The sequence below is a fragment of the Felis catus genome, chromosome B3 (genome assembly GCF_018350175.1).
Source record: "Felis catus isolate Fca126 chromosome B3, F.catus_Fca126_mat1.0, whole genome shotgun sequence".
Lineage (NCBI taxonomy): Eukaryota > Metazoa > Chordata > Mammalia > Carnivora > Felidae > Felis > Felis catus.
Genome location: NC_058373.1, coordinates 115,868,593 through 115,981,259, shown reverse-complemented (window position 1 = coordinate 115,981,259; position 112,667 = coordinate 115,868,593). Strand labels below are relative to the sequence as shown.

Genomic DNA, 112,667 nt, shown 5'->3' with positions numbered 1-112,667 from the left:
CATTGTTTTCTGATAAGTGAAATACCATATTATTGTAGTGGTTGAGAGGCTTTGGACTTCAGGTGCATGCTGGGTTTCTGTCTTTGCTGCTTCTGGGTAAGTTATTTGTCATTTGAAAGCGTCAAATTCCCTCACTTGTTAAATAGGAATGAATACTACTTCCTTCACAGAATTGTTGTGAAGTACATTGTAAGTGTGCATTTAATCATGCGTCATTAAATCCTGTCATTATTGGATCCCCTGATAATTTTTAAAAATTTTTTAATCTTTATTTATTTTTGAGAGAGAGAGAGACAGAGTGTGAGAGACAGAGACAGAGTGTGAGCAGGGGAGGAACAGAAAGAGAGGGAGACACAGAATCTGAAGCAGGCTCCAGGCTCTGAGCTGTCAGCACAGAGCCCCATGAGGGTAGGGGAGCGTGGGGCGGGGCTCAAACTCACGTGAGATCATGACCTGAGTGGAAGTCAGACGCTTAACCAATTGAGCCACCCAGGCGCCCCGGATCCCCTAATAATTATGGTAGACTCTTGTTAATCCATACATATTTGCCAGCCCCTGGCCCTTTTTACTATGAGGTATTCTATCAGGTACAGCGAAGAGAAGAAATTGGGGGTGGGGTGCTCTGAGTTTTTGTCATTAACTTCCTACTCAGGCAAGTGGAGATCCAGGCCCGGGTCCGAAATAAGATATGAATTGGGTCGTAACAGTCACAACTATGTAAAGGTGAGAAACACTGATGTGCCGATTTGCTTTTTGTCATCCTCCCATGTCCTGGCTTAGTGGTGCAGCATATCGTTCTCAGATTTTGAGCTTGAAGACAGGGCTGCAAGAGACATGTAATCCACGTGGTACTATCCTGTGTCTGAAACAGAGCTGACGCAAGAGCTTAATAGTAGCTTGGGTGAAGGAGAGCATGAGTGAGGGAGAGAATATTATGGGTGGGGGGATGGAGCGAGAGATTTACTATGCCCATCTGTCCTGCTCGGCAGAGCCGTGTGTGTATGTCTAGAACTGTTCTGTTTGCTTGTTTTCAGTGTGCTTCTGTCTCCCAGCCACTCATTGGTAAATGTGTGCTGGCTTCTCAGAAGTGATCTCCTTCCTTCACATGGAGTTAAATAGATGCCAAAGAGAATTTCTCAAACACCCTTTCATTAACGATTGACCATATGCAGAGCACTATTTTGGGAAGCAAGCAGAGATTGAAATGACAGTTTGGGCATGAATTTAGGATTCAGAAACTCAGTACTTCTCAAACTTTAATGTGCATGTCAATCCGTTGGAGATCTTGTTAAAACGCAGTTCCCTCATTCTGTTCATCTAGGGTAGGGCCCAAGATTGTGCATTTCTAACAAGCTGCTAGGTGATGTCGATACCGCTGGTCGAGGGCCCACATTTCGGGGAGCAAGTATTTAGAGAAAAGGGAAGGCTCATCTCTCCCCTTCTCTCCTGGCCTTTGCCTTCTCCCAGAGAGGACCTGTTCATCGGATCGTTCAGATTCCAGGAAATTAATTGGGCCACACTTAACAAGGGCAGGGTTAGGAACCTCCATCAGCCTTTCCTTCTAGCTCATGCAGCAGGAGTAGGCATGCTGAGCCAAGGCCTCCTCTTGGGATCTGGCCATCTTGTTTTCTCTTCCTCAGATGCATAGCCAAACATACTTTTTATTGCTGCGGTTTCTGGTCCCGTGTGGCAGGGCAGAGGGTGGGAAGAGGTCGGTGTGTAGTGGGGAAGGAGAGGCTCAGGTGGGCCCTCCCCGTCAGCTGCTTGCTCCAGCCTTGTCTTCACAAGAGAGCTCTGCACTAAGAGACTGAGCATTTATTCAAGTGAACATAAAGTCGTATTTTGGTTTCTCATCCGTTGATGGCTCTTGAATGTATTGCTTGTTCATGAGCCTCACAGGGGAGAGAGATGATTGAGCCACCGTAGGTCCTTTGACTCAAACCAAAACCTCTCCTTTTATTCCTAATAGGCGAGTGCTGGGCACGGGCAATCCTACGGATGACCTCACCACTAATGGAATAACTCATTACTGCTGAGATAACATGGGGAGGTTTCTCAGAGAAGGTGTACGTGGAACTATTTTGATGGAAAGGACTTGGTGTGGTACACAGCAGAAGGCACCGTGCTCCTGCTGGCTTTATGGGTCTCAGACGCTCTGTCTGCCCTGCCTTCTGACCTTGTTTCTGGTTCCCTGAGCCTGTGCCCTTCTCCCTGCCTACTGGTCTTAAAAGACGAAAGCCCCCTTTCTTTCCAAGCTCACTCTGGAGCCTGCACACCTCCTAAACAGATGGCGTGTGCTGTTTTCCCCTTCCTTCAGCTCGGTTTCTTAAGCATGTGCGAAAGACATGCATTTGAATCTCTTTTATACTAATCTCAGCTGTTCAGGGTTTGGTCACATGCCAACCAAACCAAAGCTATTTGGGGGATGTTTTTCTAATCGCGTTCAACTTCACAATTTACCTGAGAAAATTACAGCATTTCCAGTACAAGTTTTTATCCACATTCAACCTTCAATCCTCCCTCCGTGGAAAAGTGGGAGGTTTTTTAACCATTTCCTGCGCAGAGGTAGCATTAGCTGTATGAGGGCTAACGTAGGCTTCCTATTTTCACTCATCTCGCATCTGTCCACTCACCTCCAACCCAACAACAAACTTCTGTATAATTCCAGGGTCCAGTTCAGTCTAGCCTTATTTAGAAAAATAAGGCCTCTCTGCCTATCCTTACCCTCGGCTACTACTCAATCCGCTTTGCACCCCCCAACCTTCTCATCTCCAGTATCAGTTATGGCCCTCAGTGGGAGCCATGATACCAGCTATTTGGATCTGCTAGCATCCCTTCCTTAGGGGATTCTTCCTTCCCCTAGTCCATGTGATCCTGGCGAGCTGTCAATCATGGCTGAGGTTTCCCCCTCCCTCACTTGCTATAGCACCTATTCCGGGCTTGGCCAATCACATTACTCCATCACCCTATCCAGCAGTGATTGGTTGGGGGGGGGGGGCACATGACCCAAATAGAGCCAATCAGAAATTTCCATGAGATTTATAAACGAGCATTGGGAGAGAAAAGTTCTTTAAGCTGGGAGGATTTGAGGTGGAGGCTATCAATGGCCATCTTGCTCACCCCCTAGAGGAGTACCTCAACAATGAAACTGAACAGAGGCCAAAAGGATATGAGGAGAGACAGAGCTCCCGTGGTATCAATTAAATTCTTGGATCCCGTAGGTTTATTTTAAGTTTACTTATTTATTTTGAGAGACAGAGGGAGTGAGCAGGGGAGGGGCAGAGGGGAGAGGGAGAGACAGAGAATCCTAAGCAGGCTCCACAGTATCAGCGCTGGGCCACATACGGGTCTTCATCCTACAAACTGTGAGATCATGACCTGAGCTGAAACCAAGAGTCAGTCACTTAACTGACTGAGCCACCCAGCTGCCCCAGATCTGGTAGTTTTTAATGCCAGAGACAGTCTGTAGTCCCCAGTGAACCAATGAATTCCCTTTTATACTTGAGCTATTTTTGAGTTGTCATTTACAATTAAAAAACGATGCATTTATATATTCCTTGCCAGGTATTTACCTCTTCACCCACCACTATTGCCATCCCAGCTGGGCTGCTGTTACATGTGGCTGGTAACTATAACCGTGCCCCCCTGCCTAGAACACATTCATTTTTAAAATTCTTTTATACTTATTAAAAATAGTTTATCCATGTACCCTGAAGTTTGTCTTATGGGAAATTTTAAACCTAGAGAAAGAACGGTATAACAAGTCTTCAAGAACCCACCACCCAGCCAGCACAAACAATTACCAGCACCCAATATTTATTGCCATATGTTCAGTTCTCCATATGTTCCATTCTCTTACATCTCTCTCTATGCCTTTGGACTCAAGTTTCTTGTGTGTTTCCTTTTTCCGTATTTCTCATTTGCTTGTTCTTAACAACATTAGGTCTTTTAGCCGAAGCCACCTGATTTGCTTCAAGTTTAAGCACGAGGTGTCACCCCTCCTGTAGAGCCTTACTGACCTCCATATACAAGTTCGATGTTCCTTTTACGCTTTGTTCTGGTAGCTCCCTTGTCAGGCTTTTCTATTACATAGCAATTATTCATCCAGCAAACATCCACTGAAAAATGTCACCATTTCCGGCATTGGAGATCTATCAATGAACAGAGTAGGCAAAAATCCTCATCCTTATGGAGTGGAGGGAGTCTGACAATAAACATCATAAATAAATAAGTTATATAGGATGTTAGAATGCGGTAAGTGCAACAAGAAAAGGGTGTGTGTGTGTGTGTGTGTGTCTTCAAATTTTAAATAACAAAAAGCAGATAGGCCACACTTAACTACACTGCATAATGCCTCTCTGCTTGCTTTTTGTCTCTGCAACTAGACTGGCTACTCGAAAGCAGGGATGGTATCTTAATTTCTTTGTAGCCCCAATACCTATTATAGTAGTAAACACTTTATAATAGTTGTGGAATGGATGGGATAAGCAGCAGAATACAAGACACTGACTGGAAAGACTGTTGGTGTCAAGGGAGTTTTTTTGGTTTTCTTTTATTTTTTTTAAAAAATTTTTTTAACATTTATTTATTTTTGAGACAGAGAGAGACAGAACATGAACGGGGGAGGGTCAGAGAGAGGGAGACATAGAGTCTGAAACAGGCTCCAGGCTCTGAGCTGTCAGCACAGAGCCCGATGCGGGGCTTGAACTCACGACCGCGAGATCATGACCTGAGCCGAAGTCGGCCGCTCAACTGACTGAGCCACCCAGGCGCCCCTGGTTTTCTTTTAAAGATCGTACCTATAAGTGGAAAAAATCCCAACAGTACTCTCTATAAAAGAGCATATAATAGGGGTGACTGGCTGGTTAAGAATCTGACATTTGATTTTGGCTCAGGTCATGATCTCACAATTTGTGGGTTTGAGCCCTGTGTGGGGTTTTGTGCTGACAGCATGGAGCCTGCTTGGGATTTTCTGTCTCCCCCTCTCTCTCTGCCCCTCCCCTGCTCACATGTGTGTGTGCATGTGCTTACTCTCTAAACAAACAAACAAACAAACAAACTTTTAAAAAAAGAAAAAAAAAGACCAGATAATAAAAAGAAAAGTTCTCTTCTACCCTGGACTCATTCCTTCAAAATTCTTCCCAATGGGCATTCACTGTGACTTGTTTCTCGTGCATCACTCCGGTTTGTTTATCTATCTATCTACCTACCTATCTATATTAAATTCTAAGTATTATAAGTCTCCTCATCTCTGCACTTAATATTTAATTTCACCATAACCCTATTAGGTTATTATGGCACTCACTTTACAAAACAGAAACCTGCGATTTGGGGGAGGTTAGGTAATTTGCCCAAGGTCACACAGCTCAGAAGCAGGGAGAGGGCCTGCTTGACTCCAAAAGCTATGCTTTTTGCCACCTTTGGAGTTTTAGGATGTCTGCTAGGGGTGAGATAAAGAGGATTTACACAGACTGGTGGACTGTCTTAGATAATCTTTAAGAGTCTTTAGGAATCTGGAAATGTGGGGTGCCTGGGTGGCTCAGTCAGTTAAGCATCCGACTTTGGCTCAGGTCATGATACCACGGTTTGTGGGTTCAAGCCCTGTGTCAGGCTCTGTGCTGACAGCTCGGAGCCTGGAGCCTGCTTCGGATTCGGTGTCTCCCCCCTCTCTCCCTCTGCCCCTCCTCCACTTGTGCTCTCTCTCTCTCTCTTTCTCATTCTCAAAAATAAATAAACATTTAAAAAATAACACTATAAAGAAAAAGAATCTGAAAATGCTCTAATGCTGTGCCACCCCACCATCCATCCTCTGCCCTTTTCTGTCTAGCTTTGTACCCTGGGAAACTGACCTGTGCATCACCTGGGCTCTTTTGCCCTCTTGCTGCTGGTCAGCTTTGCCCAAAGGAAAGCACCACCATGATGGGACTGGAGGATGGGAGTGGAGAAAGATTAATACATTTCTTTCCCACTCGCTCCCAGCTTTGGCACCATGGTTTTGGGGTGGCTGTGTCCCGTCATTACAATAGGTATGATTGGGTGCCCCCTACTCCTTGGGCTCACCCGTCAGTGGATTCTGGTAACACAATTTCTGCCTTTTGCCCAAATATCTTTCCTAGCTCACTAGTCTCTGGAAGCTTCAACATTCTTCTTGGTTCCTATAACCATTCCCACACTTCTGTAAAGAGTCTCCATGTGAAAAGTCTCCTTAGATGAATCATTAGAGTTAGATTTTGTTTCTTGTCATGACCTTATCATAAATGCTATTTTCAGACGTTGTGCCTTCTGGGAGATTCTCAAAGACCTGATACTACAAGACCCAATGACATTTATCTCTCCTGGTAAAACTTCAGGTTAGTAGGGTTAGCTATTTGGAGCTAATCTGGCAGCAGTCTATTGGCCAAGGACTGAGACCTGTTCTGCTGTTGGTATGTGAGATTATGAGTATGTGCATTTTGGGGTCATTGTTCCGTTTCTCATAATTGTGTGTGTGTGTCACCAGGTGTTCAACATTTTAACACACACACACGTCCACACACACACAGAATGGCTGGAGAGATGTACTGGTTATATACAGCTACCTAACAAATTATCTCCAAATTCAACAGCTTAAAATATCATTTATTATTTTTAAATGTTTCTGTGGGAGCATCTTAGTTGGGTGTTCCTGACTCAAGGTGTTTTAGGAAGTTGCAGTCAAGCTATTGGCTGGCACCGAAGTTATTGTCTGAAGGCTATATTGGACATGCTTCCAGTTCCAAGCTTACCCACATCCTTGTCGGAAGACTTCCATTGTCTGCTGGCTGCTGGTTGGACACCTTAGTTCCTTATCAGGTAGGTCTCTCTATAGGATTCCGGAGTATCCCCATGACACGGTACCTAGCTTCCCCCAGAGCAAGAGATCTCAGAGATCCATAGCCTTTTGAAATCTAATCTTGAAGGTGCTATATCATCACTTGCTGCCATATTCTATTGGTCACACAGGCTAACCTTGGTACCAAGTGGCAGGGACTACACAGGATGTGAATGTTAGGGGAACATTTTGGAAACTGGCTGTCTCAAGAGAATAGGTATTATTATTTTTTTATTGTACCTAGCTACAACTTACAGGGTACCTGCTAGAACTTAAGAGGGTCTTTGTATGATGTTTTAAAAAAAAATGAGGTAGGCTGACTATGGATCACAATATGTATAAAAGCATGCGTTTTTATTATAAAAGCCAGATGGAATTCAAGGCATTGAAAGGAATTTAAAACTACAAGCCCTTTAGATTTTTTGTGGGTTTTTTTCTGTAAATTTAACTTCCTGATTGAAACATATTATCTATGCATCTTTAAGGTGTTACAATATCATTGGTTTCTGGAACATTGCTTTGGAGCTACTCGGCTAATAGGAAGTTTCCATAAAATGATCCTGTCAGTTGCTACCTTATGGTTCACTGGGTGTTGGTCTCCCAGGGGAAGAAGCTGTGGACTGCTTTCACAAGTGTTGCCAGTGACAGAGTCCAGCGGTAGTGGAGCAGGTGGCACGTCCAATGCCTCGTGCTGGTAGCATGCTGCCCACGTTGTAGATTGGGGGGCACCGTTCTTGCCTGTGGAGCAGGTTTAATGGCAGCATTTTTGCTTATTTCTTTCCTTTTTTTAAAAATTTTTTTAACGTTTATTTATTTTTTTTAATTTTTTTTTTACATTTATTTATTTTTGAGACAGAGAGAGACAGAGCATGAACAGGGGAGGGGCAGAGAGGTGGGGGGGGGGACACAGAATGGGAAGCAGGCTCCAGGCCCTGAGCCATCAGCCCAGATCCTGACGCGGGGCTCGAACTCACGGACCGTGAGATCGTGACCTGAGCTGAAGTCGGACACTTAACCGACTGAGCCACCCAGGCACCCCTAAAGTTTATTTATTTTTAAGAGACAGAGAAAGCACAAGCAGGGGAGGGGCAGAGAGAGAGGGAGACACAGAATCCAAAGCAGGCTCCAGGCTCTGAGCTGTCAGCACAGAGCCTGATGCAGGGCTCAAACCAACGAACAGCGAGATCATGACTTGAGCCAAAGTCGGAGGCTGACCCGACTGAGCCACCCAGGCCCCCCCAACATTTTGCTTATTTCTATTGGCAAATCTTCGGGAATATTATGTCATGGATTCTGAATGTGCTATGCCAGGGAAAGTGGAACACAATTTAGATTGAAGTGAATTCATTGATATTTATTGGTTACTTTGGATTTAGTGGGGTTTTTTTTAATTCTGGGAAAATACATGAAACATAATATTTACCGTCTTAACTATTTTTATGTATACATTTCAGTGGCGTTAAATACATGCACATTGTTATGCAACCATCACCACTATACATCTTCAGAAGTCTTTTCATCTTGCAAAACTGAAACAGCACCCATTAAACACTAACTCTCCCATTTTTTTCCCGTTGTGGTAAAAAATATAAAATGTACCCTCTTAATCATTTTAAAGTCTATTTTCAGTTGTGTTAAGTATATTCACATTGCTTTGAGGCAGATCTCCAGAACTTGCTCATCTTGCAAATCTAAAAGTCTATACTCATTAAAAACCTCACCTCCCTCCCTTCCCAGTCCTTGGTAACCACCTTTCCACTTTCACTTTTTATGAATTTGACTAGATATCTCACATAATGTTTTCTCTGTGGCCATTAAAATTACATAAGACATCTTAAAGTTACAGCAGTCTATTTTAAACTGATAACAACTTTGGATGTATATAAAAACTCCACTCCTTTACAGCATTACCCCTCCACTTTGTTAATATGTCACAACATGTATATGTATGTGCATATATATATATGTGTGTATATATATATATATATATATTTTTTTTTTTAAGTAAGTTTCATGCCAAGGGTGGAGCCCAACACAGGGCTTGAACTCATGCCCCTGAGATCAAGACCTGAGCTGATATCAAGAGTTGGATGTTTAACTAACTGAGCTACTTAGGCACCCCCACAACTTATATTTTTATATATTGTATATCTGTTAACATAAATTTATAGTTATTTTAAATGTTTTTGTTATATATAGTCTATGTACAAAATTACAATAGTACAAGTTACTGTATTTGTCTACATATTTACTTTACTAGAGAGTCTTATATTTCCATAAATCTTTGTGTTGCAGTCTACTCTACTTTGGTTTCAACTCAAAGACTCTTTCTAAAAAAAAAAAAAAGTTCATTTATTTTGAGAGAGAGAGAGAGAGAGAGAGAGCAGGGGAGGGACAGAGAGAGAAGGAGAGAGAGAATCCCAAGCAGGCTCCACAGAGCACATTACAGAGCTCAAACCCACAAATTGTGAGATCATGACCTGAGCCGAAACCAAGAGTCTGATGCTTAACCAAGTGAGGCACCCAGGTGCTCCTCTAAGACTCTTTACTTTTTAAATTTTTTTAAATGTTTATTTAATTTTGAGAGATACAGAGACAGAGCATGAGCAGGGGAGGGGCAAAGAGACAGGGAGACACAGGCTCCAGGCTCCAGCTGTCAGCACAGAGCCTGACATGGGGCTCAAACTCACGAACCACGAGATCATGACCTGGGCTGAAGTCAGACGCTTAACTGACTAAGCCACCCAGGTGCCCAAAAGACTCTCTCTCTCTCTTTTTTTTTAATGTTTATTTATTTTTGAGATAGACAGAGACAGAATGCGAGTGGGTTAGGGGCAGAGAGAGAGGGAGACACAGAATCTGAAGCAGGCTCCAGTCTCTGAGCTGTCAGCACAGGGACCGACGCGGGGCTCAAACCCACGAGCTGCGAGATCATGACCTGAGCAGAAGTCGGATGCTCAACTGATTGAGCCACCCAGGTGCCCCAAGACTCTTTTTTTAAAGTTTTTATTTATTTAAGTAATTTCTACACCCCACATGGGTGATCTCACGACCCTGCGGTCAAGAGTTGCACACTCTTCCAACTGAGCCAGCCAGGTGCCCTAACTCAAAGACTCTTTTTAATAATTCTTGTAGAGCAGGTGTATTAGTGATAAATTCCCTCAGCTTTTGTTTATCTGAGAAAGTTTTAATTTCTCCTTCAGTTTTGAAGGACAGTTTTGCTGAATACAGTATTCTTGGTTGACAGTTGTTTTTTTTTAGTTTCAGCACTTTGGGTATATCAGGTCACTCTATTCTGGCCTGCAAAGTGTCAGCAGAGAAATCCACTGAAAATCTTACTGAAACTCCCTTCTTCATTACAAATTATTTTTCTGTTGCTGCTTTTAAAATGATGTATTTATCTTTGACTTTAAACAGTTTGATTGTAATGTGTCTCAGAGTGGTTCTCTTTGGATTTATCATAGTTGGATTCTCTAAGTTTCTTGAATCTGTATGTCTATTTCTTTCCTCAGATTGGGAGAGTTTGGGCCATTATTTCTTCAAGTAAGCTCTCAACCCCTTTTTCTCTCTCTTCTTCTGGATTTCCTAATATGTATATTATTTCTCTTGATAGAGTCCCATGCGTACCTTATGTTCTCTTTGCTTTTCTTTATTCTTTTTTTCTTTTTACTTCTCTGACTCAATGATGAGTCAGAGGAGTAAGTCATGTCCAAATGACTTATCTTCAAGTTCACAGATACTTTCTTTGCCTTACAAAGTCTGTTGTTGAACTCCCTCAATGAATTTTTCAGTACTGTTATTGTATTTTTAAGCTCCATCTCTTCTGTTTGGTTATTTTTTATAGTTTATATCTCTTTGTTGATATTCTTATTTTGTTCATTTTCCTGCATCATCTTATTGATTTCATTTAGTTGTCTGTGTTCTCTTATAGCTCATTGACCATCTTCATGACAGTTATTTTAAATTCTTTGTCAGACAGCTCAGAGATCTGTGATTTTTAAAACTTTATTTATTTTGAGAGAGAGAGAGAGAGAGAGGAAGAGAAAAAATCCCAAGCAGGCTCCAACCTGTCAGGGCAGAGTCCCATGGGGCAGGGGGAACTTGAACTCACGAACTGTGACATCATGACCTGAGCTGAGCTCAAGAGTCAGACGCTTAACTGACTGAGCCACCCAGGCACTCCAGATCTGTGGTTTTTTAGGGTCAGTTTCTGGGGTTTTATTTTTGTTCCTTAATTGGCCCGTGTTTCTTGTTTGCCTTGTAATCTTTTACTGGATTTGAGCATCTGAAGAAACAACCACCTTTCCCAGCAGTATTGGTCTTTGTGTGCTAGCTTTGCGCAGGGGAAGACCTTCACCAATCAATTCAGCTGCAGGTTCTAGGACATCTCAAACCTCTTCTGATCTGTTGCTCCCCCTGGTGTCTACCTGGGGTTCTGCAGCTCTGACTTGCTCACCTCTGTTTTCAAAGGCTTCCAAACTCTGGTACCAGTTTCTTAGATGGTCCAAGTCAGGCAGGATAGAAACCAGTCATTCAGGCAACCCCAGACAAAATAGAATGTTGGGCACATGGCCCATTCTTTTGCTAACATCCTGATGGAGAGCCCCTGGTCTGAGGGATCACCTCCCAGTTGCTCCATACTATTCTGCATGAGAAAATACTGAACATTTCCTACCCTTTTTGTTGGAATCCTTTCTTGGTTTTACAATGCCTTGAGTGCTGTAGCTTCTTGACTGGTCTCTAAGGTTCTCACAGGGGTATTCTCATCAGTATATTGTTAACATGGCATCTCTGGAGAAGGAAGGCCTATAGCTTCTTAGTCCATCATCTTGCTGTTGTCTTTCTCTCCCCTCAAAACCTTTAACAAATCTTTCCTCTACTCAAATCAGTTGAATTTGAGTACCTGTCTTATACAATATTGTTCCCCTGGTGCCATAATATTAGAACTAGAGAACTATTAATTTTTGATGAATAAATGGGACATTTCAGGCTGAGGGAGTGTAAGAGAGAGCTTTTTTTGAGCAGGTAGCTGTTTTCATGCACCTTTCGGTGGATTGGATTACACTTTTGACGACCACAAATGTTTGGACGTGTGGGCCCACTCTGGTTGCCTTATGATAACTGTGAAGTGTGGGCTCATAATTATAGAGCTGCTGAAGGCAGCCAGCGTTTCTTTGCTTTCTCTTGTACTGAAGATCTCTTAAAATCTGCAGAACTGCATCTAAACTCCTGCAGATTCTGCTGCTGTTGTAACAATATGTAACAGCCAAACTTATCATCCATTATTTATTTCCTTTCCTTACATTCTGCCCCAACCCTCCCGCTCACAGGCTGCAGAGGCTTTGTTAGTAAATTCTGGGCTGCAGTAAGAGCCTGGGAGGGAGGTATTTGAACATACGGTGGGTAGGGTGGAGAAAAAGAATGAGGATGATCATACAGCTTCAACTACACTTGCTTCCAAGATAATCATATGCTGGGAGTGTAGAATATCTGGCCTATCAAAGAGATTCAGGGCTCTCTGAGCTTTCTCAGTAAATCAAAGTTCAGGCTCACTGGTGGGGATTAAGGAAGCTTCCTAAGACTAATATTAAGAGAGAAACATGTGAAAACACATGTTCTATCACATAGAGGAGTTTATTAACAGGTTTTTTTCTTCACCTCTTTCCTTTTTCTTTTCTTCCAATCCTCGTTTACATCTATTTTCTAACAACTAAGTTGCATTATAATTGATACATTTGGTCTATAATCATCAAGTACCTTTCTGTGCTGAGAAGGTAAGGCACTACATCCTTTCAAGTTGGCTATTATTGGCAAAGTACTAGCTTTAACAGGGCCACCTTAGCAGGACTGAGAAGAGGGGGAAGGTGTGGAGAAGAGTTCAGAATCAAAACAGACAGACCTGAATGGAAGGGCAGGACAGGAGTATCATGGGAATGGAGGACGATCAGACAGCTAGGGTACAAGTTCAAAAAAGCATGACAAATGTACATTTCCAAGTCTAGTGCATTAGCTTAGAGACTTTGGGGGCGACCATGCTCAGGATTTATTTTTTAAAGTTTTTGTTATGTTTTAGTTGCCTGTTACCAATCCTCTTTCAGTTAAAAAAATAAAGCCAGAAAAAGGTAAAATGTTGTTTTATATATATATATATATATTTCCCCCCCCCCCCCCCCCCCCCCCCCCCCCCCCCCCGGTAAATCTGGGCTCTAGAGTTCCTCCTGAGCACTGAGAACAAAATCCAGCCAGCCTCATGTTTCTGGATCCAAAAGAAGAGCCAATAGGATATTGTTTTGTGAAGCAGAGACCCCTACTGGCAAGGATGGCTTCCACTGTATGGGGAGGCACTAGGCTCTCCCAAGTTGTGAAGTGGAAGACCAATTCAGTCCTTTCTCTGCACCTTCAAGGTTGAAAAATAAATCTCTCTACCTCAACTTGGCCCTGGGCCAATCTGTGATTGGCTCTACCTACTTCTTCCTGACCTACTTCCAATGCTTAAGCTAGACAAAAAAATTTGTTAAACCAGATAAGCTCAACACAACCAGTCAAAACCATACTTTTCATGATATAACTTATGTGAAGGCTCCAGAGTACAGAAATAAATCACCGAATCTTTGAACAGGTGGCACCAGGGGGTTGGGTGGTGGGAGAAGGTCCTCAGAGGTCACCCTAACCAAAGTGTATTTGATTACAATGAGGTCAGTCTTTTGTGTTCAAATCCTGGTTCTGCCACCGGTCACCTGCATGCATTTAGCAGGTGATAACTTCTCTAGGCTTCAGAATCCGCATCTTAGAAGTGGAAACGATAGTACCTCGTAAAACTGTTGTGGAGATTAAATGCCAAAAATCTATGTCAAGTGTTTTCATTGAGTTTAGGGGGCATAATAAATGCTCAATACATGTTCATCATTTTTGTGGAAATTATTCTTACCATCAAGATTAAGATAACGGATAGCAAATGGGAGCCAACATAGCACTGTTGCTAACGAATGTGGGCTCTCTGACCTTGGGAAAATGATTTAACCTTTCTCAGCCCCAGTGCCCTCTCAAGGATTGTGGTGAGGTAAGGAAAAATGTTGTCTCTCCTTAGCTCATTATCTGAACAACTGAGATATAAACTAAGATATAGAAAGGTTTGTTGGCAAACTAGAAAAACACTTCAATAATCCTTAAAAGGGAGGGGTGTAGCAGAGGTTGGGGTTTTAAAAAGCTCACTGAAGTTTGAATTCAAAGGTCTAATATGTTTCTTAAGCTATACAAGTCAACCTAACTTATGTTTCAGCAAGAACTACCCTCATTCTAGTCTAGGCTGGACCCTACCTGGGAGAACACCTAAGTCTTTGCAGCAATGAGTTAGAGTTCGTTTGAGGAGGCAGTTGGTGGAGCTGTTTGTGTGTCTGTAGGCAGCTGTAAAGGTGTTAGGCATCACTCTGTTCCAAACACTTAAAAAGTTAGTTGTCATTGTGTTGATTCCAATAAGCAATGTGAACTCCATTGCTACCCTCTTCGAGTCCCTTCTTTGAAATGTAGCCCAGGTAGCTGCCTGGAAAGAAAGGATCTGGATTTTAGCTGTTGGAATCTGCTTTATAACAAACACCAGGTTTTGAGGTCCTTATTCAACAAATACGGCCAGGAAGCAAGAACAGAAAATTAAACCAATGTAAGCCTATGATGGAGGAATAAAAAACATCCACCAAACCAGTTAGCTTCCTTTAATATGTTTGCCACAGCCCCAATATTCTACCATTTACTCAGTGGCTGCTGGACCTCCTAAGTTTACATAGAAGACTCAGAGATTTTCCTGAGTTTTATCTGCCCAGTACACATCTTCACCGTATAATTCACCAGCACTTCAAACACACACAACTAAAATAAAACCCACTATTCTACCCCCTTCCCCAAATTGCTCTTCCGTGTGTATCCTATCTCAGTAAATCATTCACCCAACTGCCACGCTAAGTTTCTTGAATTCTCCCTGTCCTCACCCTGGGCTCGTCACCAATCCTTATCAATTGCACCTCCTAAATATAGTTCATTTCTTACTGTCATTAGCTTAGTATAGGTCATCATCTTTTCAGGCTCAGATTATGATAACACACTTCTAAATCCAAATCTGACTTTGTCACTTTCTTCCTTAAAATTCTTCCTTTAGGGGCACCTGGGTGGCTCAGTCAGTTAAGCGTCTGACTCTTGGTTTCAGCTGAGGTCATGATCCCATGGTTCACGAGTTCGTGCCCTGCATCAGGCTCCACACTGACAGTGCAGAGCTGCTTGGGAATCTCTCTTTCCTTCTCTCTCTCTCTCTCTCTCTCTCTCAAAATAAATAAATAAACTTAAAAAAATTGTTTCAATGTTCTTTTAGTATCCCACTGCTCTGAACTCCTTGATGTGGTTTTTAATAATCTTGCCACTGAATTCTGCTATAACCTTATCTCTCCCAATCTTTCATATATTCTGTGCTCTAGTCATTCTGAACATTTTTCACTTTCTTGTTCTCTCTTGCCTCTTGGTTTTGGTTCATGCTCTACCTTCTGCCTTGCGTTTTCTTACCTCTCTTGTTCAGTTGGCGAACGCCTACTCCTCTTTCTTGTCTCTGTTTAGATATCCTTTCCTCCAGGAAGCCTTCCTCCACCTCCCTCACGCGTTTTATACCCTCTTTTCATGCTCTCAGACTCCTTTGTTTCCTCCATCATAGTTCCAATTACAATGAAGTTTAATTGTCAGGGCTTTACTTGGTCCACATCCCTCACTAGACTAAAATGTTGAAACTATCTCTATCTTATTCACTGTTATTTCTCTGTCACCTAGTACAGTGGTTGGCACAGGAGGTTACATTTTAAATATATTTTCAAATAAATTACGAATAATAACACAAAAAATATCCTTTTGTCATGTGGCAGCCCTCTTAAGGTAAAATCAGCTATATTTGGTGATATCCACATGTAATTGGAACTTGAAAGATCCTGAAGTTCTCTCTTGATCTGAGTCTTCAGCAAGTTCATCACTGGCACTTTTCATCCCATCACATGCTCAGTCCAGTGCGTGTAGCCTAGAGGGAAGAGGGAGGGAGAAAAGTGCTTAATTCAGGAGTGGTGAAATGCTGACTATAGTAACAGCTTGGGCTGTCAAAAGTTTCCATCTCTTACAGATTCAAGAACCCATAAAGTCACTGGGCTTCTCCCTGAAATATTTAGAAATGATGTTTGAGGGGCACCTGGGTGGCTCCATCTGTTGAGTGTCCAACTTCAGCTCAGGTCATGATCTCATGGTTCATGGGTTCGAGCCCCACATCGGGCTCTGTGCTGACGGCTCAGAGCCTGGAGCCTGCTTCATTCTGTATCTCCCTCTCTCTCTCTCTCTGCCCCTCTCCCACTTTTGCTCTCTCTCTCTCCCTCTCAAAAATAAATACATAAACATTAAAAAAAATAGAAATGACGTTTGACACACTCAGCTCACATTAAACAACCAACAAATATTCATTGACCACCTACTATGTGCTGGACTCTGTTCTGAACATCAGACAAAAATCCTTTCCAGAGCTTTCTTTCTCCAGTCTGACTCAATCCTCTGACAAACTAAACCTGCCACCCCCTCATTACTAATCGTAGTGCAGCATCTACAGGAAACACTTGGTTAAACCTGTGTGTTTGGTCAGCATGTGGGCTGTATGTGTTATAACCTGAAAAATGGAAAATCATTCCTATGTCTGGGACATTTGTGTAGCGTAGCTACACAGAGAATATCTTCATAGGGAATTTCCATTATCGGTCTTTTTTTCCTGTTCCTTTCTGTGAGCTCTGCTGAATTCATTTCTGATAATAATTCAGAGGTGTTTTCCAAAAGACAGGATATAAGTGGAAAAAGGAAATGTGGCTGGAAAATGGAAATTCACTAACCAAAGCAGCCCTGGTGTACCTGTGGGAGATAGAGTGGCAGTGTTTAGACTTGAGATTCTTCCCCATAAAAGGCAAGGAACAAAGCTGTAGCCTATCTTTTAAACACACGTTATCATGAAGCAATGGGAAATCTCATACACTGCAGTTGGGAGCATGGAGTAAGTCACTTTGATAATAATTTGGTATTTTCTTCTAAAGTTGAATACATGTATAGCTCATGACTCAGAAATCCCACGTTGAGGTTTATAGCCTAGAAGAATGTGTACACATGCACACCAGGACACAGGTTCAAGAGTGCTTATAGCAGCATTATTCCAAATAGCCTCAAAATGAAAACAATCCAAATGTTTACCAGCAGCAGAAAGAATAAATTGTGACACATGAACACAACTGAACACTATTCAGCAACAAAAACGAACAAGCTACAGCCATAAGCATTTAGGTCATTCTAAAACATAAAGTTGAGCAAATGGAAAACTCAAGATAGCAAAAGAGAAATTGTATGATCTCATTTATACACCACCCTCCCCCCCCCAAAAAGAGGGCAGACCTAATCAATTGTGTTTAGGAATGCATTGTTAGTTGGTAAAAATATTTTAAAAAGCAAGGAAGCCATTATCATAAAAGTCAATATTGTGATTACCTTCAGCGAGAAGGGAGGAAGTTGAGATAAGAAGAGACACAGGGCAGCCATGTTCTATATCTTGACCCAGGTGGTGGTTAAATGGCATTCATTTTGTAATCATTAATTAAGCCTTGTAACTTTTTTTATAGTACACACACACACACACACACACACGTATACATATATATACACGTATATATATATTCCTCCCCTCCAATAAAAAAGTTAAAAAGCCAGCCTTGCATGGTTCTGGGGTAGTCAAGGTTAGTGGTGAAGAGTGTGAGCCCTGGAGTTAATCAACTTGGGAGTCAACTGTGGCTCTACTACTCATTATCTGTGTGACTTGGAGCACTCTACCCTTGACAAGCGTCAGTCTCCTCCTCTGTAAAATGAGAATTACAGTAACATCCACCTTATAGACTTGTTATGAGACTTAAGTGAGATTATTTATATAGCACTTAGCCCAGTGCTTGATAGTTAAGTGCTAATAAGTGGTAGCTAAAAGACAAACATTCAATGGCAATTTTTTTTTTCTTTTTTCTTTGCTTGTATGATTTAACAGGCTCAGTGGCTTTCTCTTCAGACCAAGACAAAGGAGTATATGTGGAAATAGAGGCAAGGAAAGGAACTCCCTGAACATGCTCTCATCTTGGGCAGCCATGTGAACCACTGTAGGGAGCTTCTTGGATATATTAGAACTGAAACTACTTGGACTATATCCACTATCAGGGGGTGAATATTAATGTATGTATGTCATCAGTTAAGAGGTATCTGTTCAAAAAAGACACATAAGAAGTTGGAGATTTTTTTTTAAGGAGGAACCCCAGAGTGTGTTAAAAGAGGAACCTGAGTGGAAGCACTGAAGAAATGTGGGAATTCATCTTTTTCATAACACCCGATGGAATATAAAAATACACAGTGAATGTAAGAAAACAGTAAAAAGAGCATCACTGAAGATGAAATGATTAATAAACCCAAAGGAATGGACCCCTTTGGGAATTTTATGAGAGTTATACACCCCTGTCCTAGAAAAATGTACATAGACAATGATGCACACACTTCTCATTCAATTCTAGGGAATTCACAGTCTCTCCAAAGCCCTTCTGTGAACAGTCTGGGTTCTTCATGCCTTCTAAATATAGGGTTCTTTAGAAGAGCAATAGCAGCCAGAAAGATGTAGTAGGAACACAGCATGGAAGGCTTAGGGATGGGAGTAGCTTTGATAAGAGCAGGGTTTCTGAGGCACCTGGGTGGCTCAGCCGGTTAAGTGTCTGACTTCAGCTCAGGTCATGATCCCACAGTTCGTGAGTTTTAAGCCCCTCATCAGGCTCTGTGCTGACAGCTCAAAGCCTGCAGCCTGCTTAGGATTCTGTGTCTCCCTCTCTCTCTGCCCCCCGGCCCCCACCCACCCACACATCCTTGTGCTCTGTCTCTCTCTCTCAAAAATAAATAAACATTAAAAATTAAAAAAAAAAAAGCAGGGTTTCCCAAAACTATATCTGACAGAACATGTGAAATCTTGACGAGTACATTCTTCAATATGTGTGAAAAAACTAAACATATTTATATAGTGTTTTATATTATGTGGCAATCTGCCTTAAGGAAATAGTGTAACATACCTGATACCACATGTCAGATAAAACAACACGTTGATGCATGGTACTGACATGCACATTATTGACAGCATTTACTAAATATCCTTACATTGACAGATGAAGCTTCTTTGGTGACTGTTGGTTCATCTATGTCATCATAATATCAACAGAAGTTTGTGATATTAGCTAGTGTTAACTGCATACTCATTATAATACTATACGAAGTCATTCTCTATGATTCTGTGACCAAAAGAATGCATTCATCTGGGAGGTCATTTTCTGTAGTCTGCTTTAGTCACAGCGACCAGGTTACCTCATGAGCTTTCTACAGGCATTCTTCTGACCCTTATGAAATGTTGAGGGGGGGAGGGGGTGAATGCTGTGATGTGCCACCCAGATATCCCTTCAGGAATAAAGGGCTCATGCTCAGCTATTGGGACAACTCTGAAGGGCTAACTCAACTTCAGAGCTGTTGAAGGCTGAGCCCATTGCCAGAGCTGTGTCATAGCTCAACTTTTCCCTCAGTTGACTCCTGCTTCCTTCCCCTCTTTTCCACAAGAGTTGATTCTGAGAGTACCCCTTAACAAAAACCATGTTTTCTAACCACCCCAGAGTTGGTATCCCAGAGGACTGAACCTGAGTTCAACATCTAAGTGCTCAGGGAGCCTCTCGTGGTCTTAAGCTACCCAGGTCTTAGGAGACAGTTCCTAATATGATTCCTGTAAGGCAGCCATGATTCCTGATTCCCCTAAGACATACCTCCCCCAATGCCTTTTCTCAGCCCAACTAGTAGTAGAGACTCTGGGCTCTGAGCAGCAGAGTTAATTCCAGACTCCACCCATTGGTAGAGGTGTGGGATACTACCTGGCTTGTGTAGGATCCAGGAGGCAAGGCACTGCTCAGCTAAGTGGGGACTATCTGTCAGGGCAGATGTTTAGGCTAGGAATGCAGAGACTGAAAATGAAATTCCTTGGTGTTTTGGTCCAAGGCAATTTCTCTCTCTCTCTCTCTCTCTCTCTCTCTCTCTCTCTCTCTCTTTTCATTATTGCCCCCTTAAGGAGCATTTTTTGAACATTTTTTCCTAGTCACCCCCACCCCCAATGATTTATTTTAAAGGAGGGAAGTGGTTTTTTTTTAACAACCTCATTGAGATATGATTCACATACCATACAATTTACCCACTCAGAGTACACAAATCAATGGCTTTTAGTATATTCAGAGTTGTGCAACCATCACCTCAGTCAATTTTAGAACCTTTCATCAACCCCAAAATAAACCCTGTTCCTATTAGTTATCACCTTCAGCGCCTCATCCTCATTTCCCCCAGTCCTATACAATCACTAATCCACTTTCTAATTCTACAGATCTACCTTTCTGGACACTTCATATAAAAGGAATCCTGTATGGGTGCCTGGGTGGCTCAGTTGGTTGAGGGTCCAACTCTTGATTTTGGCTGAGGTCATGATCCCAGGGCTCTGGGATTGAGCCCCGTGTCGGGCTCCACACTGAGTGTGAAGCCTGCTTATGATTCTCTCTCTCTCTCTCTCTCTCTCTCTCTCTCTCCCTCTGCCCCTCCCCTGCTCATGCACACATGTGTGCTGTCTCTCAAAAATAAAAAGAATAATAAATGAAAGGAATCATATAATCTGTGGTCCCTATGAAATTTTAATAAGGCTGATATACGATATACTTGTTTATGGGCTGCATGTATATCTGTGCTTTATACATAAAGCAGTTAAGATTTTTTTTTTTTTTACACCCCTGCTAAGAACCAGTTTCCATTGCCCACACTGAGAAGGAGTGAGCCAAGGTGACAGTGTCTCCACAGAATTTTCCTAACCAGCTGCAGATACCAAAACTGTGAGTCATTTGTTGACAATAAACGATTATCAAAACGAGGTCTTTGTGTAATTGGCTTAATTACTACCACCACCTCCAGAAACTGGCTACAAGTGAACTCTTCACAAGCATAATAGAAGTGAATGCAGTTTTCCTGACTAAGACCAAATACTACTTTGTAAATGGAAAAATCTGATCCTAAAAAGTAGCAATCCGGGCTCGTCTTTTACCTGCATCTGCCTTTGAATGGACCTACCGAATAGCTTCAGGGGTCCTGCCTGCTTTCACAGCGGGGCACCAGAGATGTCACCAGAGTGATCAGATCTAGCAGTCAAAACTCCCAGATCCTGGAAACAGTTTGGGATAACATTATGAATCACTTCTCGGCCTTTTGGCTAAGATCAAGTGGGATAACATAATGAATTTCCATGAAAAAGGTGGTAGTCTATTAAGTGTTTTAAATTCCTTTGAAATAAATGTAATCTGAGGTTTTAAAACTATTCCTATCCCTTATATGAATAAGTGTTAAAATACCAGTGGGTCTCCCTTTTATAAGATGATATTTTACTTAGCAGCTATTTGCTTCCTATAAGTTTATATGTTTTGTTCCTTTTAACCATTGGAGGTTCCTTCCGGGCAGAGACTATCATGAAGAAATCAACCCTGCCTCCTGTCTACCTTGGATTATTGTAAACTTGACTATGAAAATCATCTCAAAAGTCCCTATTTACAAGATTAATTGATCCAGACATTCCAGGACAGTTGGCTCTATTCTGACAAGTTGGCGACGGCTCTTTACGAAAGTCTTTTCCAGGGATTGATAATTAGGGAAGAAAATCTGGTTAAAGAATTAGACTGATGTTAGCCAGGGGTCCTGAGTTCCATTCTCAAATGAATCAACGTAAGTCCATTTCTTTCTTCTTCTTAAAGTGTACTTCTCAAGCCTGGCTGTATGTTGGAATCATCTGGGGAGCTTTAAAAATGGTGACGCCTAGGGCTCCATCCCCAGAGATTCTGATTTAATTGATTGGGGTTGTAGACTGGGCATCAGAATCTTTAACCTAATTACACGAGAATCTCTGGGGTTGGGTCTCAGCCATCAGTACTTTTTAAAGCTCTCCAGGTGATTGCAGTTTGCAACCAGCGCTAAGAACCAGCGCATAAAGCCTAGCTTCTCTTTGAGCACATAAGTCAAAGTACACAGGGTAGGGGCTTAAATTTTTCCCCGCTGATGGATGAATCATGCAGAGTTAGAAATCCTGGGTTTTATTTCCAGTTCTGCTCCTAACTAGGTGTACAATCCTTCCCTTTCCTGTGCCCTAATTTACTTATCTGCAGAGCAAGGAAAATGGCCCTCATGACATCTTAGGCTTTTTCCTATCCTGACTTTCTATAGTTGATACTAATGGTTTCTTTCTTTCTTACAGCTACAAAGGGCCCTTGAAACTTTTATATGTCAGATAAATAAAATGGAATAATAGTGTCATCATTCTTCTTTGGCCAGTTAATTTTCACTGAACAACTCTAGAGAGAAAATATTTATCAACTAAGTACTAGGTGCCAGACACTGAACAAAATTAGTATCACTTCTTCCCTCGGAACTTAGAGTCTGTTGGAGATAACACGGGGGGGAAGAAAAAAGTGATCGAACAAATGAAAATATTTTTAACCAGTGACAGATACCATAAAAACAAACAAGCAAACACATCCAGCGGGGAGATCATCTAGAATTAAAGGGGGAGGGATGCTGCCCTTAGATGGGGGTCACAGTTACGCAGTGACCTGATAGGAAGTGTTAATTCATTCAGCATTCAACGCATATCTATTGAGCTGTTCCTGTGGGCCAGACACAACTCTTGGTGGAAAAAACAAAAACAAAAACAAAAAACCAAGTCCAGGCCTCAAGGAGCTTGCATTCTGGAAATGAAAAGAAGGCAGAGATGGTCTGGAGTCCATACGTGCGTGGGAGTAGTCGGCGGGGTGGGTGTGCATCTCAGGCCAAGGAGCCAGCTGCTATGAAGATCCCGCAGAGGGCAGCTGGGTATCTCAGGAACTAAAAGCAGGCTAGTGGAGCACATTGAGGGCAGTGAGACTTGGTTGGAGAGGCCAACTGGAGGTAGATTGTAAGAGGTCTTGCAGGCCAGAAAGTGAGTTAAGAAGGTTAATTGAATTATGCAAAGCACCTAGCATGAATTTGAATGGAGTCTGCTGAATCTAGATTTAAAATCACTGTTCTGGGTTAGTAGCTTAGCTGATGATTGAGCCCCACATCAGCCATATTCTTGAATCTGAAAATGCAAGAATTAATTACTGTCATGTCTGTGTATTACACACAGGGCTATTATGTTACCAGTTACTTGGTGGGGTAATGGCAGTGGTGAGTATGTGTGTATCCCTGGGAGGGGGTGTGGGGCTGTAACCTGTCTGGATTCTTAAAGGTCAAAGATCTGTGACTCATAAAAGAAGAGGTCTCATAAAAGGATTTGGGCCAATAGAGATCTACAATAGCACCAAGAATATATTTGATCATTTGTTGAAAGCTTACGACCATAGGAGTTTCCCCAAAGAAGAAGACAATTTGACTATTATAATATGATGTGGTAAGTGTTGTGGCAGAGATGGGCTCTGAACGCTATGGGGACAAGTAAGAAAGCTACCTAACTCACTGTGGTAATGGGAAGGGTCCGGGAAGAATTCCAACTCAACTAACTTGAGTTGCTTCAACTAAATTTTGAAGGGCTTTTAGGAGTTGTCTGGGTAAAGAAAGGGAAGGGTATTCTAGGCAAAGAGAACTCCAAGGGCAGAGAGATCAAGATGAGAAAGGTTAAAATGCATTGCTAGAGACAAAAGGTAGAGAGATGAATTTAGAGAAGAAAATAGGGGCCAGGTCACGAAAGGGCATTGTAATTCATGTCAGGGAGTCTGGAATTCATCCTGAGGTCACTGAAAGACCATTTCATAATTTCAGGGAACCATTCCATAATTTTAGTTATTCCTTTATGACTTCAGAAATGAATAATAATAATTAACATTGATTGATTTCTTATTGTGTGCCACATACTCTTTTGAGGCCTGTCATATACAGTGATTCACTTAATCTTTTCTAAACTCCTTTGAGTTAAGGACTATTATTAGCATTGTTTTGTAAATGAGGAAGCCAAGGCACACTTAATGCAGGAACTACCCTCGGGGTGGCTCAACTAGCAAGTGACTGAACTAGAATCCAAAACCAGACTGTTAGCTCCAAAGAAAAGCACTTAAATATCATGCCACCTACCTAATTCCTTGTCACCAAAGTGACAAGCTGGTTCCTGGTCCAGCAGTGTTAGCATTACCTGAGAACAAATCTTGGGCCTCACCCCAGAACTACCAAATCAATATCTGAATTTTAACATTTCCCAGGTGATTTGCATGCATATTAATGATGGAGAAGCATTTGGCCCAACCCATATCAGGGAACTGGGCCAGAGGGGATGAATTGGAAGCCAACTACCCCATCTAAAGAGGAATACTGTTCTAGCTCCAGCTGACTGGTGAACGCCAAAACGTACAGGGCATCCCCACTGCAAATTGATTTTTCACATTTTGATGGCAGGGAAGGAATACAGATTTTATTTGTTTTAAACCATTTTGCAGGGTGTTACTGTTCTGGCCAGCAAAAGATGTTTATAAGTGGAATTTGGCCTAGCAGCTGCCAGTGTAAAGTCTCTAGCTCATATTTTAGCAATTTAGGGGCAGGGAGAGGCTTCTGTTCCCTTGAGTCACCTTTAGTTGTTTTTTGTCTCTGAGATGACAAATATTTGAGAGTAATGATTAGAGAATAGGTCTAGGAGTAAGAAGCCAAGGAAGCCCCTTCATCTGTGTTTCATTTAGATTTTTGAGAGCTGCCTAATATAGGTGGTGTTCATGTGATCCATTCAAGTTCTCCAGGATCATACATTGGGGTTTGGGGCCAAATCTATAGTTGGTAATAAAAAGCAATTTTTTTTTTTGGTGTGTTTGAGACTTTATGACAGTAGAAGACAACTTGTCAAGAATATGGGGGCTCAGGATTTTAGCCATCTGTCATAGTCTTCCAGAGAGTAATCAAAATACATATGGGTTTGGGAACCGCTTTCCAAGGTATCCTTGGAATCACTGTAAAGTGTTATGTCCTTATAACGTATGATATAAAAAACAGGTGTTTTTAGTGAGGCTGTTCTGTTCTCTAACTGCCAAGAAACCCAAAGTAAGTCGCACAGATTTTCTTTTGCAGACTCGTAGGTAGCGACTAGAAAATTTAAGTGATAGGATATATATATAATTGTATTTTAGAAATATCACTCTGATGGGAATGTGAAGAATAAAGTGGAAAGAGTAAAGACTGAAGATCAATATGGAGGTTATTTTAATGACCCAAAGGAGAAAGGAATGATATTCACCCATTCACCCAAGTCAAATAACTGTTAGTCACCTTGGAGTTCCCACTCACACAGCCATCCAGTCACTAAGTCCTTTAAATTATACTTTTTTGATGCCCATCACACCCATTCCTTCCTCTCAATTCCATTGCTATTTTCCCTATTCAGGGCCATATTCTTTCACTTAGACTATAGGCAGAAATGTCTCCAGTCACTATATCCTTCACCCTATTTTTCATATAATTGCCAGACTGGGCTTTCTAAAACAAAATCTGACCTTTTTATTACTCTAAATAAAAAATTCTCCAGTGGTTCCCCCATTGCTTACAGAATGAAGCCCAAATTACTTATGGAATATAAGCCCACCAGTTATCGGGGTAAAATTTGCCTCTTGCTGTATCTTACATTTATTCATCTCACTCATTATCCACCTAACTCCCAATATTCAGACATAGGGAAATGTTTGCAAAACTTTGAAAAGGCGAGGATGCTTCATGTCCACATTTTTCTGTTTCTCCTAACTTCTCCCCTCTTTCCTCCTCTTCCCACCCCATTTCTTTTTTCTTTTTTCTTTTCTTTTTTTTTTTTTTTTTTTTTTTGAGAAAGAGAGAGAGCTAGTGCTAGTAGGGGAGGGGCAGAGGGAAAGGGAGAGAGAGAACTCCAAGCAAGCTCCACACCCAGCACAGAGCCCTAGGCGGGGCTTGATCTCACAACCTGATCTCCTGGCCTGAGCTGAAATCAAGAGTCAGACACGTAACCAACTAAACCGCCCCCTATTTCATCTTTCATGTCAACTCAAACATTATCTCCTATATGAAGCCTTTGCTGAAAACTCCACCCTATTGCCTTTCAATTATTTTCTTAATCCCTAGAGTATAGAAAGAGCATAATACTAAAAATTATTAATAATTATTTATTGAATAAGTGAAAAAAAATGGGTGTGTGCTCTTTCCCGAATTCATTAGTGGAAGAGATTTGTGGTTGTTTTTTAATCCTTCATCACTGTCCAGGAGAGTTTCTTCATTCCCATGGGTTTCAATTACCAACTCTACAGAAATAACTTCCAAAGAGGCTTCAGTTCTGTGTCCCTTATTGCTTACTAGATATTCCAGTGGGAAAAAATAAACCAAAAGCAGGGACAGTAGTCAGAAGTCTATTACGATAAACAATAAACTAAAATAAAGTGAAAGGCAGTGAGAATGGAAATTAGGGAACAAATTTAAGAGACATCTGAGATATAAGTTGCATCCAGGCCACATAGGGAGACTCTTGCCAATGCTCTGAAATTACACAATATGTGCTCACGTGTACTTTCTCTGTGATGAAGACTGACACAGTGAGTGCCCACAGGACTGAGGAAGGTCAATTTTTTTCAGAGCACCACTCCTTTCCCTTCCCCTCCTCTTCTCAAAGCTGGATTTTACAGATAAACGGGAAACCAGTGAAGTTGGGACAAGAAGAAAAATTCCAGAGTCTTCTTTCTCTAAGCCCTAGGTCTAATCTTTGGTTTTGGGATTCTCAGTTATGTAAAATCAAGACTGCCAACTTTTAGGAATTGAATGACATTACCAAAAAATTTCCTTTATGCCCTCTATTCACAGTTTATGGCTTTGTCAGATTGGCATGCTGGACAGTTAAATCCACCTCAATTGACTACCAGATCTGGAGTCTCCTGGATTCACCTTGGGGAGTGTGGCTCCAGGACAATAATCCTGTGTGTAATCTGTCAGTTTTGGGCACAGGCAATTACAAGGCTTTGCCTGGCAGGCCTCATGGTGGAAGCTGCCCTCCTCACACCAGAGTTGGTACATAGCCAGTGCATCTGGAGGGAGTGGCAGTCAAGGACTCAGGCCCCTTTTGAGCCGGCCATGCTGATACGCATATCTGCATTCCCAGCCTAGGAACCTCTTTATGGAGGTCTCTTTATGGGGGACTTTTGCTGAGACACTGTTCAAGCACTGCCATCAAGACCTTGACCAAGGCAGTTTTCTCCACTTTGACTCAGTATCTTTTCACGTTAAGCCCTTTCGCCCTTCTTACTTCCTGTGGCCCCACAAGTCCATAAAAAAGCAGGAGCTTTTTGTTCAGGATTCCAGTTAGATGATATCCCCCATCTGTGCTTCTGTTTGATCCTTGCCTGGTGTCATTCCCTGGGGGAAAAATGGAACACTAGTGAGCCAGTGCCTTTCTCTTTTCTCTCTTGCCTGCACCATTGCGGTAAGTAAATAAAGAAGTTTGCTTGTTATTCTCATTTTAGTTTGTTATCCCAGTTGACCACCTCAACACCTGGCAGCTTGGCCCACATCTGTTTGGCTTCCCTGTCTTTTAAATAGGTATAAGAATATTCCATCCCAAACCCCTTCTATTAAGGGCTCTGGGCTTTTGAAACAAGAGCTTTTTATTATACATGCTATAGATTCTATTTTTTTTTCTTTTCACTCTAGCAAGATTCAGATTTATTGAGAGAAGGAGAATGGATCATCCAGATACACATTAGACTACATTAGATAGAATATTGAAATCTCTAAAACAAAACTAGTATTTTTGTTTGGCTTACAGAATAATGTGACTAATTTTGGCCAGATGGAGCATGATTATGAATGAGCTATATGTAGACTAGATTTGAGACACTAAACAATGACCCACTACATGGCTTTAAATTACACAGATGAGGCTTTTTGCCCATGGTAGTTTAATTATTTTCTTGGAAGACATTACACTTCTTTATTTGGGAAGCCTAATGAATTTTATAATTACCTTTTCCTCTGAAGTCCACAAATGATGATTCCCCATCTGGATTGGTAAAGAAGATCCCACAGCAGGAAACATTACTGATGTGTGAAAAACTCAGGACAGTATTCCTTCGCTGACCATTCCCATTTTTGCACATACCAAATTATCTGTTGAAGTGCTTGCACCTCTGGGCCTCGGAGAGGAGAGCAAATTTCTTTCACCCCTTGAAGGCCCATATCTTTATTACTTTCATAGCTCCTGCCTTAGTTCAGTCTGGCATCACCTCTTGTCTGGATTGTTAGAAACTGTTGCTTAGTATGCATTCAATTCACCCTCCACATTGACATCTGAGTTCCCATTATCAAATGCAAGTCTCCGTTGACTAGCCAATGCCTTTAGGATCTAATCAAAACTCCTAAGCAAATAAGATCTGGAACAAAGGGGGCTCAAGTATCTCTTGCAGTCTCATTTTGCAGCATCATCACATTATATGCTCAAGGCATAATATCCCTGCTCTCCTTTGAACAAAATCCCTTCCACTACAGCTATTCCCCTACTTAGAGCAAAGTGCCCATTCTCTTTCCTCTTCTTGGAACCATCATACTCATCTTTTGATACTAGTTCAAAGTTCAGTTGTTGTGCTCAATACATTAAAGGCAGAAGAACAAAATGGGAGAGTGTAAGGGTACTGGAAGCTTGGGCTCCACTACTCATCACTGTGAACTTGAGCGACTTGTTTACCTTCCCTAAGCTGCTGTTCTCTCACATGCAAGTTGGCAGCCTTTCCCTCCCAGCCTTATTGAGGCATGATCAACAAATAGAAACTACATATATCTGTGTTGTACAATGTGATGATTTAACATATATATACATTGTGAAGTGATTACACAATCAAGTTAGCACATCCATCACCTCACAGTTACCTTTGTTTAAATTTTTTTTTTAATTTTTAGAGAGAGAGAGAGAGAGAGCTGGGGAGAGGGCCAGTGGGAGAGAGCGAAAGAATCTTAAGCAGGCTCTTTGCTCGGCATGGAGCCTGACGTGGGGCTCAATCCCATGACCCTGGGATCGTGACCTGAGCTGAAATCAAGAGTTGGACACTTAACCAACTGAGCCACCTAGGTGCCCCCTCACAGTTACCTTTGTGTGCGTGTGTGTGTGTGTGTGTGTGTGTGTGTAGTGAAAACATTTAAGAGCTACTCTCTTAGCAAATTCCAAGTATATAATATAGTATTATTAACTATAACCGTCATGCTGAAAGTTTATATACTTTGACCAATATCTCCCCATTTCCCTCAGTTCCTGGGGACCACCATTCTACCCTTCGGTTCTTGAGTTGGAGATTTAATAGTAACTATGCATGAGGTTGTTGGGAGTCCCAATCACATCAATCTTTAAGCGCTCAGCACTCTGCCTGATATACAGTAAGTAATTCATACATAAATGTTAACTATTATTTCTACTTTTGTCAACATTTCCTCCAATTCAGTTGCATTTTAACTTTGTTATGTTTTAGCTTAACTAGCAATTCTAGTTTATTCATTCCTTGATATTTACCAGAGCCATATTTTATGGAGTATGGTTGAACAAATTATATTGAGCTGTCATGTGATATTGATATTGTAAGTTTAATTCTAGCAAGAACTATTAAGCCAGGATCAAGCTTTTGTAATTTGGGGATTCTTAGAATCCAGCCAGGTATTTTTAGTGCTTTGCATTAATAATAAGCAACATTGACATAATCAAGTAATTTAAAGACTCAACCTTTGTAAATTCTTTCTACCTATGTTCGCTGTGTCTGTATAAACACAAGTATTTTTACGGATTTTTACACACAAGTGTGATGTTAATACCATTTTTGACTTATCCATTCTAATTTTAAATTTGACTTATTTCAATTTTAACTACACATCAAAGTCAAATTTATTTCCATTTTATATCAAAACACCACATATCTTATTGTGATTTCTAATCTAGATCTGATCAACTCTTGTATGTAAATACAGTTTTCTGTCAAGAGGGGTAATAGAATTTGCAGCAAAAATTAATTGTGAATTTCTTGTTTCATCTTTGAGTGTATAGATGTGTACAACTATGTCTTATTCATCTAAAAATACAATTTTAAACATGTTAAGAACAGAATAGAAACCTTCCCCCATTATTCTACAGCTCAGCAGGAACTTTACAGTTGAGTTGTCTTCTACAAACCTATAATAACATCTATTACATCACTCTTCTCTGTGTATTACAATATTGGTTCACAAGGTCATTCCATGCCACCCACTACTGACAAGTGAATGGATAAATAAAAATGAATAGATGAATGAATACTAGGAAGACCAATTGTTTCTTTGAGTGATCTGTCCGTGAAACCGAGAGATATTCTCAGGTTAGTGTATGGCATACTAAAATACAAAGTCCCAACAAACCGTTATGCCTGGCCATGCACCTGATATCCTCGACCTAGCTGAATATGACGTATCTTGGGAAATCATGGAAGCCACAAGGCCGTGGTTGGCTTAAGATCCTGACTTAAACAGGAATACCTGTTCTGGTACAACCCCAGCTACCAAGGGCTCATCAAAGATCCTGCTTTAATTCATCAGACCCGCACAAGATCAGCAAATGTCTATTCCATTTCAGATCCACTCCCAAGACCTCATTCTTAGGAGTTCAGTTTGGAATTTGGCCCCTTTGCTTCTGGTATTATGTTTTCAAAACTGACAGAGGAAAGAAAAACTTATTCAGGAAAGAAAATTGGATCAAATATTTAACACCTCATAGTAAGCCTGGCCATGATGACTATATGTATTATTGTGAAGATAAATCCTCTATTAATCATTAAAAAATAGCAAACTAAAATAAGATACAAAGCCCTGGAGGTTAGCACACATATGCAATATGTTTTACATTTTACATGGGTATACTGTATATCCAAATCGTATATGCATTGCTACTCTTCTTTGTGTGTATAATTTGGGAATAACTCATGGCATGGACTGGTGACACACAAAAAAGTTGCCGTATTACAAACTCTGTTATTTGAAACATTTTTTTCTGTTTTTAAGTCAAGTTTTTATCTTCTTTTAATCTGGATCTTTGAAAGGACACTGAATCTTATACTTGAGCACTCACACGAAAGTAAAGAATTAGCTCACATTACATGTCAGGTCCACATAAATCCATACTCACAAGGACAAAGATCTGTGAAGGAAAGGGTCACTTTCTCTGGTAGGAAATGGAAAATGATCCCAGAAACTTTCTTCCTACCAATGAGGATTTGGTAAGTCTTATCACATAAATATACACTGTACATGGCCCTGAGAAAATATAATTATTTTTTATGTCCACACATTTTAGATTTAGAAACAAATAAAATGTAAACCATGGAAAAACTCAGCAGGAGATAAATTTTGGAGAATATGAAGAGCATAATTACTAGGAAGGCAAACCTGGTGTCAGAGTTACCAGGCAACCGATCCCAAGAGAAAGTAACATGAAAGTGGATTGGGAGACAGGGTCATCCAATCATCTAAAAGGCTAGGCAATTAGGTGTCTGAGGAGAAGTGGAAATGAACGTGTTATCATTTCATGGGGAGTTAAGAAAATTTCCTAACAAGTCAGCAGAGAGAAAATGAAGAGAAGGGGACTATTTGCCAATATAGGTATTATTAACCATTCCCTGCCTTCTCCCTACTCACCTACTCTCCTCTAACTAAAATCACATTAGTCCCTAATTGTCAACATCTGCAGAGTAAGAAACTTAAAAAAAACTTTCTTCTTCATTCTAATCTTGCTTACACATGAGGAGGTTTTTCCAGGTGTGTGTGTGTATGTGTGTGTGTGTGCGCTCATGCATGTATGTGCATACACATTTGCCCTCCTGTATATTGGGCTTAGGGTGTGAGTGAGGGAAGGGAGAAAATAGCATTCAAAGTTTCCAGGTCGGGGAGGGGGGGCAGCTGGCTGTCTCAGTTGGTAGACCACATGACTCTTTTTTTTTTTTAAGTTTATTTATTTTGAGAGAGCAAGAGAGATAGTGAGGAGGGGAGGAGTGGAGAGAGAGGGAGAGAGAGAGAATCCCAAGCAGGCCCTGCACTGTCAGCACAGAGCTTGAGATGGGGCTCGAACTCATGAAATGTGAGATCAAGACCTGAACCAAAATTGGCCACTTAACCTAGTGAGTCACCCAGGTGCCCCTCATGACTCTTAATCTTAGGGTTGTGAGTTCTAGCCCCGTTGGGTGTGGAGCCTACCTAAAACAAGACCAAACCAACCAAACAAACAAACAAAGTAAAAAACCCACAAAGTTTCCAGATGGAACCATTTCCAAGGGGTCAAAGACATAAACATCCTGTGCAGTTCCAGAATCCACGAGAAGCTCAGTGTTGTAGGGGTTCAGTGTGTAGAGTGGTGGTTTGGGGTTGAGAGCTAAAGCTGTAAAGCAAACTGGGGCCCACTTGTGTCCTTTGGGCAGAAAATAGGGAGTCAGAGATTTTAGAACAAGAAAGCTCTTTTAAGGGTAAAATTCCCCTAGCAACAATGTTCAGGCAAGACAGATGGGGTGTTGAAATTAGAAGAGCAGCAGTGGTGATGCCAAGGAGAAGCCTCATACAGGACAGGAGCCTGTGGAGAATGGACAGGATTTGGTGGTACACTGGATACAGGTGGCAAGGAAGAGGGGAGGCAAGACTTCTTGGCCAGGAGCAAGAATACAGGCAAGGGTGAAAATCTTGCCACCTGGGACACAGAACAGCAAGTTGGCGCTGTCCAGGTGGAGATTGCAAATACGTTTCTGGAACTCAGAAGAGAGGTCTGGATTAGGCTACTTTGTAAACCCTGATAACACACAGAAGCTGAAGCCACAGTATGAATTAGATCTTCTAGAGAGGAGAGTAAAAAACAAGAAGATAGAAGAGATAAGGCATGGAACTAAGGATTCGAGAATTTTGTGGGTAAAACAAAGGAAGAGAACCCAATGTAAGAGATAGAAAAGAAATGGTCTAGGGTGCCTGGGTGACTCAATCGGTTGAGTGTCCGACTTCGGCTCAGGTCATGATCTCACGGTTCGTGGGTTTGAGCCCCTCATCTGGCTCTGTGCTGACAGTTCAGAGCCTGGAGCCTCCTTCAGATTCTGTGTCTCCCTCTCTCTCTGCCCCTCCCCCACTCCCAGTCTCTGTCTCTCTCTCTCTCTCAAAAACAAATAAAACATTTAAAAAATTTTAAAAGAAAAAGAAAAGAAATGGTCTGAGAAGCAGCAGAATACTAGAAGCAGGTAGTGCCATGGAGACCAGGAAAGACAATTTTGAGAAGCTGGGGTATCTCATGCTTCCAGATTCTGTGTCCAACACTTAAAGGGTACATTTCCTCTTAAGCACTCATGATCATATGAGGCATAAAGCAAATCTAAACAAATATTAAAGAATAGGCATTATGTAGAACATGTTCTCTGAGAATAATGCAATTAAGTTAGAAGTTAAAACAAAAAGATAGGTTAAAAATTCTATATATATGGAAGTTAAAAACACACTTATAAGTAGCTCATATGTCAAAGAAGAAATTGAATTAGAACTTAATGAACACTTAGAGCAAATGATAATGAAAACACTATACATCACATCTTGAGGTATACAATGAAAATGTTTCCCCAAGGAAAATTTATAGCCTTTCATGCTTATTTAAGAAATGAATAGAAGCTGAAAATTAATGAGCTAAATGTTTATCTCAGTAAATTAGGAAAAGATCAACAGAGTAAAGCCAAAGAAAATAGAAGGAAGGAAAGAATAAAAACACAAGCAAAAATAAGAGAAATACAAAAAGATACAATAGAGCAAGTTCATAAAACTAAAAGTTTTTCTTTAAAATATATACAAATTAGATAAACCTTTGGTGACATGAATCATGAAAAAAGAGAAGAAAAAAGTAATTGGCTAGAAATGGGGACATACGTGCAGAAATAGCCTAGATCAAAAAGACAAGATGAGAATACTGTGAAGAATTCTATTACTAATAAAGTCTAGGAATTGCTATTTTCTTCTCCCTTGTCATCCTGTTTGGGAAACCACCTAATCCTCTATTTGCAGGACCCTAAGAATAAGCAAGATCTACCAGCCGATTTCCAAGCTATTGCCACAGCCACCCCCTTCCCAAAATTTGCTGGGATAGTCACTTAAGATATAGCAATTTGACTTTCAGTATCACTGTTGGGGCCCTACCTGCCATATCAGTAATCCGTAATCAGTGTTCAGTAATCAAGGATCTTCCTTGGAATACGTCCTTTGCTTTGCACCAGAATTAGCCAAGCATTTCAGGGGCATACTCGACCCAATTGGTGTGAGGATTGTTAGCAGTCTTTGAATGCCATATTGGAGTCTGATCAATTTAGTCCACCTTTGCTATTGCTTTTTGATGCTCCGTGAGTCTTATGAGGTTTAGTGCTATACAACCTCATGGAGACATGGCTGTTGTCCTGCAACGGGAATAAAAATCCAAGGAGAGGTTCTTGGAAGGATTCTATTTCTTCTGTGCTAAGCTTATCTGTGCTCTCTATCTGGGATTCTAGTATTGAACTCTTAGTAATCAGATTTTTTTGAGCTGCTGCCCACGTCAGGTTTTGGTATTTTCCATGAAGGGTGGTGTAGATGTTCTCACAACCCTTAAACTACAAAATATTTGGTACCATATCTCTCCCTGGACCATCAGGACCATTCTCAGAGGTTCTAGGGTAACTTTTCAAAGATATCTCCTAAGTAATTCTGAGGTAATTTCCTGTCTTGGTCTATGTTATGAAGTAGCTGACTTTTTCCTCACTAAATAAGAGAGAGAGAGAGAAAAAAAAAACCCACACATTTAATACTTGCTAGAACACTTTTCTGGTAGGATACCACACAAAACATAACCATGTGTGTATCTTTTTATTCCGTGCATTTCCAGAACAATAGCATAAAGGAAGTTGTTCTACATTGTTCTAAGGTCAAGAGAGATTTTAAGGAGTTTTCTTGTCACTTTTCATAAATCCATTTCCATTGAGCAATCATGCCCAGGAACTTGTGGGGCACAATGTCAGGGATAAGGCAGCCCTCACGCCGAGTCCCAAGAAATGAACCAGATCACGTCACCCCACCCCCCTCTCTGCCCAAAGGCCATCCCTTGGCCTGGATGGAAGAGCTCCAGTCTTGTTGTAGACTGTAGGTCTGAGGGCTCAAAGCCCAGAGCTTCCTCCAACTGCTTCATTTTTTTTTTTAAGTTTTACTAATTTATTTTGAGAGAGACAGAGACAGCACGAGTAAGGGAGGAACAGAGAGAAGGGGAGAGAGAGAGAATCCCAAACAGGCTCCACACTGTCAGCATGGAGCCTGATACAGGGCTCGAACTTGAAATTATGAGATGGTGACCTGAGCTGAAACCAAGTCAGATGCTTAACCGACTGAACCACCCAGGCACCTCTAACCCCTTCATTTTAAAGCTTCTAAGAGATGCCTGAGAAGCTGGGAAAAACTAGAAGACAGCGATACTGCTAAGCATCCTTTAAGGCACGGGACAGCTCTCTGTATCTCCAGCAAAGAATTTTCTGGCCCAAAATGTCAACCGTGCGAGGGCTGAGAAACCGTAGAGTACAGAGAGTCCTGCAGAGACTTCATGCACATGGATATAGACATGTTCAAAAATAAATCATTACCGCTTTTTTCACCTACTCACTTGTTGCTTGTCATTCCTAATCCAATTAATGGCATCTAGTCTTATAAATCAGTATCTTGGGAATCATTTTTATTTTCTCTCTCTCCCTCATCACGCTCATCTGTTAGTCATTGATTCCCTGCCCATTCTATCTCCTGAATATCTGTAATCCTTCATTCTCCCTCAGCTACTGTTGCCTTTGTATGAGTGTAGACATGATTTAGTTTGCAACCTTCTTCTAAATGGACTCCCTGCTTTGAGTCTTTATTTTTTTATTTTTTTTCAACGTTTTTTATTTATTTTTGGGACAGAGAGAGACAGAGCATGAATGGGGGAGGGGCAGAGAGAGAGGGAGACACAGAATCGGAAACAGGCTCCAGGCTCCGAGCCATCAGCCCAGAGCCCGATGCGGGGCTCGAACTCGCGGACCGCGAGATCGTGACCTGGCTGAAGTCGGACGCTTAACCGACTGCGCCACCCAGGCGCCCCTCCCTGCTTTGAGTCTTATAAATGCTTCCAACTCATCCTCCTTGAATAATCTTTCTAAAATAGAGCCCAATCACATTTCTCCCACCAGCTACAAGATAAAGGCTGAGCTCCTAGGTCTGACTTACCATGATTACCATGTGTTTTATTATCTGCACACCCATGTTCTGGTGCTCTTTTTCCTAATCTCCTTTTCTCCTAATAAAAACCCCAGAAAACAAAACCAGCAAAACCAAAAGCTTGATGTTTCACACTTCTGTTTATTGGACACGATGTTCCCCCTTTTTGGAAGGCCCTCTCCACCAGGACCCCCACCAGTCTCTCCTGAAAATTTCCTCCTGGAAAAATCCATTTTTTAAAAAACTCTGTTCTGTGCAAGTGCATACTTCTGTTGGGACACTTATATACATACCACCTCTGGTATAAAAGCCCAGTTCAAAAATTGAACTGTAAGAGAGCAATGCAGTATTTTTTTATTCTACTTAGATTTAAAAATTTTGAATTCCCAGCAGATGAGGTGAAAAATCCCTGTAAATTCATGATCCTCCCCCTTTGCTCCTGGATTGTAAATTCTGGGGGAGCTCTCATAGTATCTAAGTTTTGGAGAAGATATATACACCCACACTTCATCTCTGTATATAGGGCTCCGTTAGATTTGGGGGTTCTCTTCTCCACATCAGTGTCTTACTTGTAGATACCCTCATCATCTTGCTTTTTAAGGGGCCACACTGGAGCTTGAGAATCTTTCTGAGGCTTTCTATGGCTTCCCCTATCACAGAATGATTCCCTCTCTATGGGCTTACTTCCTACCCCAGATTACCTGGAATGCAGACACTAAACCCTTAGTCAGGGACCAAGAGGTATTCCCTTTCTTTTAATGTTGTTAATATCTCACTCCAGAAACATTTCCAGTCTTGTGAAATTTTTGTCTGAGGCACCTAAGAATTTATTTAATGGGTTTAGACTTTTAATGAGGTTAGTCACTTAAAAGTTAATGAGTCTCAAATTGTTTCCGCTTAGTTCTGTAGCATCCCACACTTGCAGGATTAAAAACAACGGCGTACTCGCTCCTAAATCTAACAGCCCCTGGATACACCCCAGGGACCTTTTAAAATTGAAGATGCACCACCCCCCCAACCTCTGGGTCAGAATTTTTTTTTTTTTTTTTTTTTTAACGATCACAAAAGATCAAGGTCCAGTTTTCGAATCTCTCAGTGGTTGGCGAGAGGCAGGACTCGGCTCAGTCTCGTTTTCCTCAAAGCCTCCCCACTTTTTTCCGCCGGTAGTGCTTTCTCCCCGCCTCTTCTGCTCCTTGTCTCTCCTCCTTCTCGCCCCGCCCCGCTCCACTTCCCGGCCCCGCCCCTCACCTCTTTCCCGCTCCTTCACCTGCCAGCCCGGCCCCTCCCCTCTCTTCCCCAGCCCCGCCCCCTCCTCCCTGCCCCTCCCCTCCCCAGGCCGCTCTCCTGGCCGCGCAGTCTCCGCCTGGCGTTCCTCGCTGTCCCTGCAGTCAGCCTCGCGCCGCTTCCGTCGTCGGAGCTGTTACGTTTCTACTGCACGCCGGAAAGAGAACCCGCGAGCGCTTTTGGGATTATGGCGGCCGTGGATATCCGAGGTAACCGGCGCTGTTACCCTTTGTTTCCTGATTGGCTGGGAGCTGGTTTGGGGGTTTGTAGCTCGCGGGGGCAAGGTTCAGGTTCGTTTGTGGTAACTCCCAAGGCTCTGATCTGGCGAAATTCGTTCTCCCCAGCTTCTCAGCGGTCTCTTAGAAGCTTCAAAACGAAGGGGTTGGAAGCTCTGGGCTTTGCCCTCAGACCTGCAGTGTTGTTGCAGACACGCTCTCCAACAAGACTGGGGCTGTTTTGTCCAGGTGAAGGGGTGGCCTTTGGGCCGAGAGGTGGGATGACGTGAGTTGGTTCATCTCTTGGGACTGGGCGTGGGAGCTGCCTTATTCCTGACACTGCGCCCCACGTGTCCCTGGGCGTGAATCCCGAAGGTTTTCTTTTTGAGTCTCTAATACCTGCCGTAGAACACACCACAATTACTGACCGCAAGGATCGGTCCTTTTTCACAACTGAACTGTAAAGGTGCTTAGGTATTTGTTGAATCAGTGAATATAGACAGGGAGGCAACATCCCTTAATTGCTATTTGATTTCCGTGTAAATTAGGCTATACATTCTCCCCAGCACACGTACACACATCTTTTTCATTGAATTTGTAAAAAAAAAAAAAAAAAAAGAAAAAAGAAAGAAAGAAAAGAAAAGAAAAAGAAAGAAGTCTAGGAATTGTGCTCTGGAATTTCAAAGAGTGAAAATATAGCTTGAAGCGTGAGAATTTCGTTCCAAACAGACCAGCTTCCCCCTTGGGAGGAGGTATCATGGAAGTTAATCTTCATGAGAACGAGAAAAATTTGAGAGTGAGAGAGTGTCCGTGAATATCTTTATTTTTTACTGTTGTGGTGGTGGCTTCCACAAAACTTCTTACACCTGTAAGAAACTCTCAATCTATATTTACTTCCGTTTGAAACTTTGTGTACTTTTCCTTTAAGGAAGTGGATTTTTGTACCTAGATGCAAGCCTTCTTACCCCTAGCCAATTAAAGCAAAAGGGCTTTCCTCAAAAGATGTCTAACCGTAGGGGCGCCTGGGTGGCTCAGTCGGTTAAGCATCTGACTTCGGCTCAGGTCATGATCTCACGGTCCATGAGTTCGAGCCCCGAGTCAGGCTCTGTGCTGACAGCTCAGAGCCTGGAGCCTATTTCCGATTCTGTGTCTCCCTCTCTCTCTGACCCTCCCCTGTTCAAGCTCTGTCTCTCTCTGTCTCAAAAATAAATAAACGTTAAAAAAAAAAAAAAAGAATAAAAAAAAAAGATGTCTAACTGTAATATGTTCCTAATCGTTTTCACCTAGGGTTATTTTTGTTTGCATATACCTGATTTTTAAAGGGAAGTGTTTTGAGATTCCTTTTTCTATATTAACCAAATGGGGGTCTAGCACACTTAATAGAAATGTATTCTCATTTATAGTTACTCAGAATGTCCAGTGATCTTCAGCATTTCTGTACCTTGTTTTTATGTGTTTTTTTTTCATTGTGAGAGTTTCAAGTGCCTAATTTTATCACTTGCTAATAGAGAGCTGTAGTTAGGCTATGTCAACATGTTCTCTTGCTGTTGAATAAAAAAGAGAAACATTTAGTCCCTCAGAGTTTTCAAATACTTACCTTTCACAATGTTTTACTTTTACTTAGATTTGTTAAGGTCATTACAAAGGCTTTAAGGTGGGAGAATGTCTGGTGTGTTAGAGGAACAGTAAGGTCAGTATGCCTGAAGCAGAGAGAGCGGAGGTGAGAAGGAGATGAGGTCAGAAAGGTAATTGATGGCTTGATCATATAGGTAGGGATCGTAGGCCATAGTCAAGTCTTTGGCTTTTCCAGTGAGTAAAACAGACCGCCACTGGGAGGTTTTCACCAAAGGGGATGATCATAATCTGACTTTCTTTTTTTAAAGGATCACTTTGACTGTTGAGAACAGTGTAGAAAGGCGAGGGTGGAATTAGGAAGACCAGTTGGGAATTCACTCCTGTAATACAAGGAAATGTCGAGGTAGCTGGGACTAGGGTGGTAACAGTGGAGGTGGTAGGAAGTGGTTGGAGTTTGTTTGACTTAGTAGTGTATTCTCCTAATGGCGGTGTGATCACAGGTAGTCCTCAAGTGGCACAGGTAATATTTTCTCAGCCACATATCACCCTCTTAATCTCAGTTAACCATTTTGTAAGTGAACGTCCTTGGATTCTGGAGTGTATATGAACCTGTGTTGAGTAGAGTCACTTGTCCTTGGCCCGCAATCATAAATTAATTAACATTTGCTGACTATCTTAAATCTGGCCCTATGCAAGTTCTTGATGAGCAAGACATGGCCTCAGTCGTCTAAAAAGTCAAATATAATGGGAACGCGTTTGTATTTCTGGGTTATGAGTATTAATAAAAGTGTAAAAATTTCTGTGAGAACATAGAGAAAGAAGCCATTATTTTTGTCTTGCTAAGTAGACAAAGGCTTTGGAGAGATACTGACATTTGAAATGAGTTCAACCTAGCGTGACTGTTTAAATGATATACTAACCTCACACATTTTTGAAAATAAAAGGAGTCTCTATTTTTCAAAAAGGCATAAACTGGGGGGAGGGGAGGAAAGGTACAAACTAGACCAGCCTTGATTAAGCCAGAGATAAATTTGCTCATGATAATTTTAAAATAAACTGTTGGTACTGCCACCAACATCACCCTAATTAACATTTATTGGGTTATTACAATGTGCTAAGTATTTTATGTACACAATCTAGCATATGGATACTATGTAGTATCTATATAGTACCAACCTCTTTGAGTTCTGTGTGGTAAAGTGGTTAAAATAGTGCCCGGCACAAAGTCAGTGTTCAGAAGCGGTAAACAATATTCTCTGCATTTGTATTGGTCTCCTAAGCCATACTTGCCTGGTTTTTAGCTTTGATTAGTTTACCAAATGAGGAAAATATGACATAGGACTGCTGATCAGGATACATCTTAGTGAAGAAAATTATAGGGAAAATATACTGAACAGTCACTTGGAGCAGATGGCATTTATGATTCCTTCTGAATTCTGATTCCTTATTTAAACTTAATATATCCAAGCCAAATTCATTATCATTATTTTCCTAAATGAGTATTGGTTCCTAAGTTCTCTGACTTTATAATTGATGATTCAGGAAATTGTCTGTTTTCTCCCCTAGGAATGTCTATTTGTCCTTATTTTCCCATGCATCGCCATTGCCTTTCACCAGTCTTCATTAACTCATGCCCATATTTATTGACTCTCCATAATCGTTGATAGGTGGAATCTCTAATTACACATTTGTTTCTGCAAATTACTCTTCTACCTATGCTGAAATGATCTGTAACAATTTAACAGTTTATTGTCAGTAACCTATTATGACATCATACAGACATAGTTCCATTATGTGAGAAACCTATAATTGTCCGTCTACAAATGCTTTTGTTAATAATCATTCCTAAAGAAATAAGAAAGAAATGTGTAAGAAAGTTGCTTTAAAGAAAACTACTTTAATAACTGGACTGTAGTGTTTAAAGCTGAGAATAATGATTATCCTTAGTTGCTTTTCATTAAAAAAAATCTTTTGCTGAAAAAGTTATTTCCTGGCCTGATATTTGGTTATGGCATGATGTAGTTATGATGAACCATCTTAACGGTGAGTACTGATTATTTGGTCATTGATGTACTTCATCTGTTTGCTTTTTCCTTGGTTTTGCAACACACACAGCACATTTTACCTTTATGTAATTACTTTTTCTCATTTTACTCATTTCCTTCAGAACCGCTTATTGCCTTGGATTAGGTCTTTTTTTTTCAGAGGTGCCAGAAGCAGTTACCATTTATAGAGGTTGAAGTTTTCAGTTCTTCCCTTTTTTAACCAGTATTAAATAGGCATTTTGATGTTCAGACTTACTCTTAATGGGATTTAGTATGATCAATGATATGGAACATTATTGCAATCAATAGCCAATAAAAGCTCAGTAGTTAAAGCTATCTAGTTCTGTTTACCATGTCTTGTTTTTCTTTTTGCATTTTGAAAAATTAAAGAGTTAATTCTAATCCAAAATATGAAATTGTATGTAATTAAGGGCATTCTACTTCTCATTAGCTTCATAACTTTTACATTCATTATCTCCTCTGTAATAATAGCTTCCTAACTTATTTCTCTGTCCCTAATTGGTGAGATCTCAAACTGGTGGCTGTGGGTGTGTTTTCTTTGGGATGCATGTTGTCTGACAATTTTTGAACAAAACTCAGGATTTCCAATTTTTTGAGACTTTTCTACATTTTATATCCTATCATTTCACATAATCAAATTATTCTCTAACCACTTACCTCTATATTGGTCTATCTTTGTATGTGCATTCTCTCTGCTTGAAATTACTTTGCCCCCCCCCCCCCGCCTGCCTTTTTTTGTCCTAGATGAACCTCTGTTTATTCTCTAACATGTAGTGCTAAAACCCACCTCCTCCTCACCCAGTGAAAAATCATTACTGTTCCCTCAGACAAAGTATTCTCCCTCCACCGTGCTCTGATAACACATTTATTCATATCTTTATTTTAGCACTTATCATGTCACCTTGTTATTGCTTTCTTGCACACTTACGTCTTCTGTGAAAGTGTATAGGTTAGGATCCTTGTCATCCTTATATTCATAATGCTTCCTGCATTAGATGCATAATAAATGTTGGATTGGCTTTTTTACTTTTTTCTCATCCTTTATCATTTTGTTTCCTATAGATAATCTACTGGGAATCTCTTGGGTTGACAGTTCCTGGATCCCCATTTTGAACAGTGGAAGTGTCCTGGATTACTTTTCAGAAAGAAGTAATCCTTTCTACGACAGGACATGTAATAATGAAGTGGTCAAAATGCAGAGGCTTACATTAGAACACTTAAAGTAAGTTACTGTAAGAAGATAGCATTGTTGCCAGTTAGAGATTTTGAAATGAATGGTTCTTTCAAGCTATGGATAGTGAGTACAGAGTAGAAGTTTGGGAAGAACTGGAGTTTTGTTTGGGTTTGTACAAATTTGACATGCAAAAGAATCATCAGTAATCACTTGTAACCTAGGAAGTCTTTTCTGTATAATTTCATATATTACTGTCTAGTAAAATACAGCTATTAGGTTTAGATGCAGATCTAATTAGTGATTTTAGCAATGCAACTGTTAGCCTCAACCAGGTGACCCTACTTACTGTCTCTCTTTTTTTTTTTTAAATGTATATTTTTGAAAGAGAGAGAGACAGAGGGAGGGGCAGAGCGAGAGAGGGAGATACAATCTAAAGCAGACTGCAAGCCCTGAGCTGTCAGCACAGAGCCCGACGCAGGGCTCGAGCCCATGAACCGCGAAATCATGACCTGAGCTGAAGTCGGACGCTTAACCGACTAAGCCACCCAGGGGCCCCTTACCGTCTCTTTTACATCGAATGTAATGTCTTAAACTATAGTCCGGTTTATAGTAGATTTTTCTTTGTATGACAAATAAAATTTTTGCCTGACAATTGCAAAGTATTTCTTCAGAGTTAGTATGCTAAATAATTAAGAATTATTACAAAAGTTTCTGAAACAGCTGTGTATATAGTTTTTATCATTAAACATCAGAGAGGGTTCATGAAATTAAATTTCTGTGGTATTTTAAATGACTTTTGTTATGAGGCAAATATTTACAACTATTAGAACAACTTGTTGCTTTTAAGCAATCTGGCAGGTTAAAAAAATGTGTTGGAAGGATAAGGTTTTTGATGTTTTCTAGTTGAGTAGAATATAGAGTTGAAATATATAGTCAAGACATGTATAGTCTTCATGTACTATATATTTTTAGATTTTACATATATTTATCTCAGGAAGCATCATGCTATTTTAGTTGCAGCTTTTTGAAATGTACACTCTTCAGTGTACTTTTATGACTGAATATGCTCAGATTTAAGTTTATTATGAATTTTTATAGAGAAACTTTGTTGTTTAAAAATCAAATCTTACTTTATATCCCACCTATCTGGGAAAATAGCCAGTTTTATTGGACAGCCAGTTTTTAATATCAAACATAGGCAGTTTTAATCCAATTTATAATGTTGCTGTATTTTTATATAATAATCTGAACGTTCTACACAGTTGTTTGTTGGGCATTCATAGATCTCTGGGTGTCTGTGTTCTGTTTTCAGTCAAATGGTTGGAGTGGAATACATCCTTCTACACGCTCAAGAGCCCATTCTTTTTATCATTCGGAAGCAACAGCGGCAGTCCCCTACCCAAGGTAAAAATGTGTAGACTTCAGGCATAATTGTCTTCTTAAAATGTCATGGCTTACTTAACTTTCTGAGCCACATGTTCTTATCTTTTTGGATTGGGGTCTGTTTGGGGGATCCCCAAGACCATTTGCATGTTCAGTGCCTTGCTAAGAGGAGTCAGCAGACTCAGCATCTAGATATGTTAGTTGTAATCGAGATTTGTTATGGCAGTGCAGTAAGGATCCACAGACAGATGAATAAGGGAAAAAGCCATATCAAGTGGGATCTGTGGGAATCCACGTGTAAGCTTCCGTTGCTTTCCCTCCTGCGAGGGGCCTCACCAAGTGCATCCTCCCTCCAGCAGCCCCCACGCACATGTGTAATATGTCTGCTCAGGGAAGGCCTTTTGATACTCAATTTCTTTTGAAGGCTAATCATGTGGACATCCTCTGCCAGCCAAAATTCCAGCTTCTCAGAAGGAAATGAGGTTTCCATTGTAACCATGTTGTTACAGACAAATTGTCTAGGCACTGTAGTATAGCAGGCATAAATTTACCACTTAGGAAATATTTCAAAAGCCAAGTTCCACTAGTCATATGCTTGGATATCAGGAGTCTTCTAGCGTGCCCAAGGACAACTCTGTAAGCACTAACAAAGCAACTTGCTATGTTGCAGCCACCTCTTTTGTGAGTATAGTTGTTGGGAACCTCTGGTGCCCTAAGTAATTTCTCATCTCAGTCCACTGAGTCTAATTCTGTTACAAATTCATAGAGGATCAACTGAAAATCCTTGTTGACCTATTCAACCAAAATTCTTACCTGGCTTCTATCACTAAACATAAACTTGCTCTAGAAATCATACTGAAGGGTGTAGAATTCAGATTTGACTTTGAATCAAAGAGCTAGTCACCTATTCCAGGCATGACCAGCTATATCTCCTCATTAGATAACCTTTTCAAGACATTTAGGAAAAACCTGCACCCTGGTATTGGTTGTTGAGCAAAGAATGACTTGCTAAAGAAGTTGTGGTTCCAGAGTCAAGACTCCAAATGTAATTTCAAAATCAATGATCTAGAGCCCCTTCCCCAAGGAAAAAAGAACCTTAGACAAAGGCAAGACCAGGAACAAGATTTCCATGATGACAGGGTTCAAGGTATGGAAGCGACAGAGGTGGTACCAGCTTCACTAGCAGCTGTTTTCTTCTTTAGGACCCAGGAATGGGGCACAGTGGCAAGTTTAAAAAAAAAATCTTTGGGGCGCCTGGGTGGCGCAGTCGGTTAAGCGTCCGACTTCAGCCAGGTCACGATCTCGCGGTCTGTGAGTTCGAGCCCCGCGTCGGGCTCTGGGCTGATGGCTCAGAGCCTGGAGCCTGCTTCCGATTCTGTGTCTCCCTCTCTCTCTGCCCCTCCCCCGTTCATTCTCTGTCTCTCTCTGTCTCCAAAATAAATAAACGCTAAAAAAAAAAAAAAAAAAAAATTAAAAAAAAAAAAATTTTTTTTGTTGTTTATTTATTTTTGAGAGATAGAACACAAGTGAGGGAGGGGCAGAGGGAGAGGGAGACACAGAGTCCGAAGCAGGCTCCAGGCTCTGAGCTGTTGGCCCAGAGCCTGATGTGGGGCTCGAACTCGCGAGCAGTGAGATCATGACCTGAACCAAACTCAGACACTTAACCAACTAAGCCATCCAGGCGTCCCTGCAGTGGCAAGTTTAGTGCATCTGATATCTTCACCCTAGGCCCTAAATCTCTCACTCTAAGGTCTTATTCTCCATAGTGTAGTTGACTGATAGCAGTGTTCGATCACTTGGGAATTTACTAAAAATGCACTATCCCTACTGAATAAGAATCTGACTTTCACAAGATGCTCAGGTGATTCAGAGGCACATTCAAGTTTGAGAAGCACTGCTCTCGTTTGCAAACCTTTTCTGTTACAGTCCAGAGAGTAAATATTTTAGGCTTTGAGGGCCTCGTGGAGTCTGTAACAGCTACTCAACCAGTGTCAGAGCAGCCTTAGATAATATAAATGAATGAGTATGGCTGTTTTCCAATATAAATTTATTTACAAAAATGGGAATTGCCAAACCATGCCTTAAGCTTTAATACGGAAAAATAGCAAATTTTAGTTGTTCTTTTTATGAAAATCTATTTAGCAGTTTGTATGAATAGCTGTATTCATGAATGTTTTTATTTTCACTGCTTTAGTTATCCCACTGGCTGATTACTATATCATTGCTGGAGTGATCTATCAGGCACCAGACTTGGGGTCAGTTATAAACTCTAGGGTGGTAAGTATCTTCACATTCTTGAAACACTAAACAAAACTTTTAATCAAGCTATATTTAATCAAAACTTTTAATCAATCAACTTTTAATCAAGTATCCAGGAATCCAACAGAAGCTTCTCCTTCTCTTTCTTGTGTAGTTTGGTATGAAGGGTTGACTATCAGAATGTCTTGAACATTGGTTACTATGGGCCAAGTCCGTGTTAAAAGTATACATCACAGCCCAGCTCTATAGTGATTCAGGTTCTGGAAAAACCCCAGAAAATTACTATCTTTGCATATGTAATATTTTGTGGGTGTTTACTTTGGAGATTTTAGTTGATCTAATGAGAAATTCAGAATTTGTTTTCTTTTTACAAGCTTACTGCAGTGCATGGCATTCAGTCAGCTTTTGATGAAGCTATGTCCTACTGTCGATATCATCCTTCCAAAGGTTATTGGTGGCACTTCAAAGATCATGAAGAACAAGGTGGGTAGAATACCTGGACCTCCTAAGAACTCTTTTTGGTGTTTTGAGAATGAAGTGGTTTTCTTTAGGAAAATGGCTATTGATTTCTAGGTGTGTTTTACATAGGAAGACTTCATAGGATGATGGCATTGTCCTAGCTATGATTCCTGTAACTGGATGTGGTAATAATAGCTTTCCCATAGGAACAGATGTAAATTTTAATCTGTAGGTAACTGGTAATCTTTTATAAATTGATTCAAGGTTTTAAAATATTTGGAACATACAGAGGATAATCAGTGTTTGGAATGAATCATGATGATGTATCCTGCTTACCTAACCTTTGAGTCATCTTGAAATCTGGAACCTAAATATCCCCAGTCTTCAAAGTAGGGGAGATGCTTTAATAGGCCTATTTCCAGATGGCCAGTCTGTTTAATGATCTTTGCATGTTACTACCTACCCAGGTCCCCTAGTTTCCATAGCTGCTAATCTGCTACTTGTTCTGCACCGTATTTTACAATAAAAGTACTCCTGGAAATGTGTCTATGACAATATACCTATACTCGAAATTTCCTTCTCTGAGAAATAGCAACTCAAAATAAGTTATTGAGGGAAAAGTAGCTTTTAAATAGAATTCAGCCTTTAAATGGAGCAAATGGTCTTTCAGATACAGTTGTATTTATTCTTTTTTTTTCTTCAATATATGAAATTTATTGTCAAATTGGTTTCCATCAGTTGTATTTATTCTTAATAGTAGGTGCAGGTGGCAACATTTGACATAGGAAAGTTTCTCCCCAGAGCTGTTTGCCCCTGTTACAATGGAATGTTTGCAATAAAACTTATCTGGAACTCTTCATTGAGAGACAGTGCCTCAATACACTTAACCTTCTAAGGAAGTTCCACACACGTTTGATTTCAGAAATTCTCTTGCAGGTTCTTTTCTTTCTTTCTTCATGATCTGCTGTCGTTTGGTTTGTCCTGTCCCCTGCCCTTCCCAGTGAATTACAGTCTTTATAATTGAGTATGGTAACTTGAGTTTGTGAATGTTGCATTTCCATTTGTAGCTATTAGGTATAGTGGGAAGACCATTTTAATATACTTAAAATATACACAAGATAATTTCAAATTAATACTCTGGATTGTGATTTAGGTAATTACGGAAAACTTTAGCCTTAAAATTCTCTTTCTTTTTTTTAATGTTAATTTTGAGAGAGAGAAACAGAGTGTAAGCAGGGTAGGGACAGAGAGAGGGAGACACAGAATCCAAAGCAGGCTTCAGGCTCTGAGCTGTCAGCACAGAGCCCAACATGGGGCGTGAACTCATGAACTGTGAGATCATGACCTGAGCCAAAGTCAGACACTTAATCGACTGAGCCACCCAGGCGCCCCAGCCTTAAAATTCTTAATATTTATGTATGCTTACATACCAAAACTGAAGTATCTTTAAAAGAATCAGCTTTTCATTTTTTTATTTTTATTTTTTTTAAGATTTTTTGAAGTTTGTTTAATTATTTTGAGAGAGAGAGCAGGGGAGGGGCAGAGAGAGAAGGAGAGAGAGAATCCCAAGCAGGCTTTGTGCTCTTAGCACAGAGCCCAACGTGGGGCTCGAATTCACAAACCATGGTATCATGACCTGAGCCGAAAATGAGTCAGATGCTTAACCCACTGACCCACCTAGGTGCCGGAGGAGTCAGCATTTTAAATGTTAAAATGTTAACTTCATTTAAGAGGGAGAGTTAGAACACTTGTTTGTATATGTTGTGTTTAATTTATTTGGGGGGATGGTCTTTGGAATAGCAGTCATTAAAAATAGTGATAATTTGAGTATATTCATGGTGGACAGAGGTATGTAAAATATAAGACACCAAACTAATTAGGCAGTGTTTTGATTTGGATTTCATATTTTAATAGATAAAGTCAAACCTAAAGCCAAAAGGAAAGAGGAACCAAGCTCTATTTTTCAGAGACAACGTGTGGATGCTTTGCTCCTGGACCTTAGGCAGAAATTTCCACCCAAATTTGTGCAGGTAATGAGAATGCATGTGGTTAATGTTGATTTGACACTTTTTCCTGGAATATTTATTTTTAATCGAGAACTGTTTCAGATGTGACCTAAAAAGACTGACTTTCCTCATTAATTAAAAAATGGTCTCTTGGCGAAAAATCGTATCTGAATCAAAGGAAAGGTTTTCAAAGACTTAATGGAAGAAGTAGGTAAAGGGATTGTAATTAACACTGTTCTGTGCCTTTAAGTTTATTTTCTCTTTGAATCCTCACAAACTAAGGACTGCGTATGCACAATGTTCTCGTTCAAAGGTTGCTGAAAGTGTCATAGATGGTAACTAAACTAGAATCTGAAACATGTTGTTTTTACTCTGTCTGCTGCCTTTCAGCCTGATGTGGTAGCTATCTAAGTCCTTAAATGATAGATTAGTTAAAACTTTTGTAATAAAAAGAACATTTGAGGTAGAGTGTTTGGCATAATAAATGGAGGAAGCAGGAGTAGTAGTAAACAGAGTTACATCATAATGGTGATTTAGTTATGTGAATTCCATTGTTATTTTGGGTGGTTTTGACAGCAATAGCAAAGTGAGCTTTTGAAGTGAGGTAAGTATGTGAACATGTTATTCTCCTGGTTAGTCTTAGTTCACACAGGTATTTACCAGGGTTGTGTGTACACAAGGTTGGGGGACTAAGATTTTCAGGTGCATTTTAGATTAAATGAGATTTTTCACACTTTGAGATAACTTTAAAACAGGTCTCCTGTTCCCCTTTCCCTGACCCTCCTTGTGTGAGAGGAGTGCGCTGTTGGAATGGTAATGTGATGAAGGGAGCAGAAGACAGTGGAAAGCAGCGCAGGAAATCTTGCGAATTGTATTTGGAGATAAATTGTGTCTTTCGAATAAATAAACAAATGTATTGTAGTGTCTGTAGGAATCTGAGTACCCATGACAGTGTAGATGAGGTGTCGTTGACCATTCATTCAGTGAGTACATAGTATTTATGAGGGAGGCTGGGGGGGGGGGGGGGGAAGAACACCTAGACATGCACAGAAGAGCAGCCGTTAGGCACATGTGACTACCAAGCATGTGAAACATGGCTCGTCTAAGGTGCGCTGTGATGGAAGTGTAAAATACATACTGGGCTCAAAGACTTAGGGAGAAAAAGTAAAATATCTTAATAATTTTAAAATATTGATTATATGTTGAAAAAATGCTATTTTAGATATATTTGGTTAAAAAATAAAATTTATCGGTTTCTGTTTGAAAATGTAACTACCAACTTACATTTGTGGTTCACATATTTCTTTTGGATAATGCTGATCTAGAAAATGGGGATAGAACACACAAAACCAGAAACATGAAAGAGTATTAATGGACACATTAATGACTATATTAATTCATGGACAGATTTCTCAGAAACCAGAAATCCTTAGTTAGTTCTTCTTTTTCTAGTTCCTTGAGCTGTAAACTTAAGATTGCTTATTTGAGAACTTTCCTTTTTTTAAAAATTTTAAAATCTTGAAAATTTTTCTTTAAAAAAATTTAAGTTTATTTTTATTTTGAGACAGTGTGCAAGAGCAGGGGAGCAAGAGGGGCAGAGAGAGAGAGGGAGAGAGAATCCCAAGCAGCCTCTGTGTTATCGGCACAGAGCCCAATGTGGGGCTTGAACTTGTGAACCGTGAGATTGTGACCTGAGCTGAAATCAAGAGTCAGTCAGATGCTTAACCGACTGAGCCACCCAGGCGCCCCTCTTCTTTTTAATGTAGGCATTTATTACTATAAATGTTACTGTTAGTACTGCTTTTGCTGCATCCCATAAGTTTTGGTATGTTGTGTTTTCATTTTTATTTCTTTCCAGATTTGAATTCCTTTTTGATTTCTTCTGTGACCCCTAAGTTGTTCAGGAGTATGTTGTTTAATTTTCACATACAAGTTAGCAAATGCAAAGAAATTGAAAAGGAAAATGAAACTAAGAGTTGTTTTGAAAAGACAAAACTGACAGACTTTTAACTAGAGTAATAAGAGGAGACTCAAAATTAGAAATGAAAGAGGGAGAGGGGCGCCTGGGTGGCTCAGTCGGTTAAGTGTCCGACTTCGACTCAGGTCATGATCTCACAGCTCGTGAGTTCAAGCCCCGCGTCAGGCTCTGTGCTGACAGCTCGGAGCCTGGAGCCTGTTTCAGATTCTGTGTCTCCCTCTCTCTGACCCTCCCCCGTTCATGCTCTGTCTCTCTCTGTCTCAAAAATAAATAAACATTAAAAAAAAAAAAAATGAAAGAGGAGATAGAAACAAAAGGATCGTAAGAGACTGTATAAACAATTACATGCCAACAAATTGGAAAACCTAAAAAAAAGAAAAAATTGGAAAACCTGTAAGAAATTCCTAGAAACGTACAACCTCCCAAGACTAAGTCATGAAGAAACATAAAATCTCAACAAACCAAAAGTAAATAAGGAGATTATAAATTAGTTCTCACAAACCTTTCCACAAAGAAAAGCCTGGGACCAGATGACTTCACTGGTGAATTCTACCAAACATTTAAAGGGAGTTAATACCAGTCCTCACTCTTTCAAAACTTGCAAGAGGAAGGGAACATTTTCAAATTCATTTTATGAGGACAGCATTAATCTGATACCAAAGGCAGACAAAGACACTACAAGAAAAGAAAACTACAGTTCAATATCCATGATGAACACAAATGCAAAAATCCTCAATGAAATACTAGCAAACTGAATTTAACAGCACCTTAAGAGAATCCTACACCATGATCAAGTGGGATTATCCCTGAGATGTAAGGATGGTTCAACATACTGAAATGAATCTTGTGATATACTGCATTATCAGAACAAAGGTTAAAAATCACGTGATCATCTCGACAGATGCAGAAAAGGCATGTGACAAAATTCAGCACCCTTTTATGATAAAAAAAAAATTCAAGAAAATGGATATAAAAGGAATGTACCTCAACGTAATAAAGGCCATATGTGATAAACCCACAGCCCACATACTCAGTGGTGAAAAACAGTTTTTCCTTGAAGATCAGAAACAAGACAAGGATACCCACTCTCCACAGTACTGGAAGTTCTAGCCAGGGAAATTAGGCAAGAAAAAGAAATAAAAGGCATTCAAGTAGGAAAAGAAGTAAAATTGTCTTTATACATGATCCCTGACAGATCTTATACATAACAATTCTAAAGATTCCCCTAAAAAGCGGTTAGAACTAATCAACGAATTCAGTAAAGTTGCAAGATGCAAAATGAACACTCAATTGGTTGAATTTCTGTACACTAACAACAAACTGTCTGAGGAGGATTAAGAAAACAATCCCATTTATAATAACATTAAAAAATACATGGTAATAAACTTTTTGTTTTCAGCTTTATTGAGATATAACTAGTGTTTACCATTGTGTAAGTTTAAGGTATACAGTGTGTTGATTTGGTACACTTCTGTATTACAGAGTGACTTACCATAGCATTAGCTAACACTTCCATCATGTCACATAACTACCTTTTCTTTTTTTGTGGTGACATCATTCAGGATTCACTCTTACCAACTTCTAAATGTATAATACAGTATTAACTATAACCACCATGCTGTACATCGGATCCCTAGAACTTGTCAGTGGAGATTTGTACCCATTGACCAACATACTCCTCTTCTGCCAATGCTCTCTCAAGCCACTGATAACCATCCTTTACTCTGTATGAATTTGACCTTTTTATTTTTTTATTTATTAAAAAAATTTTTTTTAATCTTTATTTATTTTTGAGAGAGAGAGAGAGAGAGAGAAAGACAGTGCAAGTGGGGGAGAAACAGAGAGAGATGGGGAGATAGTATCTGAAGCAGGCTTCAGGCTCTGAGCCGTCAGCACAGAGCCCAACATGGGGCTCAAATTCATGAACCGGGAGTTCATGGCCTGAGCTGATGTCAGATGCTTAACCGACTGAGCCACCCAGGCACCCCCGAATTTGGCCTTTTTAGATTTCATTTATATGTACATGAAAGTATTTCACATTCTCTTTCTGGTTTATTTCCCTTAGCATAATGCCTTCAAGGTTCATCTTTTTTTCTGCAAATGGCAGCATTTCCTGCTTTCTGGTGGCTGGAAAAGACTCAATTTCATACCACATTTTCTTTATTCATCTTTTGATTATAGGTTGTTTCTATATCTTGGCTATTGTGAATAATGCTGCAGTGAACATGGGAATGCAGCTGTCTCTTCAGTATCCTGTTTTCATTTTCTTTGGATATATCCTCCTAAGTGGGCTTGCTGGATCATTTGGTATTTCTATTTTTAATTTTTTAAGGGATCCTCTGTACTGTTTTCCTTCCATACTGTTTGTACCAGTTTACATTCCTGCCAACAGGGTACAAGTGTTCCCTCTTCTCCACATCTTCACCAGCACTTGTAATCTGTTGTCTTTTTGATGATAGTCATTCTAATAGGTGTAAAGGGATATCTCATTGTGGTTTTGATTTGCATTTCTCTGATGATTAGAATGTTGAGCACCTTTTAATGTACTTGTTAGCCAGTTGTATGGCTTCTTTGGAAAAATATTTATTCAGTTCCTCTGCCCATTTTTTAATTGGGTGGTTTAGTGTTTTTGTTTCGTTGTTTTGCTTTTGAGTTGTATGAGTTCTTCATATATTTTGGATCATAACCCCTTACCAGATATGTGATTTGCAAATATTTTCTCCCGTTCTGTAGGTTGCCTTTTCATTTTGTCGATGGTTTCCTTTGCTGTGCAGCTTTTTTGTTTGATGGAGTCCCATTTGTTTATTTTTGCTTTTGATGTGTTTGCTTTTGGTGTCAAAACCAAAAAGTTATCTCCAAGACAGATGTCATGGAGCTTATGGCCTATGTTTTCTTCTAGATATTTATGGTTTCAGGTCTCATGATTTCAGTCCATTTTGAGCTAATCTTTATGTATGGTATAAGACAGTGGTCTACTTTTGAGTGGCTCAGTCGGTTAAGCATCTGACTTCGACTCAGGTCATGATCTCTTGGTCCGTGATTTTGAGCCCCGCATCAGGCTCTGTGCTGACAGCTCAGAGCCTGGAGCCTGTTTAAGATTCTGTGTCTCCCTCTCTCTCTGTCATGTCTCCCCCGTTCATGCTCTGTCTCTCTCTGTCTCAAAAATAAATAAACGTTAAAAAAAACTTACAAAAAAGATAGTGGTCTACTTTTATTCTTTTGCATGTGGCTGTCCAGTTTTCCTAACACTGTTTATTGAAGAGACTGTCCTTTCCCCATTGTGTATTCCTGGTCCTTTGTTGTTAATTAATTGACCATATATTTGTGGGTTTATCTCTGGACTCTCTGTTATGTTCCATTGATGTATGTGTCTTTTTATGCCAATATCACACTGCTTTGATTAACCACAGCTTTGTAGCATAGTTTGAGCTGGAAGCATTCCCATGTTTATCGCAGCATTGTGCACAGTTGCCAAGGTAGGGAAATAACCCACATGGCCAACAACAGATAAATGGATAAAGAAACTGTGGTATATACGTATAGCGGAATATTATTCAGCCTTTAAAAAGAAGGAAATTGTACCATTTGCATTGTCATGGGTGGACCTGTTAGACACTATGCTAAGTAAAATAAATCAGTTGCAGAAGGATGAGTACTATATGATTCCCTTATATGAGGTGTCTAAAGTAGTCAAACTTACAGATGCAGAAAATGTGGTTGCCATAGGACAGAGGAAGGGGGGAAGTAGGGAGTTGTTAAATGAATATAAAGTTACGGTTATACAAGATGAATAAGTTCTGGAGATCTGCTGTACCACATAGTGCCTATAGGTAACCATATGGTGTTGCACACTTAAAAACTTGGTAAGAAGGTAGATGTCTTGTCGAGTGTTCTTAGCACACGAATAAAACCCAAAACCAAATAAATGTAAGGAATCTTTTGGGAAGTGATGGATGTGTTTGCCTTGATTGTGGTGGTGGTATTCCAGGTGTATGTGTATGTCCAAACTCATCAAATTGTATACATTAAATATTACCCTATGTGATTGTGGTGGGGAAGAGTAATGGAATACAAGACGTAAAAGATGGTTAGCATTAGATTGAGGATTTTGTATGCTGGACAAAGGAATTTATGGTTCATTTTATAGTCCAGTATTTATTTGCTGTTTTAAACATTAAGTTATTTGAAATATTTTTTTTTTAATTTTTTTTTTCAATGTTTATTTATTTTTGGGACAGAGAGAGACAGAGCATGGACGGGGGAGGGGCAGAGAGAGACGGAGACACAGAATCGGAAACAGGCTCCAGGCTCTGAGCCATCAGCCCAGAGCCTGACGCGGGGCTCGAACTCACGGACCGCGAGATCGTGACCTGGCTGAAGTCGGACGCTTAACCGACTGCGCCACCCAGGCGCCCCTTATTTGAATTATTTGACTGTCATCACTACAAACCAAAGCAGTGTCAATTTTTATATATTCTTTTTTAAATAATGCTCTCTTGAAGTTTAGACATATCTTTTTTCCTTTTAATGTTTGTTTATTTTTGAGAGAGAGACAGAGCACGAGCAGGGGAGGGGCAGAAAGAGAGGGAGACACAGAATCTGAAGCAGGCTCCAGGCTCTGAGCTGTCAGCACGCAGTCTGACATGGGGCTCAAACCCCTGAACCGTGAGATCATGACCTAAGCTGAAGTCGGATGTTCAATCGGCTGAGCTACCCAGGTGCCCTGAGAAATATCTTTAAAAAAAAAAAAAAAAAAAAGATTTAAAAAAGTATTTATGTATTTATTTTGAGAAAGAGACTGCGTGAGCAGGGGAGAGGCAGAGAGAGAGGGAGAGAGAGAATCCCAAGCAGGCTCCATGCTCAGCCCAGAGCCCCCCCTGGGACTTGATCCCATGACCATGAGATCATGACAAGAGTCAGGTGCTTAACCAACTGAGCCACCCAGGTGCCCTAGAAATATTTTGTACCTCATCTTCTAGATGCTTACCACTGACTAGCTGAGAACTATGAATGGTGGCACTCGGGACCCATTAAATGTTACAAAACAAGTTGCAAGGAAGTAATGCAGTATAGTTTTATGAAGGTGACCATTAACTATGTAGAGGATGCTTAGGAAAAGGTGATGTTTGGAATCAGAGAAGTTAGGTTGTGGAGAGCTTGAATTAATTCTGTGGCTGTAGAGAGAAGATAGATTCAAGAGATATTTGAATTTAGGATTGCCCAAATTTGGTGGTCGGATTTGGAGAGGTTGGCATTAAGGATAATTCTGAGGCTTCAGGCTTAGATTTAGACTTGGTTTTGATTGTTAACCAAAATTCAGAATATAGGAAAAGAAACAGATTTGTGGTTTAAATATTAGGGGTTTAAATTTTAGTTGTTAAGCATTCTATTTTCATTGACCAACCACCAGAATATTCAGTAGCTTACTGCTGTGTTTGGGTTCTGAGGTATTCCAGCTGAATGACCTCTTTTTTTTTTTTTTTTTTTTTTTTCTGGCTGGGTGTCCTGTTAAGTCCCATGTGCTGTCCTATCCTGATGAGCTAGGCTGGACAATACAGAAAACTCAAAGACTTTTGAATCTTAAAACAAACAAACAAAAAAAACCTTTGCTTTATAGAAAGTTATAGAAATTTAAGATAATATATAAAAGTAAAGAGAATAATTACAAACAAAATCCCCATGTACCCGTTATCTGGCTTTAACAGTTATCAAACATAGCCAGGCTTGTTTTATGTCTTCTTTCTCTATTTCCTCCCAATTATTTTGAAGCAGGTTGTAGACTTCATATCATTTCAGTGAGTTTTTTACATTTTTCTTTTAAAGGTTTAGCTACAATCATACTTCAGCTGTCATTTTCTAGAACCCCACCTTTCCTGGGGTTCAGTCGGTTAAGTGTCCGACTTTGGCTCAGGTCATGTTCTCATGGTTCATGAGTTCGAGCCCTACATTGGGTTCTGTGCTGACAGCTCAGAACTTGGAGCTTGGTTCAGATTCTGTGTCTCCCTTTCTCTCTGCTCCTCCCCCATTTGCATTCTCTCTCTCTCTCTCTCTCTCTCTCTCTCTCTCTCTCTCTCAAAAATAAATATTAAAAAAAAATTTTTAGAACCCCACCTTTCATTTAACCATCCAAGGGCCAAAGCCAACTCCCAAAGAGAGAGTATGTCCAACTCTTTGTAACAGAACTAGGAGAAAGATGGCTTTTTCTAGAATTGTTACTCCCTTTGCTCCTTCTACCCAAAACATTTCTCCTTACATCGAGAGAAGAAAATAGATACTTGGTTTACTTGAAGTTTCCTACGAGCTCCCTATTTACCCATTGTGTCTCCCAGAACTATTTGTAGTTCAGAACTTACTCCTACTTATCCATTATTTGACAGTTGAGCTGCTGGGTTGCCCCTATGAAAGCACTCAGGAGGATATTAGAAAAGTCCTGCCTACTTTGCTGGAACTCCTTTTTCCATATTTTAATTTGTGTTACTACTGAGAGTTACACTGATACTGATGTGATAGGAGTTCAGGGCCTTTTATGATGAATGTCTTTTCAATGCTGTTTTCAGAAGATGCTAGAACACCATAGTATATTACTTCAACTAGATTTATCACAAGGTTACTTGATCAGATTTTGTCAGAAAGGTGCCCCCATTCTATTTTCCTATCTGAAACCACATCCTACTAGTTTGTTTGACAGTATTCACTAGAAAAGCTGAGAGAAAGTGCATTGGATGTTATTCCAGTGTCCAGATCTAGTCCAGTGTCCACTATAGTTTAAATGGTTCAGTGCTAGGAGTATAAGAAAACCCCTCTCAATTTCTCATTTCCTCAATGTTGTGCCATATATTTCCTCTCTTGTTTTAAAGTAAGAAAAACTATTTGTTCCCTCAGATTACTTTAGACATGTTTAATTCCTAATGTGTTCATAAGATATGTGATAATGTGGGTGTGTTGAGGGTTTCCATAACGCCCTTATGTTTGGAGATTTGCTTGAAGGACTCATAAGATTTATTACAGTGACATAGTAAGGATATACAGCCAGATGAAAAAGACAAGTAGCGTCTGGAGGAGCCCATGTGCAGGCTTCCTTATATCCTCTCCTTCTCATTAGGAGTTACACAAAATGTGTTCTTTCAACAATGAAAATGAGGCAACGTGTGTGGTATTTCTGCCCAAAGAGGTCCATTAGAGACTTGGTTCCAGTCTTTTTTTTGGGGGGGGGGGGGATCATCCTATAGGTGCTCTCTAGCTCATACCAAAATTCACATGCCTGGAAGAAAAGCAAATGTTCAGCATGAACAACATTGTACAGTCTAGGCACAATGAGCCACCACTATCAGAATGGTGAGAACTTTCCAAAATTCAAATTCCTAGTCATCAACAAAGGCCACCCTTGCCTTTCAAACATAGAAGCCTCAAGCCTTCTATGTTAATCTTTTCTGCACAATGGATAATAGTATGGAGCTCCGTTTTGGTCTTATTAAGTGTAATGTTCCCAGAACTTGCAGTTGGGATGGGCTAGTAGGCAATTGGCAGCATGAATCTGGAACATATGATATCAGGAAATTTGGTCATCATTAGTCCTAGGAATAGATAAGAAAGCTTAGGGAGGGCATAGAAATTCAGAAAATGCCTGGAGACGTTAACTTTAAAAACGAAGAGAACATTTTCTTTGGAGATGACAGAGAAGTTTATAAAGCAACGTGTGTGTATAGGTAAGGGTATAAGTTTGAAAGTAGTTAGATGGGAGGGAACTTGGGTTGTTGACATCTGTTTTTTAAAATGTAGACTACAGGGGCACCTGGGTGGCTTAGTCGGTTAAGTGTCCGACTTCGGCTCAAGTCATGATCTTGCGGTCCGTGAATTTGAGCCCCATGTCGGGCTCTGTGCTGACAGCTCAGAGCCTGGAGCCTGTTTCAGATTCTGTGTCTCCCTCTTTTTCTCTCCTCCCCCGCTCATGCTCTGTCTCTCTCTTCTCAAAAATAAATAAATGTTAAAAAAAAGATTAAAAACATAGACTACAGAGCCATTGGCTTCAGGTGAAGGGTAGGTTGTGAGCCTTGAGGAGGAAGGAGGAGAAAAGTTTTAAAGCATTTAACTTGGGAAATAGGAAAAGGGAGACGACAGCATAATCAGATAAAAGAACTGCTGTGCACAATGGAGGATCTCACTTTGTTCCTGACTCATGATGCCCCATCCTTTCTTTCCTATAGTTTGGTTTTTAATAGTACTCTAATCAGAAGCCTTTACGTTCATAGGAAAATACCTTTTTCCTCTTTGCTTCCTGTACCTGCCAACTTTAAAAGTTGGAGGGTTGATCCATATTTCATTTGCTTTCTTTGAGCTCATATCCCCTAAACAAATAAGCCTCTGGAGTCTTGAAAGTCTCCATTATTCTCTCCCATTGGATTCTACTTAGCTACTTTTTTTCTTAATTTTTTTTTTTTTAAGTTTATTTACTTATTTTTGAGAGGGAGAGAAGAAATCCCAGGCAGGCTTCGCACTGTCGGCATGGAGCCCAATGTGAGGCTTGAACTCATGAACTGTGAGATCATGACCTGGGCCAAAACCAGGCGTCAGACGCTTAACCGACTGAGCCACCCAGAGGCCTCTCTACTTAGCTACTTTTTGAAAGCATTATAGCCTGGGTACAGAGGTAGAGGGCTTTATAGATAACTGTTCAAGGGAAACTTATTTATGTTTGACTCTTTTGTTCTAGTTCTGTCTTTTCTGGAACATGAGAATAAGTAGAAAGTGCTAAATTTACTTTTTATGGTACATGAATAGTAGTTTTTCTTTATGGAGTCAATTTTAATATAATTTGAATGAAGGTATAATTTTAATAAGAATTACGACGTCAAGAAGAAGAAAATTTTGCTAACCTGCCCTGTTTTCTCCCCTCCCCCCCTTTTTAAATTATAGCAAAAGTCTGGAGAAAAGCCTGTCCCAGGTATGTTCCTGATGTTCTTATTAAACTTGAAATAAAACTCAGTTAACAACTATAGCATGTAAGATGAGCTGTGGTCCTTTTGTCCTTCTAGACTCTCATGGTAATTCATTACTTCTAATTTTTGAGATCTGCTGAATTGCCAAAAGATGGTGATTTGTGGTAGTCATATTAGTATTTGAAAGATGAATTGGAGTGGAAATAGTAAGTATTGAGGATGTGTGGAGAAGATGAGGTGATTTGAAGTTGTTTTTAGTTCATATCTCAGTGTGAAAAAAAGCTGTTCTGTTTCATCATTGAAAACAGATATTGAACTATGTGTTCAGCCTGGGATAGACTATATATCTTGTTTATGCATAATGTCCTGTGTTTTTGTCTACTATCACAGATTTGCTTGGGTTATCAGGTTTTTAGGTTTGTAAATGGGTTCTACGTCTGCCTGATGAAACTGCTAAATTTAGCATTTGAGATAAGCAGCAGTTCTAAATGAACTTGAGCCTGAACCATTCACATGACCTTTGTCTAAATTGATCTCATCCCTCCACCTTCCTCTCCCTCCAAAAAATGTCTGCTTTTGATGTCTAGTGGATCAGACAAAGAAAGAGGCAGAACCTATACCAGAAACTGTAAAATCTGAGGAAAAGGAGACCACGAAGAACGTCCAACAGATAGTGAGCACTAAAGGCCCCCCGGAAAAACGAATGAGGCTTCAGTGAGTACTGGTCAGAGAGAAGCTTGCAAGACTCCTCTTGTCCATTATTGATACCTCATTACCGTGACAGGCTCTTGAACTTTAAAATTCTTTGTCACGACTCTTCCATTTGTACAGAATGTGCTTGTTCTTTAAGAAGGATGTAAGGATCCTCATGCTTTTGATAAATATTTTTTATGTATCTTTTGTAACCTTTCCCCTACTAGACTTGAGCAGCGTCCTTACTCAAATGTATACTGCTATATATACATCTAAAAACAAAATAAAAGTATTTGTATAAATCACTTTATCATGACTTTTTTCCCTTATTTCTCTCGCTGAAATATTTCCACATGCACTTTGTAAACACGAAGGATTAATGTGAAAGGAGTAACTAAGCTTATTTTCTTATATTAGTTGTGCATTTCTCAGTATTAAAATAATAAGTTGCAATTTGAAAGATAAAAGGTAAAAACCTCCCCCTATAAATACGATAACAGTGAAGTTTCTTTGTGCATAGTTATTTTCATTTTTTATTTTTTCTGTAATTTATTCATTTTTTTATAATTTACATCCAAGTTAGCACATGGTGCAACAATGATTTCAGTAGTAGATTCCTTAAGCCCCTTACCCATTTAGCCCATCCCCCCCACAACCCCTTCAACAACCCTCTGTTTGTTCTCTGTATTTGAGAGTCTCCCTGTTACTGTATTATTTTTGCTTCCCTTCCCTCAGGTTCATCTGTTTTGTATCTTAAAGTCCTCATATGAGTGAATATGATATTTGTCTTTCTCTTGACTAATTTCACTTAGCATAATATCCTCTAGTTCCATCCACATAGTTGCAAATGGCAAGGTTTCATTCTTTTTGCCAAGTAATACTCCCGTGTGTGTGTGTGTGTGTGTGTGTGTGTGTGTGTGTGTGTGTGTGTATCTTTATCCATTCATCCATTGATGGACATTTGGGCTCTTTCCATACTTTGGCTGTTGTTGGTAATGCTGCTATAAACATTGGGGTGCATGTGTCCCTTCAAAACAACACACCTGTATCCTTGGGTAAATACCTAGTAGTGCAATTGCTGGGTCATAGGGTAGTTCTATTTTTAATATTTTGAGGAACCTCCATACTGTTTTCCAGAGTGGCTGTACCAGTTAGCATTCCCACCAGCAGTGCAAAAGAGATCCTCTTTCTCCGCATCCTCCCTAACATCTGTTGTTGCCTGAGTTGTTAATGTTAGCCATTCTGACAGGTGTGAGGTGGTATCTCATTGTGATTTTGATTTGTATTTCCCTGATGATGAGTGATGTTGAGCATTTTCTCATGTGTCAGTTGGCCATCTGGATGTCTTCTTTGGAAAAGTGTATTCATGTCTTTTGCCCATTTCTTCACTGGATTATTTTTTGGGGGGTGTTGAGTTTGAAAAGTTCTCAACTTTTATCTAACCGTTTAAGGTTCTAACTTTATCTGATACGTTGTTTGCAAATATCTTTTCCCACTTCGTCAGTTGCCTTTTAGTTTTGCTGATTGTTTCCTTCGCTGTGCAGAAGCTTCTTATTTTGATGAGGTCCCAACAGTTCATTTTTGCTTTTGTTTCCCTCGCCTCTGGAGATGTGTTGAGTAAGAAGTTGCTGTGGCCAAGATCAAAGAGGTTTTTGCCTGCTTTCTTCTCAAGGATTTTGATGGTCTCCTGTCTTACATTTAGGTCTTTCATCCATTTTGAGTTTATTTTTGTGTATGGTATACAAAAGTGGTCCAGGTTCATTCTTCTGCATGTCACTGTCCAGTTTTCCCAGCACCACCTGCTGAAGAGACTGTCTTTATTCCACTGAATATTCTTTCCTGCTTTGTCAAAGATTAGTTGGCCGTATGTTTGTGGGTCCATTTCTGGGTTTTCTATTCTGTTCCATTGATTTAAGTGTCTGTTTTTGTGCCAGTACCATACTGTCTTGATGATTACAGCTTTGTAATACAGCTTGAAGTCTGGGATTGTGATGCCTCCTGCTTTGGTTTTGTTTTTTCAAGATTGCTTTGGCTATTCGAGGTCTTTTCTGGTTCCATACAAATTTTAGGATTGTTTGTTCTAGCTCTGTGAAGAATGCTGGTGTTATCTTGATAGGGATTGCATTGAATATGTAGATTGCTTTGAGTAGTATTGACATTTTAACAATATTTGTTCTTTATTTTAAAGTCTTGGGGCACCTGGGTGGCTCGATCGGTTAAGCGTCCGACTTCAGCTCAGGTCGATCTCACGGTCCATGAATTCGAGCCCCGCATCGGGCTCTGGGCTGATGGCTCAGAGCCTGGAGCCTGCTTCCAATTCTGTGTCTCCCTCTCTCTCTGCTCCTCCCCCATTCATGCTCTGTCTCTCTCTGTCTCAAAAATAAATAAACGTTTAAAAAAAAATAAAAATAAATAAATAAATAAAGTCTAGGTTGTCTGATATAAGTATGGCTACTCCAGCTTTCTTTTGGTGACCATTAGCGTGATAGATGGTTCTCCATCCCCTTTCAATCTGAAGGTGTCTTTAGGTCTAATGTCGGTCTTTTGTAAAGAGCATATAGATGGATCTTGTTTTCTTATCCATTATGTTACCCTATGTCTTTTGATTGGAGCATTTAGTCCATTGACGTTTAGAGTGAGTACTGAAAGATAGGAATTTATTGCCATTATGTTGCCTGTAGAGTTGGGAGTTTCTGGTGGTGTTCTCTGGTCCTTTCTAGTCTTGGTTTTTTGTTGGTGGTTGTTGTTTGTTTGTATGTTTGTTTGTTTTTTGGTTTTTTGGTTTTTTTTTTTTCTGTCTTTTCTCCATTCAGAGACTCCCCCTTAAAATTTCTTGCAGGGCTGGTTTAGTGGTCACAAACTCCTTTAATTTTTGTTTGTCTGGGAAACTTTTGATCTCTCCTTCTATTTTGAATGGCAGCCTTGCTGGATAAAGAATTCTTGGCTGCATATTTTTCTGATTCAGCACATTGAATACATCCTGCCACTCCTTTCTGGCCCGCCAAGTTTCTGTGGATAGGTCTGCTGGAAACCTGATCTGTCTTCCCTTGTAGGTTAAGGACTTTTTTTTCCCCTTACTGCTTTCATGATTCATTCCTTGCCTGAGTATTTTGTGAATTTGACTGTGATATGCCTTGTTCATGTTTGGGTTTTTCTGAATCTAATGGGGAGTCCTCTGTGCTTCCTGTATTTTGGTGTCTGTGTCTTTCCCCAGGTTAGGAAAGTTTTCTGTTATGATTTGCTCACATAACTCTTTTACCCCTTTTTCTCTCTCTTCACTTTCTGGGACCCCTATGATTCTGATGTTGTTCCTTTTTAATGAGTCACTAATTTCTCTAATTCTTAAATCGTGCTCTTTTGCCTTAGTCTTCCTCTTTTTTTCTGCTTCATTGTTCTCTATAAGTTTGTTCTCTCTAACGCTGATTCGCTGCTCTGCCTTACCCATCCTTGCCACCATGGCATCCATTCAAGATTGCAGCTCATTTATAGCATTTTTTATTTAATTTCATCTAGCTTTTATCTCCACAGAAAGGGATTCTAATCTGTTTTCAACCCCAGCTAGTATTCTTATTATCGTGATTCTAAAGTCTGGTTCAGGTATCTTGTTTGTATCTGTGCTTATTAAGTGCCTGGCTGTGATTTCTTCCTGTTCTTTCTTTTGGGGTGAATTCCTTTGTTTTGTCATTTAGAAGGAAGAAAAGGAATCCATAAGGTAAAAAAAATTAAAATTAAAGACAACACAAAAAAATCAAATAACGGATGCTAGATCCTAGGTGTCTTCTGGTTTGGTTGTTTAAAGGAGCTCGATAGAGAAAAAAGGGAAAGCAAGAAAAAAAAAGGAAAACGTTTGAAAATTTGAACAAATGAATACAATGAAATAGAATAAAATGAAATGATGGAAGTAAAAAAATAGAATTTGAAAATTTTACCCAAAAGTAAAGTGTAGAAATGGAAAACATAAATTTTTTCTCTTTTATTCAATTTTTTTTCTTATTCAAGAATAAGAAAAGAAAAGAAAAAATTATTGAATAGATGGACCAGCAAACAGACTGAAGTATCATTGAAATTACATCGGTTTCCCCTAGAAGTCAAACCATGAAGCGCTTTATAGTCTGTAAACTAAGCAGACGGAAAGACTTGTGTTCCTGAAGAGTGAGGTTGTCCCAGTTGGATGGGGCTTAGTGTAACAGCTCCTTTCTCCACTAGATGGCGCTGCTTAGCTTACTGGGGTGGATTATTGTGGCGCCTGTAGGTGTGCATGTGCATGCACAGGAGGGGTGAAAATGGCATGACCTAGCTACCTAGTCTCTAGTATCAGAACTCTTTGCTCTTCCCAGTCAGCAATCGCTCACCCCTCCTTTGTCTCTGGATTCCATCCACTCTCCGCTTTTATACTGTCTGTGACCAAGCCGTCAGGTTGCCAGGCGGCACCTCCCTCCTGAGTTTTATCTCAGATGTGGCTGTGTTTCCCAACCCCTCACTTCTGAGGGACTGCGGCTTTGACCCACTCAGACATATGGGGAAGGTTCTCACTGAGCAATGGCCAGGTGTCAGCTGCCCCCTGGAACGTCAGGACACCGTGCTGCTGCCAATGGCCAGAGACTGGCTGGGTGCCAACCTGCCCCAGAAAAAGTTCATGTGATTGTATAGCAGCAGCGTTTCAGGGATTATGGAAAATCACCCCACACATCTGGCACCAGGCTTCCCCCTTAGCGTCCTTATTCCAGCACCAGTGAATGGGGTTGTTTTCCCAGGTCCACTGGGACTTTTGCCTGTGGGGAGCCCTCACAGCCTCTACCAAGTGTCCTCCCAGTAGGGGAACCACCTCTCCCCATGTGACCCAAGACCTTGAGGACCTCACTCTCTGCTCCTGGGGATTCGCCCTTCCCACCAGAGCACCCCCAGGTATTGAGCTGTGGAGTTTCAGACTCTGCGCTCCCCCTGTTTTTAGAGTCTTAATGGAATTTAAACCCTCTCCTTTCTCCTTTCCCCCTTTTTTGTTCAGTCCCTTGTGTACTTTTTCTTTTCTCTCCAGCTGCTTTTGGGCAGTGGGGATGCAGGATGCTTTCCGTACCCCCCCCCCCCCCCCGTCTTTGTCCTCTCTCCGCAAACAAAAACAGCTCCCTGCCCTCCGCGGCTTTCTCCCCAGTTCACCTCTCCATGTCAGGTACCTACTAAGTTCTCTTGTTCAGATTGTGCAGATTGTTGTGTTAATCCTCAAATCAGTTTTCTAGGTGTGCAGAATGTTTTAGTGTTGATCTGGCTGTATTTCAGGGATGAGGGATGCAAGAGAAAAAAAACTTCCATGCTGTTCCGCCACCCTGGCCACTCCCCACTGTTCACCTGTGCATAGTTATTTTTAATACTGTAGTTTGTAATTATTCTGTTCATGCAGTTTGACTTGATCATATCACTGTATCTTCTGTAAATACTGTTCCATGTTTGCTTTGTTTCTGTAGACTAATTTAATGACTGAATAATTCCCATGAGTGGTTATATTGGTTTTCTTTACATTTTCCCTATGTTTCACTTAAGGTTGTAATGATTACCTTTGTGTATGATGACTTTTCATTATTTAGGCTTTTTTTTCCCCCTTAGGATACAGTCCCACCAGTAGAATCACTGGAATCTGTACTTTTTTATTTTTTATTTTTTTTAACTCTGAGGTTCATATCGTCAAGTTGTTTTTCTCAAAAGGTTTGGAACCAGTTATCACTCAAACAGCAAAGTATGAAAATACCAACTTCTCCAGAATCTGGCTACCATGGTCTATTGTAATTTTTGGTTTAGTGCTAATTAAGTAGCAAAAAAATGTTTCGAGTGGTTGAATAATTTCTCTTCTTTGATTTTTGTGTTTGTGAAATGTCTGATTTTCTGTATGGTAAGATTTTTCTTGTAGTTTTTTTTTTTTAAACGTTTGTTTCTTTTTTAGAAAGAAGGACTTGCATGTGGGAGTGGGGGAGGGGCAGAGAGCGAGGGAGAGAATCCCAAGCAGGCTCTGCACCATCCTGGTATCTGATGCAGGGCTCAAACCCAGAAACCATGAGATCATGACCTAAGCTGAATCAAGAGTCAGATTCTTAGCCAACTGAGCCACCCAGGCACCCCCTTTTAGCTTTTTATTTTGACATAATTTCAAACTTAAAAGTTGTGGGAATAGTAGAAACAATTCCTACATATGTACCTTTTGCCCCAAATCCCCATGTGTTAACATTTTTCCATACTTGCTTTATTCTTTAATCTCTTTCTTCTCTTACTGTCAGTTGCTTGCATGTGCTCTGTCTCCGTGTGTGTGTGTGTGTGTGTGTGTGTGTGTGTGTGTATAAAATACACATAATTACACCTTTTACTTTTGGATTGAGAGTCAGTTGCAGTCATAAGGCCCAAAAGCCCTAAGTACTTTAGTGCACATATCCTAAAATCAAGGGCTTTCTCTTATATAGCCACAGTACAGTTATCAAAATTAAACTGTCACAATACTACTGCCTAATCTGTAGATTTATTCCATCTTGTCAGTGGTGCTGAGAATTTACAGCAAAATAATAAATTCATAGCAAAAGACTATCTTGAATTATCCATTGGATTTAGTTGTCCTGTCTGTTTGGTCCACTTTAATCTGGAATAGTTCTTTAATCTTCCTTGTTTTTCATGACCTGGTATTTAAAGGGTTTAGTCTAGTTATCTATTGAATGTCTTTCAGTTTGGTTTTGTTTGGTCTGTTTTCATGATTAAATTCACCTCACACGCTTTGTCAGGAATACCACAAAAAGGTGCTTATGAAGGTACATGCCGTCAATTTGCCTCGTTTCTGGTGATGTTAACTTTGATCACATGGGAAAGGTAGTGTTTGTTAGGTTACTCCTTATTTCCCTTCTTATACAAAAGGCAACTTAGTTTATAAAATTTTGCACTTTGTTTATTTTGCATTTATTTAAGCGTGAACTTTTGACATAAAGTTATTGACTCTGTCATATTTGCTTCAAGTGTTTTTCCAATTTTTTTCAGCAAAGCTCCTTTTAACTACATTATTATAAAATATCACTTACAGAAAGGTGCATAATAGAGTACAGCTCATTGTATCTGTATAATTCACCATATGCAAGTAAAGAAATTGAACATTGCCAATGTCCCAGAAGCTCTGTTTTGTCCTCTCCTAATTACAACGCTTGTCCTTCTGATCAGAGATCACGCTTATCTTAGTTTTATGGTTAATCACTTGTCATTACATTTATACCATGTAACCATGCATCCCTGAATAAGTGTATAGTTTTGATTGCCTGTTTGTTTATTTTAAAGTTTATTTTTGAGAGAGAGAGAGTGTGTGTGAGTGAGGGAGGGGCAGAGAGAGAGAGGGAGACAGAGAATCCCAAGCAGGGATTTTGACAGGGCAGAGCCCGATATGGGGCTTGAACTTGTGAACCATGAGAAATGACCTGAGCCTAAATCAAGAGTTGGATGCTTAACTGACTGAGCCACCCAGGTGCCCCTGTTTTTTACTTTTAATAAAAATGCATTGTGTTTCATGTATGACTTCTTTTGTTTAATGTTATGTTTGTGAAAGTCAAACAAATTGTTTCACGTTATTGTAGTTCTTTTATTTTCATTTCTGTGTAACATTCCCTTACATAAATATATTACAGCTTTTAAAATGTATTCTAATGGTGGTAGACATTTGGATTGTTATGGTTTGGGGCTATTATGAAAAAAATGCTTTTATGAAATATTCTTGTACTTGCTTTTATAATTATAGGCTGAATTGTGCGTCTGTCCCCCAGAATGTGACCTTATTTGGAAATAGGGTCATTGCATATGTAATTTAGTCAAGATAAGATCATGCTAATCTTAATTAGGCTGGGTCCCTAATCCAGTATGATTGGTGTCCTTGTAAAAAAGAAGGCCGTGTGAAGAGACAAAGGGAGAACACCGTGTGAAGATGGACTGGAGTGCTTCATCTACACACCTAGGGATGCCAGAGATTGCCAGCACATTACCAGAAGCTACGAAGAAGCCAGGAAAAATTCCCCTATAAGTTTCAAGCGGAGTGTGGCCCTGCTAACACCTTGATCTTGGACTTCTCACCTTCAGAACTTTGAGACAATAAATTTCTGTTGCTTTAAGCCACGAGTTTGTGGTACTTTATTTTCGCAACCCTAGGAACCTAACAGTGTGCATGTGCTCATGTTCTTTACTCAGACTGCTGGGTCATAAGTATGCATTTCTACTACTTCTACTGATGATGCTAACATATTTTCCAAGGTAGCTGTATGAGTTTCTACTCTCATCAGCAGTTTATGAGAGTTCCTGTGGTTCCAAACCTGTGTTGACCCTTAATACTGTCAATTAAAGAAGAATTGAGTCATTCTGTTGCGCATACAGTGATAGCTTGTTGAGGCTGAAATGTGTATTTCCTGGCGATTGATGATGTCAAGCGTCCTTTCATGATTATTTGGCGATTTGGATATCTATTTTTGCGAAGTGCTTCTTTTGCATGTTTTTCTGTTTTTGTTTTTATCTTTGTCTTAAAGGGTTGTAATAGGTTCTTGGTATGTTTTGGATAGGAGTTTTTTGTCCTTGCATGTGTTTAAGTGTATCTTCTCCATTCTGGCTTGCCTTTTAGCTCTATTGATGGTAGTCTAAAAATGAACAGAAGTTCTTAATTTTAATATAGCTCAGTTTATCAATCTTTTCCTTTATTGTTAATACTTTTTTATGCCTTGTTTGAGATTTTTCTCTTCATTGAGTTTATGGAGATTTGCTCCTCTATCTAGAAGCTCTATTCTTCATTTTATATTCAGGAGTGTGGTCCATTTGGTTAGGATTGACTGATAGATCAATTTGGAAAGAACTTTTTAGCAATGTCACATCTTCAGAACCACAAATATGCTATATTTCTCCATTTATTTAGGTTTTCTTTAATTTCTCTCAGCAGAGTTTTGAGAGTACAGGTCTTAACATGTTTTATGAAATTTATTCCTCGACATAACATGGTTGGTGATTCTATTGTAAAAGATGTTTTAAAATTTTAATTTACATTTGTTCATTTCAGTATATAGACATTTAGTTTTTTGTGTGTATTTGACCTTGTATCCTGTTACTTTACTTAAATTCAGTTATTGGGGCACCTGGGTGGCTCAGTCAGTAAGCGTCCGACTTCAGCTCAGGTCATGATCTCACGGTTCATGAGTTCAAGCCCCACGTCGGGCTCTGTGCTGACAGCTCAGAGCCTGGAGCCTGCTTCGGATTCTGTGTCTCCCTCTCTCTCTGCTCCTCCCCCACTCACACTCTGTCTCTCCCTCAAAAATAAATAAACATTAAAAAAAAATTTTTTTTTAATTCAGTTATTATTTTGGTGTTTTTTGGGGTACATTGCTTAGGATTTTTTATATCCATGATGTCATATGGGAATAAAGAGTTTTATTTCTTTTCAATTTAAACCTTAAAAACTTATGCTAAAATATAAATAACATAAAATTTGCCATTTTAACCATTTTTTAGTATATAGTTGAGTGCCATTAAGTACATTCACATCATTGTGCAACCATCACCATCCATCTCCAGAACTTTTTCATCATCCCAAACTGAAACTCCATATTCATTAAACAATAAGTCCCCTTCCCCCTTCCCCCTTCCCCCTTCCCCCTTCTCCCTTCCCCCTTCCCCCTTCCCCCTTCTCCCTTCCCCCAGACCCTGGCAACCACCCTTCTACTTGATGTCACTATGAATTTCACTACTCTAGGTATCTCATATAAATGGAATTCTACAATATTTGTGTTATTTGGATCTGGTTTATTTTACTTAGCATAAGGTCTTCAAGGTTCATTTATGTTTGAGAAAGTGTCAGAATTTTTTTTTTAATGTTTATTTTGAGAGAGAGCATGCACACAAGCAGGGGAGGGGCAGAGAGAACGGGAGAGAGAGAGAAACCCAAGTAGTCTCCACCCTGTCAGCACAGAGCCTGATGTCGGGTTCGAACTCACCAACCGTGAGATCATGACCTGAGCCATAATCAAGAGTCAGACGCTTAACCAACTGAGCCACCCAGGCACCCCGAGTCCCTGCTTTCAATTCTTTTGTGTATGTACCCAGAAATGGTAATTGTGGGGGAGCCTGGGTGCTTCAGTTGGTTAAGCGTCTGACTCTTGATTTCAGCCCAGGTCGTGATCTCATGGTACATGAGTTTGAGCCCCATTTTGGGCTCTGTGCTGATAGTGCCAAGCCTGCTTAGGATTCTTTCTCTCCTTCTCTCTGTGCCCCTCCCCTACCCATGCTCTCTCTCTAAAAAATAAACATTTAAAAAAAACCTGACACTTAAAAAAAAATGGTAATTGTGTTATTTTGAGGAACTGCTGTACTGTTTTACATGGCAACTACATCATTCTATATTCCAACCAACCATGTACAAGGGTTCCAACCAACTCTTGTTGGTTATTGGGTTTTTTTTGAAATTAGCCATCCTAATGGATGTGAAGTGGTAGCTCATTGTGGGTTTGGTTTGCATTGACCTCATACAAATTTGACATCAGTTTCATTGTGTGTATTTTTTCCACACCACCAAGCAGTTCTCTGAGACACCAGCTGGGTGTCCTCCAATTCAACCCCATTCTGATACCATCTACCTGGAAATAGCGTCAGATCCCATAGGTTAAGAACTCAGTCTACACGACTGTACCCCACTCAGAGCTAATCACAAGTCTGGGTTCTTGCCTGGGCTTCTGACTGGCTCTAAGAAATGCCCATGACCTCCTTTTCCAGTTCAATTAATTTGCTAGAGTGGCTCACAGAACTCAGAGAAACAATTTACTTACTAGGTTACCAACTTACTTATGAAAGATTATATATAATTCAAGGAACAGCCAGTTGGAGGAGATGTGTAGGGCAAGGTATATGGAAAGGGGTACAGAGGTTCCGTGACCTCCCTGGGTGTGCTACTCTTTACAAATGTTCACCAACCTGGAAGCTCCGTGAACCTTGTCCTTTTGGGTTTTTATGGAGGCCTCATTACCTAGAGATGATTGATTAAATCATTGGCCTTTAGTGATTGAACTTAATCTCCATCCGTTTCCACTAGGGGTAGTGTGGGGTGGGGCTGGGACTGAAAGTGTGGTTGATTCTTCTGGTGACCAGCCCCCATCCTTAGATGACCTGGGGTATTTCAGAAGTCACCTCATTAACGTCTCAAAAGGCACCTTTGTGGCTCACCCCACTTAGGAAATCCCAAGGTTTTTAGGAGCTCTGTGCCAGGAAAGGGATGAAAACCAAATATATATTATTAACAATTGCAGTATGACTTCTAACAGTCAATGATGGTAAGCACATTTTCGAGTACCATTTGTGTATTTTTTTTTCATTGAAATATTTTATTAAAAATCTCATAAAATGATAGGGAAAATTTATATATTTTCTAGGAAATATCTCCCAAGTTATTTTCACATTTTTTAATTGGGTTTTTTTGGTGTTGAGTTGTAGGAGTTCTTTAATCTGGATATTAATCCTTTGTCAGATACATGATGTCTAAATATTTTCTCCTGTGGGTTGCTTTTCATTGTGTTGGTAGTGTACTTTAATGTGCGAAAGTTTTTAATTTTGATGGGGTCTGGTTTGTCTGTTGTTTTATTGCCTGTGATTTTGTGACCAAACTAACATGAGTTTGCTTCTTGATGAGTTACAGATAAAGATTACACCAGGTGGGGTGCCTGGGTGGCTCAGTTGGTTAAGTGTCCAACTTCCGCTCAGGTCACGATCTTGAAGTTCAGGGGTTCGGGCCACGCATCAGGCTCTGTGCTGACAGCTCAGTCTGGAGCCTGCTTTGGATTCTGTATCTCCCTCTCTCTCTCTCTGCCCCTCCCCCGTTCACACTCTGTCTCTCAAAAATAACTAAACAATTTAAAAAATTAAAAAAAAAAAGATTACATCAGTTGGAGTTGTCATACAACAGAATTTTTATTTGCAACAAACAAGGAAATCACAGGGAATAACTTCCCATGGGGGCGAGTGGGTTTCTTTTATTTAGGATTAGGATGAATAGAAAGGGAAACTTCGTTACTGCATGTAGAGATGGACATAGGTTGTACAGGCTACTTTGAAGACATGCCTATGCTTGTATCCTGTGTTACGTTAATGAAGTTTGTGCTCCTCCTTGGGCGGAGGTGTTAACAGTATAATGAAGTCGAGGTAGCTGTCAGACGCTTCATGGTCCATCTACTGTGGTCAGTGGTCAGTCTCAAACTGGTCTAGGCCTATGGAGCTCTTCCTGTTGTTTGCTGCTAAAAGATAAGGTTAACATTCCTGTGAAGAAGAAAGGCAGCCAGTAGGGGTTTACTGGTGACAGTTTTAACCTCATTAACCTATAGAACACAGTTTTCATTTTGGTGTCATTTTGAAGAAATCCTTGCCAAATCCAATTTCATTGTTTTTCCCTGCATTTTCTTCTAAGTATTTTATAATTTAAATTCTTACATTTAGGTCTTGTGATCCATTTTGAGTTAATTTTTGTATTTGATGTTAGGTAAGGGTCTACAACCTCATTCATTGGCATGTGGATATACAGTTTTCCCAACACCATTTGTTGAGAAGACTGTCATTTCCCCATTGAATAGTCATGGCGCTCTTGTCGAAAATCATTTAACTATACATATGAAGGCTTATGTGAAGATCTGGGTTTTCTATTCCATTGATCAGTGTTTATATTTATGCCAGCACCACATACTTGATGACTGTAGCTTTGTAGTAAGTTGTTTGTTCACAAGCTGGAATCATATCAGTTGATCTTGAGTCCAGGCTACTGCAAAGAAACTAGTGTGTTTGTTAGTGGGGTCTGAAAAGAAACAGTGGTTGATTAGGGGAAACATTTCTCTGAAAAACAAGCTTTAATTTCCACTAATTGTTACCTTATTAACTCTATGGGGCATGATTTCAAAATCAGGAAATGTGAGACCTAAAACTGTTCTTCCCTTTCAAGATGGTTTTGGCTATTTGGGATCCCTTGAGATTTCACGTGAATTATAGGGTTTATAGTTTTATATTGCCCATATGGCAACGTTTAAAGGTAGTTGTTTTGCATATGTGTTTTAGTGATCTAATTCTTATGGTGCGAGGGCACGTTTGTTGCCAGCTACTGCACCATAAAAAGTGGAAGTCTAGGGGCGCCTGGGTGGCTCAGTCGGTTAAGCATCCGACTTTGGCTCAGGTCACGATCTCACGGTCCGTGAGTTCGAGCCCCACGTCGGGCTCTGTGCTGACAGCTCAGAGCCTGGAGCCTGTTTCAGATTCTGTGTCTCCCTCTCTCTCTGCTCCTCCCCTGTTCATGCTCTGTCTCTCTCTGTCTCAAAAATAAATAAACGTTAAAAAAAAAATTAAAAAAAAAAAAAAGTGGAAGTCTAGTAGTTTTAAATTTTATCAAACACATTTTATGCTTTTGTTTTAAGTCTATTGAAATACTCATATGGTTTCTTTTTTTTTTCTTCTGGTAATGTGATAAGTTACACCGAGTTTTCACCCAAATGTTAGCCAGTCTTGTATTTCAGAAATAAACCCCACTTTGTCACAATGTTACCCAAAACTGGGCCCCCCTATCCATGGATATTGAGCCAAAAGACACAACCAAGTCAAAGAATGGGAAAAGGATGAGTTTTACTTGCAAAAAGTAGTGGAGAACACGGGATATTTCCCAAAGCAATATCTCCTCAGACAACAAACCAGAAAGTTTTAAGCTAAGGGTGCATACATATTCATGAAAGGGTAATTCATTGCACAAGGGGATTTAGTAAAGAATTGGGGCACAAGTCATCTGAAGGTGACTGAAAAGTCCAGGTCAAGGTCAAGAGGGCCAATAAGGGTCAGCATCATCAGTTTTCTGGCTTTAGTTGGTTCAGTATCTGAATGCTCTACGGGGTTCAGATCCTATAAAGATAATTCAAGCATGTGCATCAGGTCATTTTTTGCTTTGGAACCAGCACTGGGAGTTTTACCATTGATTTATTGTCCCTCATATGATTGGGCTATCTCCTGCCTGATAGTGGCTGTTTGTTCTTAATTCTGTCACAAGATGGCTGGGGGCCTAAAATGGCTTTTCTTCTGTCAAGAAGGCTATGTCTCATCTTTGTTTTCCAGGGACCCCTAACTTTTTCTGCTCACACGGATGTTGTCTTTTTTTATATATACCTTTTTAAAATATATGTTATTGGAGTCAATTTGCTAAGATTTGGTTTAGGATTTTTACATTTAATTTTATGTGTAAGATTTGCTTGTAATATTGTCTTTCCTGTAAGTGCTTTTTCGTTTTGGTAACTAGGTTAAATGAGCATCGTGTAATGCTTTGGGAAATACTGTCTCCTGTTTTGTGGAGTAGTTTGTGAAAAAAAATTTGTTATTTCTTCCTGAAGCGTTTGGTAGGAGTTACCCATGAAACTTGTATTTTATTGAGACTTTCAGTTACAGATTCATTTTCTTACATACGCAGATTGAACACATTTTTTATCAGCTTTTGTAAATTTTATCTTTCTAAGTAATTTGTCTATTTTAGGCTGAAAGTTATTTGTAATATTTTGTGATCTCTTAATGTCTGCAGGATGTGTAATTTTGTCCCAATTTTTCCGTTCTTGATAGTTACCATTTATCTTTTGTCTCTTTTTCTTAACCAGTGTTGCTAATGTTCCAGTCATTTTATTAATCTTTTGAAAGAACCATTGCTAACCAAAACCCAGATTTGGCTGCCTGTAGCTGAGCTTTGATTGAAAAGGAATTAGAGCTTTGTTAGGAGGCCAGCCACCCCAGGAGAAGGTGGACTCTTGTCCAAAGGCCAGCTCCAAGGTTTCTGCCTGGCCCAGAGATTATTAAAGGGGTTTAGAGCAGTTAATCAATAAGGGAGTGCAGGGGTCCCTAACATTTCTTGATTCCGTGCAGATTCAATGGTGCCAGCTACAGACATTATCTCAGTGCTTGGAGATTGTGCAAGGGGGTCTGGTTCCTTAGTGTCCAGGGATCGTGCAAGGGGGTCTGGTTTCTGTTTCATGAGAGCGGAGGTGCTCTGTTTTTTCTGGGAAAGAATGCATGATCCACAGATATACCAATAAAGTTTAGTTAATCAGTCACACGGGCTAAGAGTGTTTGCTAAACTTTAAAGACTGCTAGGTTGGTCGGAGAGGCCAAAGCGGCTTTGCCATTGGTTTTGTTGATTTCTCTGTTGTGTTTTTTCTTACTCAGTGAATCTTGGTTGTTCATACTTGTAATTATAGATCTATAGCAAACAATATATTTACTCAGATTAAACTTGTGTTTAATATGTGTTTGTCAGTGAATGGAGGCTTTCCTCTGGTGATTTGAGGGTGGGACAGGATGTGTAGGTACTAAATCTTCTGGGTGTGATAGTTTCCCCATCTCTCCTGGTAATCCTAAGTTACTTGAGGACTGATTGCCTTGCCTTCTAGTCACTCCCTAGAAATATTTTCTGCCTTTGCTTTCTGCAGTATCATAATTTCTTTTATCTATCTGCCTACCTACCTCTCTATTTTTTTTTTTATGTTTATTTATTTTTGAGAGAGTGTGCATGGGGGAGGGGGCAGAGAGAGAGGGAAACACAGAATCCGAAGCAGGCTCCAGCCTCTGAGCTGTCAGCACAGAGCCCAACATGGGACTCGAATTCACAAACTGTGAGATCATGATCCGAGCCGAAGTCAGTCGCCTAGCTGACTGAGCCACCCAGGCGCCCCTCTCTATGTATTTATTTACTCATCTGTGTATCTCTCCATCAATCCTTACTTTACGGGCTCTCTGATTGCTTCATTTCATTTGCCTTTGTGAGCTATTCTTTTTTTTTCATTAATTAATTTATTGTTTAATTTACATCCAAGTTAGCATATAATGTGCAACAATGATTTCAGGAGTAGATTCCTTAATTCCCTTTACCCATTTAGCCCATCCCCCCTCCTACAACCCCTCCAGCAACCCTCTGTTTGTTCTCTGTATTTAAGAGTCTCTTATGGTTTGTCCCCCTCCCTGTTTTTATATTAATTTTGCTTCCCTTCCCTTATGTTCACCTGTTTTGTAGTCAAATGCCCTACCACTGATATGCTCACCTGTTTTGTATCTTAAATTCCTCATATGAGTGAAGTCCTATGATATTTGTCTTTTTCCTACTGACTAATTTCACTTAGCATAATACCCTCCAGGTCCATCCACGTATGTGAGCTATTCTTTGTCAGTGTCCCCCGTTCTTGGGCCCTTTTCTCTGCTCCCTCTATTCTCTACGGGAAATCTTAACCCTGATATGACTTTAATTGCCTTCCATGTGCTGGGAGACTCACAAATGTATATATCTAGGTCATATTTCTCTGATCAATCTGAGACCAATTATTTACACCCGCACCCCTAATCAGTGTAGATCAAGGGAGTAACAAGTAACAAGGCTAAAGGTTCTGAGGGAGGGAGTATGCTTTGGTGTGTTCGTGGATCAGCAGGGGAACAGCTATAAGGGAATGAACAAAGGGCAGAATACCATAGGAGATGAATCAGAGGTAAGGAGGGAGGGACAGGTAGTGGGGGCAGGGAGGTATATTGGGTAGGACCTTGTAGAACATTCTGTAGACTTTTACTGTGAATGAGGTGGGAAACCACCGGAGGATTCTGAGCAAAGTAATGATAGGATATAGGATATCATCTGATATGACTTAGAATGTAACAGTTCACTCTGTCCCTGTGTGGGAGTTGAGTGATGGGGATAAGGATGGAAACAGAAGACAAGGTAGGAGTCTGTGGCAATAATCAAGGGGAGATTTGACTAGTGTGATGATAGTGGGGGTGGGGAGAAGTGATCAGATTTCATGTGTATTTTGAAGGTTGAAACAACAGGATTTGCGGTGTGAAGTATGACAAAAAGAAGAATCAAAGATGACAGATTTTTCTGAGCATCTCAAAGGATAGAACCGTCATTAACTGAGATGAAGAAGACTGACACAAGCAACTTTAAGGGTGAGGTTGGGAGGCGATAAGGAACTTAATTTGAGATGCCAATTAAACATTCAAGTGGTGATGCCAAGTAGTCAGTTGGAAGCATGAATCTGGATTTTAAAGGAGTGTCAGGCTGGAGATACTTACATATGCACACACACGTATATTTTGACTTAGCATATCTGTGGTCTTTAACACCATGAAGTGTGATGAGATCACCGTCAGGATTAGTGTGGAAAAGGGGGAAAATGTCCACTAAAACACATTTAGAGTTGGGGGAGATCAGAAGAGCAATGAAGATGAGAAGTAGGGGCGAGTGAAGTGAATCCCTGAAAGCCAAATGGAGACAGCAATTCAAGGAGGAGGGAGTGATCAAGTCTGTCAAATGCTGATGATAATTTCCTGCAGATACTGTTTCCTTTGCATGGAATTTGTACATTCTGCCTCCTAGCTTGCTTATTTTTACTTCATTTTCATGTCTCAAATCAAGTGCCTTTTTTTCCCGGGAAGCCTTTTCTCCCAGACTAGTTTATACATTTTCATAGGCCCTAAACTCTCTTGTGGGGGTTCTCAACACAGTTTTACTTAACTATTTGTTTAATGTTTGACTCCTATATTGGACTTTAACTTCCACGAGCAATGTCAGTCTTGTTCACTGGCATATCCCCAGAATTTCTCACAGTGCCCAACATCGGGAAATACTTGTTGAATGAGGGGCACCTGGCTGGCTCAGTTGGTAGGGCATTGAGTCTTGACAATGGGCATGGGGACTACTTTAAACAATTTTTGTTGAATGAAGGGCTGAGCAAATGAATAAATATGTCCATGTGTACTATGACTGGCATATTTCAGGATGTCTCAGAAAATTCCACCCTAAACATCTTGGTGCAGTCCATACTTGGGACTTTGAGCAGCACCATTTCTCAGCAAGAGGCTGAGTCTTTGCCCTTGACTTTTGCCCACGGGGAACAGCAGAGCGTACAGAGGGCAACATCATTGTCCTTGCCATCCTTACCATGTTACAAGTATTTTACGTGCTTTTATATGTATTTTACATTTACAGCATGCTGTCTCCAGTGTCAGCTACAACCTTGTAAGCTATTACTATCAGTGTTGCAATCAAGGAGGTAAAATTTTGTGGAGATTAAAGTGTGTTCCAGGTGTCATTGCTACTATGTGGCAGAACTTTAAAGTCTGTGCACTGTCTTCTTGGCCACGCAGATTTTTAACTCTTACTCTTCGCTTAACGACTAGCAGTAAGCCTAGGTTCACACACTCTTCACTTTTTGCCGGCTGCGTCCTTGACTAAGTTATCCGATCCTTCTGTGCCCGGTTTTTCCAACCATAAAGTGGGGATAATAGCAATACCCACCTGTCAGGATTGTTTTGAAAGTTAAATGAGTTAATATTATTTTTAGATTAGAACCTGATACTTGGGTAAGCACTTCCATAAGTGCTGGCTATTATCATTATCACTTCTTCTTCTGAAGCAACTCAGTTGCCTTCTGATCGGCTCCCCTCTGTTCCAGTAACTGTGCTTCCCAAGAATCCTGTGCATACCATCTATATAGCATTTATCCTACCACTGTAATTTTGTATTTTCATGTCTATTTACCTCAGCTAAGGGCAGGAGAGTCTCCACAACTCTGTACAGTGTACTTGGCACTAACACACACACACACACACACACACACACACACACACACACACACGCAGTATGTTTGAAAGGTAATTCATCAGCCCCACTACCCAGAGACATCTAATTGGATGCTAAAGGCAGCTAGGGTCTCCAGGGTTCCTTTATAGCAGCCAGGATAGTAACTATAAGGTTTGGCCTATATATTATTTTTATTTTAGACTATATTTTTCCTTACCAGATTCCTTTGTGAAACTACTTCACTGGAGATTTTTTCAGACTATTAACTGTTTTTACAGAAACCATAAAAACAGCAGATTTTCCTGTGCTTTCCTTTGACTCCCTGACTTTTACCTTTTTGTATCTCTTTATAGTATTTCGGGCTCTTTTCTGCCTATTTTGTGTATTAGCCCCATTCTTTCTTCTGATTTCCTGTACCATTTTGCCTTCAGATACTACAAAGGGAGCCTTACCTTTGAATGTTTTGTCTCAGTGATCGTGCCACACACTAGTTCCCTTACGTCTGGTTAAAGGGGGTAGCCACAGTGCTAATATGACGAAAGCATTTGGACACTTTTCGAGGGTTTCGTACTGAGTGTCACCCTACCTTAAATGGAAAAAGAACTGAGTAGTTACTAACAAAAGGCAAAAGACATTTAATTTCAGAAGTTAATGCGTGCTAATCCTTCAGTGAAGCATAGAGAACCAAGAAAATTTGCCTTTGATCAGACTTTCTAAATTAATGAACTGCAGGTCATTGGGAACAATTGGACAGTAATCATGCAGTGGCTTCCCTTTCCAAAGACATTTTTCTTTGAACCAGTGAATATTTTGTAATCCTTCTATGTCCTCTTTTAAGTTCTAAGGATATTTTCTTTTTTTTTTTTTTTTTTTTTTAACATTTTATTTATTTTTGAGAGACAGAAAGAGATAGAGAACGAGCAGGGGAGGAACAGAGAGAGAGACACACACAGAATCTGAAGCAGGCTCCAGACTCTGAGCTGTCAGCATGGAGCCCGATGCGGAGCTCGAACCCACAAACCGTGAGATCATGACCTGAGCTAAAGTCAGTTGCCTAACCGACTGAGCCACCCAGGCACCCCTAAGGATATTTTCTTGAGTAGAGACTCCATTAAAAACAGAGTATTCTCGGGGCGCCTGGGTGGCTCAGTTGGTTAAGCGGCCGTCTTCGGCTCAGGTCACGATCTCGCGGTCCGTGAGTTCGAGCCCCGCGTCGGGCTCTGGACTGATGTCTCAGAGCCCGGAGCCTACTTCCAATTCTGTGTCTCCCTCTCTCTGCCCCTCCCCCGTTCATGCTCTGTCTCTGTCTCAAAAATAAATAAACGTTAAAAAAAAAATTTTAAAAAGAGTATTCTGATAAAACATAAGCTATAGAAGCAAGGAAAACGAGGATGAATAGAATTACTGTGTCAAGAATTGTTAATAGTAGGGGAAAGAGTCTGCCTCTTGGAGCTGGGTTGCTATCTGAGCTGCCTCCATTGGCTTGTAAACTCACAGTAGGGAAGTACTGTGGCAGTGTTTTTCATTGTTGTGTACATTTTTCTAATTTGCAGTTACAATTTAGGATCAAATAATTGACAAAGCTCTTATACATAACTTGCCTAGACCACAAAAGATGCTATCTTTTATTTGTCCAATATCAACTACCTCCCTCTTAAAGTGGTAGTTGGTTCCTCAACACTTGGCACCATTAACTGATAATCTGAATTATGGCATTGTGTTGTTTGGGATTGGGGATTGTTTCTATATTCTCACGCTGTACTCTTCCACATAAAGTACTTGGAGGAGGGCATGTTTATATGTTAAACCCTCATACCACAGTGGCCAAAATGATCTTCTTGCATATTAATTGTTTTACAGCAGCTCAGGGAGACATTCCTTGCTGTTTGGCCAAAATATATTGACATTGTTTATTGCGACTGTTGCACATTTTGTGTTAACAGTGGGCACTGTCACCGCAAGGCATCATCAGGGCACCGCCTTAAACTTCCAGTATACCGCTTGGGAAGGTCACGCTCGCTGATATATGCTCTACAGAGCTTTCTGGGAGAAGCAGACTTACATTTTATACAGCAAGGTCCAAAAGCACAGACTGCCCAAGGTTTCAGTTTACAAGTAGAGGCCCAGCAAGGATCCTTTGTGCACTGATGTTCTGACCCACAGTTACACTCTTCATCACCTTCCACTACCTTGTTACCACATTGTTCCAGTAGGATAACATTTCCAAAAATAGATGTATTTGTCAGACAGATCCTGCCCCGCCCCACCCCACCCCACCCCCAGCTATAGTTCATGAGGTTAAAGTAACTTCCATAACTGCAGTTGCTAAACGTACAGGTATTTGTATTATGGGCAATCATGATGCAATATTTTTATTGCATAAACAGAATTCCTCTACATGAGACATTTCAGGATTATGGCCCAGTTGGTGAACAATGACTACTGCAAAATGGAAGAATTTACAAACCGCTGGCCCCAAATGAGGGTACCATATTCCTGAGATGCAAGCCAATCCAAATACATTAGAAAAATCCCAGCCCACACACAGATGCCCAGAATCATGTGGCAAACAGGGCTAAAGATGAATGCTTTTCCAGTCACTGAAAGCTGTCAAGAAGTTGACTTGTTCAACATTGATAAAATTTGTCTGGTTCCAAATCTCAACCCCAATTTAAAAAATGCGAAGGCCTACACGTAGACAGATGGAATCTACTAAATTGGTCACATTTAATATATTTCTGTTGTCTTTGAGACATTCCTGTTTGAGTAATTGAAACTACAGTTGAACACCACTATAACCAACTCCACAAAGGGCCAGTGGGTCCACCAGCTGTGGGAATTTGGGGCAAGTTTTGAATTTTCTGCCCTGAACTCCAACTTCTGATGTTACATCATCTTTTATTAAGCTGCATTTCATGAGTGGGAATTGAGTCTCATAACAATTAGTGTTCCAATGTGGTAAAGTGCCTTGAGGTCATTTATCTGTCGGATCCCTCGAATGGTCCATAAACAGGTACTGAGGACAATCAGGGATCTCTGGGGGCCCCCTCAACATAACCATGATGGTAGCAGTCATCTTAGATGAAGGACTTATCTGCATGGAGGGCGTGCAGCTCTGTGTGTGTGAACACCTGCAAGTTCTGGAAACCCAGAGCTTCTTAGGCTGTAGACAAAGGAGAAGGGTGTGGTCCTCCAAGCACTGGCTGTAGGCAATCCTGAGGGAGATAGGTGGAAGGCTCTGCCAGTGCTCCAGGCTCTGGGGTCCTTCCTGGGAATCACCATTTGGGTGGGGCCCACATGCCAGTTGCGTTTCCTCTAGAAAGACTAAGAGAATGTTGTTGCTTTTTTCCTAAACTCCTGGGGTAAATATTAAATAGGGTGTGTGTGTGTGTGTGTGTGTGTGTGTGTGTGTGTGTGTGTGTGAGAGAGAGAGAGAGACAGAGAGAGACAGAGAGAGACAGAGAGAGACAGAGAGAGAATGAATTCTCCACCCAGGCACCACTAGTTTTGCAGTTTATATATAGACCTATAATTCATTTTGAGTTAACTCTGTAAAGAGTGTAAGGTATGTGTCTAGATTCATTGTTTTGCATGGGAATATCCAGTTGCTCCAGCACCATTTTTTTTTTCATGTTTACTTATTTTTGACAGAGCGTGAGTGGGGGAGGGACAGAGAGAGACACACACACAGAATCTGAGGGAGACACAGAATCTGAAGCAGGTTCCAGGCTCCGAGCTGTCAGCACAGAGCCCAACATGGGGCTCGAAGTCCTGAACTGTGAGATCAGGAACCAAAGTTGGATGCTTAACTGACTGAGCCACCCAGGCATCCCACTCTAGTACCATTTCTTAAAAAGACTGTCTTTTCTGTATCATATTGCCTTTGCTCCTTTGTCAAAGACCAGTTGACTATACAGTGGACCCTTGAACAACAGAGATTTGAGCTGCATAGGTCCACTTCTATATGGATTTTTAAAAAATAAATGCAATACAGTACTATAAATTTCTTTTCCTTTTTACTTTCTGAAAACATTTTCTTTTCTCTAGCTTACTTTATTCTAAGAATACAATACATATTATATATAACATACAAAATATGTGTTAATCCAGTGTTTATGTTATCAGTAAGGCTTCTGGTCAACAGTAGTCAATTAGTAAAGTTTTGGGGGAGTCAAAAGTTACATGTGGATTTTCAACTGGTTGGTGCCTCTAACTCCCATATTGTTCAAGGGTCAACTGTATTTGTATGGCCCTTTTTCTGGACATTGTATTCTACCTCTTTGATCTACTTCTCTATTATTTTACCAATACCACACTGTCTTGATTACTGTGGTTTTATAGAATTCTTGAAGTCATATAGTGTCAGTTTTCCAATTTTATTCTTCTCCTTCAGTATTGTGTTGGCTATTCTGGGCCTTTCTGTCTATGTAAACTGTAGAATCACTTTGTTGATATCCACAAAAAATTTGCTAAGATTTTATTGGGATTACATTGAGTCTATAGATCATTTGAAAAGAATTCACATCCTGACAATATTGAGTCTTCCTATCTATGAACATGGAATATCTCTATATTTATTTGGTTCTTTGATTTCATCAATTTTGTACTTTTCCTCATATAGATCTTATGTATATTTATTTGATTTATACCTAAATATTTTATCTTGGAGGGGGGCTAATGTAAATTGTATTATGTTAAATCTCTACAAATTTGGGATTTCCAGATAGTTTCTGTTATTAATTCTAGTTAAATTCTATTGTTGTCTGAGAGTATATATTATATCATTTCTATTCTTTTAAATTTGTTAAGATGTATTTTATGGCCTGAGATGCAGTTTATCTTGGTGAATGTTCCATGTGAGTTTGAGAAGAATGTGTATTCTGTTGGTGTTGTGTGAACTATTTTATAAATGTCAATTATATCCAGTAGATTGATGGTGGTATTAAGTTCAAGTATGTCCTTACTGATTTTCTACCCGCTGGATCTGGCTGTTACTGATAGAGGGGTATTGAAGTCTCCAACTGTAATAGTGAATTCATCTATTTCTCCTTGCATTTGAATCAGCTTTGCTTTTTGTATTTTAATGCTCTGTTGTTGGATACATACACACTAAGGATTGTTATGTCTTCTTAGAGAATTGACCCCTTAATCATGTGATGTCTCTCTTTATCCTTGATAATTTTCTTTGCCGTTAAGTCTTCCCTGTCTGAAATTAATTTATCTACTCCAGCTTTTTTTTTATTTGTGTTAGCATGGTATATTCTTTGTCCCTTTATTTTAAAATTGTATGTCTTAATGCTTAAAGTGGGTTTCTTGTACTCAACATATAGGTGGGTTGTTTTTAATCCACTTTAAAACTCTCTGTCTTTTAATTGGTGTGTTTAGGCCACTGACCTTTAAAGTGATTTAAAAAAATTTAATATTTATTTTTGAGAGAGAGAGAGAGAGAGAGAGAGAGAGAGAGAGCGCGAGCAAGAGGGGGAGGGGCAGAGAGATGGAGACACAAAATGCAAAGGAGGTTCCAGGCTCTGAGCTGTCAGCACAGAGTCCGACGTGGGGCTCAAACCCACAAACCCAGTGAGATCATGACCTGAGCCAAAGTCGGATGCTTAACCAACAGCCACCCAGGTGCCCCAACATACTGCTTTTTTCTACTGGCAAATCTTTGGGAATGTTCTGTCATGGATTCTGAATGTTTTTTCCTTTCTTATTCTTCTGATAGTCCCATCATACCCATGTTAGATCATTTATAGTGGTTCAACAGTTCTTGGATATTCTGGTCTATTTTCTTTTCTTTTTCCTTTCAGTTTAAACACTTTTATTGATATATTCTTGAATTGACTGATTCTTTCCTCAGCCATGTTCAATGTACTGATGACCTCATCAAGGCATTCTTTCTATTATAGAGTTTTCAACTTCTAGCATTTCTTTTAGATTCTTTTATTAGAATTTTCATCTCTCTCTTTACATGACTGTTTTTCCATATTGTGTACTTTTTACATTAGAGTTCTCAGCATGTTGATCATAGTTGCTTTAAATTTCTGGTCTGATATTTCCAACATCTCTGCCATATCTGATCTGGGTCTGATGCTTGCTGTGTCTCTTCAAAATGTTTTTTATCTTTAATAAACCTTGTAATATTTTTTGTCATAATCAAGGTATGATGTACTTGGTAAAAGGATATGTATGTGTTGGTATGTAGGCCTTTAGTGATGCGGTGGCAAGGTATAGGGGGAGGGGAAATTCTGAATCTTCAGATTAGGTCTGAATCTTTAAGTAGCCCTGTACAGCTATACCGTGACCCTCACAACTCTTCTCAGTTCCTCCACCCCTCCTAGGTGGAATAGGATGACTAGAGGAGGTTAGAGTCTTATATTTTCCTTCCCCCCAGTCCAGTTAGATGCTGATAACCCCAGTAGATTAGACTGTGGGAAATAGTTGTTCTTTAAGCCTTATGAAAAAGAATAGAATGCTCTGGATGTATTTCAGTTATGGCTACTTTCATCTCTTCCTGCCAGAACAAGGAGGGGATTTTTCTCCGACGTCAGCATGAGAACCTGGTAGGTTCATGGAGGTAAAACTCCCAGAAGTGTGAGGGGCCCTCTAAACTGGCCTTCCCTGTAATTTTTAAGTCTCCGACTTGTCCACACCTAGCCTTCAGTAATTCGTCAATTACGGTTTAAGTTTTCCTATCCATTCCAGTTTCCCACAGATATTTCTGCTTGTGGCTTTCTGCTCTGGAAAGTTATGGGTTTCCATATTCACTGCTGGTCTCTTCAGTTTTGGAGACAGCGGTTTTTCCATGACTTCGGTTCTCTTATGGATCTCAAAGAAGTTAGTAATTTTTAGCGTGTTCAGCTTTTTACTTGTTTGCTATGATGGAGTCATGACTTCCAGTCTCTGTACATGCTGCACCAGAAACTCAGCGTTTCCCTAGGTACACTTTCCTTGCTCTTTCTGCTGCTTGGAATTCTCTGAGATTCCTGGTGTGGTGTGGTTTCTGTCATTAACTATGGAAAAATTCTCAGCCATTATTACTGCAAATATTTTTTTCTGCTTCTTTTTCTCTTCTCTGATTTTTATTCCCTTTATGTGTATATTACACCTGTTATAATTGTACCACAGTTCTTGGATAGTCTCCCCCCACACACCCCCGGTTTTTTTTTCTTTCCATTTCAGTTTAGGAAGTTTCTGTTGACATACCTTCAAGCTCTCACGGATTCTTTCTTTGGCCATGTTCCAGTCTACTCATGAGCGCATCAAAAGCCTTCTTCATATCTGTGATCATGTTTTTGATATCTTGTCATTTCCTTTCGATTGTTTCCTAGAGTTTCCATTTTCTGCTTATATTACTCATTCTTGTATATTATCAACTTTTTCTGTTATACCCCTTAGCATATTAATCATGGTTATTTAAGTTCCCATTCAGGTAATTCCAAAAACTTGCCATATCTGAGTCTGACTCTGATGCTTGCTTTGTTTTTTCAGACTGTTTTTTTTTTTTCCCTGCCTTTTAACATGCTTTGTAATTTTTTGTTGAAAGCCAGACATGATATATTGGGCAATAGAAAATGAGATAGATAGGCCTTTAGTGTTTATTTGACCAGAAGTTAGGCTGTGTTTATTCTTTCCTGTAGCTGCAGATGTGAGAAGTTTCAATTTCTTCTAGAGTCCTTGTTTTTGTCTACCATATTGTCTTAGGATTTCCTGAGAAACTCCTTAAAATAGAGTCTATGTTTTATAGTTCTTTCAGGTGTAATCCACTTGTACAGAAGCCCTTTTGATGTGGTATAAGGAGTGGGAGAATGGGAAGCATTCTGTGTTCTTAGATTAGGTCTCAGTCTTGTAGTGGTCCTGTGCCCCTGGACTATGAACTTGGGCATTTAAGCTCTCCTATCTCCCCATCCCCAAACTTAGGTGACATAAGAAGGCTAAAGGGGGATGAAGTTGGGTAATTTCACTTCCCTCAAGTTGAATAAGGCTCTGGTGAAGTTGTTCCCCTTGCTGGGTAGGCCTTTGTTTTGAGGACACTCTGGGTGTATTTCAAAGTGGTTACTGTTGCCTTCACCATATGTCCCCGGATTGCTTTTCTCCTCTTCTTGGTCAAACATTTGGTGATTTTTTTTCCCCCTGATTTTTATTATGAGTGTCTGGTAGATTTTTTGGAGATCAGACTTATGGCAGTATAGAGGCTCCCCTTAGAGTGAGACCTCAAGAGTTTTTAATAATGATGTTAGTCAACACTCCAGGAATTCACTGAAGTCACCATTTGCGCGTCATTGGCTCCAACCACTTCTGCTTTAGATAAGCTCATCCCTATTCTCTGCTTTATCCAGTTTGTTTGTCCTGTGTCTCATTGGTCTGATGGACCTAAGAAAGGTCATTGATTTTTCAGCTTTTTCATGTTTTTCCTTTTTGTGAGGGTGGGAGTGATGATTTGCAAGCTTTTTACATGACCGAGCAGAAACCAAAAGTGCATCTGTTGTACAATTTGTATTCTTTTAGACTTGCTTTATGCTATGAATGTCATCAGTTTTGGTAAATGCCCTACATACATTTGAAAATGATGTGTATCCTGCAGTTTTTGAGTATAGTGTTCTGTATGTATTGATTGGGACACTTTAATGTCATTTAATTCTGTCTTATTTTCTTGCTTGTTCTAGGTAAAGGTCTCCAAATATGATACTGGGTTTTTTATTTCTTCTTTTTGACCTCTCAACTCTTGCTTCACATATTTTGAAGCTCTGCTATTAGGTGCATACAAAATACCATGGAATGTTTCTTCCTATATTAAATATTGTTCCTCTTTACCTTGATTGATACCTCTTTATCTTTGTCAGTATTTCCCTTACCATCTTTTTTTTAAGTTTATTTATTTATTTTGAGAGAGAGCGAGTGAGCATGAGTTGGGGAGGGGCAGAGAAAGAGGGAAAGAGAATCCCAAGCAGGCTCTACACTATCAGTATAGAGCCCGACACAGGGCTTGAACTCATGAACCATGAGATCATGACCTAAGCCAAAATCAAGAATCAGAGGCTTAACTGACTGACCATGGTGCCTCTTGTCAGTTTTTTTAAATTAAAACAATCTTTTTAATTCCAGTATAATTAATGAATAGTGTTGTATTAATTTGAGGTGTACAATATAGTGATCCAACAATTCTATTCACCTTGTCATCTTCTGATATGTTTTCATCAGATTTATTTTTGTTAACGTTTGCTCTCTTTTTTATATCTTGGTGTTCATATGATTTATCTTTTGCTTTCAACCCTTCATAACTATTATTAGCTACATAATTATTACCTACATAATAGATTTAGTTGTGTTGGGTTGTGAATAAACAAATCAGAACTGAAAGAGCAGGTGTAATTATAATCACCCCTGCCTTGTTTAAGAAAATTAGTAGTGGGGCGCCTGGGTGGCACAGTCGGTTAAGCGTCGGACTTCAGCCAGGTCACGATCTCGCGGTCCGTGAGTTCCAGCCCCGCGTCAGGCTCTGGGCTGATGGCTCGGAGCCTGGAGCCTGTTTCCGATTCTGTGTCTCCCTCTCTCTCTGGCCCTCCCCCGTTCATGCTCTGTCTCTCTCTGTCCCAAAAATAAATAAACGTTGAAAAAAAATTAAAAAAAAAAAAAAGAAAATTAGTAGTAACTCTTCAACCCACTTGCACATGCAAAATAGGTGAGTTAAATATGGGTGTGATTGGTTATCATTATCCCTGTATCTTCAAAGCCTTTGATCATGGCACAAATGTCTGTAATTCCTAAACATTCAGTCATTGCTCTTAGGTTACTACTGTTGAAGCAATTGCTGAAACTTAATTAGTAAAGTTTGATTAGGATATGTCTCTGTTTTATCACTATTCAGTCATTTGTATTACCTCAAAAAACACTTTGAGAACCCACTATACCAGAGATTTTGTGAAAGGGTATATTGTTTTTAATTTATATTTTTCATATAGATTCAAACTCTAATTAATGTAGAACTGTTTAATTTTTCTATTACTTTTGTTTGGTTTTTCAAGGAATTTCCCCCAGGAAGTTTCCCAAATTTTCCCATGAAAATTTGCTTAAATTTTTAAACTTATTGACAAATTTATTCCTGTGTTTAAATTTCCATTATCTTTTATAAGCAGCTTAAATGTTTAATTAGTCAATTTTGTAAATGGGACCAGTCAAAGGCCCCTTAAAATTATTGCTAAATGTAGTCTGATTTATACATAAAAAAGAAGAAATCAGAGCTAGAAACTGAACCGAAATGCCTACAGAACTAGGCTTTTTGATTTGCAATTTTAAAATTCTTAAAACCAAAATGAAACCCTCTGTATAATACTTTTGGTCACACACACAAAATCCCCCTTGATAATTGCAACCAACACCTATCACCCACAACCTCTGTCTCCATTGTCCTAATATTCAGCCTACTGATTGGCCAAGTACCAAAGCTAACTTAACAACGTTGATTTCAAAGGGTGACTGCAGGCTGTACGGTAATTATACAGAGGAGGGAAGATTAAATACAGGCATTTCTTGAGATATTGCTGGTCCAGTTCCAGACCACTGCATTATTATTATTATTATTATTATTATTATTATTATTATTATTTTATACATAATAGAAACTACTATAGGAACACTTACTGGCAATTTGTATTTTCTCAATTTAGTTCTTGATCAGTACTGCTAAGTGTTTGTCAGTTCCTTATAAGGAACCAGTGTTTGACTTTATTTTCTTTTTAGTATATTTTTGTTTTATTGTTTTGTACTCCCATCTTTATTTTTATTTATTTTTAATTTTATTTTATTTTATTTTATTTTATTTTATTTTATTTTATTTTATTTTATTTTATTTTATTTTATTTTATTTTATTATTTTAGAGAGAGAGAGCATTAGCAGGGGAGAGGGGCAAGGGAAGAGAGAGAGAGCATCTCAACCAGGCTCCACACTCAGCATGGAGCACACGTGGGGCTCGATCCCATAATGCTGGGATCATGACTCCAGCAGAAACCAAGAATCAGATACTCAACTGATTGAGCCACCTAGGCCCCCCGTCCCGTGTTTATTTTAAAATTTTATCTATTAAAGTTTAATTAGCTCTCATCTTTCTAGCTTTGTGACATTATATCTTACATAAAATATTTTCAATCTTTCTCCTTTTTAAAAAAAATATTTATCTATTTTTGAGAGAAAGAGAGCAAGAGCATGGAGGAGGGACAGAGAGAAGAAGAGAGAGAGAATCTCAAGCAGGCTCTACACTGTCAGCACAGAGCTCGATGTGGGACTCGAACTCACAAACTGTGAGACCATGACCTGAACCGGAATCAGGAGTCAGAGGCTTAAGCAACTGAGCCACCCAGGCACCCCTACTATCCTTTTCTAATATATACCTTGAAATACAGAAATTTCCATATAAGCATTGCTTTAATTCTACAAATTTAATATGTTGTATTTTCATTCAGTCCAAAATATTTTTAATTACATATTTTGATCATACTTGGACCATGGCTTATTTAGAAGGCTTTTCTTTAATTTTGAAAGAAATGGCTATTTTCTAGCTCTTTTTCCTATCCAGTTTTTAAAAATTCTGTAGTTAAGGAACATATATTATGCGATTTTTATTTTTACCATTTGTTGAGACTTCCTTTATGACCATGGATATCATCTATTTTGCTAAATATCTCATGTGCAATTGAACCTAATACCTGTTCTGCAGTTGTTGGCTGTAGTGTTTTACATGTGTCAGGTTAATTTGATTAGCCTTGCTTAAATCTTCTATTTCCTTATCCTTTTTTCGTGGGTGATTTTTCTCTCAGTTGCTGAGAGAAGTATGTTAATATTTACAAGTAGATTTTGTATTTTTCTATTTCTTTTTGATTTCTCAATGTTTTCTTTATATATTTTGAAGGTATTTATTAAATAAATACAAATTTGTGTTGAATTTTATCACACTAAATATATCTTTAACTACTTTAGCTTTTCTGTTATTAATATAATGCCCCCCCCCCTTTTTGGCAATATAAATTAGTAAGATATTATCATTATTTTGGTGTAGAAGTTCCTTCCTCTCAATTCAGATGTTGAATTTGTTCCCCTGGAATGTGTTGAATTAGATTCTGATTTGCATCTAGAGCCAATAAAGGATGGTAAGAGTATGTCTTCAGGAGACTAGGTATCTCCTTGCAGAGTAACTTCCACAGAAGGGACAGGGTCTCAAGCTATAGGTGTCTAGGCTCTTCAGACTGGCTTCTCTCCCAGTAACTGAGACTCAGGGACACTTGGGAGGATCAAGATACTCAGAATCAGTTAAGTCCATCTGGAGTTCTTCTTTGCAAGCGTCAAGGTTTTTTGCCTTCTCAGTGTTCTAACTTTCCCATCAGAGTCTTGGCAAATCTACACATTCAACTTATGTTGTGGCTCTATAACTTCACAATTAAAGTTTGATTTTTTTTTTTTTTTTTTTTTTTTTTTTTTTGTGGTAAAACTGACTCTATGTCCAAAACCAATGAGAGATTCTTTTAGGTCTATCATTATCAGCTCTTTGAGCTGAGAGTTTAGAGCCTTGAGCCTCACTGTGCAAATTCTCCAGAACAGTCTTTGAGGTACTTCCAGCCATCATCACACTTGGTCCCCACACATTTGCTTCAGCCATCATCACACTTGGTGCCTACACATTTGCTTCAGTAGTACACTTCATCACAGTAAACATTGGCTGGTAATTCAATTCATTGTGATGTCATTGCATGCTCATTCCCCATTGGACAGGAGTTCAGCAGTGTGTAAAGCCATGGACATGCCCATACCAATCCCAGAGTCCCATGGTGTCTGTCTCTCTTGGCAGCACTCTTGGTACCAAGTCCTGTAGCTGTCAAGATCTAGTCCAGGAAAGAAAAGCCTACCAAGAGTAATTAATCTAAAGGAATTCTTGAAAAGTTTCTAAAGGACTGGAAAGATGAAAAGAAGTGCTGAGGTACACAGAGGTATTAGTTGCTAGAAAAAGCTCTATGCCTAAGATTGGGGGGGGTGTAGGGAAGGGCAGAGGATGGGGTTATCATAAATGGATAGTTTCATAATGGGCCTCATAGATCTGGACTGTAGAAGATAGGGCTTTGCTCTGGTCATGTTGGTAACTTAGGAAATCAGAAAAGGGGTTCTGTAGAGCTAATAGCTGTTCTTCCCATAAGGTGATGCTGAGCTGGTACTGGGGGACTTGGTGAGCTGATACTTAGCAACTTGGAAGAAGGTCTTCCAGAATTGTGACTCAGATCTCAGAGAGAGAAGTGCTATACACATGGGGCTTATATCAGGGTGCTTTGTGGTATGCCTGGAACATCTAAGGAAGGGACACTGGCTAGCTAGTGTGGGTCACCCGGGGTACTGGAGGATGGCTCTGTACATCTGGTGCTCAGACTTCTGAGAAGGGCACACTGTTCATCTAGTACTCATACCTTTGTTAGGGCTTAATGGAGCTGGTTCTGGGAATGTGGTAACCAACTGTCCCCACCAGAGCAAGGCATCATGGCTGGGAATTTACAGAACGTAACAGCAGGCAGGCAGATAGGTAATGACAAGTTCCTTGTCCTCTTTTCTTGCGTTTTATTCTCTCTCTCGAATCCGTGTTGATAAAACTTCAGGAAGCCAAATAACAACGGAGAAATATAATGTGCAGATCCCATCTCCAGCTATAAATTTTAGTTTTGGAGTTCAGGAAATAATTGATAATTATATAACAAGTGTCAATAGAACGCTACTATGGCTTCTGTGGTGGTAGGTAACAGCAGGGGGTGCTGATCTGTGTGAGGCTCTCTGATATTTAGTATTGTGTCAATTGGTTGTGGCTCACTAAATTGACTTCGTGACCCTGTATGGCTTGTGGCCTAAGCTTGAGAAACACTGAAATGAGTCTGTGACTGGGCATGAGAGGAGACATGGGAAGATAAGGGTTTGGGGCAATTTGAAATAGCTGCTGGAAATAGAAGAGCTAAGTATTGATTAAGAGGAAAACCTGAACACTGCTTGAAGTGCTGGTAACCGTAGAAAGGAGGGCTTTGGAGTGACATCGGTTCACATGGTTTGTGGTAACACAGTGTTCCTTCAAGGCTCATCTTTGGAGCAATGCAATGTTGACAGTCTGATGTGTCTCAAAGATTCTCAGCAATGAACTTTTCTATTATTACCGCATCATATTTCTGACAAAGCTTAATATAGGTTATTCTCCTTTTTATAATGCTTTATCTTTTCTTTTTGTTTTGAGAGAGAGAGAGCACACGTACGTGTTTGAGCGTGCACTTATGTGCGCATGTGCACAAGCAGGGGAGGGGCAGACATGTGGGACTGGATCCACAAACTGTGAGATCATGACCTGAGCGGGAATCAAGAGTCAGATGCTTAACCGACTGAGCTACCCAGGCGTCCATCTAATGCTTTATCTTTAATATCCCTCTTCCAACTCACACATTCTCATCCTTTTTTAAATATAATTTATTCTTTTTAATTTTAAGTTTTAGTTGTTAACATACAATACAGTATTGGCTTCAGGAGTGGAATTCAGTGATTCATCACTTACATACAACACCCAGTGCTCATCTCAGCAAGGGCCCTCCTTAGTACCCATCACCCATCTAGCCCATCCCCCACCCACCTCCCTCCAGCAACCCTCAGTTTGTTCGCTATCATTAAGAGTCTCTTGTGGTTTGTTTCCCTCTCTTCTATTCCCCCACCCCTTCCTGTTACGTTCATCTGTTTGGTACCTTAAATTCTACATAGGGTATTTGTCTCTCTCTGACTGACATTCTCATCTTAATATTCCCAGATCTATAGCATATACCAAGTATATTATGAAGAGAGAAATGGAGAGGAAATCTAGTAATTAGGATTTCACCTCTACCAGAGATCCTTTCCCTGAAAGGATTCATTTAGTATTCTTGGCTTCCAGTAGCCATCCATTAGTTCTGAAAAAGCATCCAAATGTGGACAGGAGTTCTTGACATTATAATGCTAAGGATATTTTTCATACTCTATACTGCTGACCCCATTTGTGTACTTATTTAGAATATTCATGTCACCAGTATATATGTTCCAGTGTGTCTCCAAATTTAATTTTTGCTTTCAAATATTCAATAAATTATTGATACTTTTAATAAAAGTTAGTGAATGAACAAATTTAACTTTTGCCTGAACCAAAATTTATGTTTTCAACAGGAATGACATAAGTCCACTTGAACTGTGTGTGGCCTTTTGAACGTTTTAATGAACTGACTCTAGGATTAAGCTTCTCAATCCATCTTTCTCTAGAGAATTCAGCTAAATCACTGGCCATGAAAAAATATAGAATAGAATCTATATTTATACATCTAAGATGAGTCTCTTATGATTGAAAGCATGATGCAGCTGAGCTGGGTAGAGAGAAGGCTGCTGCCTGCATGCTGTGATTGGAGGCAGTTGGGCTGTTTGCCTTGTCTCAAAATAGCAACGCATTCCCTGCTTCCCTATCAGTGTGGCTGCCTTTCTTTGGATGTCCAGAGTTTTTCTACAGATAAGAATGCATCTTAAAATAAAAATCTGTCTTGATTGGAAGGGGTCTCCCAAAATTAATGAGTCCCTTAAGTGACACTTACTTTGACTGCTAACCTCGGATACAATGGGAGATCAGATGTCCTGCACAAGTAAAGGGGAGATAGAATAAACTGTGTGGCAAAAAGAGACAAAAAAGTCGGTGGGTTTTGGATGGGTTGTCCACATGCTTCCTGAAGATAGTAGGGTATTGGTAGATTTTTGGTTGGAGGAGCAATCGGGAAGTCAGATGTCTGTCTTTTAATAGGGAAAATTTCATTGCCGGTTTACATGTTTAGAAAACAGTATGTAATCAATTTTTATCTATCCACCATCCAGTTTCAACCATTATTTATGACTAACCTCCTTCATTTCTTCCTCTAGAAACCTGTCCTCTACCACCCCCTGCCTGCCTACACACACACACACACACACACACACACACACACACACACACACACATATATGTATATGTGTGCATATGTATATACTCATATATGTGCATATGTATATGACAGTCTCGGGCATTTTATTAATTCTAGCCTCATTCCAATTGAAGAATCACTTTTACTTCACTTTCTTCTCTCTCTATCCCACCCTTCCTACCCCACCAACCCCATCCTAGCTCTTCTTTTTTATTTCCACTTACAGCACTGCAACTCTGATGGTCCACCTCTTCTAGGACACAGATCCATAAAGGTCAACCCTGCACCCTAAGCAGCTCAGAGGGAGGAGCCAGACCAGCAGTACCTCATACCCTGCCCTCTTCTGCCCTGGACAGGTGGCTTCATAATGACAACTCCATAATGGCAGTGGGTGAGGCCTTGGTGCACATCAGGATCACTCTTCTGCTACTCTGGGTTGGGATGTCTCGGTTCATTTCTGGCCACTCTCAAGACAGGCCCTCCCAGCACTTCTCCTCCCCAGAATTGGTGGTCCCCTTGAAGGTGACTGGCAGGGACAGAGGTATAAAGGCACCAGGCTGGCTCTCCTACAGCTTGCAGTTTGGGGGCCAGAGACACATTGTCCACATGAAGGTCAAGAAGCTCTTGATTTCTAAACACTTCCTGGTGTTCACCTACACAGACCAGCAAGCCCTCCACCAGGATCAGCCTTTTGTTCCAGACGACTGCTACTATCATGGCTATGTGGAAGGAGTCCCTGAATCCCTGGTTGCCCTCAGTACCTGTTCTGGAGGTTTTCGAGGAATGCTGCAGATAAATGACCTTGCTTATGAAATTGAGCCAGTTAGGTTTTCTGCCACATTTGAACACCTGGTATATAAGAGAGATAGTGATGATACACAACTCCCACCTATGAGATGTGGGCTAACAGAAGAGGAAATAGCACGACATTTGCAGTTGAGAGCCTCATATAATTCTACTCTGATACAAAGTTCTTATCCTGGCTGGTGGACCCACTTGCGGTTTCTTGAGCTGGGTGTAGTCATGGACCATAATCGATTCCTGTACTACGAAAGTAACGTGTCAGTAGTACAGCGTGAAGTATTTGATGTTATCAATATACTAGATATCTTATATTACTCTTTGGAGGTTGATGTAGTTTTGACTGGGATTGAAATCTGGAGTGAAAGAAACCTAGTTGTCGCTGATCAGATAGATCAGCTTGTGGAGGATTTTGCCCTTTGGAAGTCTGTCAATCTTGATGCCCGACTGCACCATGACACTGCCCATCTTTTCATAAAAAAACGTTTTGGCACAAAGCTTGGAGTTGCCTACGTTGGAGGGATATGCCAACGCCCTTTTAATAGTGGAGTTGATGTTTTTGAAGGAGACAGTCTGTTTTATTTTGCACTTACTGTGTCCCATGAACTTGGTCATAATTTGGGTATGTTTCATGATACTGAACAATGTGTGTGTGGGCTTCAGTGGTGCCTAATGTATCCTTCCCGGAAGGTGACAACTAAGTTCAGCAATTGCAGTTATGCCCGGTACTGGGACAATACTCTCTCTAGAGGGTCATGTATTAAGTCATCTCCACATTCTGCGAATATCTCTATGGGACAGTTTTGTGGGAACTTAGTGATTGAAGAAGGAGAGGAGTGTGACTGTGGCACCATACACCAGTGTTTAAATGACCCCTGTTGTCTGTTGAACTGTACTCTGAAGCCTGGAGCTGCTTGTACTTTTGGAATTTGTTGCAAAGACTGCAAGTTCATGCCATCAGGGACTGTGTGCAGGCAGCAGATGAGTGAATGTGACCTCCCCGAATGGTGTAATGGGACATCTCATCTGTGCCCAGAAGATGTATACGTGCAGGACGGGGTTCCCTGTGGTAATGATGCCTACTGCTATGAAGGGAGATGTCCCAACCATGACAAGCAGTGCAGGGAGATTTTTGGCAAAGACTCAAGGAGTGCATCTCAGAGATGCTACAGAGAAATCAACACCCAAGGAAATCGGTTTGGTCACTGTGATATCACAGACCTAATATACATAAAATGTGAGGCCCCTGATATTCTCTGTGGGAGAGTACAGTGTGAGAATGTGGAAGTAATTCCTAGTCTGATACAGCATTCTACAGTGCATCAACTTCACCTCAAAAACATCACTTGCTGGGGCACTGATTATCATGTAGGGATGTCCATACCTGATATTGGCCAAGTGAAAGATGGCACAGTGTGTGGTCAAAAAAAGATATGCATCCACAAGAAGTGTGTCAACATGACCTATCCACTGCGAAGCTGTCAGGCTGATGAGACCTGCCACATGAACGGGGTCTGCAATAATAAACAGCATTGCCACTGCAACTATGGATGGGCACCTCCCAAGTGCCAGCATGTGGGCCATGGAGGCAGTATTGACAGCGGGCCACCTCCTCAGAACCAGGTGGCATCAGAAGGAGAGAAATGGTTGGACTACCTGATATTATTGTGGTTCATTCCTTTAACTCTTTTTGTTTTACTTTTCCTAATTATACTTGGTAAGAAAATTTTGAATGAAGAGGAGGAGCGGGAGGAGGAAGAGGAAGGCTAAAAACTCCTGTCGCATTAAACAAATATCTAGCACTTCTTTTAATAGTACAGAAACATTAGAGCATGTCTGACTGTTTAAAGAAAAATTTAAGGATCCCTCATATCAGGATCATAAGCATTAATATCACACCAGAGGATTTCTAGCATGTACTTTCTTACTCTTCATGTTTTAAGCAATATTAAAACTTCATTTTTTTTTCCCCTCGGAAGTCGTCTGTTTTTATTTCCTGGGCAAAGGCACAGCAAGGAGATATTTTGAAGCTGGAGTCTATCAGCTCTAATCCTCCTCCCACCTTTGTGCTCTAGATGTGATGTCAGGAATATGCCTCTACAGATCCCACTTCTGTTCCACCTGTTTTCTTGTGGGTAACTGTACCAACAGAGGGCAGTAGAAGTAGCCTAGAGTGCTGGATGAGGGGGGAAAGGGGTTACGTTTCTGTGTGCCGAAAGTAACTCTATCATTTTGGCTGGGCCATTCATTCTAGTAGCCAAGTTTGGTTTTGGACTCCAGTTTTGTTGGCTCTTTAGAACCACCTTCATTCTTGGTCACTGACACCCTCAGAGGTCTGACGTGCAGCTCTGAGCTTAGCAGGGTGGTCCTCCTCTGATTTCTGACCAGCAACTGGTCCCTTGCCCTGCTCTGCAAGGGACCTCTTTGAATCACCGGCATATTGATAAACCACTTTCCTTTGTTCTTTCCTTTGTTCCCCTCACCCTAGGGCTATCAAGTGCTTTCAGTAGTTATTTTACTGTGATAGTCTGAATTCTCCAGAAGCAGAGTTAGAGCTTAGATTGTGAGATTTTGATAGGGACCAACTACTGTGAAAAGGGGAGGAAGTCAGTTGTGCAGAGAGAAATGGTACTGCATGGAAGCCATGGCCAGCCCAGCAGCGAGCTCTGGAATAAAAATACTGCGTGACAGATTTGGCCCCAAATGGCCAGGTCTTCATACCCTCTCTTGCTCATTCACTGGATGTGGGGTGACCTGGGAAGGCAACCAAGGCTATCCTAAATAGCTGACATCTGGAGACTCTCTGCTGATTATAATCTCCGCAGCTGTTCAGCAAGACTTTCCTTGAAGGAGAATCAAAGTGGCTTATTTGGGGCTCCTGGGTGGCTCAGTCTGTTAAGCATCCAACTTTGGCTCAGGTTATGATCTCACGGTTGGTGGGTTTGAGCCCCACATCAGGCTCTGTGCTGACAGCTCAGAGCCTGCAGCCTGCTTCAGATTCTGTCTCTCCCTCTTTCTCTCCCCCTCCCCCAATCATGCTCTGTCTCCCTCAAAAATAGACATTTTTTTTAAAAGTGGCTTATTTGGGGGCGCCTGGGTGGCGCAGTCGGTTGAGCGTCCGACTTCAGCCAGGTCATGATCTCGCGGTCCGTGGGTTCGAGCCCCGCGTCAGGCTCTGGGCTGATGGCTCAGAGCCTGGAGCCTGTTTCCGATTCTGTGTCTCCCTCTCTCTCTGCCCCTCCCCCGTTCATGCTCTGTCTCTCTCTGTCCCAAAAATAAATTAAAAAAACGTTGAAAAAAAATTTTAAAAAAGTGGCTTATTTGGATATTTCACAGTCCAGTTTTTGCATTGCCCTGAATCATTTTTCCATATATGTTCTGGGAACAGCTCATCCAGGATGCTAATAGGCATCTCTGCCTGTGGGAAACCTTATAAGAGGGAAATTAGTGAGATGAAGCACAGTCCCTACTACCATGTTTGGTATTGGGGCTGAAATTGACACTTATTGTCTCTCTCCTCCACTATCCATTCTAGTTTCCCTCACCTTTAGATAATATTCTGCTGGCTTTGGGTGATAACCCACTGTCTATACCCAGGTTCTTGTATCCAAAGCACCAGAGTGTCTAGTCACCATTCTCACACTGGGATTGCTGAAGTCTCTCCATTTAAAGTCACAGTGGGACTAGAGAATACCAAGGAGCACCAAAAGAGATCACCTGGGTTCCATACATATTCCCTGCATCTCCATGATTTAACAACAGTCCTACCTCTTCTCAATGATTGGGCTCAATTACACCTTCCAAGACTGTGAAACCTCTTCTTGCTCTTAGAGAAGGGACACAAGGAGCCCAAAAATCCCAGGTGGCAACGTTAGCTTATAATTCCATTGGGACTCTAGCTTTGTCCCCTCGTGAAAATGTGACCCCTTCGGAGATCAGAACCTCTAACATTACAGAATTGAATGGGACAGGAAGCACAGACCACCCCAGTGAGTCATAGGAAATGGTGATATGTGGTGCCCACTCTGGCTTCCAGTTCTTGGTTCCCAGACCCAAGAAAAGATCTCTGGTTCAGTGCATACAATCCATCCTGGAATGGAATCTGTATTAGAGTTCTGTTCAGAGAAACAGAACCAATAGGATATGGGATTTACATATTTACCCCATCCCCAGAAGAGTATATAAAGCCCTTGAGTGATTTTTACTCTTCTTGATATCCTGTAAGTTAAATACTATGATGTGAAATTAACAATACCTAGATACTGTGAAATAAGTTCAATATTTCATGCCACGTGATAAGGGAATAGGAAAGAGGAAAATGGAAAGAAGAAAACAGGAAATATGAATACAACTGTACTCATAGCAAAAGAAATAGTCATGGCTCTTGCAGTCCTGTTTCTATAATTGTTCACCTGATTGCAGCTGGTATTTGTAACCATCTTCTTCCACCTCCCATTCTATTGCCTTTGCCTTCAGCAAGTACTTCATCTGATCATAGTTATTTATCTGGTGGTGTGACCCAAAACCCTCATTCCTAAATGGTCTGAACCATTAATAGTTCTGCCTGGATTGGGTTGTAGTTTTCCACTGACCTTAGTCACAGGGCATTGTAGTACTGAAAGACATGTTAGGGGATCTCCTGTATTCCAGACACTCTTACTTGCCATTTTACTCTGACTGATTTACTGTGAAGTAGTAGTCCAATTTCCCTTTGGTTAACAGGATTAATCACCCCAGCCATCACCATAACTCCCTTCACTGCCTGTGGATTCAGAGGCATGAGGAGCCCAAAGTGGCCAGGTGGCAGTCTTGGCTTACAGTCAGTGGAATCGTTTGTCTCCTGGGAGAAGTACTGTTCCCTCTGGGACTAAGCCTTCTGAGCCAGCAAAACATGAAGTTGTGGGAACAGGAAGCAAAACTTTTGCTGGTAGGTCATTAAGGTTAATAGTGACTTCTGCCACTCCCATTTCCACCTCTTGATTCCTGGACCCATGAATCTGGGCTATGAGAGAAATAACATCATATGTTGGACACTAATTCAGGGCATATACAGCCTTCTGGAGAGCCTGGCCTCAGCCCTGCAAGGTATTGCCATCTAGCTGGTGCTGTGACTTAGTCTTGAAAAGGTTATTCCACCATTCTATTAAGACAGCTTCTTCAAGGGACACCTGGGTGGCTCAGTTGGTTAAGTGTCCGACTTCGGCTCAGATCGTGATCTTGTGGTTCGTGAGTTCAAGCTCTGGTTGGGTTCTGTGCTGACAGCTCAGAGCCTGGAGCCTGGTTTGGTTTCTGTGTCTCCCTCGCTCTCTGCCCCTCAGCGCCCCACCCCCCCACTCTCTCTCTCTCTCAAAAATAAACAAGCAAACAAACAAAAAAGACAGCTTCTTCAAGATGGTGGGGAACATGGTAATACCAGTGAATTCCATGACCATGGGCCCATTGCTGCACTTCTTTTGCTGTGAAGTGAGTTCCTTGATCAGAAGCAATGCTGTGTAGAATACAGTGATGATGAATAAAGCTTTCTGTAAGTCCATGGAAGCATTGTGTTCAGGGAAGGAAAATCTGTATGCATAGTGTCCACTCCAGTAAGGATAAAATGTTGCCCCTTCCCTGATGGAAACAGTTCAATGTGATGGACCACCTTCTGACATGCAGGTAGCTGGCTGATTACCTCAGAGAAAGGTGCCATACTCAGGGCTCGATGTTGGCCTTACCACTGCAGATTGGGCAATTAATTGTTGCTGTAGCCTGGTCATGCATAGTGAGTGGAAGTCTTTGTTGCTGAGCCCAAGTGTAACTGCCACACTGCAACCATAACTACTTTAATGAAGTTCATGAAACCATTGGGTCATGATGGGTGACTGGGGAAAGAGGCTGACTGGTATCCACAGAATGGGTCATTCTATTTGTTAAAATCATCTGCTGAGGTAACCCTTTGGTGAGCATTCACATGGGACACAAATATGTTTGTGGTTTTTTGGCCATTCAGAGAGTCCGATCCACATGCCTCTTTCCTAAATTTCTTTGTCACTTATTTTCAAATCATGTTCCTTCTAAGTCCCTGACCATGTGGCCACAGCCCACACATTGTTATGTAATCCCACATCTTGCCATTTCTCCTAAACAAAGTGAAAAACTGCCCAAACTGCCCACTGGGGCACTGCCCAGAGTTCTGCCCACGGGGGGATTTCCCTTCACCACTGCCTTCAGGGATGTCTCAGAGAGGGGTAGCAGTGCTGTAGCTGTCCACAGTCAGATGTGCATACCATGCAGAACCATCTGTAAGCCAGGCCTGAGTCTTCTCTTCTCCTGTCAACTGATCACAGGGAACTCCCCATGAGGCTGTATATGCAGGCTGGGAGAGAGAAGGCAGTGGAGCAGGAGTGGGGACTTTGGACACTTGGGCCACTTCTTCATGTAATTTACTTCAGGTTCTGCTCAGGCCTGATCTTGTATATATCACTTCTGTTTGATAGAGTGTTGGTGTACAGGTTCACTTTGTGGGTTGATGGTCAGAGAACAACCAGGTCGTGACAATTACCTCAGGTCACATGGTAACATGGTGCCCATGAGCAAGCATTTGGTCTCTATTAAGACCTAGTAATAGGCCAAGAGCTATTTCTCAAAAGGAAAGTTATTTCTCAAAAGGAAAGCTATTTCTCATCTGAAGGTGATGGCAGAGCCTTGCCCCCAAATCTTAAAAGCCTGCATTGTAATTCATCTCTAGGGACCTGCCAAAGGCTCCAAACAGCATCTCTCTCTCTGCCACTGACAATTCGAACATGAGCAGATCTGTTGGATCATAAGACCCAAGTGGAAGAGCAGTTCGTACAGCAACCTGGACCTGTAGCAGAGCCTCCTTTTCTTCTGGGCCCTGCTCAAAACTAGCAGCTTCTCAGGTCACTTGGTAAATGGCCTGGAGTAACACTCGAGTGAGGAATATGTTGCCTCCAAAATCCAGAGGTATTGTGCCTCTTTCTTAGTTGTAGGAGAGCCAGGTACAACTTATTCTTCATCTTAAAAGGGATATCTCAACATGTCCTAAGTAACAGGACCCCTAAACATTCTGAGGTAGAAGTGAATTTTAGATTTACTTCCCACCTTGATGTGCAAGTGTCTTACCAATAAGCCTAGAGTAGTTGCTGCTTCTTCTCACTAGGTCCAGTCAGCATAATGTCCTCAGTGTAACGGACTAGTGTGATATCTTGCGGGAGGGAAAGACAAAATCCTTGCGAACTAAATGATGACATAAGGATGGAGGGTTGCTATAACCCTAAAGAGGTATATGTATATATGTATCACTGGCCTTACCAGCTGAAAGCAAACTGCTTCTAGTGGGCCTTATGGACAAGTATGGAAGAAAAATGCATTTGCTAGATCAATAGCTGCATACCAGGTACCAAAGGATGTGTTAATTTTCTCAAGCAATGAGACTGCATCTGGTACAGCAGCTGTGATTGAAGTCACCATGTGATTAAACTTATAATAAAATAATACACTGTCATTCTCTAAGATTTATATGTTTTCTGTGCAGCCCAAATAGGAGAGTTGAGTGGGAATGTGATGGAGATCACCACCCCTGCACCTTTCAAATGGTGGCGCTTATCTTTGCAATCCTTCTAGGGATGTGTATTGCTTTTTGTTTATTTTCCTAGGTAGGGACAGTAGTAAATGGCTTCCACTTGGCCTTTTCCACCATACTGGCCCATACTCTACAGGTCAAGGAACTATTGTGAGGATTTTGCCACCTGTCAAGTATATTTATTCTAATTACATATTCTGCAACTGGGGAAATAACCATAGGATGCATTCAGGGAGCCACTGAACCTACTGTGAGACAAACCGGAGCCAAATTCCCATTGATCACCTGACCTCTATAAGCTCTCCTACTCTGACTGGCTCTGGAAAGCCACAGTGACATTATGGGTCTTCTGGAATCAGTGTCACTTCAGAGCCAAGGTCCAGTAGTCTCTGAAAGGTATGGTTATTTCCTTTTCCCCAATGTACAACCCTGTTAAAAGGCTATAGGTCCCTCTGGGAAATACTGGGAGAAAGATTAACCATGTAAATTTTCACTGGTGTATCAGGGTTCTTCCTAAAGGGCACTTGGCTTCCCATGTATTCAAAAGGTTCTTGGTCTGTAAACTGGCTCAAATCGGAATTGATTGAAGGACTGCAATTCACTGCTTTTATGATTGGAGTTAGACTTTCTGTTGACTTGGAACTTCTATGCTTATATAGATCAAGTAAGAATTTCTATTTCACTTCTAGGAACATCATGATTAACTAGCCAACACCATGGGTGTGCATGAGTCAGATTATTTTGACTCTTATGTTCATTATGGTAACCATGCCTACGTTATCTTTGGTGGTCGAGTGCTGCCATTTGACCCCCTATTTCCCTGGGTCCCATATATTCCTAATACTTCTAGGTTTACAATTGAGTGGCTATGGTTCCCACTCTAAAGTCTGACCTACATAGAAGAGCCATCACAAGAGATCTTCAAGGATGCTGGTTCCCCTCACAAATTTCTCAAATAAGTATTAGTGAAAGATATGTCCTCTGGACCCTCAGTGTGGGTGAGTAGGTCTTAAATGACAAGTCCACTCTAACATTCCAGTGTCCCTAAGCCTCCAAATCCCTTCCTCTATGTTAAGCCAAGGCAGGTCAGGCATTTACAATTGGTTCAAGATTGGCCTTCTTTTGGTCCATGTTTCAGCCAATTAACCAACAAACTGTTAGAGCCCTTTCTAACTCCCCAGGCCTCAGCATTAAATGCAAAACCTCTGCTTAGTGAACCCACATCAATAAATTCGGCCTGACCCAACTTTATGTTTCTTCCACCATTATCCCACACCCTCAGTATCCATCCGTGTTCCCTGGATGTCTGTTGGTATAAATTAGAAAACTTAAATTGTTCTTTTTGAGTATAGTGCACCTTCTCGTGGGTCATGTTTTATGCCTCATCATTAGGGGTCCTCTGGGATTTGACTCTAGTTATAGGTCTAGAAGCAAAGAAGGGTGGTGGGGGTGGGTCCCAAGGAGAATCAGCATTAGCACTGTCTTATATGGTGGTTATCTCAGGGGAGATCATTACCATTTCCTCAGGTAATGCCAGGTTAACCCCTCAGATGTAGATGGAAAAGCTGTTCCCACTGTCGCTGGGGAGACCAATTCAATTCCACTAGGGCTGTTAATGAATCTTTGGGTTGTTTCCAGTATTTTGGCTGTTTTATGAGTAAAGTTGCAGTGGATGTTTATATGTAAGTCTTGTTCATACACAAGTAGAACACGTGCTTAATTTCTGCTGGGTAAACCAACATCTAAGAGGAGGATTATTGGGCATGCAATGAGTATATTTACCAAGAAGCCACCAAAAATGTGTTGTAAAGTGGTTGTAACAATGTACACTGCCAGTAATAATGGATGAGAACTCCAGCTGGCTCTATCCCCCAGACTCCTGGTACCATTGGACTTAATCTTTACTCATTTTAGTGAGTCTGTACTGGTCTACCACTGTGGTTTAACTTGCATTTCTCTGATGACTAATGATGTTGAACATTTTTTCATGCGTTTATTAACCATTTTTACGTCTTCTTTTGGAAGTATTTTTATGTGTGTGTAATTGAATATTTTCTCCCATTTTCTTACCAGTGTTCTTGGAAAAGCAGAGGATTTTAATTTTGATTAAATCCATTTACCAATTATTTTAAGGTTAGTCCTTTTTATACATTTTATAAAAAGTCATTGCTTATCCTAATGTTATGTTGATTTTTTAGGAAGTCCTATTTTTTTTTAGAAGTCGTATTGTTTTAACTTTTATAGTTGCATCTGTAATGCATCTCGAGTTTATTTCTCTACACTATGAAAGATGATGGTAATTTTTTTCAATAAGCATATACAGTTGTGCCAGAGTCCCTATTAAAATGATTTTCATTTCCTCCTTGATTTACTTTGGCAAAGTTGCCATAAAATCGGGGCGCCTGGGTGGCTCAGTTGATTAAGTGTTCGACTTTGGCTGAGGTCGTGATCTCATGGTTCGTGAGACTGAGCCCTACATCCAGTTCTCTGCTGTCAGCACAGAGCCTGTTTGGGATTCTCTCTCTCTCTCTTTCTCTCTCTCACTCTCTCCCTCTCCCTCTCTCTCTCTCTCTCTCTGCCCCTCCCCAGCTTGTATGAGTGCGTGCTCTCTCTCTCTCTCTCTCTCAAAACAAACAAACTTTTAAAAATTTGCCATAAAATCAATGGAGTATTTATGCATGGATCTCTTTCTGGACTCTTTTGTCTGTCTCATTGGTCTATGTGTTGTTGCTTATGCCAGTTCTACACAATCCTGATGAATGGATGAATTTCAAAAAATATGCTGAGTAACGATAATGTTTCAATAAACATCGGGGCGCATGTGTCCCTTCGAATTAGTATTTTTATATCCTTTGGGTAAATACCTAGTAGTGCAATTGCTGGATGGTAGAGTAGTTCTATTTTTAACTTTTTGAGGAATCTCCATACTGTTTTCCAGAGTGACTGCACCAGTCTGCATTCCCAACAACAGTGCAGGAGGGTTCCTCTTTCTCCACATCATCACCAACACCTGTTGTTTCCTGTGTTGTTAATTTTAGCCATTCTGACAGGTGTGAGGTGATGTCTCAACCATAAAAAAGAATGAAATCTTGTCATTTGCAATAATGTGGATGCAGCTAGAGAGTATTATGCTAAGTGAAATAAGCCAGTCAGAGACAAATACCATATGATTTCACTCATAGGTGTATTTTAAGAAACAAAACAAACATACAGGGAAGAATAAGAGAGGAAAACCAAGAAACAAGACTCTTAACTATAGAGAACAAACTGAGTTACCAGAGGGGAGGTGGGGAGGGGGGATGGGTTAAATAGGTGATGGGGATTAAGGAGGACACTTGTGGTGAGCACTGGGTATTGTATGTAAGTGTTGAATCACTAAATTCTACACCTGAAACTAATATTACACTGTATGTTAACTAACTGAAATTTAAATAAGAACTTAAAAAAATATGCTGAGTGAAAGAAGCAAGATTAAAAAGAATACATACTATTTGAATTTATATGAAATCCTAAAATGGACAAAATTCTATAGTGACAGAAATCACATCAGTAGCTGCATAAGGTAAGGGGTGGGGAGTTAGCTGCTGAAGGGCATAAGAAAATTTGAGGGTAATTGTCTAGTTCCTTTCAAAATTGTTTTGGCTAATCAAAGTTATTTACATTTCCATAAGATTCTAAGTCAGCTGTCTGTTCCTACATAAAAGTCTTCTGGTATTTTTATTGGCATGACATTGAATCTGTAGATCAATTTGGGAAGAATTGAACACATATTAACAATATCTAATCCAGTTTTATAATCCAGAAACAGGGATTTATTGTGGTCTTTTAAAATTTCTCTCAGTATTATTTAAATAACTTTAATTGTACAGGGTTTACACATACTTTGTTGAATTATCCCTATGTATTTAAAATTCTTATTCTACTTTAACTAATATTGTTTTACTACTATTTTCCAAATAGTTACTGTACATAGAATATAACTTATGTTTCCATATTGACCTTATATCACGTGACCTTGTTAAATGCACCCTATGTGGTTTTTGATAGATTTTTTTTGTAAATTTAGTATACACAATGATATCTTCATTAATAAAAGTGAATTTCATTTTTTTTCCTATCCAATCCGTATGCTTTCTTTTTCTTTGTCTATTGCATGTCTAAGACCTCCAGAATAATGATAAAGAAGAGTGAGGATAGCAGACTCCCTTGCCCTGCTCCCAGTCATGTTCAGTGCTTTGCCATGAAATGTGATATTAGCTGTAGATTTTTCATACATGCCTACCAAGGTTGAGGAAATATCCTTTTATTACTGTTAGCTGACCATTTTAGTCATAAATGAGGGTTAAATATTGTCAAATAATTTGCTGCATCCATTAAGGCAATTATAGAATTTTTCTCCTCTAGTCTGTAAATGTGGTGAATTACATTGATTTCTTTTTAATTTTTTAATTGTCATACAGTACAATTGACTTTATTTTAGTGAATAGTTCTAAGAATTTCAGCAAATGTACAGATTCCTGTAAATTGCTACCACAATCAGAATACAGAACAACTCCACCCCCCACCCAGAACCTCCATACTGTTTTTCAGAGTGGCCGCACCAATCTGCATTCCCACCAGCAGTGCAAAAGGGATCCTCTTTCTCCGCATCCTCCCTAACATCTGTTGTTGCCAGAGTTGTTAATGTTAGCCATTCTGACAGGTGTGAGGTGGTATCTCATTGTGGTTTTGATTTGTATTTCCATGATGATGAGTGATGTTGAGCATTTTTTCATGTGTCGGTTGGCCATCTGGATGTCTTCTTTGGAAAAGTGTCTGTTCATGTCTTTTGCCCATTTCTTCACTGGATTATTTATTTATTTATTTATTTATTTAATTTATTTTGGTGTTGAGTTTGATAAGTTCTCTATATATTTTGGATACTAACCCTTTATCTGATATGTTGTTTGCAAATATCTTCTCCCATTCTGTCAGTTGCCTTTTAGTTTTGCTGATTGTTTCCTTCGCTGTGCAGAAGCTTCTTATTTTGATGAGGTCCCAACAGTTCATTTTTGCTTTTGTTTCCCTTGCCTCTGGAGATGTGTTGAGTAAGAAGTTGCTGCGGCCAAGATCAAAGAGGTTTTTGCCTGCTTTCTCCTCAAGGATTTTGATGGCTCCCTGTCTTGCATTTAGGTCTTTCATCCACTTTGAGTTTATTTTTGTGTATGGTATATGAAAGTGGTCCAGGTTCATTTTTCTGCATGTCACTGTCCCGTTTTCCCAGCACCACTTGCTGAAGAGGCTGTCTTTATTCCACTGAATATTCTTTCCTGCTTTGTCAAAGGTTAGTTGGCCATATGTTTGTGAGTCCACTTCTAGGTTCTCTATTCTGTTCCACTGATCTGAGTGTCTGTTTTTGTGCCAGTACCATACTGTCTTGATGACTACAGCTTTGTAATACAGCTTGAAGTCTGGGATTGTGATACCTCCTGCTTTGGTTTTGTTTTTTCAAGATTGCTTTGGCCATTCGAGGTCTTTTCTGGTTCCATACAAATTTTAGGATTGTTTGTTCTAGCTCTGTGAAGAATGCTGGTATTATCTTGATAGGGATTGCATTGAATATGTAGATTGCTTTGAGTAGTATTGATATTTTAACAATATTTGTTCTTCCTATCCAGGAGCATGGAATCTTTTTCCATTTTTTTGTGTCTTCTTCATTTTCTTTCATAAGTTTTCTATAGTTTTCAGTGTATAGGTTTTTCACGTCTTTGGTTAGATTTATTCCTAGGTATTTTATGGGTTTTGGTGCCATTGTAAATGGGATAGATTCCATGATTTCTCTTTCTGTTGCTTCATTGTTGGTGTAGTGGAATGCAACTGGTATCTGTGCATTGATTTTATATCCTGCAACTTTGCTGAATTCATGAATCAGTTCTAGCAGTTTTTTGGTGGAATATTTTGGGTTTTCCATATAGAGTATCATGTCACCTGCAAAGAGTGAAAGTTTGACCTCCTCCTGGCCAATTTGGATGCCTTTTGTTTCTTTGTGTTGTCTGATTGCTGAGGCTAAGACTTCCAATACTATGTTGAATAACAGTGTCAAGAGTGGGCATCTCTGTCTTGTTCCTGACCTTAGGGGGAAAGTTCTAAGTTTTTCCCTCTTGAGGATGTTATTAGCGTTGGGTCTTTCAAATATGGCTTTTATGATCTCGAGGTATGATCCTTCTATCTCTACTTTCTTGAAGGTTTTTAATCAAGAAACAAATGTTGTATTTTGTCAAATGGTTTCTCTGCATCTATTGAGAGGATAATGTGGTTCTTGTCCTTTCTTTTATTGATGTGATGAATCACATTGATTGTTTTGCGGATATTGAACCAGCCCTGCATCCCAGGTATAAATCCCACTTGGTCGTGGTGAATAATTTTTTTTAATGTATTGCTGGATCCAGTTGGCTAATATCTTGTTGAGGATTTTTGCATCCATGTTTATCAGGGAAATTGGTCTATAATTCTCCTTTTTAGTGGGGTCTTTGTCTGGTTTTGGAATCAAGGCTGGCTTCATAGGAAGAGTTTGGAAGTTTGCCTTCCAACTCTATTTTTTGGAACAGCTTCAAGAGAATAGGTGTTAACTCTTCCTTAAATGTTTGGTAGAATTGCCCTGGAATGCCATCTGGCCCTGGACTCTTGTTTTTTGGGAGAATTTTGATTACTAATTCGATTTCTTTACTGGTTATGGGTCTGTTCAAATTTTCTATTTCTTCCTGTTTCAGTTTTGGTAGTTTATATGTTTCTAGGAATTTGTCCATTTCTTCCAGATTGCCCATTTTATTGGCATATAATTACTTGTAATATTCTCTTATTTTTGTTCTGCTGTGTTGGTTGTGATCTCTCCTCTTTCATTCTTGATTTTATTTATTTGGGCCTTTCCTTTTTCTTTTTGATCAAACTCGCTAGTGGTTTATCAGTTTTGTTAATTCCTTCAAAGAACAAGCTTCTGGTTTCATTGATCTGTTCCATTGTTTTTTTGGTTTCAATAGCATTGGTTTCTGCTCTAATCTATTATTTTCTGTCTTCTGCTGGTTGTGGGTTTTATTTGTTTTTTTTCCAGCTCTTCAAGGTGTGGGGTTAGGTTTTGTATCTGAGACATTTCTTCTTTCTTTAGGAAGGCCTGGATTGCTGTATACTTTCCTCTTATGACCACCTTTGCTGTGTCCCAGAGGTTTTGGGTTGTGTTATCATTTTCCTTGCCTTCCATGTACTTTTTAATTTCCTCTTTAACTTCTTGGTTAGCCCATTCATTCTTCAGTAGGATGTTCTTTAGTCTCCAAGTATTTGTTACCTTTCTACATTTTTTCTTGTGGTTGATTTCGAGTTTCAAGGCATTGTGGTCTGAGAATATGCATGGTATGATCTCAATCTTTGTACTTGTTGATATGTGTCCCAGTATGTGGTCTATTCTGGAGAATGTTCCATGTGCACTGGAGAAGAATGTATATTCTGCTGCTTTAGGATGAAATGTTTTGAACATATCTGTTAAGTCCATCTGGTCCAGTCTGTCATTCAAGGCCATTGTTTCCTTGTTGATTTTCTCATTAGATGATCTATCCATTCCAATAAGTGGGATGTTGAAGTTCCCTACTATTCTGGTATTATTATCAATGAGTTTCTTTATGTTTGTGATTAATTGATTTATATATTTGGGTGCTTCCACATTTAGAACATAAATATTTACAATTGTTAGGTCTTCTTGGCATTAATTATGATATAATGCCCTTCTTCATCTTTTGTTACAGTCTTTATTTTAAAGTCTAGATTGTCTTCTTTCTCATTCTTAAAAAATAAATAAACATTAAAAAACTTTTTTTAAGTTAATTAGGGGTGCCTGGGTAGCTCAGTCGGTTAGGCATCCGACTTTGGCTCAGGTCATGATCCCATGTTCTCTGAGTTCAAGCCCCATATCATGCTCGGTGGTGACAGCTCAAAGCCTGGAGCCTACTTTGGATTCTGTGTCTCCCTCTTTCTCTGCCTCTCCCCCACTCATGCTCTGTCTTTCTCATTCTTAAAAAATAAATAAACATAAAAAAATTAAGGTCTAGATTGTCTGATATAAGTATGGCTATTCCAGCTTTCTTTCGTTGACCATTAGCATGATAGATGGTTCTCCATCCCCTCACTTTCAATCTGAAGGTGCCTTTGGGTTGAAAGTGGGTCTCTTGTAAACAGCATGTAGATGGATCTTGTTTTCTTATCCATTCTGTTACCCTATGTCTTTTGATTGGCGATTTAGTCCATTGATGTTTAGAGTGAGTATCGAAAGATATGAATTTATTGCCATTATATTACTTGTAGAGTTGGAGTTTCTGGTGGTGTTCTCAGGTCCTTTCTAGTCTTTGTTGCTTTTGGTCTTTATTTATTTATTTGTTTGTTTGTTTTTATCTTCTCCCCTCAGAGAGTCCCCCTTAAAACTTCTTGCAGGGCTGGTTTAGTGGTCACAAACTCCTTTAATTTGTGTTTGTCTGGGAAACTTTTAATCTCTCCTTCTATTTTGAATGGCAGCCTTGCTGGATAAAGAATTCTTGGCTGCATATTTTTCTGATTCAGCACATTGACTATATCCTGCCACTCCTTTCTGGCCCATGAAGGTTCTGTGGATAGGTCTGCTGCAAACCTGATCTGTATTCCCTTGTAGGTTAAGGACTTTTTTCCCCTTGCTGCTTTCATGATTCTCTCCTTGCCTGAGTATTTTGTGAATTTGACTACGATATGCCTAGTTGATGGTCAGTTTTTGTTTTTTTTTTTTTATTTTTTAAAAAAAATTTTTTTTTCAACGTTTATTTATTTTTGGGACAGAGAGAGACAGAGCATGAACGGGGGAGGGGCAGAGAGAGAGGGAGACACAGAATCGGAAACAGGCTCCAGGCTCTGAGCCATCAGCCCAGAGCCCGACGCGGGGCTCGAACTCACGGACCGCGAGATCGTGACCTGGCTGAAGTCGGACGCCCAACCGACTACGCCACCCAGGCGCCCCTGGCCAGTTTTTGTTGAATCTAATGGGAGTCCTCTGTGTTTTCTGGATTTTGGTGTTTTCCATTATGATTTGCTCACGTAACACTTCTACCCCTTTTTCTCTCTCTTTATCTTCTGGGACCCCTATGATTCTGACGTTCCTTTTTAATGAGTCACTGATTTCTCTAATTCTTAAATTGTGCTCTTTTGCCTTAATCTCCCTCTTTTTTTTTTCTGCTTCATTATTCTCGAGAAGTTTGTCCTATATATCACTGATTCTCTGCTCTGCACATCCATCCTTGCCACCGTGGCATCCATTCGAGATTGCAGCTCAGTTACATTTTTTATTTCATTCTGACTAGCTTTTACTTCTTTTATCTCCACAGAAAGGGATTCTAATCTATTTTTAACTCCATCTAGTATTCTTATTATCGTGGTTCTAAATTCTGATTCAGACGTCTTGCTTGTATCTGTGTTAGTT

The 112,667-nt window shown here is 40.2% G+C and overlaps 2 protein-coding genes and 1 long non-coding RNA gene across 5 annotated transcripts; 2 read left to right on the top strand and 1 right to left on the bottom strand.

Annotated features, from left to right (window-relative positions):
* Positions 1–26,101: 26,101 nt before the first annotated feature.
* On the bottom strand, positions 26,102–28,721 carry LOC123386347. Its single transcript, XR_006600133.1, has 2 exons — positions 27,960–28,721; positions 26,102–27,352 (listed from the first exon to the last, which is right to left on the bottom strand). It is a non-coding gene; the product is annotated as an uncharacterized LOC123386347 (long non-coding RNA).
* Positions 28,722–37,556: 8,835 nt separating this feature from the next.
* Positions 37,557–95,174, top strand: MED6 (mediator complex subunit 6). 3 transcript variants are annotated; one of them, XM_003987790.6, is made up of 8 exons: positions 37,558–37,710; positions 42,420–42,579; positions 43,844–43,935; positions 46,109–46,191; positions 46,548–46,656; positions 48,547–48,662; positions 59,530–59,557; positions 60,140–60,550. In XM_003987790.6, exons 1-8 carry the CDS (start codon positions 37,689–37,691, stop codon positions 60,268–60,270), a joined length of 741 nt encoding a protein of 246 aa, XP_003987839.1. In that variant the 5' UTR covers positions 37,558–37,688; the 3' UTR covers positions 60,271–60,550. The 3 variants fall into 3 exon arrangements, with proteins under 3 accessions (XP_044916067.1, XP_003987839.1, XP_006933019.1); XM_006932957.5 differs by lacking the exon at positions 37,558–37,710 and adding an exon at positions 41,129–41,334; XM_045060132.1 differs by lacking the exons at positions 59,530–59,557; positions 60,140–60,550 and adding an exon at positions 95,045–95,174 and having other exon boundaries at positions 37,557–37,710.
* Positions 95,175–95,199: 25 nt separating this feature from the next.
* Positions 95,200–97,593, top strand: LOC101084205 (disintegrin and metalloproteinase domain-containing protein 20). The gene has a single exon (XM_006932956.5). It carries the CDS (start codon positions 95,200–95,202, stop codon positions 97,387–97,389), a length of 2,190 nt encoding a protein of 729 aa, XP_006933018.2. The 3' UTR covers positions 97,390–97,593.
* The last annotated feature ends 15,074 nt before the right edge of the window (positions 97,594–112,667 follow it).

Excerpts from the sequence above, each read along its gene's own strand:
- MED6 (XM_003987790.6), top strand. The coding sequence starts at position 37,689 with ATGGCGGCCGTGGATATCCGAG. Across the intron at positions 46,657-48,546 it reads CAAAGATCATGAAGAACAAG|ATAAAGTCAAACCTAAAGCC; the intron begins GTGGGTAGAATA and ends ATATTTTAATAG. Across the intron at positions 48,663-59,529 it reads TTCCACCCAAATTTGTGCAG|CAAAAGTCTGGAGAAAAGCC; the intron begins GTAATGAGAATG and ends TTTAAATTATAG.
- LOC101084205 (XM_006932956.5), top strand. The coding sequence starts at position 95,200 with ATGGCAGTGGGTGAGGCCTTGGTGCACATCAGGATCACTCTTCTGCTA.